The sequence below is a fragment of the Gopherus flavomarginatus genome, chromosome 14 (genome assembly GCF_025201925.1).
Source record: "Gopherus flavomarginatus isolate rGopFla2 chromosome 14, rGopFla2.mat.asm, whole genome shotgun sequence".
Lineage (NCBI taxonomy): Eukaryota > Metazoa > Chordata > Testudines > Testudinidae > Gopherus > Gopherus flavomarginatus.
The window spans coordinates 7,729,497-7,873,675 of NC_066630.1; the positions used below are offsets into that span (position 1 = coordinate 7,729,497).

The 144,179-nt window shown below is 42.5% G+C and overlaps 2 protein-coding genes across 2 annotated transcripts; both read left to right on the top strand.

Annotated features, from left to right (window-relative positions):
- Positions 1-1,045: 1,045 nt before the first annotated feature.
- On the top strand, positions 1,046-69,574 carry FOXC2 (forkhead box C2). The gene is made up of 2 exons (XM_050923337.1): positions 1,046-2,884; positions 69,409-69,574. Exons 1-2 carry the CDS (start codon positions 1,586-1,588, stop codon positions 69,445-69,447), a joined length of 1,338 nt encoding a protein of 445 aa, XP_050779294.1. The 5' UTR covers positions 1,046-1,585; the 3' UTR covers positions 69,448-69,574.
- On the top strand, positions 12,022-14,215 carry FOXL1 (forkhead box L1). Its single transcript, XM_050923338.1, has one exon. The coding sequence runs from the start codon at positions 12,588-12,590 to the stop codon at positions 13,830-13,832; it is 1,245 nt and encodes a 414-aa protein (XP_050779295.1). The 5' UTR covers positions 12,022-12,587; the 3' UTR covers positions 13,833-14,215.
- Positions 69,575-144,179: the final 74,605 nt, after the last annotated feature.

Sequence of the window (144,179 nt, forward strand, 5' to 3'; positions counted from 1 at the left end):
TTAAATTCGCCTTTCAGAAATTTGGATCCAAAGGGAGGTGGTTTGGGTTTTTTTTCTTTTTATTTTACTTGGGAGCGGGAGGAGAGGTTGTTTCTTTCTTCAGCTGTCTGCTTTTGAGATAAACGTTACCCACAATCAATGCAGTGCAGTTCACAGCAGCTTTGCAAATACAGGAATTTACACTCCGCTAGCATGCGTCCCTAATTAACCGAATCTGATTGCCTGTAATGAAATCATTAGGGAAAGCAGGAGGGGCGGGTTTCACAAACGCAAGAAAACTCATCTCGATATGGGTCTTTTTCTCCTAGGTCTTTTATTACTTTGTTTTATTTTCTCAATTCTTTTGAAAGTGTTAGAGGGATCTGCAAATGTGCTACCCCCCAAAGATCTCAGTGCCGGCTATTTGAGCAGATATCAGCCTATGCTATGAAACGTGATGTGTGCCATCCCATACCTTTCAGTGCTAATCCTTTTATAGGTAGCGAGGCTACAAGTAGCGTGTGATAAAGAACCCAAGAAAATGAGCAGCCCCTTCTGAATAGCCACCCGAGGACCGGAGGGTGATTTGATTTAAAAACAAAATGTATTTTAAATGGGAAGCTCTGTGTTTGTTCAGCATTCCGGGTTTCCTCCGTTAAAAACCTGGAGGAATAACGCCGCTCTCAGGAACACGTTTTCAGTTAATCGCTGATCATTGCGATCAGCTCGTCATAAAACTGGCAGAGTTTACCGTTTAAAATCCGTTCCGTTCATATACTGCATTTCATGTCATTTAAAGCTCTACGGCCAGCAAACAAGAGTCACTAATGAGCCGCGTTGGATGCTCGTTGCCTTCAAAAAAACATACAATCCCTCTGCGTTTACCTTGGTCCTAGCACCGCTGTTCCGCCGCGGCCTCTCTCTCTCTGCCCATTGATTGGACAAAGCCATCCCCAAGTGCACTGCGATTGGCTCAAAATCGAGGGCAGAGGCGTGGCCAGAGAGGAGTAAAAACTCGCCTTCGGCAAGAAAAGTTTTGAAACTTTCCCAAACCCTATAAGGGGAGTTAGCATTTGCGGGGCTCGCCGGTGGCTCTGCGCACACACACTCTCTCTCTCACACACACACACTGGACTCACACGCTCATCCACAACCCTAGCGTTTATTTTGATTTTGAGTTCACAAGAAGTTTTGGTGGTTTCCCTCCTAGAAGATTTTGTTGTTGTTGTTGTTGCAAGAATTATCTTTTTTTCCCCCTCAAGACTTTTCTTTGCCTGCGAGAATTATTCCCTGCTTCTGCCTCCCTTTTAGCAGCAGCTTTTGCCACCTCTGAAAAAAAAAATCCCCCAAAACCCAGAGAGATCACTAGATATCCGCACGGCACGCTCCTCCTGGCGACTCTGAAGGATGCTGCTGATTTACTGCTGCTAAGGACCCTTTTGGATTTGGGCAGCTTGTGTTTGAGACTCTCTCCCCTTCCTCCCTCACTTTCCTCCTCTGCAGAGGAATCTCGTTGGGGTGAGCCCGTCTCCCCCCAAACCCCTACCCTCTTCGTGTCCCCTCCCCCGGTGATTCCATCTCCTTGCGATTTGGGGGAGCCCCATCCATGATGCAGGCTCGCTACTCCGTCTCCGACCCCAACGCCTTGGGAGTGGTTCCCTACTTGAGCGAGCAGAACTACTACCGGACCGCCGGGGCTTACAGCAACATGAGCGTCTATTCGGGCCACCCTGACCAGTACGCGGCCGGCATGGGCCGCTCCTACGGGCCTTACCATCACCACCAGCCGGCGGCCCCCAAGGACCTGGTGAAACCTCCCTATAGCTACATCGCTCTCATCACCATGGCCATCCAGAACGCCCCGGACAAGAAGATCACCCTGAATGGGATTTACCAGTTCATCATGGACCGGTTCCCCTTCTACCGGGAGAACAAGCAGGGCTGGCAGAACAGCATCCGCCACAACCTCTCGCTCAACGAGTGCTTCGTCAAGGTGCCCCGGGACGACAAGAAGCCAGGCAAAGGCAGCTATTGGACGCTTGACCCAGACTCCTACAACATGTTCGAGAATGGCAGCTTCCTGCGCCGCCGCCGGCGCTTCAAGAAGAAAGACGTGCCCAAGGAGAAGGAGGAGAGGCAGCCCAAGGAGCCGCCCAAGGCGCCGGGTGTCTCCAGCCCGGACATCTCCAAGGAGGTCCCAGAGAAGAAGCTGGTCATCAAGAGCGAGGCCTCCTCGCCCGACCTGCCGGTCATTACCAAGGTAGAGACGCTGAGCCCGGGCAGCGGCAGCCCCAGGAGCGTGGCCTCCACCCCCTCGGTGTCCACCGAGAACTCCCTCCCGGAGCACCACCCGGCCAGCAACGGGCTGCCGGGCTTCAGCGTGGAGAACATCATGACCCTGCGGACTTCTCCCCCGGGGGAGCTGAGCCCCGGGAGCGCCGCCTCCGGCCGGACAGGGGCAGGGCTGGTGGCTTCGCTGCCGCTCGGCTACCCCCAGGCGCAGCCCTCCATCTACAGCCAGGCGTGCGGCCAGGGCATGGACACCAGCGGGAGCTACCAGTGCAGCATGCGGGCCATGAGCCTGTACACCGGAGACAGGTCGGGCCACATGTGCGTCCCCACCACGCTGGAAGAAGCCATCTCGGAGCATCCCAACGGCACCTCCTCGCCTCTGGCCACCATGAACCTGGCCTCCAGCCAGGAGAGCGCGCTGACCCCCAGCCACCCGCATCCCAGCAGCGGGCCCGGGCAGCCGGCCGGTTCCTGGTACCTCAACCACGGCAGCGAGCTCAACCACCTCTCCGGGCACACGTTCGGCTCCCAGCAGCAGACTTTTCCCACCGTTCGGGACATGTTCAACTCTCACCGGCTGGGGCTTGAGAGCTCGACCCTCAACGAGCATCAGGTGAGCGGCAACACAAGCTGTCAGATCCCCTATAGATCCACGCCCTCCATATACCGCCACGCCACCCCCTATTCCTATGACTGCACTAAGTATTGATTAGCATTGACTCTCCCGGGTAGGCCAATTAAACAGACACGTAAGACTGCATAAGGAAATGCTTTTACAACCTCTAAGCGGACCTGGGAACCAAAGAGTTTATAGACCCTTAATCCTCTTCCAGCATCCTTAAATTCCAGACAAGTAAATTCTACTTGAAAAGGGATGTCTTTAAAATATATAGAGAGCTATCTAAACAAAGTGGCAAATTTATATGCTAAAGTATAGGAGGTCTCCGAAAATAAGTTATGGACCAATATCACAGCGATCATTATGCGATTAAAAAGAAAAGTATATATTATATATATAAAAATATATGTCCGGGGTATTTTAAGTTCTCTGATTGTGCTATAAAATGTGTGGATTTCTAATCAGGCTAATTTTCAGAGCCGTTAATATAATATTTAAAGTTGAGTTCACTGGATTATTTTTTTTTATGTTGCCCAACAATTCCTAACAGCCCAATTAATTACAAGTGAGTTCTTCTTCCTTTCTTGTTTTTGTACAATTATGCAAGAAAATGTCTTCCTCTTTAGAGCTGTTCTTCTTACAAGACGAGGAAATAATTTATTTTTGTTGGTGGATTTTTGGGAAAAAAAGACAAAGTATCTGATGCGGTTTTTTTTTAATTTACGACAGTGTTATGTTTTGTATAATAGTCTCCACCCTGATCATTCCTGAGAACTATTTGGTTTTATTCTACTTCACGCTTGTTTGTCTTATGTGGTCTTAATCGTTGTACTTACCTTAAAATAAATCCATGTTGTTTTTCTTCTGCTCAAAGTCTGGCGCATGTATGTGTGTGTGTGTGTGTGTGTGTGTGTGTTTGCCATTTTTCCGATCCCATTTTTCAGGCAGAAAACGTGGAACACGTTGATGTTAAAACCAAGTAGATTTCCTGGAGACTAAAGGTTTATTACTCTATTTTTAATTATTATTTATTTAACCAAGGCTCAGTTCACATGACGAAATAGCATAGCTGACATGAAAACATGTAGGCTCCCTGGGTTAGTTTAAAGGGGCGTCCCAGGATTTGAAGATTTGCAGAACACTTTGCAAATCCAGGACAACTGGCCAGTTTGAAACTGGAGGGAGATTCTCCAATCCGCAAATGATGTGAGTGAAAGAATCCTCTCCAGGATAGGTTCTGATTAATCACTCTTATTTTAATCTTTTTCTTGACAGTTTTATTTACCTACTGAGATGTAGGCCTCATGAGGTGCTTTGAATGTAGCCAGTTACTTCTCAGTGCAGCAGCAATATGCTACAGGCACTTGCCCCGATACAACAACAGTGTATAGGAAGAATAAACTAATAACATCCTGTGAGGATAATAAGAAATATCATTTGATCTGGATCCCATTACGAAACCCTAAGAACTATCCCAGAAAGTTCATATTAGGATGGTTTTACAGCCCTGTCTGTTTTTGTTCACTTCTTGCACAAAAGATCTATCTTCATCTGACTTCATCTTCTGCTTCCTATCCCCAATCTGAGCTCTCATTATAAATGCCTGGGGCTAACAGTGGATATGTCAAAGCTGCCAACCTTCTGATCTCTTCTAAGCAACTTTAACATGCTTCAGAAATGCAGTGGCTCATTGTCGTTTAGTCAGAATTAAAAAAATAACCTCCCAGGATTGTCTAGCACCTTGGTAAAGAATAAAGCAGCCTTAGGAGCTGTTTTCAAATACAGCTTGTTTCTGTCAAGTTAATTTTTATTGGAATAATATAATTCCCCAACGAATGTAGGTGCTAGCTGCGAAGATTGTCAATACATATGGATGTTAACATATGGAATCGGAGAATATAAATGCAGCACAGTAAAAATTGCTGAGGAGGCTAATCTCCAGATCGCCTCCCATTAAAAAAATAATCAAAACCACGAATCACCTATTAGGACGAAAAGGTGAATAGATGGACGGAGGAGACATACTGTAAGTCATGGTAAACATATTACCCGAATTGATATTGATCTGGCAAATACCATCTGCTGCCGAGTTCTGGCCGCTTGCGTTGAAACGCTTGGTTTAAATGAAACATGGCCCAAAAGAATAATTTGTGCTGTATTTCAGCAGCCTTCCTATAAAACCCGAGCTACTTTTGCCAAGTTCTCCAGATTTTTTGTCTATTAATAAAATAGCAAGGCGGAGAGAAAGGGAGGAAAAATAGAGGAGCAAATACACTTTCCTTCCCCGCCTACCTCCCCAAATCCTCCCCCCTTCTTAAAATGAAGTCGGGGAGATTTTTCGCTTAATAGATTCGCCCCCCCCCAGCTCACCGTGAAGCAGCAGCCTTATAGCGTTGTCCTGTGCCTTCATCAGCAGTGAGCTGAAAATCAGGTGCTTGATTTGGTGGCAGCAGATTTGGATTTTCAAGCTGCTGCTGCTGCTTTTTTTTGAGGGGAGAGGGTGGGCTGCGTGTGAGAATCCCCTGCAAGTGTGTGTGGGAGATAGGGAGACAGAGGAATATTCGTGGCCACTAACATTTAACTTGCCACTTCTGCTCCTTGACAGGTTCCTTGCTTGAGCTGGAGTTACCAGTGGCAGATTCTCTCTCCAACATAGGGCCTCCGGGGCGGAGAATGGGGATGCAGGCACAGGTGATCTGCTGCTGTCCTTAAACTGCCCAGATAATTCGGCCTTGAGCCTTTTCCTTGTTTGTCTAACGGGCACTAGGCCCTGGATGGGGGCTCAGCAGAGAGTGGGGTTTGGGGGATTCTCAGGCTGGCATAGGGTAGACACATGATGTGCGGTCCAAGCTCGCCGTACGACGTTATCTCGTTGCAATCGCATTTTAGTAACAGCTGCTGCCTGGGATCAAGCAGTTCCCCATGGCAGATACCGACCCCCTGAAGCTACTGCCACAGCCAGGTGCGTGTGCTTTTCCCCGATAGGGCAGCCACTCGCTGCTGCCACCAGCCCTTTCCCTCAGCTGGCATTTCACACGCCTGCTCCGGCTCTTTGGAAAGTTGCTCTTTTGCTGGACAGTTCCAGAGGGACACTGGACACTGGACCGTGCAGAGGCTGCGGGCAGCATCCTCTTGTTTGCGTTTCCAAATGTCCATTTTCGCTGAGGCTCGAGCTGTTTTCCAGACGCAGTGTCGAGTCCTACCTGCCTGATCTCGGCTAGACTATAAAACCAAAAAAAGCCCCCAAAGGAGAATTAGTCATAATAATAAAACAAGGCGTTTAAATGATTTGTATTCGATGAATAATCTCAGGTAGGTCAAATGCATCCTTGTCTCTGTCTCTTGAAGTCCCCCCTTCTCCGGGTGGCTGACTTCCTGCAAGACCATGTCATATTAAACAATAAAATAAAAATCCCCAGGAAAAGAAAGCACTTAAAATGTCTCTCTCACGGGGCTCCCTGCTCCTTGTCCCCAAGCTGAAATGATTTGGCCCTGAAAAAATGGCAGGGTTTCAGCAGTTAGCTAATTTCCCAGTAGTTGGTGGCAGCAGTTTTGGGCCCAGAACTGTGTTTCCCGTATAAAGTTTGTGAGATTGGACCTTCGATCTCAAAACCGGTTGCATGCCTTGGGGCAGGGATAGCACTCTGCGCTGTTCATTTTCAGCCTTGTGCTCCCTTTTTAAACCTTATTTTACCGTGCATAATACGGGCATGCTCATTTTGATTCCTTATGTGTTTTATGTTATTAAAAAAGGAAAACCCAACAGAATAATAACACCTAGCAAACACTTACAATCAAAGCATTTTTTTTCATTTACCAGATGAAGACTTTCCAAGTAGGTGTATTATTTTCCATAGCAGCAGACAAGAGTAACTCCGAGCTATGCTGAAAAACACTCAGCGTTAAATCTATCCCTGGGAATCTTTGAGTGCTAAGCATGTAACATTTTAGGTTTAAATACTTATATTTCCCCTTCTGACGATCAGCTTTCATCCTTATCCCCCTTTGGAAACAGCTGTAGCGTTTTTACCTCTGCCTTCCCCTCTGCATTGTAGTCGAAAATCTTCCAGGGAAAAACAGACTCCGGCATCTCCTGGCAGATTTTTTCCCAGCAAGGAGACCTCTACATCACAGTCACGTTAAGGGAACCATTCGTGAACTATTCTTTAAATCTGGAGACAGAGACTTTTTTTCAAAGAGAACAAGAACTTTCCGGGAAGTCGTTTTTCTCGGTTTCTTTCCATGTGAAATCGTTCCCAGGTCTTTATAAAAGCAACGGGCGTGTTCTCCCGAACCTTGTCTGAAATGCTCGCTGTGAAAGCGAATTTAATCACTAGTTTGTTCAGACTTGGTGAGGTGGTTGTTTTATTTTTTTTAAAGTCGATTCTTGCAAAAGAAAAAAAAAGGGGGGGGGCGCTTTAACCCGATCTGGATTATTGTCCCCTAAGTGGTTTAAACCAGCCAAGGGAGTGAGAGCCGTGCTGAAAATAACAGTTAAAATCTTTAAACCGTCCAGTCACATTGTCTGGACTCTTGCTTTGCAAGAGTAACCCAGGAACAGCAAATACCCCAGATATCCCAACCTAGAGTCCTCACAGCAATAGTGTGGGACACAGTCGTTCTTTCCAACACGATTGACTCACGTGGCTTTATTGGGGGTCGGGGAGGGGGGGGGGGCTGGATCCAGCCCTACTGAAGTCCATGACAGTTTTGTCATGGGCTTCGATGGAAGCAGAATCGGTGTGTGTTTGTTTGTGTGTTTGTGTTTAGCGCATTTAAAGCAGTCCCGTCCATTGCGAAAGTTGCTGACAGTTCTGCCAGCCCAAATACTTCCCCATCCCGACTCATGTTATGGTGTGACGCCACCTTCACCTGTAAGCCTCATTAAGGGACAGCTTCAGCACCTGGCAGGATCGGGCCCTACAGTGTATTTGCTTACAGGTGAGGGACCAACATAAACCCTAGTGCACCATTAGGGAGCCGATCCCATTACAGCCTCTGCTCAGGCACAGCGCCCCAAACACTTCGATGAGGAGTTGTGCTCAAGTACAAACTAACCGGGCCAAGATCAGCTTATATCAGGGAAGTCGCTGTACGGTAGAGTTCACCTCGGCTGGACCCAGCCTTGTTTGGGGTTTATTTTGGCTAATGAGGATGGTGGGTGGACACTTAGCACTATCAATACATTGTAATGCCAAAATTGCTTAGGACTTCAAATCTGCTGCCTAGTTTACTGATCCCTCCCCCACTTCTCAGGACCTTTAATTCATAAGAACGGCCACACTGGGTCAGTCCACTGGTCCATCTAGCCCATCATCCTGTCTTCCCAGAGTGGCCAGTCCCAGATACTTCAAAGGGAATGAACAGAACAAGGCAATTCATTGAGTGATCCATTCCCAGATTCTGTCAGTTAGCGGTTTAGGGACACCCAGAGCATTGGGTTGACTCTCTGACCACGTTGGCTAATAGCCATTGATGGACTTGTCCTCCATGAACTTATCTAGTTCTTTTTTTAACCCAGTTATGCTTGTGGCCTCACACCATCCCCTGGCAAAGAGTTCCACAGGTTGGCTATGAGTTGTGATCAGAAAAGTATGTGTTCAAAAACCAACAGCGCTTTAAACCACCCTGTGTTTCTGTTCCAGCTCTGCCAATCCAAAGCATCAAACAAGCGAATTCCCTTTGTGCTACAGGACGCAAATGCAGTCCATTTAGGGACTCCCCAAAATATAACCTACCCAGACCAATTAAGATCACATTCTAGTTACCTGCCAGGTTTGCACAAATATTTTAACACCCCATTTAGCACCGCCTCCCTTGTAGTATCTTGTTGCAAGCCTCCTGAGTATTTCATTTTTGTAGCTTTTCCCTTCTGGGGATAGATTCTAGAGTACTTGAAAGCCATGAGCAGGGCGTGGAAAAAGACAGGAAAAGGCGTTAGGTAGAAAGTGCCTCCCTGAGAGAGATTCGCAGCTGTAAAGCTGCCGCTGACATCCGTTTTGCGTCGTGCAAAGGGCAAAGTGGTTTTTGTTCTCATTTGACACTGAGCACAACCTGACGGCTGCTCCAGTACGCTGCGGACTCAGATGCAAAGCATTAGGTCTAATGATGTTAAGGCCTAGAGCGCTGGGGAATAATAACATGGGAAGGTACAGGTGAAAGTGGGCCAGCTGGGATGCCTAAAGCTAAACATCAGATCACTTTTACTGGGGTGCCCTAAATATGGATTTAGGTGTCTGACTTTAGGCACCCAAGTCTGAATATTTTGGCTATAGACCACTTATAACAACTTGCAGGGGGTACTGGCTGGGGGGAGACGCTACAGATATCACACCCCAGTCTCTGCTCCCTTCTCCTGACCAGGAAAGCTGCTAATCTGTATCCTACCCTCTATGCTGCCAAGTGTGTCTCTCTGCTATGACAGTCTCCCTCTGTCCTGCTGTCTTTAAGGGACACGAATCCCGGGTTTAAGGAAGAGAAGGTCCATCCAGGGGTCTCTAAAGAGCCTGGGACATTTATAGATTCCCGTGCCCAGCCTAAAGAAAGTTCCCCACGTAGCTTCTCGAGCACTCACTCCCAGCCCTGGACTGTGGCAATCAGAGTCATTAGAGCGGCTCGGGTTACAGACACATGCAGCTAATGTCGGGGGGTCAGGGCAGCAGAGGTGGGTAACGCACCCAGGCAGCGAATGAGCTGTTAGGACGCTCCGATTGGTGGGTTTCAACCCGAGACGAACGTCTCTTCTTTGCCTCCCGAGGGAATTTCTCGCAGCGATGTACAAAAAAAAGAGGAGGCAACAAACCTCTTTGGGGCCATGTAAGCCTGTGTCCTTCCCGGGCCCACAGCCATCTACGGGGAGTATTTATTATTTTAATATTTCTTGCTTGGATTTCTCAAGAAGTCGCACTAGAGCCTGTGAGAATTTAAATAAAGCCCGGGGGTGGGAGGGGGAGGCGACGCTAAACGTTGATCTCCCTTTTAAAATCTCCACTGCGGATGTCGATAAGGTGTCAGATGAGTGAAAGCAGCTGGGCTCCAGCCCTGATCCACAGAGCCCCCTTCACAATGAGGTTTTATGTGAAATAATGTTTAACGAAGAGATGCTTAGGAGAATTGATTTCTAAACTGAGCCAAGGGCCAGGGGTTTTTTCGCACACGCTGGATGTGGACAATCAAACAGCCCCGGGAGTGAAAGGCGCTTGCTAATATGGGTCGCCCCATGGAATGGGATCATTTATATCAAATAAAAGTGTTTGCAGTTTACTGACTTTCTGAAATGTGCCGTGTTAATAGGTTCGATTTATTTCCCTCTGGTTTAATTCTACCAAGTAATGCCTTAAATCAAAGAGTCACAATCCTATTAATAAGCAGGCTCTGTGGAAGCGAAGTCCCAATCTGTAACAACAAATGAGAACATCAGAATTGAAATCCACTTTGAAAACAAATTATTTGCAAATCCAAAGCAAGAGGATTTCTTACTCCAGCTGTTAATCTGAACCCCTGCTGGATTCATCTCAAAATGTAGAAATCAAATCAGTTTTCTTCACCGCTTCTGATCTCCTGCTGGGCACCTGGGGGATAACCCCGAGGGAATTCTCACCTAGCCTTTTAAAAAGGAGCGTGATGTTTATGATGCAATAAGGGCCCGATCCTGCACTCAGACCAAAGTCCCATTCGAGTCAATAGTTTTACCTGGGCGAGGTGTACAGAATCGGGACCTTGTTTTCTAACTGCACACTTAATTTTCCCACTTACTTTTAGAAGTTACCAGTGGAGGCCAAATCCTGCTTGCTCTCCTCAAACGAGGGCTCGCATTAAAAGCTGATGGGCCCTCGGTATGGGCTCGATGCAAAGCCCAGGGAAGTCATTCGAGTCTGGATCAGACCCTACAAACGTGGCCCGGTTTCCTTCTGAGCACACTGTGCTCCCAAAAGAGGAGGCAGGCAAAGAGCCTCTAATCAGAACAGAAACGCATGACTCAGATCTGCCTTTACACAGCTTCCTAAAAATGCATCGGTTCGTATGTTAGTCAGTTTCCATGGGTCATCTCTCGCCATCGCTTTATAGCAGATCCCCCCGCCCCACCACTGACTGCTTTAAAAACTGGGGACACACCAGGGCCCTAAGAATCTGTCCTTTTCACCCACAAAGAGAATGGTGAGCTGATTGTCAATATATCACAATGTTAGATGCCACGCTTAGTGGGAGTCTGTTCATCGGCCTCATTATAAAGCTGGCACCTCTTTTTGAATCCGACTCAGCCAGTACCTTTGATTAAAATCGTTACATCAGTCAATAAAAAACAAAACAAAAACAAAAACCAAACCTGAGCGTTTATACAAAAAAGAGCATCACAAATGCCTAATGTAATCACCGGCCAGCTGTGTGCACTTGTAAAGTTGTTATAATCCCCCTCCTTGGTATAAACAGGAAAGTACATAATATAAAGCAAACAGGCCTGCATTCACAAATACTAAACCTCCCCTTCATGCCTGCCAAGTTCGCCTTTTATGGAGCGCGGTGGCTCCTTGCAATCCCACTGTGACCCCCAAATAATAATCAAAATCCCCTTCGATTTTGGTTCCTCGAAAAAGAAGGATTGCTTAAGTCGCGTCCCCCTGCACTAGCCTCAGGCCTGAGGTCCGAAGACAGAATCCACTCCTGCTGGATTTCACTAGCAGTGGGAGGACTCTGCTCACCCTTGAGGTTAGAGAGACTAGATTAACGTCACTCAGTACAATCAGCCTGTTCAAATGGCAGCAGACACTATCAGCGCATACACTTGGTTGGATCTCTTCCCTAGTCTTTTGCTTCCACTGTCTCCAGACGTGCTTTACAATGTCCTTTCTACTGGATCGTCCATGCAAGCCTCGTTGCTTGGGTGTCTGTGGTGTGTCTCAGGAGCAATCACTGCAGGTTTGAAAGCAAAAAGCCAGATCCACAGCGGGTGTAAATCAGTGGAGCGACGTTGATTTACACCAGTTGAGGATTCATCCCTGTTCTCCACTTGGAGAGAGAGAGACAGACACCTAGGTTCTTCCCTGCAGCACCATGTCATTGCCTGTTTTCCTCCGGATTGATACATTAAAAAAACAACAACAAATTCTCCTCTACCCAGGAGTTTCTACCCCTTCTCCCTCTGAGCTCCAGCCGCGTACATCCTGCTTTGCTGACTGTGTGCTTACAGCGTCAAAGGGTGGACGTGATATTTCAAACATCAGATCAGTGCGTTTATATATTGGGTGCCCGGAAATTTTTCCAAATAAACACAGCTTGATTCGACTTGGGTGGGCAGACTTATCAACAGACTAATGCTATAAACAAATGAAGGACAAACCCGGCGAACCATTGGCTGGTACCAGAGAGACACGTGGATGGAGCTTGGAGTTGTGTAGCAATGATATTTTAATTAATGTGGGTGGGCTGAGCACACAAACGACTGTTTATCGGAGACAATTTATTTTCCAGTGCTAAGTCAACATATAAGAGCAAACTTACAACAATTATTTAACTTTTTTTTTTCTTAAAAAAAAAGAGCGATGAAGCTGGGACAGAGGGAGAACAAACTCGTCGAGGCAGGGTTGGGGTCTGAGCTCACACAAATAGGTCCCCGGTGGACTCTTGGAGGGTTTCTTCCTTGTCCTTTCCCGTCTCTGATCTGTCAGGGGAAAGATCCGGAGCTAAAACCACATCCGCGATGAGCCATATTTTCAGCAGCCATCTACCTCCAATGAGCAGCCCGCTAAATGGCTCCTCCATGGTCTATCTGTACGGGGCAGACAGGGCTGGGCTGCCTGCTGCTTTAAGCTTCGCCTCCACTAGCGTGATCTCCAGGCAGGAACCTCCCCAGAAGCCTCCTTACAGCTACATCGCTCTTATTGCCATGGCCATCAAGCAGGCTCCAGACCAGAAGGTGACACTCAACGGCATCTACCAGTTCATCATGGAGCGGTTCCCTTTCTACCACGACAACAGGCAAGGCTGGCAGAACTCCATCCGGCACAATCTCTCCCTCAACGACTGCTTCATCAAGGTGCCCCGGGAGAAAGGCAGACCTGGCAAAGGCAGCTACTGGACCTTAGACCCCAGGTGCCTGGATATGTTTGAAAACGGGAACTACCGGCGGAGGAAAAGGAAGCCCAAAGCCTCGGGGTCCCAGGAGACGAGGGGCAAGGCAGAGGCAGAGGAGGGGACGGAGCAACCCGCTGGCAGCCGAGCTGATGTGCAACCGAGGAGATTCCGGGGGAGCCAGGCTGCATCCGCAGGAGAGGAGAACCTGGAGCCAGCCTGCGCCTCTAGGGATGCAGGGGCCCCAGCAGAGAACAAAGCGAGCTCTGGGAGATGCAATCTGGCAGCAGCAGGTCCTCCTCAGCCGAAGGTGCCCTCTGCCCCGTGGGGCCATCCCCATCCACCCAGGTGCGCAGCTCCTCAGGTCCCTGCGCCTGCCTCCAAGGAGGGAAGCGTTCCCAAGGGGGAAAGGGCGGAGAGCTCTTCGGAGGGAAAGGCAGAGGAGACGGTGCTGGCAGAGGCCAGGGCATGTCAGCATATACCCACCTCTGGTGCACGCATGCTCTGCCCAAGTGCCAATCAGAGCCAGGTGGGCTTTGCAGCCGGGACAGATCAAATGCCTCCGAAAAGCTCGGAGAAGTCCAAAAGCTTCAGTATAGACAGCATCTTAGCTCATAAAACCCTCCACAAGCCAGCCAAAGGGGACGCGCAGGCAGAGGGAGGCTGGGACCCGAGCGCCTCCAAGCTGGCTGTGGAGAGCCTGCCAGCTGGATACATCAGTGGGTCTCTGGCAGCTAATGCTAGTATCTGTCCAGCTTTCAGTGCTTCCCTGATGCTCGATTCCCAAGTTCAAGGTAGATTTTATCAGATCGGGATTCCCTTTCTGTCCTATTTTCCTCTTCACTTGTCCGAGACGGTATTTAATTTTCAGTAACAACCCCCCCCCCCCGCAATGCAATTTGATATCCAATTATATACACACACGGAATTGGATCGTAGATATATATTTAGATATAAAACCAAGAATTAATTACATGGGTTAAGAATATTAGGATTTTAGGACATTTTCAACCGTTTCTTTCTCAGTAGATTTCTTGACTGATATTTTTTCTTCCAAATGTACTTTAAGGTAACTTTTTTTTACGTTGTCTGTACAAAAAGTATTACAGAAGTTTTGCATTATGTTTTGCAGTACAGCAGCCTGATGGTTTATTCTTGCCACCCATCATGCTTTTAAGACCTGTTTTTGTCCATCTGCTTTGCTTTCACATTAAAAAACGACCCCCATGCACCCCAATTAATCATGTTTTTCCTGTGTGTGTGTGTGTGTGTGTGATTTTGCAGTTCATACATATATTTTCCCTCACACATATAAACAGTCGCTGCGATGCTGCCTAATAAACCCCAACCTGGTATTTTAAATAATTCGAATAGATAGATAAATGACATATAAGATGAGCTAAACATAATGACAAATGGAGTTTCCTTCTGAACAATCCTGCTTGCTTTGTATCAGGACTGTATACAATTCATGGCGTGGTTTACTGCATAGTACTTGCGTTTTTATTGTATTGTGACAGTGTCTGTGTCACTGAAGCTGTTTACAGAGAACACCAGGTTTGGAATGATGTGGAATGGAGAAACTGCAAATTTTTATAGATGGAATCCGATGCTCTAAACAGAAAAGCACGTTGATCAAATAATAAACGTTAATCTGGGAGTTACCTTGTTACAAACTGGACGTCTACCAAGAACAATCAACTAACCCCTATTTTCTCCTAGCTGCATTATAACCGGAGCATTTTTTTTTAATTCTTTCAATAAATAGCTAGGCTTTCTTTGTATATTAGTGGGCAAATGCCCTTTGGAAATCTTTTCTATTATCAGCTTTCATTATGAAGCCGAACCTATATTCAATAAAGTATTTTGTTCAATGGGATATGGCTGATTATTTAAAAATCACCCCCAGTTCAGGCTGCTGAAGGAAATTTTTTTTTGGGGGGGGGAGGAAGTGGTGAGGAGTGAAGAAAGGGAATTAGACGCTGTAAAAACGCTAGAAGAGATGGATTTTGACAGCATATTACTATCAGTATTTAATTCACAGAGGCTGCTGGAGGAGCAGCAGTAGCTCAGAGAGAATGCAATGCTACGCATTTAACTGGCCAGTGCATTACAAGATGCTGAAGAAGAGGTCAGTAAAATTGTTTTCGGAGGACAGAGAGAACATCTCTCTCACACACAGCCGAGTCTGGCTTTAAATAACCCCCTTGGCCAGTGACTGCAGAGGAAGAGCTGGGCGTGTGGGCAAAGCTCTTATTCAGAATCATTTGCCCTTCCCCACTGGATGGTCTGGGGGTTTTCTCTGAAATCTCCTTGCAGCTCCTTAGTCTGGGGCTATTTGCATTTAGACGTGGAGTTCAGGAGCTGAGCATCCAGAATCTGCAAATAACTCTCAGCTTATCTGATGTGGGAAAGTACAAAAAGTCAGGAAGCCGTGGGCGGTAGTGCTGATCTAGGGAGAGGCGAAACTCCATTTTTAAACTAACATATACATTCATTGCACAAACCTTTTCTCTAAAAATAGCAAAACCACCACTGAAAAGTTGCTTTTTATGCCTGTCATTGAATTGCAAAAGGGATTTCAGGTAAGCATGACAACTTGTTTATTTTTTTTTAAAAAACCCTGTGGAGTATGATGCCAAGAGTAGATAAAGCTGTTCCAAAAAATTATGGCACTATCTACTCCTGTAGTTCATAGGGGAGCCATTACAACTGTGAAGGAGTAACAGCCCCCTAACAGATCTGTAAAATTCAGACACAGTAGCGTAGCCAAGGATGAACTGTGTTTACTCTCTTCTCATTTGAGCAATATGGAGTTTAGTTTAGTTTACCCACTTCATTTTACCCACTTCAGCCAGGATTTAGCTAAGGTTACTTTGCCCACTTCTCTTTAACCACGACAGCCCCACAGTATTTGACTCTGATCCCTTGAGACTGAAAGGGTTAATATTTTTGCTTTCCCACTTATTCGTCTGACTTGCTGTTCACATGTTTAACTTGAGACAGGTATTATAGCAAACTGAATACATGGCTACCTTGTGAAGGAGGCTTCATTAGTGTCAGGGATGGTGGATGACATCATGGAAGTCCTTTAAGGGTCACGGTGGTGATGTCATTCTTAAGTAGTGGCACAAAAGAGCCAGGACCATGCCTGTATCTGTCAGGCCTCGCACAGCTCTGACTCAGCCATAGCTCCTACTGCAGTCAAAGGGAATTTTACATGTGTATGAACTGAAGAGGCGTTCCCTTCCACCCATGAAAGTCAATGGGTGTTTTGCCTTTGGCCGAGATGGGAATAGGATCCATGGGAAAATAGGTATTGCCAGACCAGATCAGTTGTTCATCTAGTTCAATATCCTGTCTCCAGTGGTGTCCGGTACCAGATGCTTCAGAGGAAGATGCAAGAAATCCTATGGTGGACAATTATAGAACAACCTGCCCATATGGTAATTCCCCCCCCCCCCCCCCGAATCCCCTCACTTAGTGGTTGGTTTATGCTCTGAATCATGAGAGTTTATATCTCTAAAAAATTCCAAACAACCAAACCAAACCAAAAACCTCTAGCTGCTGTAACTAACTATCAATGTTCTTATTAGCCCTATCAATGCTTAATCTGAAAGGTTCCCATCTCTTTTTGTAGTGTGGGCCCTGTCCCAGTAGAGAGATCCTCTAATGGACCCTCTCCTCCAAATCAAGCTGCACTTCAAGATTAGGCAACATCCCTCCTCTAGCAGCTACCATAATTCTCTGGGGGAGTGACTGTTTTTGGTGCAGGACTGAGAATTGCCATGCACAGAAATACTCCACCCCACCCCACCCATTCTCACACAAACTAAACATCCCCATCAAAGATCAATTCAATTTCATGCACTTCTTGGGTTTTCAGTCCTATCCCTGCCCGTCTCCCAGCCTACTCCCCTGGCCTTGTAGCCCTCTGGTTCTGTGGCTCCTCAGCACTCAGCCTAGACCCCAAGGTACCCGCTTTTATCCCAGTTCCTTTCTCTCCAGCATATGATGTATCTGCGTGTGACGGGGCAGGTGGCTTCTCGAGAAGGAAACAGCAGCCCCTTTTATAAAAGAGCAGCCTCTAGTGGCAGATCCACCACCTTCCTTCCTTCTACAGGTGTCCTGGCTGGAGGTGGATCAGGGCTGTTGAGCCAGCAACGCAGCTCTTTGTGGAGAACAGAGAAAGATTTTTTGGCTCACTGCTTGTCCATGGACCACAAATTGGAAACTGCAAGGCAAATCCTTTGTCAAATCCAGCCAAGCTCTGGGCCCCACTGATATTTTTTGGAACTAAGTTCCACAAGTTAACTGTGAGTTCTGGAAAAGAGATTGCTTCCTTTCATTGTTTAAAATGATCTTTTGTCCAGTGCTGTTGGCTGTCCCTTGCCCTCGTATCATGAGAAAGAATTAAGAAATGTGTCTGAGTGACTTTCTCTGTGCCGGTGAGTACTTCAGGGCTGAGCCACAGCCAGGCGGCCATCTTAATGGCTGAAAATGAAACTAGAATTTAGCCCAGCATATACTGTAGGTGTATTTTGGACAGGCAGATTTTTGGAGTATATTAATTTTTGTATTTTGTGGAGGTTTATTTTCTGTGGGGTGTGACCCTGGCCTCCCCCTTTTTTTTTTGGAAGGGTGGAATGTGGTCAATGCACTGCTGCTGTTTTTAAAAGTTACAGTCGGCTTATTTTTGATCACATCTACTCTGGTGATGCCAATAAACATACTGGTATGACACCAATTGGAGTGAAATCAGAATGCGTCTAATTATTCTGAGCGGCGATTTGGAATTAGCGCTGACAGTTGACTAATGTACAGGGCCGGCGCTTCCATTTAGGCGACCTAGGCGGTCACCTAGGGCACCAGGATTTGGGAGAGTGGCCTCGGCGGCAATTCGGCGGCGGGGGATCCTTCCGTGCTCTGGGTCGTCGTCGGCAATTCTGCGGCGGGTCCTTCACTGGCTCTGGGACCCGCCGCCGAAATGCCCCAAAGACCGGGAGCGCAGAAGGACCCCCCCTGCTGCAGAATTGCCACCAACAACTGGGAGTGCGGAAGGACCCCCGCCTAGGCGCTAAAAACCCTGGCGCCACTCCTGCTAATGTATGCGACAGAGAAAGAGTTTGTATAACAAAGCATGATGGGCTGATAAGAAAAACAATAATAAAATGAGAACTATGTAATACATGCAGACTCCGATGTGAGCCTATGTGCATATTCTCTCCTCTCTCTCTCTCTCTCTCTCACACACACACACACACAACTCGTATATAGTTGAACATGCTATTACTGCTCCAATAAGAATTCATGTTTACAAATTTTACTTTTGTCCTAAAATGTCATACAAAGATGGGCACCTCGATGCACTCCTGGAATTTGTTGTCAAAAGTTTCACACCTGTTCTATAGGCAAAGGAGCAGCTGCCAATGCTGAAAACTACCACCCACTATTTGACACATCTGTGGAATCTTCAGCCCAGAGTTCTCAACCTTTCCAGCCGGGCAATAAATTTAAGTTTGAAATACTGGGAACAAAGTAGAAAATATTCAATGACACAGAAGAGAATACTCCTTTTGTGGGCAGTGTATATGCCTTTCCATTCCACTGGATAGGAATGACCTATATCCCGACTCATCGAAGTTTCATGTCTCTTGAGTTATGCAGCCACTTCTAACTTGCAGGAACGCATACAGTATACAGTGAAGTTATCTGGTTCACAGAACAACAATTTCAAACACAGATTTCCTATAGGGAACTACAATTTGCACATAGCAGTGCATTGCAACAATCCAGGAATTTCATTCCTTTTAAGTGGGGTTTGTCATCATTAAATACTGTGTGGGTGTTTGCTTAAAATTGGTCCCAGGGCATTTTATATATTTACATAAAAAGTAGATGATGTTTTTGGGCACCTTCAATTAGCAAAAGGAATGGATGTCCAACCCTGGCTGCTTTCAAAGTGAGACAATAAAATAACAAATAATAATAATAATAACAGATATTGTATCACATTTTCATTTTTTTTACAATTTAAAATATTAGTTACTTCTTCTTTCCTTCCTATCCTAAACCAATACTAAGATACTTGGTTTCATTACATAAGATTATGTCTCTTTTCAAACTGAAGGCCAGAAGTTTTCTGCTAATTGCTCATTAGTTGTTTATAAAGGGCATAGGAACACAGGTGTTAGAGGTGGGAAGGAGCTAGGAGATTACCAAATCCATACCTCTGCAAATTTAGGACGCAGTCCCCTGAGAGACATCATATCAGATATTAAAAAGACGGCACATTTGATCTTAGCCTAAAGACTGAGAAAAAGGGATCGCAGAGTTAGAGACGTTACAGATGGAAAAGGACTATTAGGTTATGTAATTCATCAGTCTGGCTATTGCATAATTGCTCCCTACACTTCATTTTTAGTGCTTTAACCAGACAAGCCATTAAGTGCTTTCTTTATAATGGGCCAGACCCTTCAAGCTTTATACATGCTGAATTCCAGTGGACTTCAATATGAGTTTATTGCTTAAAGGGCTTTCAGAATGGGGCCCATTATATCATCGGCAGGACACAGGAAGTTTTGATCGAGTAAGGAGAGAACTGGCCCTATAGAAGATAAATGCAGGGTCTGATTCTGTATCCCTTAGAGGAATGGGCCAGATTACATAAGATAAGACATTATTACTAATGTAGATATGAGCTTGCTCCAGAGTAAAACATTGTTAATGCTCATGAAAAATGCAATTTGTTTTAAGCCAGCTTCAAAGCCAGTTCAGTAACACATAAAGAATGTTTATTTAAAATATAGTGGCTAAATTTAGCATGAGCTCAGTCAGCTTAAATCTTAGTGACATTTTTAGATAGCACATTGCAAATCAGGAATGCACGGAGAAATAAATAAACTTTCCCACATTTTTTGAAATCAGGTCAGGATTTGCAAGTTATTTCTTGCATGAGTGACTTCTACAGCTTGGACAACATTATGAATAATACATGTTTTCCACCAAAAATAAATACACTTTCAAGAACAAAATGATAATGTTCATTATAATTTCATCACAACGATGTAATTTCAAGGACAAAACAACAACAACCACTTGAGCAGCAGCCAGCTATTGTTAACAAATTATGCAAAATAATAACATATCATTAATTTTGATTATTATTATTTGTGAAGCACTGAAAATGTGCATGACACTTAACAAGATATAATATAAAGACCTAATAAAGTCTATGCCCTAATAAGCTTACAGTCTTATGGAAGCAGAAAATGCAGGGCAGTCCAGAGCAAGGAATACTAGAGCAGATTTTTTGGTTACAGTGAGTTTGCTTCACTTGTTGTGGGCATTATAACAACACGTAATATACTTCAAACCCAATTAAGTAAATTCTTTTGCTTGGAGAAATGTAAATTACACAAGTCTCAGATTCTCACCTTGTATACTTATAGCAGGGGCTAAGACAAGGGGTAAATTATATGACTTTTGAAAGGATATGTGTTACCAAAATGAACATGGTTATAGGCCTGATCCAAAGCCAATTGTAGCCAATGGGAATTTTTCCATTGGCATCAATGGGTTTCAGATCAGGTCCTGTGTAATTTCCTTTAATGGTAATAGTGAAGCTTTCACACATCCTTGGTATTTTGATGGACGAATAAACTCTTTGGGCCAGATCCTCAGCTGGTGTGAATCAGCATAACTCCATTGAGGTCAACAGAGCAATAGTGATTTACATCAGAGAATCTGCCCCTTTGCAATTTTTCTCTGTAGCAGTCAAAGTTCATCTGAAGGGGACAGGATCAGAAACTCACGGTAGTTCACGCCAGCTCTTGTTCGTAATACTGGAACCACTAAATGCAGGTCAATCAGCTGTACAAGGACTTAAATCACATTACAGTGATCAAAGTGCCAAACCAAGGTAATTTAACTGGAAATTACACCAGTCAATCCACATAAACTAAAGACACCAATTATTTTTAATGTGCTGTCCTGCTTCTCCGCTCCCACCCCCCAGCATTGTTTTGCTGGGTATATTTTGAGATAAGTGATGTGACTAGGCCATGGTTTATTACATTGTATAGTAGCTGGAAGAAAAAGCAAATTAGTTATAGAAAGAAAAACTAATGTGGGATTCTAGCATTTGAGTGCTCCTTCACTGGTGAAGGTATCAGGACTTAGACATGTAAGATGTGGCTGTGTGATGAATCATGAATCAATCTCTCTCTCTCTCTCTCACACACACATGCACAGAATATTTAAGCCAATGTCACCTATCAGTTAGGTGCCAGGAAATTTAAATACAGTTCATAAATTGGCAAAATCCTGCCCTGTTTTGTACAAGTGGAAAAAGGCATAAGAAACCTCCTCTCCCTCCCCAAATCTACCGCACTGTATCCATGTGGGTAAGAAACTCTTAGCACTGTTCTGATCTTGAGCAGAGAGGGGGCTGGCTAACATGCCTGAAAGCAATCCATAGCCTACATGGGGGCATAAACAGCTCACTTGAGGGCATGACCAAGATCTCCAGGCACCCTGCGTACATGTTGCAATAGGCAGCAGGTGCTAAGGTGGGGGGACATGCTGCTCCTTTTTAAAGGTGTGTTCAGAAGTTGCCCTCAGCCCCGCTCCCTCCCCCAAGTGTTCATCCATTCTGCTGTGTAAAAGGTAATTCCTAGGCCCTCTACCTGGCAGTCTCCTTCACTCCTTCCCAGGGAAAACTTGGCCCAGGTAGGGCAGAATTCTGCAGAATATAACAGCAACATGAGTTGTCATGATTCGTTATCTGTTGTGCACTGACAGCAGTAGGTTGCAATTCCAATTCTGTTACTGGTTAGGGCTGCTATAGCACTCTGAGCAAGCAAAGGGTCTCTGCTAGCAGATAAAAGTATTGCTCATGAAAGGAGCTGAGAACTTCCTCATACCAAGCTAAACCAACCAACTCAAGCTGGTGGAACATGGAGTGGTGCTCTAGATTTTCACCTGCTGAGAATGACTTAACAGCTCACCAGTTGTTCTGCTTCCTTTTGTTGCTGAAGAGCCATGCAGTGATCACAGACTTGTGACAACAACCCAAGTGCTCGCCCGCTTTTGGAGGCAGCGGCTCCCTCTCAGGAACCTTCTGTGATTTGCTAGAGCTGAGTCCTCTCCGGTGTACCTGAGCAGCTTGCCAGATTTGAATCCTCTGCATCAGGGCCTACCAGGGAGCCTCAGGGGGCATGGATGTGGGGAAGCATAGGTGGAGGAAGAGCATATACAGCCACTCACCCTTCTTCTTGACTGCACTCGCTCCCTGACCTCAGGAGTGGAGAACTGAGCCAGAGAGTAGAGTCAGCTGCTCTTTGAGGAAACTGGACAGTTCATCAGACAAGAGGAACTTTGTCAAAGAGACCTCCACTCAGTCCTGCTTTCCCCACCCATTATTCCTCCCAGACAGCATCCCCATGCTCTCCTACATAGTGTTTCTATCCTCATCCCACGTAGTCCCACTCCCCACCAGGCCCCCCAAACACATTCAGTTTTTAAAGTTGAAATGGATGTTTCGATCTATCCACTCTGATAAACACTGACATCGAGGCCATAGGTATGCGTTAGTTGTTCAGGATGAGAGTGGAGATATCATAGAATCGTAGGACTGGAAAGGACCTTGAGAGGTCATCTAGCCCAGTCCCCTGCACTCATGGTAGGACTAAGCTGAGGCCAGCACATCCCTCTCCCGCTCCACTTTCTGCTGCCCCCATTGGCCTGGGACAGCGAACTACAGCCAGCGGGAGCTGCGATCGGCTGAACCTGCCTATGTGGCAGGTAAACAAACTGGGCTGGCCCGCCAGGGTGCTTACCCCGGTGAGCTGCGTGCCAGAGATTGCCGGCCCCTGATCTAGACCATCCCTACAGGTATTTGTCTAACCTGGGCTCTGGGTGGTGAAAAATCTGCTTTGGAAAAACATGTCAGGCAAGGCCAGGCCAAGAGTTAGACTTTAGCTTAGTGGCTTAGTCGCCATCATTGCCATGAGAAAGATCAGTCTAGTTTTGGAACTGTGTCCCCTCCAGTGACATCTGAGTGTCTTAGAAGGCTGGGAACCCAAGATTCAGGTTTGATTCCTTCTCTTTCTTGGTCTCTTTCCTCAGCCATGACATGAGAAGCTAAGGAGACTGCAAGATATTTAGTTAAGGAAGGACATTTAGGCTAATTTGTCAGGCTGGGAACCCAACAGCCAAGTTTGATTATCTGTCTTACACTCTTTCTCGCCCCTTAAGGGTGGCAGCTCAGCAATGACAGGAGAAGCATTAATATAAAAAGAAAGTCCTGGTTTGCTTCCAGTATGGAAGTGGTAGAGGGCCTAATCCAAAGCCCGCTGAGGTAAATGAAAAGACTCCCATTGACTTCAATGGGCTTTGGATCCAGCCCAAAGTGAGTGAATGGACAAAATGAGGGAACATTGAACAAACTGTTGTGGGCTCTGTTGGATGTGGGGATTCACCATCCACCCAAAGGATCCTGCGATGGCCAGTTCCAGTTAGCTCTTCTTTATAACAGCTGCATCAGTCAACGGAATACACAATCTGGTCTAAAGCACTGAACATTCACCACTAGCGAGAGGTTTCACTGTGTGTGTGCGGAGTGCTCTGTGCGTGGGCGTTTCCTTTTCTATTACATTTGAGTTTGGTCCAGATCTTCAGCTGAATGTTTGAAAACACACTGCACGAACACTCTAATTCCCGACTCCATGGGGAGGTGGCCACCTTAATTCTTGACTACATCTCTTAAACTGCTTACTAAGTCACTGTTTTCATTAGAAAAGCAATATGTAATAATAGTTGTTACAATAATTGTATTTCTGTTTTTACATCTGTAAAGATTAACTTAAACAGTATGAGGCCCATTAAACTATTTCATGTCATGCTGCCATAAATTTCCTTCATTCCCATTGCTACTATTATTCCAGAGTAAACTCTGAGATCAGGCAGGCTGCTGCCACAGAGAGTTATTTATAGGAGCTCATTCATCAATAAAAACTTCAAAAGAAATCTGTTACTCTTCTATTGGGAAGCCAAAGAAAACTAACATAAAGACAACTCAGTTCAGAAACAAAGCGAAGGAGACCACAAGACATTTAGTTAAGGAAAATCCTGATTTTCTAACAAATACCATGTAAGCAACAACAACAAAAAAAGTAATTGGCAATGTGAATCCATTTAAGTATCTTTATTCCCATTGGATGGTTAACATAAACTGTTAAATAGTTTTATTTACCTTGGCTCAGTCCCTCTCATTAGACTTCATGTGTGTAATAGATTTGCAATCTTACAATGCTAAAGAACGCGTTTCATCTTTAGCAAATGCTAGCATTGTCTTTCTGCTTGTTTAGGCTTCTAATGCTCACATTAATCATCACACTTTATTTCTATTTCTCAATATGCCAGTGGGATTAAATTGACAAGCAATAGGGATTATCTCCCCCCAGATTACATATAATAATATAATGCTAGTATTTAATAACTATAATTTATTCTGTTCTATTCAGGCTCTTGTCCTATACTCATCACTGTGGTATCTGAGGCCCAGACAAATGGAAATTGAAATCAATAGGAGTTAGGTGCCTAAATACTTTGGAAAAACACGTCAGGCTAAGCCAGGCTGAGGGTTAGGCTCTAGGCCAGTGGCCTAGTGACCGTCACTACCATGAGAAAGATCTGGTTACTTTTTGTACAGTGTCCCTCACAATGACATCTGGGTGTCTTAGCAAGCTGGGACCCCCAAGATTCAGGTTTGATTCCTTCTCTCTTTGTCTTACTTCTTAAGTGTGGAGCTCAGCAATGACTCAAGAAGCTAAGGAGACCAGAAGGCATTTAGTTGAGCAACTTCCAGTGTATTTTTAAATGTATTTTAATTGAACAACAGAAAATGCCATATCATGTGGGAAAGAATTTTTTTTTCTTCTAAGGCTCTGATTCTGCAAAGAGCTCCATGTGCGTGGATCTCTCTTTACAGACGGATCCCTTACACTGCAGTGGTTCTCGTACTAGGGCCGCCACTTTTTCAGGGAAAACCCCTGATGGGCTGGGCTGGTTTGTTTACCTGCTGCGTCCACAGGTTCAGCCGATCGCGGCCCCCACTGGCAGCAGTTCCCTGGTCCAGGTCAATGGGGCTGCGGGAAGCAGCGCAGGCTGAGGGATGTGCTGGCTGCCCTTCCCGCAGCCCCCATTGGCCTGTAGCGTCGAACTGCGGCCAGTAAGAGCGGCGATCGGCCGAACCTGCGGATGCAGCAGGTAAACAAACTGGCCCGGCCCCCCAGGGGCTTTCCCTGAACAAGCGGTGGCCCTAGTTTGAGAACCACTGACCTAGTGGTTAATTCAAGGGGGACATTCATTGTGCAGAGGGCAGCATGGAAGACACAGACATTTGTGGGAGACATCTGTAAGGTCTCCCATGAAGCCACTCTTTGCCTGCAGAAGAAAGCTCTCCTGCTGGCATAATTAAACCACCCCGAGCGAGCGGTGGTAGCTATGTGGACGGGAGAGCATATCCCAATGAGATAGCGCTGTCGACGTCAGCACTTTTGTCAGTGAAACTTATGTCAGTCAAGGGTGTGTTTTTTTCACATCCCTGACCAACAAAAATGTGACCGACAAAAGAGCTAGCCATAGGCCATGTCTACACTGCACTTTCTTCATTAAAACTTTTGTTGCTCAGGCGAGTGAAAAGAACACCCTCCTTCCCCCTCCCCCCCCCCCCCCGGATGACAGAAGTTTTAACAACGAAACGTGCTGGTGTGGACAGCGCTTCATCGGGGGGAGCTGCTCTCCCATCGACGACTCTACCATCCCTCGTTGGGGGGTGTTTACAATGCCTTACAATGGTGTGGCTGCAGCGGCACAGCCGCGCCGTTATAAGGTGTGCAGTGAAAGGAGGAGGGTAATGCTTGCGGGCGAGAGCCACGTGGAGCTGCTTGCGCACCTCTGCCTAGGAGCTGCTGACTGCTTCCGGAGCACAGTGCGGTTTGCGGTGCCAGGACAGGCAGGCAGCCTGCCTTAGCACCTCCACTGTGCTGCTGACTGGGAGCCGCCCAAGTTAAGCCCACACCCCAACCCTGTACCCCAATCCCCTGTACCCCAGTCCCCAGCCCTGAACCCCCTCAAACCTGGAGCACCTTCCTGCATCCCAAACCCCTCATCCCCAGCCCCACCCCAGAGCCTGCACCCCCAGCCCACAGCTCTGACCCCCTCTTGCACCAGCTCTGAGCCCCTTCCTACACTCTGAACCCCTTATTCTGGCCCCACCCCGTATCCCTCATCCCCATACCTCAACCCTCTGCCCCAGCCCTGAGCCCCTCATCCCCAGCTCCGTTGGGTTGCAGGCATCAACAATTTTCTTTAACTGGGTTGCCAGAAAAAAAGTTTGAAAATCTAATTATTTCCATAGATATATTTCTATATTTTAAAGTTCTCATTTAAGCCTCTCTCCTGGCTTTAATCTTTTTCCTGCTTTACTCGCTCAGCCTCTAATGATTTAACCTTGTCTCTCTCTTGCTCTCTCTTTCTCCAGTGATCGATTTACCCAGTCAGCTATCATCACACTATTTTCTCCTTCTCATACAAACACACACACATTATCCGCCCAGCCCTAATCCAGTTCAGAATGGGTGCTTGACACAATAACCTCACTGAAAATAGCACTTTATAGGAAAACAGATTTTTTTCCACCCAGGTGGCTCAACGGCCTCAGTTCTGCATCAGGATTTTTGACTTGCTTGTCACTCTGAGCCTAATGATGAATGACAGCGACCTTATAACCTTTCAAGTTCACCAGAGTTCAAAACTCCAGCACACATCACATTACAGCTCAGCTAAACTCACTATAGTATCACTCCTCCAGATTTTTATACTAGGATATTAGCATCCAGCCTAGTAATGAGATATGCTATTTCCATAATTTATCTTCCTTGCATATTCTTGCTGCTTGCTTCAACAGATATCATCTTTCTCTCCAGTCAGAAGGCAAATATGTAAGGAAAAAAATCTGTCCAAGGCTAAGAGTTAAAATTCATCTTTGGGAATGTTCAGCTACACAAGAGAACATTCATTAGTAGCTTTCAACTGTTTGGGATTTGACAAGTTTTTAAAAGTGAACCAAAACTAAAAGACAGTGTTTTAAGATTCAAATCGTTAATGCACTGGGTTGAAATTTTTTTAATAAATGTATTTTTAAAAATAGATGAAAAGCAACCGTCCTCTCCTTTCATGCTGAGATCCGAGCTGGGGCTCTGTGCTTTCCCTACCAAACTTTCTCATGTCATTAAGGACTAAGGGCAAATTCTACCCCTCTCAATGGAGGTCATGAAGGAACCTGCATGCAGCTGAACTGCTGATTCATCTCTGTGTGTGTGCCTGGAGCAGAAGCTTCTCTTACCCCAGGGCAGTTTGTGGCGAGAAGTGTGGAAGAAATATGGCCTGCGCTGGGCGAATGGATCCATCATTACACAGATCCACTGAGGTGCATCGAGGATAAATTGGACCATTTACAAACTCCCAGGGCCGCCCAGGGGGGAAGGGCAAGTGGGGCAATTTGCCCCAGACCCCCACAAGAGTTTTTCGGGGTCTCTGGAGCGAGGTCCTTCACTCACTCCAGGGGCCCTGGAAAACTCTCACAGGTCCTGGGCCCGTGGCGTGTCTTCCGCTCCGGGTCGTCGTCGGCAATTCAGCGGCAGGGGGCGGGGGCCCCGGGACCCGCTGCTGAAGTGCCCCTGTAAGCGAGACTCGCCGGGGCTCAACCCTCCCGGATGAGGAGGGGAGCAACACCGGCCTCGACTTGTCCTCTGAGGGTCTCGGTTCTTGGAACTGTCGCCCACAGCCCGGGGAGCTCGGTCCCTGTGGATAGGACCGGGTAGTGGCACAGTCAAAGGGGGTCGAGCCCTTGGTTCGGGCGGGGCACCAAACACACAGTTATCTCAGCTCCAGCCCTTTGGCTCAGGGGTGGGCTGGCAGGAGTGCGGGTTGCTTGGGCCTTTGGGACAGGGCCGAGCAGTGGCACAGTCAAAGGGGGCCGAGCCCTTGGTTCGGGCGGGGCACCAAACACACAGTTATCTCAGCTCCAGCCCTTTGGTTCAGGTGCGGGCTGGCAGGAGTGCAGGCTGCTCAGGCCCTTTGGGACAGGGCCGAGCAGTGGCACAGTCAAAGGGGGCCCAGCCCTGGGTTCGGGCGGAGCACCAGTTACACAGTTATTTCAGCTCCAGCCCTTTGGTTCGGGGCGGGCTGGCAGGAGTGCAGGCTGCTCAGGCCCTTTGGGACAGGGCCGAGCAGTGGCACAGTCAAAGGGGGCCCAGCCCTGGGTTCGGGCGGAGCACCAGTTACACAGTTACTAGTTTAGCTGGCCTCTCCAGGCTGGAGGAGGGGGATTCTGCCACCCGTGGATGGGTGGCAGGGGGAACGCAGGCCCACCCACTCCACTGCGTTCCAGCCCGGGGCCCTAGCAGCGGTGATCACCGCTGCAGGTGGTCAGTGGGGATCCTGACCGCAACACACTGCCATGGGTATCGGGAAATCTGCAGCCTGACTCGGGTCAGCTGCCCCCGGGCTACTTCCAATATCCCCCTCCGAGCCTACCTGGTTCGTGGAATCAGCTTCGGGGAGGTCCCACCACATCGGCTCCTCACGGCCAGGGCTGGGCGGCAGGTCCGGCAGCTCCTCCGGGAAGTCCGGCCAGGCCTGTTCCGGGGGGTCCTCGGGGCCGCAGCGGGGACGGGGCGGTTCTGGCTGCTCCTCGTTGTAGCGAGCGGAAGGAAGCTCCAGCCAGTCCAGACACCGGCCTGCGGCCTCAGCAGCTTCCCAGTCACGAGCTCCCACGGACAGGTCTGTTCCTGACAGTGGCTGGGCTCCAACTGAGGCTGAGAGCCGGCTTTTATCCTTCCGGGTCGCCGCGTGACCCTCTGAGGGGCGGGACTTCCGCTTAGTGGCCCGCCCCTATGGATGATTGACGGGGCTCGACCCTCCCGGATGAGGAGGGGAGCCACACCGCCTCGTTACAGCCCCAAAGACCTGTGGTGGAGGGTCCTTCCGCCCTGGGACCCACCGCCGAAGTGCCGGGTCTTCAGAGGCAATTCGGCGGCGGGCTCCCTGAATCCTCTGGGTGGCCCTGCAAACTCCACACCTCAAAGTGCATGCTCAGCCAGTGGCTTGGAGGCTCTCTGTCACAGGCTGAGAGTCATTGCCAGGAAGGCTTCAAGTATAAACAGTCTGGGGCAAACTGCAGGCCATTCTTTGTGTTTGTACAGTGCCTGACCCAATGGGTTCCTGATTCAGGCTTTTGAGTACTCTGGATGGCAATTTAAAAAAATAATAATTAATAACAATAATACAAAACTCAGAACTCCAGCTTCTAGCTATGTGCCCTCTTGGTTGGACCACACTCACTTTGTTCTGCAAGAAAAGAAAAAAATTATTTGTAGAAACGTATTTGACGACTTCTGGGTATGGACTTTCATGACTATGTTATGGGCTTTGAAATGCATTTTGAACAACTCTAATAGCTGTAATCTGTATAGACCTTAGATAAAGAAATATACTGAAGTGGTAACTAACAAGAACTGTTCCCAGTTGCACTCAGAGTTCTGAATTTCACAGCTGCGTGAGACAGTATTTAAGATTTCAGAGACAGAAATGGCCCTGTGTAAAGCAGAAATAATATGTTTTGGCCTTGCCTCTAACCTTTGGAGATTTGCCCAGCTTCTGACAATCTGTGATGATGCCTCCATGGAGGAAATCCTATGTTGAAGAAAAGCATGTTGCTTTCTTCCAAAGTTAGTTTATTTCTTTCATATCTTTAATTTGGTCACCATAAAATACATGTCATCATCTTGACAGATCCCAAAGATTCTGTCTTAATATAAAGCGAAGCAGATACTAAACATAAAAATAGGATTTATTCAGAAAGCTTATGTAAGGCCAGGAATATAAGAAATTTGAATGGAAATAATAATTAAACTCAACAAAAATTCACACTCTGGTACACGGTAATCCCAATGTTTTCACTTAGGTTTTTCTTTTCATTTGTGTTTTAGACCTTTGCTAAGCGAACTGAAAACAGTTCATATATCACTGGAAGAACTTCTGGGGGAACACAAATACCTTCGCAAAAAGAAAAGAATATTTTCCTAGTCTTTGGGAATGAAAGTGTGCAAAGACAGTTGATCCAAATTATTAATAATTAGTGGATGCATCTAGCCAATGAAAAGATCTAAGAATATTCCAGTTATCGTGGATTTATATAAAAATGCAATTCCGTTTGCAAAAATAGGGAAAAATTGCCATTGACATAGACTTAAATCACTTAAGGATGTACAGAAGTCAATACCTATTCAGGACAGCTCTTAGGCATCTGTTTAATATTAACTTTAAATCTTCAACTTTATTGGAGTCAATTGGACTTGAGCATATACTTACATGCTTTCCAAAGTAAGGATGCTTTCTTGACTTGGGGCCATATAACCTGAGTTTCAATTCCTTTGGCTTAGGAAGAGATTGCATCTGACTGTATAGCTGAGCAGCAGATGCCCAGCATCACATAGGATTGGATCCACAGTGGAAGAAGCAGTTCCTGCTCAGAGAATTTGCAATCCAAGTCAAAATCAGATGGTGCATTTTGAACATGCATGACACAAACTGACGTATCCAAATAGATGCATATGATAAATTACATACACCTCTTCCTATCAGTGGTAGCCAACACCAGAATACTGTCTGCCAGCAACAGGAAGAAACGGAAAGTTAACTTTGCAGATTGAGGGGAGCAGGGAAGTCTTCTCACCAAAGGATCTCAGCTCACTTTACAAACATGAACAAGGTCAGGCTCACAAGCAACCCTGTGTGGCAGGTAAGCATTGCCATCATCTCTGTTTTATGAATGGAGACACTGAGACACAGAGAGCAGAATTGACCCCACAAGCTTCTGCAGCTCAGGCTTGTGCGTTAGTCAACACACCACACGAGTCAGCACTGACAAAGCAGCTTATGATGAGATGTTTGTTAAGACTTTCCATTTGCGGCAGTAGTGAAACGATCCCTGTGATACAGAAATCAGGCCACTTTGAAGCATATGTACAAACAAATAGAAGCTTTTTAAAATAAGTACTATGTATTTGACAAGAATTTGCTGGAACGGATTTTCACATGAAGCAGCCTCCCTAAAATCCCTGTTTGTTTAATTTTTTTGATCTTGCCATTAATCCTAATCTTATAACAAGAGCTCTTAACTCTCTCACAGTTCAGTTTTGATGTGACCTTTCACACATTAGTAACATAACCATAGCTATTAATATCTCCTTTTGGTACAGCAGTGCCAGACAACAAACCTCTGCTTTATTTTCAGCATATAGAGCTATTAAATTCTTCAGACAGATCCTCAACCCAATCCTTGAATTCCAGGTCCTTGCATTCAATTGAGCTATGCTGATTTACACCAGTGGAGCATCTGGCCCAGAACCTTCAGTTTAAAAACACAGAGAAGTTTTACCTGTTTTAAAAAATTTTGAAAAACATTTTTGTTAATTTTAGGAAGGGTGCATTGAGGGAATCTCACTTTTGCTTTAGAAAAATAAAACCCCTCTCTCCTAAAAGGGAGGTGGTTATGTGTGTGTGTGTTGGGCGGGATCAACAATCTTTCTGTATCCAGCCAGCTCCACTCCCTTTTTGGAGCACGTAACTGGGTGAAGCTAAATGTCTAGGTTCCCAGGGTCTCTACATTCTGGATAGCTTGTGGCACAAACAGAAAGCAAACACACTAATTATGGTCAACTAATGTTTTAACCACCACTCAGTTGGGAATAAACAGTCTTTAGGGGGAAAATCACCTCTGTGCACAGGGTATGACAAAGACTATGGACCACTGACATCCCATTTAAACCTTCAAAATGGGGCTTATGGAGGACTTTGATAGTGCAGAGGTTTATTTTGCCCTTTGCACATGGATGAATTTCACCCTAGGTCAGAGGCGGGCAAACTACGGCCCGCGGGCCATGTCCGGCCTGTGGGACCTTCCTACCCGGCCCTTGAGCTCCCGGCCAGGGACGTTAGTCCCTGGCCCCTCCCTCACTGTCCCTCCTTCCCTGCAGCCATGCCACAGTGCGGGCAATGCTCTGGGTGGTGAGGTTGCATGCTTCTCTGAGCAGAGCGGCAGCATGTCAAGCTCTGGCTGGGTGGTGGGGCTGCCAGACATGCTGATCTAAGCGGCATGGTAAGGGGGCCGGGGAATTGGATAAGGGGCGTGAGGTTCTGGAGGACAGTCAGGGGACAGGGAGCAGGGGGCGGTTGAATGGGGCAGAGGTTCTGGGGAGCGGATGGAGGATGGGGGGATTGGATAAGCATGGGAGCCCTGGGGGGCCTGTCAGGGGAAAGGGGTGTAGCTAGGCGTCAGGGGATGGGGAACTGGGAGGGTTGGATAGGCGTGGGGTCCTGGGGGGCCTGTCAAAGGACAGAGGTGTGGATAGGGGTCAGAGCAGCCAGGGGACTGGGAACAGGGGGGGTTGGATAATGGGTGGGGTCCTGGGAGGTGTGGATAAGAGTCAGGGCAGTAAGGGAACAAGGAGCAGGGGTTTGGATGAGTCAGGGGTTCTGAGGGGGGCAGTCAGGGGGTGGGAAGTGGGAGGGTTTGGATATGGAGCAGGGGACAGGCTGTCTGGGGAGGCACAGCCTTACCTACCTGGCCCTCCATACAGTTTTGCAACCCCAATGTGGCCCTCAGGCCAAAAAGTTTGCCCACCCCTGCCCCTTCTGATGTGAAGGGCAGAATTTGTTAGTAAGGATCCCCAGGCCTTCTTCTCTGCCATCTAGCAGATCAGACACAGGAAAAGTCCAGAGAATCCCCTGCCATATGTAATTTAATAAATCCAATTGAACTCTTCTCTAAAAGACGGCCCATATGTGGATCCAAAAGGAAAAAAAAATGCTAAGAAACAACTAGGTGTTAATCCTCAATTACCGCATACTGCATTTGCCTATGATCATCATATTTTTATTGCATTGTGCTTAACCTCTGTAAACCACAAGAACATAATTTTACATAAAGTAACATGGAGCAACATTGGCTGTGTTAGACTACATTGATCAGTAAAGAAACACACGCCATTCCTTTGGACTTGATTTGTCTTGGCTGGATGAACTGTTTAACTGAGTTATTAACAAATCTCCACATTGACATCCACAGCGTTAAGCACTGTGTTAACAGATTGGGGCAGGATGTTCTGCCAATGTGCTTGGGAAGGGGAAGGGAGAAGCTGCAGGGAGCAGGTAGGCACAGCTATAGGCCCTGTGCTTCCTGGATTACATCTTCCATGCATCCCCTGGCAGGGAGTGGGAAGGGGAAGAGAAGAGGTAAAGCCATGGTGCCCTTCAATGAATCAACCACCACAGGTAGCCAGACGTGACGCTACAATCCTGTAGCAGTAAGCATACACCCCGGTCACCTCCAAGGCCAGGCCATACCTAAATAGCAAGCCTGGGTCTATAATTGTTATTGACCCCTGTTTGTGTGTCAAAGGCGACCAGTGAAAGGGGTGTAATGTTTATGAAATTCCCCTGCCAAAGTGGGGAAAAGGGGCTGCCTGCCTGAACGTGATAAATGGGTGTACTAGTTACTTATGCACACTGCATTAGTGTTAATTATTATTGTAACCCTTCTGCCCCTCTGAGTTGGCAGCAACAAGGTTCAGTATCCAGGGGTTCCATTTCAGTAACACAATGCATAACCGGCTTGAGCCCCCACCCAGTGACCTGGGACACTCACATACCACACCCCCCTGGGCACCTCTAGGAGGCAATACTTCCCCTCTGGCAAACACGGAGTCTGAGTGTAGCAAAATCTTTTTAATAAAGGAAGGAATCAATGCGGCATCCCACTGGCGAAACACCACAAACAGGGTTATAACACAAACCATAAACAAAAACCCACCTCCAAGTACGTTTGGCACTGTCCTTTTTCCCTTTAGGGTTTTAAGTCCAATCACCCCAAAGTCCAACAACCCAAAAGTCTCTGGTCAATGCCACCCCAGAGTTCGAGAGTTTATCTGTAGAGGTCCCTCTCCCCAGCCTGGGTAGAAAGGGGCACCTTACGTGGTCCGGGGCCAACTGCCCTACCTCTCCGTGGGTTCTGCTTCCGCCTTCTCCACGAACTGCTCTGCTTTACCAGCCACTCCACTCTGCTCCTCCAGCCAGCCTCACAAACTGCTCCGCTCCACCAGCTGCTCTGCTCCATGAGCTGCTCCAGTTCTCCCTGCAAACTGCTCGGCTCCACTCGCTCTGTGGGCCGCTCCACCCATCCCACAGCTACTCCGCTCTGCCAGCCTCTCTGCTACCACCAGCTGTCCCGTGATCCGCTCCAGCCGTCCCCACAACTGCTCCACTCCGCCAGCTGCTCCGTTCCACAGTATAGCTTCAGGATCCCCCACTAGTTAGCACAGTGCTCTCAGCTCAGTAATTTCAGCTCTTTAGTGATTTCAACTCTTAGTGATCTCAGCTCTTAGTAGGGGAGCCCCAGTGCTAGTGCACCATTAGCCCAAAGTGAGTTCAGCTCAGTCACCTGTATCTAGATTCTTAAGGGAATAAAAAAAATCAACTCTGACGTTCCACAGTGGAGAGAGGAGAGGGTGGAACTGGTGCTTCTGGCTCCACAAGGAGATTGCACCACCAGGCACAAATACCTATCCCCAGCCTCTCTCAATTCACTGGGTTTTGGAACCCATGTCCCTTGTCTAGCAAGTACCACCCAACTGAGGTTGAGTCATTTCTGTCACAAAGCCGTCCCACAGCTCGGCAGCCTGGGATGGGGTAAGCGTGCCTATGCAAATACACTTTCTGAAATTCTTTCCACCAGATGTCAGGGTAGAGCTCATCCTGACTCTGCTTACATCATTAACCAATTCCACCCACACATTGGCTTGTTTGCTGGTGCAGCTGAAGCTTCAGTGAAACACATGAGCTATACAACACACATCCACCAGGGAGGCAAGTGTCACTTTATGAACCTGTGTCTTATGTCCTTAGGGAACCGGGGGGGATTAACAAGACACTTCAAAGCTTTATGTACTTTCACTCGTTTCCCACTGTTTTCTATTCTTTATAAAAATGGGAGGAAGCGAGTGTTCCTTAGGGGTGGGAGTGGCATCTGTTAACAGATTGTGCTAAGGCTTGCAGTAGATGGTAAGGCATAGCATGCAATGTAGTTGTAGCCGGATTGGTTCCAAGGTATTAGAGACACAATATGGATGAAGTAATATTCTGAGGTTGGACTGATAGAAAACCTACCGCTAGTCAACTACATGCAGACTAAAAAATGGGGAGTCTGATCCAATACCCATTTAAGCAAATAGACCACCTTCCCTTGCTGTCCATCAGCATTAGATCAAGCGCCAAATAGTTTATTGGTAATAATCCTTTGTGTTTAGCTATCACCTCCAAGCATTTCAAAACGTACACATTAATTCTTAAAATGCTTCTCTGAGGTGGACAAGTATAATCATTTAGATGGGGAAACCGAGGCATTGGAATATGAAGTGACTTGTCTGAGGCCACAAGGTAAGTCGGTATCATAGTCAGGACTAGAAGTCAGGAATTTCTGGTGTCCAGGCTTAGGTTTAGGTTTCTAGCCTGCACACAGAACTCATGGCTATTGTCTTGTATGCACTTCCAAAGTCAGAGATAATGGACTTGTTTCCTCACATACGCCAAATTAAAAAACAAACAAACACACAATAAAATAAAATAAGAAAGTCTGAGATTATGCCCCAAAGGAATAGCCACTATGTGGGTGACGGAGTCATTTCGGCGGCAGCTATTGATGGATTAATTTTGAATGATGAGAAATAGCTCTTGTAACTTGGAAGGGTCCATTTCTTGGCCTTCCTGCATCAGGCAATGAGCTTATGATGGTTAATAGAAATTTGTTTAGACATGTCCCCATCCATGCAGACTCCAGCGGAACTCACAAAAACATTGTGTCTGTATGCAGCCAGCCCCACCTCCTTTTTAGAGTACATAACTGGATGAAGCTAAATCTCTAGGTTCCCAGGGTCTCTACATTCTGGACAGTCTGTGGTGCAAACAGAGAGCAAACACACTAATTATGGTCAACTAGCATTTTAACCACTAACATGTGATAGCAATTGTACTCAAATGACAAATAAGTGGAACATATCAACAAAAATTGGATCACCAGTAGTTCTGGGCATAATTTTTGGCTGAAACATTTTTCAATGAAAAATGCCGATTTGGTGACACTGAAATGTTTCATGAATTTATTTCACTTTTGCTGAATTGTTCATCTTGGGGATGAGGGGAATCAAAACTTCTGAACAAATCAAAACGTTTCATTTGACATTTTTGAAGTGAAATGTTTTAATTTACTGTTTTGAAAACATTTGAAATGCTTGAAATTGAAATGAAATGTTTAGTTTTCGGTCAATTTTTTTGATCCCTCCATATTCTCTCTCTATTTTTGGAATTCACCTGGGGCTAATCAACAGCTTTTTTCTAAGCTATGTCTTGTTGCTGCTGCAAGAAACATAATATGAAAGGACCACACAGTGGTCAAATAACTGTGTTTACTAATTGTACAGAACATACAGGGTCTAGCTATATATACAGACTGCAGCTTTGGCAAGTTTCAAAACATAGAACATAGTAAGCGCCGCTAAAGGATTCACAAATTACTTAAAGGATACTATGAATTCCTATATTTTACATTATCCTCCTCCTTAAATGCAAAAGGACTTTAAAAACTTATAAATGCATTACTCATTAAAAGCACAACACGTTACAAGTTTAGTCTGAGAGATTATGACTTCTCTCTGGATAACATCTAGGCATCCTAGCAGCATCTGGAACAGTGGATTTACTTTCTAATATAGCTGTATCAGCAACATCCTGCTGCTTGATAATGGTAGGGCCAGTCAGAGTTGACACAGGGACATAAGACTCAGTGGCACAATCACAAGGTGTTTAAAGGGATACTGCACAATTCCTACATACCAGGGATTCTCAACCTTTTTCTTTCTGAGGCCCCTTCAACATGCTATAAAAATTCCAGGCCCCACTTGTTCCACAACTGTTTTTCTACATATAAAGGCCAGGGGGCAGCAAGCAGGGTGATTGGCCGGGTCCCCGTGCCACAGGGTGCCCAGCAAAACTGAGTAGCTCAGGCTTTGGCTTCAGCCCTGGGTTGCGGGGCTTGGAGCCCTGGGCTTCAGCAGCCTGTGGTGGGGCTTTGGCTTCCTGCCCTGGGCCCCAGTGAATCTAACGCTGGCCTTGCTTGCAGCCCCCCAGGAGGCCCCTGGACTCCTGGTTGAGAACTGCTGCTATAAGCTACAGAAATCATTTTGGGAAATAGCTGATTTGGCTCTGAATGTGGAAACATTGACATTTTTGCATGCTCTAACATGAAAACAAAATCAACTGGATGAATTTCAATTTTTTTTAAAGTTGAGATTTTCACTTAAAACTAGTATGAATTTTTGTTTTTCTTCAGTTGGGTGCCATTTTAGAGACATTAACATGAGTCTGTTTGTTGTTGTTGTTGAAATTGAACCTTGTCTGCACATTTGAAATGAAATACAATACCCTTGAATGTCAAGGGTTTCTCAGATAAGAACGCCACTTGCTGAGTTAACAGCATCTCTTCTTACAGCACCTGAGTTTTGGAGGTCTCCAATCCAATCCTGCTTTGTTTGAGAGACTGGATAAAATCATAGCCTGAATTTGTAGTGTCGATCTAAACGTTGTGTTGTATCGGCAGTAAAAGAAAACTCGTACAAACCTCGAAAGCACTGACTTAGTGTGGATCAATTCCCATTTATGCAGGCATAGTATAATGTGTTGGTGGACTTAGATGAGAATTATATCAATAAATCTACTGCATACACGGAAATCTAATGATTTTCCATGCCCTCATTTTCGGCCTTGTAAAGACTGACAACATGGTCAATAGTTGGACATTCTGTGGATCCCTTATTGAACAGCGTCATCTCATATGTGCCTTCATCTCCAACCGTGGTGAAACAAATGAGAAACCCAATGGCCATCGCTCTCCCTCCCTTCACTTATTCCTACTGAAAAACAAATAGAAGTGGAGAAATGTGCATGTTAAGGCATTTTTAAGAAGCATAAAATAATATGAAGATTTGGGTAGTGCTAACTGTAATTCATAGGTTCAGGAAAAAATACATACATAGACAGGTGATGGTGGGGTGGTGTTTGTATAAAGATTCAATCACTGGTATATATGAGACATGGCAATCATCTTAATGATCAGAGCAAAGAGGCACCAAACATTTATGCTCTTTTTTACATCTTAATTCAGTAAAGACTTATTTACATGCTTACCTGTATGCACTGTAAGTCGTCCGACTGAAGTCCACACAGAATTGGGGCCCTATTTTGGAATATTCTTTACAAATAATTAAACTGCATACATTAACAAATGAATGCTGGTGAAATCAGTCTTTTTGCTAGCACTTCAGTTAAAAGCAAACCTTTTCAGCAAACATGGATTCTGGAAGTAGAATGAGCTCTTTGCTTACGAAGAATGAAACTGGTGCATCACAGCAGAGGAAAGATGGAGACAGAAAGACGAGTTTTGCTTGCTGCAGGAGATAGTCATTAAAGGTCACATTCTGCCCCTCTTATTCATGGTGAGTAGTACCTTTATTCCTCAAACAGTATTTCTGGGCCTTTCTTATGGCATTTTGGTGCTTTCAGTCTTAGCTGGGAGTCTGAAGTGCCGAGCTGTGTGTAAAAAAAAGTGGAACATGATTGAACGTCTAATACAGTTTGGTTTTGATTGGTGTCAATTTTGGATGATGGGTAAGGGGTAGGGTTCACAAATCTCTAGCTATATTGCCACTAGTATGTCACTTAATATAACTGCTGAAGAATATTAGACAAATCCAGAGTCTGTCCACTTTTACAAAATGCTGGACAATCTTTTTTGATAAAACTTTCCCACCATAACCGGAAAAGCATTCACAGCATCAGCAAGATACCCTACTCCCAAGCAGAGCTTCTTGTAACCTGAAAAGGAAGAAGAGCCAGAGACTGTGAGGTCCACTTGGTACTTCACCCTTGCCAATCTGTATTACATGGAAGGCATTCAGATACTTTGGTGATGGGCAGAAGTTCACAACCCTAGAATACATAGATAGCTATATCCAGGGGTATCAGAAACTAATAAAACTAAAGCCAGTCTTTGTTGCCTTTGTTTGCTAAGGTATTGAAAGGTCTCGTGGATTTTCCATCAAAGGCTATTCCTTCTGAGGTCCTTCTATTGTGGACATACTCATTGGACAGTTTCTCTGCTGCTCCCCTGCCATTCCAGGGCTGCCCCATTAGTGTTAGAGGATTTTATTACATTATTATTATTATTATTATTATTATTTTGCTTTTCTCTCTTGCATCTGCTAATTTCAGCCAGATATGTGAGGTCCCTGAAGGCCATATTTGGCCATCCTTACCCATGTTGAATAGTACCTTTGCTCCTCAAAAGACCATTTGGGCATTTCTTCAGGTATTCTGATTCTCTTTTTTGGCCTGTGCCTCCTACTGTTTCCTCTCCTCCAATGCAGGGAAATGGCTACTGATGTAGTTTGCATGCTCAGAGCTCCATACTAAGGTGTACACCAAAAGAAGTTGGTATACACCCTGCATGAATGTAGATCTATGTTTCCGGGTTTTTTTAAAAAGCAGAAATGGGGAAACCATTTTGTTCCAGCTTTTTAAAGGATCATTGTTTTAAGAGGTTGTCACGGGATATGCAGTGTTTTCACACGTTTATTTTATACATTAACAATAATGTTGGTCAAAATATTATGGATTTTGACAACAATTTAAAATTTTGACAAAAAAGCAACCCCCCTCCCCTTTTTTACCATCCCTAGGTAAAGTTTGTGAAAAGAGATGCCAGCAGAACTGAAAAGCACACCACTTTGAATTTGCTGCTACATACAGTTTGCAATCAAATTTGGCATCTTCCCTTTTTCACTTCCTGAACTATGCTGGTTTCTTATTACGCAGGCCAACCAAAGCCTAAAAGAGACTCTCTCCAAATCTGGGCAGAGAGCATGGTGCATGGGGTCATGTGTCAAGGTAATGTAACATTTCAGACACAAACATTTCCCAGGAAATACACATCCAGATCAATATAAAAGTAAATAGTCTGATAATTAGAGTTCAGAATCTGCTGAGAGTAGAGCAGAGTCTATGAAATGGTTGGCTGCAGCTTCATCAAATAGATACAATATTCCCATCCAATCTGATAAAGTGTGAGATAGTCCAAAAGCAACACTTAACAGTGCACTGCCAGCTCTGGGATCTCGCTTGCTTAACCAAGAACAGGATAGAGAAGCAAAAAAAAATAAAGAGGAAGAGACAGAATTTCGGCAGGGAGCATGAATAAGCCTTCAGTAGTGCAGGAGTCACCGGTAATAATAATAAAGCAGTAAAACAAAGCAGACCATTATATGAGATCTGATCCTGCTTCCAGTTATGTCAGCTGGAAATTTGCCACCAATTTCAATTGCGGAAGGATTAGGTCCATGATGGAAGAATTTGTCACTGGAACTTTTTAACTTGAGAAAAGTCTTTTAAACACTTTTAGAGAAAATACCAATAATAATATTTGTGCACAAATACATACCCTAGGAAATTTTCTACACAGGGAGATGATGTCTGATCCCAGAGGACTTTTTAATCTAGCTGATAAAGGTTAGCAACATCAGATGGCTGGAAGTTGAAGTCAGCAATATTCAAACTGGAAATAAGATGCACTTCTTCAATACTGAGGGTAATTAAACACTGGAACAGATTATGAAGGGAAGTGGTACATCTCCATCACCTGGAGTCTTTAAATGAAGATTAGGGGCAATATTTTCAAAAATGGCTATGGCCAATTAAGGAACTTAAGTCTCCTTATCAGAAGTAAGTTAGGCACTTTGAGTGTGTCCACACTGCAGGGTTTGAACTCAGGCTCAATGCTGACCCCCACCCCTTCTGTCTACACACAAATTGTGCTAACCCTGAGTCCCAGGACCCAGTGGAGGTGAAAGGTCAGAGCCTGAGTCAAGCTGGGACCCGGTCTTCAAGATCTGTTGCCTTGCAGTGTAGACGAAGCCCCACTGGTCTTGTACCTAGGCAGTTTGCCAAAAGAGCCCCACAGTCCTACAGGCTGACTTTTTGTCCTCTGGACAGTCAAGTTTTCCCACACTACACCATGAACAAAGGGCTAGAATGGCCACATTTAGGGAGAGTGCTAGGAAGTCTGGGGTATGGGTGGTTGGACTCAGGCCCACATAATGCCGTGTAGACACTGGAGACAGAGATTGGGACCCAGGGTTCATCAATTCCTAATTTAGTGTTTTAAATGAGTATAAATGCTCAAGTCCTAGTTTAACAAACCCAGGGGCCGCTAACTTGAGTTCTACTAACCCAGGGCTTACATTGCAGTGTACCCATACCCTAAAACCCCATGGTTGGCATGGATCAGCTGACTGTGGCTCATGGGGCTTTTGCTGCAAAGCTAAAACTTGCTGTGTAGACATTTGTGCTCATGCTACATCCTGAGCTCTGGGATCCTGAGAGGGAGGAGGGTCCCAGAACTCAGGTTCCAGCACAAGCCTTCATGTCTACACCACAATTTTTAGCCCTGAAGCTCAAACTCCATGAGTCTGAGGCAACTGATTCAGGCCAGTTCGTGGTCATCTTGTGAGGCTTTTATCCCCATGTAGACCTACCCCGTAGGGTCCAAAGGGAATTAGGCATCTAGGCATTTTGCCTACCTGCATCTTTAGGCACCTAAATCCCTTTTAAAAACCTGAATCCCACTGAGATTTAGGCTTCTATGTCACTTTTGACAACATGACTTAGGTGCTTTGAAAATTTTATCATCCTGCCTTAAAAAAAAAAAAAAGCAGCTTTAGTTCAACCACAAGCTAGTCACACAGGAAGCACTGTGTGAAATCAGTGATTTGTGCTACACAAGAGGTCAGATTAAATGATTATTATAATAGCCCTTTCTGGCTTTGGAATCCATGAATCTTAATAGGAACACGACTGAAAAAGATCACTAGATCACACGGGCTGACTTATTTTTCCTGGTCAGTGCTTCACCCCACTTTGCCCCAAGACCCTATCCCACACCTTCTCCCAAGGCCCCACCCTCATTTTGCCTCTTCCCACCCCTGTCCTGCCCCCTCCCTTGAGCCCTCCAAGCCTACCTGTTGCTCACTCCTCTTCACTCTCCCCCACGTACCTTCTGTCAGCCACCGAACAGCTGATCAGCGGCCAGCCCCAGGGCCTGCCCAAAAGCTGTGGGTGGTGGGTGCTGAACATCCCCTATTTTTCCCACTGGGTGCTCGAGCCCCGGAGCACCCAGGGAGTCAGCACTTACGTGCTAGTTAAACACAGAAAACATACTCTATATACTGTATGTGGACATATCCAGAATCTGGGAGGGAGGAAGGGCTGCAACTCATGAATTGCCATATTAAAATCCTTGTGTATAAACTGAATGAATGACACAGTTTAATCTCAGAGTCAATCAGTTGTATCAGTGATTTAACAGATTATTCCTTTAATGAGAAAGGGAAAAGAAGATCTCTCTCGCCTGCACTAAGGGCATGCTTATCTTTCCAAGTGAAACCAGTCAGTTTTTCCTGTTCAAAATATTTCTGCTGTATATAAAGTAAATACTATGATACTTTGCACTTAGGCAGCACCTTCCATTCATGGAACTCACCCTGCTTTTCTAGCACTGATGCAGCTTCCTTGCGCCATTCTATAGATGGTGAAACTGAGCTATAGAGAGTGAAGTGTCTTGGCCAAGGTCACAATGGAAGACAGTAGTAGAGCTAGGGATAGAAATGAGGGTGAAATCCTACTTCCATTGCAAATCAACACCAAAATTCCCATTTCATCCCAGATCTCCAGACTCCCAGTCTAATGCTTTAGACACAAGGCCACCTCTTTTCCCCTATAGTGGAGGGAAGACATAAGAAATAATGGCATATACGAAAACCAGTATGCAAACTGCAACTACACTATACACTACACTATACACTTATAGAATTAGGGAATATTGCTAACATCATGGTAAAGGTAAATATTACTATGTGATAAATGTCCATTTTTAATGGTATCCATTGTATATGCCCAGCATTTACATTAATCTTATAGATCCATCAAACCTTCTTTGCTGCCATTTGAGATATAAGCAATCTTTTGTTCTCTCCTGTCGCCTACTCCAGACAGGGGAAATATGAAGCTGACTGCAGTGGTTTTTCTTGTCTTTAATACTAGTACTTATCATATTTATTAAAAAGATTGTTATACCGTAGGAGGAAATCAGAAAATTGACATTTTCAAGGTTTTCAATCCTTCTCCTTCTGAAAACAAGACAGAGAACAGCAGGATAAGCTGGGAGGAAAGTTTATACTAAAATTATTTCTGAGAAACTGACACCAGCAAAACTAGAAACACATTTCCTTGGTGGAAGTACAGTTCAAATTCAAATACTACACATTCTGAGCATAAAGCTACTTATAAACCAAAACAGGAATAAAATCATACATTCACTTCAAAAAACATCCTGCACTTGGGTGACACAAATACTTTAAAATGAACAATGAAAATGATTCTGAACTCCTTTCAAAGCATAGGACATGGGATGAAATGACAGCTGAGTCCAATCAGACTGTACTGTATTATGCACACTGCTCCTGCCACGGCCTGTTACTTGATGTCTCTTATCATCTGAATCAGCCCCATCAAAAGGAATTGTATTCTTAACGAGCTGATATATGAGAAAATGATAGCTGCAGCTTAGGGGTAATATTGTACATTCAGAGACACCATTTTTCAAAACGAACAAATAGTCTACAAAGCTGTTGGTGATTTTAAGAGCCAGATCGTATGTCAAGTGTGCGCAAATGGAAAACTGCAAATATATAACTGAGGAGGTAGCTGGACAATATACTTATTAATATTCTGGAGGCCTGATTCTGAGCTCAGGTACATTGGTTTTATGCTGATGTAACTTTTGTGATTTCAGCAGAGCTAGTACTGATATCAGTGGTGCCAGTGAGGCTAGACCGAGGCCCTATTTCTCTCAAAGGGCAAAATTCACAATTGTGCGCAGGGCGATTGTACCTGCTTGCTTTAAAAATGCATTTGGGTCAAAGAGGGCAGAGTCTCAACTGGTGTAAATGGTCATAGTTCCACTGAAGGCAACTCACATCAGTTGAGGATCTGCCCATGATTTATTACTTAAAATCACCAACAGCTTCATAGACTAATCCCACTAAAGCCTTCTAAGTACAGAGGCCTTGTGCCTGGCCTCTGCACAGAGGTAAATTTGACCCTAAAAGCATTCTGCTCTTTACATGTAGAGAGAAAATCTGTACTTTCTTTCCCCCCGATACTCAGCATGAATGGGAGTTCTACAGAAGAGGTCAATCTGCATTTCATCTCAGAATATTTTCCAGTAATCTACCAAATCTCTTGCATACAACATTGTAAATGTGAGATGTGTTATTTATATATTGCCTTTTGTCACAAAGGATCATAAACACCACATCAACTTTACAAACTACAGGCCACATATAGAAAGAGCACCAATATCTGTGCAGGCTCTTTTCATCTTGCCTTACCGCTGAGCAGCTGGAACCCCACTAATTCCAAGGCATTCGTAGCAAATCCACAGCTTGCTGGTGGACTGGCTCATTTAGCTTGGAATAACTCAGTCTTCTCCTATAGTTCTGGTGTTTTTTAGCTAGCAGAAGATGTTCTTGTGGTCAAAGCACTGCAGTAGGGATCAGGAGATCTGGGTCAGCTATGTAAACACTGAGGTCTCTGCAAGAGTGAAGGCTTCCAGATGTACTCCAGCCTGAGCCCAAATGTCTATACAGCAATTTTTAGCCTGAGCCCTGCGAGCCTCAGTCAGCTGACCCAGGCCAACCACGGCCATGCTGCAGGTCTTTTTATCCCTATGTAGATGTATCCTAATTTGGGTGCGTTAGTATTCAGGTGCCTAATATGAGACATCACACCATAGGCCACTGATGTCAATGAGAGTCTTCCACTGACTTCTGAGGGTTTGGGATTGGGCCTCTAGGGCTTGATATTCAAGATGCAGAGCACCTACAATTGGATGTTCAGCATCTTTGAAAAATCAGGCTCTTGAAAGCTGAAATTGACCACTCTAAAACTAATGCACACCAAAATTAGAAGCCATCATTGAATATTTGGGGCTTAACCTTTTGATGCCTCAATTCCCTTAATCTGAAGGCAACGGTAGTCACTGGCATTTGAGGAGTCATTTCTAAGTGTTTCAAAGATGTTTGAGAGCTATGAAAGAAAAGCTCTATTTTAATCATTATCATTATTTATTATTCAAACACTTTGAAGCCTCATATGGAAGGCACTATAGACCTGCAGGGTGGGATTTTGAAAAACACATAAGTGATTTAGGAGCACAAATCCCAATGATTTAGAGGCACAAGTCCTATTGACTTTCAAAGCCCATTAGGAGCTTTTGAAAATCCCGCTTAGGAAGTATTATGGGGGAAAGATTTTCAAAGGGAAAAATAGACAATTAGGTGCCCAGTGTCCGTGGGAAAAAAAATCAATGGGAGTTCAATGCTTACCTCCCATTGGTGCTTTTGAAAAAAATCTACCCTGTAATTATTGGAAAATAGGAATCCTTGTTAAACAAAAGTCATTTTGCAAAGCCGTCACAATCAGGTATTCACAGGAGAGGCACCCAGGTACTGGTGTATCTAATTTCTAGCTCAGTCCATGTAGTTATTATGGTAGACAATTTCAAAGAAGCTAGGGGTATGGTGCAAAACTCTAGAATGAAAGCTCCAGTTGAATTGGAGGGAAATCAATACAATAATATTCAAGCTGACATAATCAACAATATCTCTAAACTGCTCAAGTAACAGCCAGAACTGGCAGTGAAGAAACCTTACTTTTAAATGTAACTTAGCTCCTTGTTAGCTCTTGGAGATCTATCAGGAAAAAAAAAATCACAAGAGCGTTTTTCAAATTAGCACCATTGAGGGTAATACAGTGTAAGCCCATCCAGAGCAAATTGAATAGGAATGTTAAATTTATTTGTTCAGAAACTTAAGAATCCCCAAACTTCTCATCAGCTGCAAGTTGCTTGTTAAGTGAAGACCAATGAAAATGTTAATCAGTAAAGATTCACTTTGGGGGATTGTTTGCAACTAGTTATACTTGGACTGAATTAATTCTACCGAGCAGTTCTTATGAGGTCATGTCTGAATAATAGATTACATGAAATGCAAATACCCTATGAAGAAGCGATGTTACTTTAAAGAGACTTAAGAGCTGGTCACATTCTTGGTTGTAAACCATTTGTCAAATTTAGACATTTTTTCCTGTTTCTTCAGTTAGCCATGACTTTTACAGTTTTGCTTCTCACAGTATTTGTGATTGTTTGAGAAATAGCTTCATTAATATATTTGTGCCGATAGGCTTTAGCAAACTGTTCACAGTGGCTGCTCTTTGGCGTATTCCGAATCTGGGGGATTGGTCTGTCTGATGGGCCACTGGAGCAAAATGGTAAGGTTTCTGTATCCTGACTGTTTGATCTAATCTTTATAAACAGAAACAATACTTGAACAGATTATTAGGATAGTGAATCTCTCAGGAACAGGGCGAGGAGTTTTTTATAGGGAGGCATGAGGGATATGAAAGAAATGAACATTTTAAAATCTTATTTTCTTTTGTTCAAGAAACAGCACTGGCTACATATATCTCTCTATCAGATTTTAAAATAGCTGTGTTCCTTCCTGACTGAGGTAGGGAGAAAGATATAAACCTGGTTTATTGCCTATCCAGCAGACTTTATATTTTATTTCCTCTTGTCACATTCCCATCAGTTAACTATATGCATATCTAGGAGACTGGGTGAGAATTTACAGCATAAATGAGGGCATTTATGCAAGTTGAACCCTCATTTTCAGATTAATAAAGTTTCTCCCCAAACTTTCATGCAAAATGAATACCGGTCACAGTATAATTAGCACAAAAATTATGAAGAAAAGAACCTACGAAAAATACTTGATGGTAACTGCAGGTCAGATTTAGCAACATGCTAAATCATATTTTTCTGCTATTTACATAGGACATATATGAATAACTGTCTTACCACATCATACCACAATGGAGAAAAATCTGTTTTCCAGGTATCGTCTGACTATTTCATTTGCTTATTGTCTTATGCAATGCCCAGCATGACAGTAGTTATATATTAATGAAAAGCATAATGCTGCATGTTGAAGTCTTTGCATTGTTTTTAGGGGGGTTCTCGCAGAGGAAAATCTTCTATTGGTAATTTCATAGTGGGACTTAATGTCAGCAAGGACTGAATGAAAACTGAGCTAGGACTTCAGGATTTGGCTGGCACAGAACTCCAAACTTATAAACAAGCCTGCTCTCTGAAGAGAATGATATAGCCTAAAACATCCACATAACCAGGAAAAAAAATACAGAAACAAAATAATAATGTATAAGCATAAAGCTTGCCTGAAACCCAGCATTGCTGCTAGCTTGCCAAACTTGGGCTGCGACCACCTCACAGGAGGAATGAGTTTCAAAGATTGGACCTTCCCACTGAGAATGAGGTTGCTGATTTTCCAAAGCCAGACACAAAGTTTCAAATTCTAGTCACTGAGTTCCAGACACTAACAGCGGAGATGTCCAGTGGACTACATCACCAGATAGACTGTTGGTTACTAATTGACGGTTGATTTCTTGGTTTATTGACCCTGTAACACCAATTGATTTGCATCCTGGCTGCCTTAGAAACCAGCTCTTTCTTCTCCAGTGATATTGTAGAACTTGAAGTCGGTTGGTGCACTAGAGCTGACTTCAGTGGGAGGGGGCTGATGGAAAGGTGTTGTCGGTAAGGATCCCTGCATTCGGGAATCGACTTTCCCTCTTAGCCTGCCAGAACCCATATGTGTACATGTTACAAAGCTCATGACCTTCCTTATGCTTTCTCTGGAGGAATTTCTTTAGGGTTTGGGGAGGAAAGAAGGGTATCAGCTGGTATCAAGGCGAGGAGTTCATTTTATGGCCTTCGATTATCCCAGTTGAAGATTTTATGATTGTACAGTCCTCGGAGCGCTGGATGAGCACTTTTATAACTTCAAACAAACCTAGTTTCAGACTTAAAAAATAATGATACATCAAAGTAGCAAGAGGGGCACAACCCCATCTTTTCGCTTTGCAGATCACTTTTACGCACAGGAGGAAGCAAGTTTGTACAGTAATTTCCACCCAGCTCTGACTGTAGAAAAATTAAATAGTCCAATAAGTTGAACAATTTGCACAACCATTTCAAATGCCCCCAAATGTAGAATTTCAGAAATATTTCAGAGAATGCCACAGAACACAATCCAATTTCACACCTATTGGTCCATTTCCCTGAAAAAAATAAACAAAAAATACTTTTTATTTATCATTTCCATACAAGCTAAAAAAGTAGTTTCCTCAGACAGAAAGCCTGGCCTGCCATAAAGTACGGTTTACAAGCCTGTATGAGCTTATGGAGATGGAATGAACAGAGTTAAGAAACTAACAAGAAATGTTCACAGGAAGATGGACATGATCCCATCTCCAAGGGGAACTCAGAAACCCAACCACGTAAAAACACTCTGCAAAACATCACTTCAAATAAGAAAAGAAAGGAATGAGGTATGCATTTAAAAACGTCACACATGTTTAGGATGATGAAAAAGGGTTTCATTATGTCCAAAGCTTGGTTCTGATCCCATCCTGGTGTAAATCAACGAAATCAGCGGAGTACTGAGGTCAGAATCTGGCCCACTCTTTATGTCTGCACCAAAATGCACCCAACTTGTTTTAGTATGTTGATAACAAATTATTTCCACCATGTTGCTATTAAATATGAATGAAACAGTCAGTTACACTGTATATTCCTCTGTACAAGTATGTTAGTTGTTTTCCCCCCCAAGAGCTTAAAAGTAAAATGTTTTATCTGACTTGACATACATAATGTAAGTTGGCATTATTAGTGTAAGTGTTTTCTATTCATGGTCTTCTGAAACTTTCTGTTAGAAGTCTTTGAAATTAAACACCCCTCTTTTTATCCCATATTACTTCCTCCCTTGGAACCATTCAATCTCTGCTCTGCAATCCCATTAGGCTTTTAACTTTCTGAAGGAAAAAAACCTGATAAAAATATATGGATGTTTGAACACCATCCAAAGCAGTTGACTTCAAAATGACACACACAAAAATTCAGTGCATGGAAAAGTGGAAGTTGATTTACTGGGGAAACATATTTTTCATAGAAGCCTATTATGTTTAATGGACCATGTTGGGTATATGCATCATCACTGGTGTTCGTTGTAATATTTAAGTTGTATTTTCCAGGATACTGAACTATGATTTTATACATACCACAGTTGCTTCATTACCCCACACACTGTAATTATGAAAATAGCGTTCATGTCATATCTGTGAATCTCTGTAACTTCACTCATACAAAGAAGTCACTTGTAATCTAGACCTAGTCTAGATAAACATTTGTTTTTATACCTTAATCAAGTAGCACAGGATGGCTGCGACTTTCATTACAAAATGAGAGATGTTATTAAATAGGTAAAATGTACTTGAAAGACACAAAGCTACCGTACACAAAACAGAAAATTGTCATTGTGGTGGATATTATGTGGCTTTCATAATGCTATCTTGGATGGAAAATATCAAATCTTTCCAGAACCACAGACAGTTTCTCTCTCTACAACTATATACTTTTGCCAAACTTGACTCCCATTTTAACTTATGCTTATTATTTTTAACATTTATGAGAGATACCTGCCAACCACAAAACCAATAGCAGCAACACCATAACGCGTCCACCAGTTTACAGGCCTGAACCTGTAAAGTAGCATAAAATTTCAACTGCATTTGAAATCTGCAAGTGCTCAATAATTCACAGGCATGCTTTAAAGGATTGGGCCTAATGTTCAAACTGCAAATGAGATCTTAGAAACTTTTCAAATCAAGCAGCTAGGCCTTGAAGTGTGAGCTGACAGTCACTAAACTCAGGATCTCTCTGACCAAGGAGGGAACAAATTACAGATTTTAGGCCCTTCACAGAGAACTTCCCACCCTCGGCCCCCAGATATACAAATCTGGGGGCTGTCAGCTCAAGGTTTCCAGCTGACTTTGACAGCAGGAATAGCAAGGTGAGAAAGGTGGTCTCTAAAATTATGTCACCTCTTGTTAATTATTTGTGCACTTAAAAGAATTAAATATACAAAAAGATATTAGTTTTTTCCCCTCAACTTGCCTTTCACAAGCTTTGTCCTTATCCCACTGGCCAGGAGGGACTGGATGGCATTTCGCATCAGTGATGAAATATGGAGCCTTTCGCCTCTAGAGATCACTGTTTCAAATTCACTGTGGCTATTTGGAGCCTTTGTAAAACAAATCGGTGGTCTAAATCCAGTTTCTAGCAAGCCGATCTCTGCATCACATAAACCACCAGACTAACAGTCTTCCTTGTTGCAGTTGCAGCAGGGAGGCTCAGGATTGTTTTGTCCATGGAAACTCAAAGTAGAAGTGGTTTCATCCAAGGCAATAGCACATTAATGGAGTGGAGAAGTGTGCACTACCAGTAACTGTGATGAACTTTTTCTGAGGACAAATAGACTTTAGGTGCCAGTGGTATCTCACATTACCTTGTGAGAGCATCTAATACTGCAAATGGCTTTATAATAAGGGCTGATGACTGAAGCTTTAGGTGTCTATAATGCCATCACTAAAGTACGAGCATAGGGTTTTGTGTCAAGGACTCATAGACTCATAGGTCAGAAGGGACCAATATGATCATCTAGTCTGACCTCCTGCACAAGGCAGGCCACAGAACACTACCCATCCACTTTTATAACAACCCCTAACCCAGGACTGAGTTATTGAAATCCTCAAAATTGGTTTGAAGACCTCAAGCTGCAGAGAATCCACCAGCAAGCGACCCATGCCCCACGCTGCAGGGGAAGGCGAAAAACCTCCAGGGCCCCTGCCAATCCGCCCTGGAGGAAAATTCCTTCCCGACCCCAAATATGGCGATCAGCTAAACCCTGAGCATGTGGGCAAGACTCACCAGCCAGCACCCAAGAAGGAATTCTCTGCAGTAACTCAATTCCCATCCCATCCAACATCTCCCCGCAGACCATTGAGCAGACTTATCTGGTGATAATCCAAGATCAATTGCCCAAATTAAACTATCCTATCATAACATCCCCTCCATATACTTATCAAGCTTAGTCTTAAAGCCAGATAAGTCTTTTGCCCCCACTACTTCCCTCGGAAGGCTGTTCCAGAACTTCACTCCCCTAATGGTTAGAAACTTTCGTCTAATTTCAAGTCTAAACTTCCTAATATCCAGTTTGTACCCATTCGTCCTCGTGCCTACATTAGTACTAAACTTAAATAATTCCTCTCCCTCCCTAACGTTAACCCCCCTGATATATTTATATAGAGCAAGCATATCCCCCCGCAGCCTTCTTTTGGCCAGCCTAAACAAGCCAAGCTCTTTGAGTCTCCTTTCATAAGGCAGGTTTTCCATTCCTCGGATCATCCTAGTAGCCTGTCTCTGGACCTGTTCCAGTTTGAATTCATCCTTCTTGAACATGGGACACCAGAACTGCACACAATATTCCAGATGGGGTCTCACCAGTGCCTTATATAACGGTACTAACACCTCCTTATCCCTGCTGGAAATACCTCGCCTGATACATCCTAAAATCGCATTTGCTTTTTTAACAGCCATATCACATTGGCGGCTCATAGTCATCCTGCTATCAACCAATACCCCAAGGTCCTTCTCCTCCTCTGTCGCTTCCAACTGATGCGTCCCCAACGTATATCTAAAATTCTCATTATTAATCCCTAAGTGCATGACCTTGCACTTTTCACTATTGTATTTCATCCTATTACTATTACTCCAGTTTACAAGGTGGTCCAGATCTTCCTGAATAGTATCCCTGTCCTTCTCCGTGTTAGCAATACCCCCCATCTTTGTGTCATCCGCAAACTTTATTAGCACATTCCCGCTCTTTGTGCCAAGGTCAGTAATAAAAAGGTTAAATAAGATCGGTCCCAAAACCGATCCTTGAGGGACTCCACTAGTGACCTCCTTCCAGCCTGACAGTTCACCCTTCAATACGACCCGCTGGAGTCTCCCCTTTAACCAGTTCCTTATCCACCTTACAACTTTCATATTCATCCCCCTCCTAATTTCTAATCCCAGAGCTGACACCAATTCCTTCCATGGCTATGAGCAAATCATTAAACCTCATTTCACTTTCTCTATCTATAAAATATAGCTATTCATACATAGAATCATAGGACTGGAAGGAACCTCAGGAAGTCATCTAGTCTAGTCCCCTGCACTCATGGCAGGACTATATACTATAGTATGTAGATATACACCATAGTATATAGACTATATACCTATATAAATGGTAGAGCTGAGCAACTACATTCACTTCTGTGCAGAGGGCAAGAACAAGGTCTATGCAACATGCAAGTCCCACTTACACACTCAGATTCCACCCAAACTTCACACAGTCCTTGATCAGTTTATCCGCCTATTCTTCTCATGGAATCTCTTTGAGCAGATCACAACTTCCTCAAATGTATTTGTTATTAGAAATAATTTGACCATTTTATGTGTGTGAATATTCATGATCAGTTCCTAGCATTATAATAAATTCTCTGAGTATTTAATATGCGCTGTTCAAACCACATTGGTTATTTGTAATTGGTCCGATATGTTATACAATATTGTTTCTGTTCTCTAACGGGAAGTGTGCATGAGCATTTAGCACTTGGCAACACAAAGGGTGCAAGCATGTTTAAAATTAATTCATGTAAGGTCAGATTCAGGCACCCCATAAGCGATCCTATTAAAATCCAGGGTTGCTCTCATGGGCAATATGAATTAGGGTATCTGAATATGGCACTGAAAAATTTAAGTAACTATTCACTGAAAAGTTTTTGCAGCCTTGGCTGTAATAAATACCATGCATCCTTATTATTATCCACAATATCAATACTTACGTTGTTATATTAAAATCTTTCAAACATTTCTTTTTTTGGCATTGTAAATCAAAAGAAATATTTGACAGGTATTAATTTTGAAAACAAATGGAAGATTTTAAGATGAGTCTCTGAAGAGAAAGAAAAAAAGGAGAAAATTGCAGGATGTTTTAATTGTGAATTGGAAACTTTAAAAACAAAATATACACAAGTATCATTTATAAACATGATCCTGGCCAGAGTAATAATTATGATAAATCCTTTGTCAACTTTGCTTAGAAGCCTTTATGAGGTAGTAGGAAATTAGTTCACATTCTAGACAATAGTTCAATAAAAATGCTTTCCAGCTTGTCTGACATATGGAATTCCACATGGCCTGTAATCAGATGTTCCCCAAATCACACTTTTTCATTGCTAAACTCCCTGGCAGTTTAACATAAACAAGCATTGAATTCATTAAGCTGCATTTTTTAGCTTTCTAATTAGCTGAAACTGCTGAATATCTAGGATTCAACATGTCCAGAGCTTAATTTTCAAGGTATAAAAGACTATTTAAAAACATTGATCATGAACATTTCAAATTTTCAGTTGACTATATTTTACTTTTATTTAAACGAATGGGCAAAATACAAACTTATATTTTTAAACAGAAAGTGGTAACAAAAAGCAAAAAAATCCATCTGCTTATATTTAAAATGGAAAGTTTTGTTGCTTAAATATTGGAAAGAGAATCCTTTAGTTTTTTAATGGCTGACCAATTATTCATATCTCACATCATATATTCATATTCCACCTTTCTATTTCTTCATGAAGCTTCCATAACATCCATAAATAGCATGTACTTAAGCACTTTGTACCCTGAAAGCAGGTAAGCCATATACTAGTGTCACATGAGCATGGCACTACATTAGTCATTCACAATGTAATCCTGGCCACACTGAAGTTAATGGGAGTTTTCACTCCCTCAGAGTCTTTTAACTACTGTCATCAAGGGAGAATTTATTTCTGAAATGTTTTATATTTTATTTTATCCCACTGAAATTCTAAATATGCATTATATTTTAGAGAAACTAGTAGCTTATGGGTCTTGGTAATGAGACATAATGCCTTGCACTACTAGGTTGCTAGTTCAAATCTATGCCAGGTGAGTATTGGCTACCGCACAGCCCAGTTCATGTGTGTTACTAGACAGAGACAAACAAACTGGTTCTGGTTGCTACAGTGATGGACTTTTAGTTTGAACTGTAGTTTTAATAAACGGCGGGTACCTCAAGATTGAGATAGATGCCTTTTTACTTTATTTATTTAAAAAAAATAGCTCTCACCCCACCAACAACATCGCTTGACTTGCCATGATTGGAGCCCGTCTGAAACAGAAAGAGTATAGGTCTCCAGGTTCTAGAATTTAGGGCAGTGATGAATCTGGTTATAGTGATTGGGAGTTTGCTGGCTTGTGATCAATATCAACAACAATCCTTTTTCTTCCTTCAGTTGGTTTAGTAAATTTGAACCAGGGACCAGGTGCCCAATTCTATTGGTGAGTTACTAAACAGAGAGGAAGTAAGGAGCTATCCGCAGGGTTTTCATGTGGTTTCTGTTCCCAGGAAACCACTTCCTTTGTTTGTATGGGTTGAGATTGAGAATGTGAATATACACGGACTATTGCTCTCAGCTAATTTTATCAAGCAAAAAAACCATGGGCACCCAACTAAAACTAAAAGATGCTATTTATTTACTTATCTGTTTGTCTGAATTCAGCTGTCAAAGGGCTTTTGTAGTATGGGAAGTTTTTCTTTATTTTATTATGATCAAAACTGATTATAGTGAAGTGAATTCCTAAGATCCAGCTTGGAATATGGAAGAAAATTGGACTGTTGAGGGCATATACCTAACACATCCAAAATATGCACATTATGTTCTGTAACAGGAAAGAGAAGACTGTGACACTGCATTACTAAAGCTTGGGCATAGCTGTCACTAATGTCATACTTACCAAGATGATACATTGTCACCGGCTTTCCTGCCTGGCTGATATAGTATGACATTTGACTGATGTCTGCCCTTAACAATTTCTGTGCCAAAATAAATTGTGCTTGGAAAAGTACAAGTGACTTTTGTCTATATGCTCCACCATCCATTGATGGATGGGATACTAGGCCAAAACTATAACAGGGTTCAAAAATGAACTAGATAAATTCATGAAGAATAGGTCCATCAATGGCTATTAGCCAGGATGGGCAGGGATGGTGTCCCTAGCCTCTGTTTTACAGAAGCTGGGAGTGGACAACAGGGGATGGATCACTTGATGACTACCTGTTCTATTCATTCCCTCAGAAGCACCTGGCATTGGCTACTGTCAGAAGACAGTATACTGGGCTAGATGGACCATTGGTCTGACCAAGTATGGCCGTTCTTATGACCTGAACAAGTTTTTATGATAGTCTAGTGGCTGGAGGGCTAAAAAGCATAACAATGTCTCTATTTGTAGAGTCATTGTTGATTTTCTTTTTAGCTCATCTGCATTTTTAGAGGAGAGATGACATAGTGAGATCTATTTTTCTCACCTGTGCACGAACATTAGCTTGTTAATTTACAACTGTTGTGTCATTTTAAACTGAGCTTCTCCCCACACCACTGATTAGCTGATGAGGAAGAGTATCTTACGTTGCTAGTAATCTGGATTTTGCAGTAAGTATGTTTCTCTGTTAATACAAACCATCTTAATATATATGCACCTGCAGCCATGAAGCTATAGGGAAAAAATATTGTGTCCCCATATACATTTGAAGATCATTGACATCATCAATGGGTAGACTTCACTGAGCTTTAGATCATGTTTGTAGGCCCTGATTCAGAAAAGCACTAAAGCACGCACTTAACTCTAAGTGTATGAATAGTCCCATTGAATTAAATGGGATTCAAAATTCAAGTTAAGCATGTTCCTAAGTGTCTTGCCAAAACAGTACATGCCTTAATCAGTACTTTTGTGAATTCTGATAACTACTGACTGCCATCGAGTGAGATACCTCCCACCCACCAGTGCCTCAGGGCAGCCCGCCAAGTGGCCGCTGTCTTAGTTTACCACTTCAAGGGGCTTCTTCAATAACTCACTAATGCTTTTGCTCATGCAACCCCCTTCCTGGGTTCTGTTTTTTAATCAACCGAACATTCACAATAAAAGTTCTCAAGTATCTCCTCAAGTCTGTCCATTTACCTTCTTATCAGGTCGCTCCCAGGCCTTTCTTGCCTGTAGTCCCACTCACCAAGTCTCAGGCTGTTCTGAGGAGGTCTATTGACTCCCAGCAGCCTCTGCACCCTTTCTGTGTTTCTCTCTGGTCTCACTAAGAATCCCCTCTCTGCACTTTCCTGCTGGTATTTATGGGGGAAGCAGGTGATGCCTGCTCAGATGTGCCTCCTGAGAAACTGGGTCTTGTTGGCTCCAGGTCATCAGCCTGAAAAGAGGCAAGTCACCTTGTTACACTAGCTAATAGCGTGCGACACACTAATTCTTTCCCCAACCAGCTTTTCATAATGGGCATATGGTACAAAAGTCAAAGGATGGGGTGAATTTGATCCAAAACCTGAGGCCACAGTTTGGTGTAAAGCTAAATTAGAATTAATGAATTTTCCAGTGTGGTGAAACCCCTGGCAAAAGAACCCTGTCATCCCAGAACATCTGCGATGGAAAATTTCTCAACAAAAAGGTTTTCATTAGATTCCAACTGCTATTAGGAGGTTTCTATAAACCCAACTTGATTATCTAATTTTTAAAAAAATATGAAATTTGTTTAAAGTATTGTGCATTTTCATAAAATTCTTTTCTGCTAAGCTAGATGAATGTTACAATTGTTTCTGAATGAAAAAAAACCAACAACAACACTTCCTGGTTTCCCTTTCAAAAGTCTTGCTTTATTTCCCATTGCCACCCACAAATAATAGGGTTTTGGAATGACTAAAGGCTCTTGCTCGCTCTCCCCCACCCCAGGCCCGATACAGATGTTTGTAAAAGCGTTGGGGTGCCTAAATTCTATAGCACCTCTGTGGCCAGAGCCACAGCAAGGGTCAGTTTAGGGATTACTGGAGCCTTCTATTTCAGCTGTGAAAACTCAAGCCGATTAGCTGAGAGTGAGCCTGCTGGGATTCCGTGAGGCCTACTGCTGAGTGCTGAAACCAGGCCTCAGCTGGCTTAAAAGAGGGAAGGGGGGAAAACAAACCAAAAATCACCCTCAACCATCCCTCTTTGATTTGCGTGGCTCTGTGAAAAGCCTGTAAACTTGAAACACTCCAAAGAGAAAGAGTTTATTTAAAATTTCTTTTGTAGCCAGGGGCCTGTGCCTCTGTAAACCTCCAACCTAGCTGGCAATTCTCCTGTACTACTTGTGCCAGAGAAGCAGTAGGTGATAAAATAAACCTCAAAATGCACCATGAGATTCATAATCAGGATACAGAAGTAAATGCTAAACTAAAACTTAGTCATTAAGAGGTTTTACAGCTCCAAAAGTTTCTTATACTGAAGTTTTAAATGAAATGCTGATGCTGATGGGACACTGAAAGTGAATCATGTTAAGATTCATTTGAATGATTTCCTTTATATGCTGGCTACGTGTACAAACTCCTTGCAAGGATGTTACTGTGTTTCTGGGAAACTAATTTGTGGTAAACACAGCATCACCAAGGGTTAGCAAAGAGGGGTCAATCCGATAATTGAGTTGAGCACTGATCAAAGTTAGTCACCAGGCACTGGAACATTTCAAAGTTGAGAGGAGAGGGGAGAATAAAAAGTAATTCTGCAGTTTATCCTACATATTCTATATGTAGAGAATAGAATGGAACTGACCTGCAAGTAGTTCCATGCACAGAGCCCTTATGAATAGCAATTTTCAAGATGAAATGAACAACAGGTACACTCTAGACTTAAGGAAAACATTGGCATATTCCATTCAATGCATACTTGTACTCAACAAAGTGAATGGCTAGGAGCTGTGGCTCGACCCAGAGATAGTGAGTCAAGCAATGTGCAAGCCATCTTGTATTAAGCTTTACAATCCTGACCTGTAATACTTCTTGCTACTCTATTCCTGGGTTCCTCCTGGGTTGTGGGTACATCTCAATTAGAATTGAGCTAATAATTGATAAATCATTTGCCAGATTTAACCTCTTTTTCTGCTCACGGAATATCCATGAGCTGATTGCAGTGTATCCACGAGTTGATCCTCAAATGCACTTGTTCAAATTTATTTAGCAAGTGTCTATTCAAATAGTTTACTCAATGGATTGAGTGCCATCAGATAAACAGTACCATGCAAAGTGTGTTCCCTGACTGGCTGAGCATACAGGCAGTTGTGGTGTGAATAATTGCACTTCAGAATGTAGTATACAGTTTCCATCAATGCTTGCCCTACAGTGTGGAAATTTGCTTTCTGTGAACATTTGTGATAGGAAAACTCAAATCAGCTGAAAGATTGTGGAAAGCAAATATTGCCCATCTCTGTCTGACCTCAGGACTGAGCTTGAATACTCACTACTATATCATTTCTTGACCACTCTCGAGAACATAACTCATCCTGAAGAATGGTACCAAAGCAAGGAACCTATATTGCCAACCCTTTCTCTCCTGAGGAGTCCTTGCCTATGCTTGCATGATTAGTCTGAGCGAAGTCACCAGGATAGCTTGCATGAGTAGGAATTGGCAAGAGCAGGCCTTGCGTATGGGAGATTTGTGAAGTGATCAAACATGGACTAAGATAAGACTACAGAAAGTCTATGATCACTAAACATTATACAGATGAAAAGAGGCTGCCTGTCATTGGGTCCATTCACCACTTGCAGTGCCTCCTACTGGCCGTCCTGAGAATTAGCTCTGCCAGGCTTGCTTTCCCCCTCTGGTGCTGTCTTCCCTTGCACTGTCTCACTTTCATTCCTGGATCTGCTGTCTCCTCTTCATGGCTTGACCCTCCGGCCAGGTCACTAAGTCCCTCCCCTTCCAGGGAATTCAGTGTCTTTCCAGATCCACTGTCTGTCTGGCATCTCCAACATCTTCATCACTCCCCAGTTGTTGGTAGGGGAATGCTGGCCCATCTTCTACACTGCAGTGTTTCCCAAACTTGGGACGCCGCTTGTGTAGGGAAAGCCCCTGGCGGGCTGGGCCGGTTTGTTTACCTGCTGTGTCCGCAGGTCCAGCCGATTGTGGCTCCCACTGGCCACGGTTCACTGCTCCAGGCCAGTGGGAGCTGCTAGAAGTGGCAGCCAGTAAGTCCCTCGGCCCACGCAGCTTCCAACAGCTCCCATTGGCCTGGAGCAGCGAACCATGGCCAGTGGGAGCCGCGATCGGCCGAACCTGTGGACCTGGCAGGTAAATAAACGGGCTCAGCCCGCCAGGGGCTTTCCCTGAACAAGTGGCGTTCCAAGTTTGGGAAACACGGCTATACTGGATTCCAGCGCAGGGGCCCTATAACAGGCAGTCAAGGTCTCTGTATCATCCTACCTCTTGCTGCTGTTTCCCTGGGCTTCTTCCTACCTATCTAACTTCCCCACTCTCTGGGTTTGCCCACCTACCAACCCCCGCCGCTTAGGGAGTGACTGCAGCCTACTTCTCAGCAACTTTTCCCAGTAGTGAGCTGTCTGGCTTTATACAGGCGCTGCCTGTTCCTGCACAGGTGAATCTATTCCTCTAATCAGGGCTTTCCTTTCAGCATTCAATCTACTGGGTTAATTGGCCCACCTGGCCTTCAGTAACCTCTTCCACTCCTGTGTGGTGTGGACACCTCATCGCACTGCTCCACCGAACGAGACAGATTTTGTTCCCTATTCTCCCTAGTGCACTTTTTTGTAACATTGTTTAGTTCGGTGTTGATATGCAGAGGCACTGATAAAGTTTAAAGACTATAGCAAAGGAATTTCAAAGAGGATGAGACTTATTCTTTTAGCTGTTATTGAACTTTGCCTTCTGGTTTTCTAGAAATCGTCTGATTGTCTCTTTTTCTTTCTGGAGATTTGTCCATAACTTTTATTTTAGTTGTTCATTGTTTAAACTGCTTCTGGGATAAATGATGCTTAGCCTGAACTTTAAAGAAGATTTAAAAATGTCCGGTCACTTCAAAAAATAAGCCCATGAAACTCTTCACCGAGTATTTTTACTTCTGCTGGCTGGAAGCTCCCTGACAAACGCTGCTTTCTTGATATTTCTGCCTTGGCTAACAAGACCCACTGGACAGTCACAAGAGTATAGGTGACTTCCTGCACAGTCCAATCTTCTTTCAAGCTCGAGGAGATATGGATAAGAACCAAAACCACTTGAGGTTCTCCCATGCCAAATGGTGTAGCTGGTTAGCATTTGACCTTGAGTCATTTGTAGGGGTGTGGACATTTTGATATCCATTGTGACGGGCAACTTTTCTGCTGTCCATAATAGCCAATTGAAATGGAGTATATGGAAATGAAATAAGAGAGAAGAAAAGTCCATTTCTGACAGTTAACTAATTTCCCATTCCTCTGTCTTGCAAATATTGAAGCTGTTCTGCATGGTGAGCAAAATTCTTCATCCTTGCCTCATACAGGCTTGATCCCTGGTTCACTGTTTCTCCCCAATGAGAAAAGGTTCTCACCCTCTTAGAAACCTTTAAGAATCACAAAATGTCTAAATGTGTAACGGAGTCGATGGAGACCTTTAGCATAAATGAGTTATGGCAAAAGGGATGTCAGCCAATCTCTCAGTCATGATTTATTCATCAGTTCATGCTGTCTTTTCATTAGCGTAGAGGCATTCTGGGGTTTACAGTGGGAATTCTTGTGATGGACATTAGTACTATGGTTAGAGAGCAAATAAATATCCATTATAAAACAGACCAGCTAGTTTTTGACCAGCTCTTAACGTCTGTGTCTCAATTTCCCAATCTGCAAAATGGGCATATAATACTTAACTATGGCACAGGCATGTTGTGAGGTTTTAATGATTACAGCCTGATCCTGTTAGGTGCTGAAAGCCCTTTATTCCTATTCACTTCAATACAACTAGGGGAATTTCAAATTTATGAATCAGTCTCAGAGTGCTTGCAATGCATTTTGATATCAACCTATTCCTATGGATTTCAATGGGAGGAGGATGGGGCATTAAATGAAAAATGCTTATGGCATCCTCTGAGACATATCAGTGCTAGAATAAGTCAAACAAGGTGAAGAAGTTGATTTCTGCGAAAATAGTGTGCAACTGAATATGCACACGAGTGTTTTCCAGTCAACTTTACCCCTGGGCAATGGAATAGAGACAGGAGTCAGACAAGCCAACTAAGCAGTGACTGGTACACTCTGAAATGACTGTGGGAGGACTGTTTGTATCTTTGGTGCTATTATACCAGTGAGCCTCCTGCAATAGTGGAGACTGGCACAGTGAAGGATAGATCAAGAGGAGTCTTGATCTAAGCAAATTTAACACAGCTGGTTGCTATAATGGTTCTGGATGGAAGGTGTATTCCAGGCATGCTAAGGGGACCACACGGTTGGTAGCCCACCAACTCTTTCCAGGTGCTCAAATACTACAGTCACAGCTATAACGTAAGTTTCTAGTGGCCCGAGTAAGGATGGGGATTCTGGAGACTTGGGTTTTGTATCTAGCTCTGCCCCTGGTCTTCTGGGTGACTTGGGCAAGATTCTTATAGACCCCATGCCTCTGTTGCCCCATCTGTAACATGAGGGTAATGATACTTTCCTCCGTTCTAAAGTAATTTGAGATTTACTGATGAAATGCACTATATAATAGCTAGTGCAGAGAGGATCCATGAAAATTACATGTTGTTCTAAAGCCACAGACTGAATATTTCTACAAAGGCTGAGCATTTCTGCACACATTTATGTGCATAGGAGCCTACATGTGTACAAACATGTATTTCTTCATATGTACATTATACACCTGCACATGATACACATGCACAAAAGTTACTGTAGAAGCTGGCAGCTCTGTTCAATTTGTTTCAGTGGGGTTCTGCCATCATCTTAAAAGTATATCGTCCTTCTGAAGAAAAATAGCAGTTTTGACATTCCAAGAAGTCCCAAAAGGAAAAAATACTGAAAATGAATTGGGTTGGTCTCCATCCAACTGCCTAACTCATGGGAGATAAATGATTTCATATGCTAATGACCATTCTCTCAAATCTCTGACATTTTCTTACAATGTACTTAAATACAGTTTGTTTTGCTTTTTGTCTCCACAACAATTACAAAGATTTATATTTTATTGCTCCAGTTAGGTTTGCCAGGACCACACTTCCTTTCCTTTTTAAAGGCACAGCAGCATTGTCTGGTACAGTGCATAACTGAGTATTCTGAATAGCCAAAATGAAAATAAACAAGGCTGAACTTATCTTCTGTAAGAGGGCAGACACTTTCGCTAGGCATGCTGAAGCCAATAAAGGCTTCTGGCTCTTTTCTGCTCGACAGATCAGTACACACAGAATCAGCAGCAGTTCATAAGCAAGACAACTCTGTCACATTTCATGATAACTGAGAATTAATCCCCCCCAAGTTGATTGAGAGCAACTAAAACCTATGATGTTTAAAGATGCTTCTGGTGGTAAAAGCTAGTTTCTTCAGGGTCTACTGCTATACTGAATGGTATTTACAGGGTTGTGGTTTTTTTGAGTTGGCTAAAGGGGTGATTCCATTGTTGAACGAACTTGCCAGAATGAGAACCCTGGACAACCTTGTAAATTAGTATCAATTAGTCCTGTCTGTAAGGAACTGGGCTGAAATCACCACGTCATTTCAAATTGGCAATTAAATGGCCATCAGACAGTAAGTAACCACTCTGGCTGTGAGGTTAAATACTCTATTTCTGATCATGCTTCCCACTGGTATTGACTAGGAGAAGCCAGGGTCTAATACATGCAGCCATTTTTCCTAGAATATCAGGGTTGGAAGGGATCTCAGGAGATCATCTAGTCCAACCTGCTGCTCAAAGCAGGGCCAATCCCCAGACAGATTTTTACCCCAGTTCCCTAAATGGCTTCCTCAAGGATTGAACACATACCTGTGGGTTTAACAGGCCAATGCTCAAACCACTGAGCTACTCCTCCCCACAAGCAGCTACAGCAGCAGCAGCCGTGGAAGAGTGGTTAAAAATTGATACCTTCATCTGTGAAAGATTTTCCCATTAATCAAAAGTCATTAAGCCTCCTACATATTTTCAACAGCACCAATTTGTGAATACAATTATGGATTTTGCACATGCAAATACATTTGTTCATTTAATTGTAGGAAAAGTCTTTCTGTACCTCAGTTTTTCATCTGTAAAATGGGGATAAGAAAAGTTAGAGGTGATTGGAAAAGAAATCTGTTTCTTTTGGAAAATTTTCCAGATTACCCCCACTCCCAAATTCCAATAAATGTTGATCAATTGGTGGAAAAAAATATGAAAAATGTGTGGAAATTTCTCCTGATTTTTCAAGTTCAAAATACTAAAAGTTCCAACCAACTCTAATAATGCTTTGTTTTTTCCCACTATTTGTCAGTCTTATCTATGTAGATTGTTAGCTCCTTGGGGCAGTGACTGTCTTCTGTGTCTGTACAGTGCTTAGCACAATGGGGCCTTGATCTGGTGCCAGTAGGTGCTACTATTATATGAATAAATAACGATCATAATGATAGTTTATTTGGAAGATTCCTCCAATGCTCACTGCCACAGCATTTGTGTACCTTATGCTAAATTGGAAAGAAACAAATGCAAGTTATAAAAGGTACTCACACAGGCAGAGGCGGATTAGGGGTTTGTGGGACCCTGGGCCAGAGCAAGTGGAGGCCCATCCCCCACCTTTCCACCTGCAGTCCCCCTGTCACTCCTCCTGTCAGGAAAATGGTGTTGGGGCATGGGGGCTTGCCCCACCCTCCTGCCCGGCACTTCTGCCAGACAGCAGGGTTGGAGCATGGGGCTTCCCCTGCTGTCCAGCAGGAGTGCCAGGTGGGTGTAGAGAGTGGTGCAAGCCCCCATATCCTGCCCCCACCCTCTGGCAGAAGCGTGGGGTGGGAGGAGAGGGTCAGGGCATGGGGCTGCCCATTTTTCTGAGGGTCCCCCAATTGGCCAGGGCCCCTGGGTACGGGCCCTGTTGGCCCAGTGGCTAACCCGCCGCTGCTCACAGGTCATGGTCAGTCTCCTTTTGCTGCAAAGCTGTACCTTGAACATATGTTGGGAGGTGAAGAGTTTCTGTGTTTCAGGTTTCACTTTAGCCTGACAAATGCCAAGTTGCATTCAAAAGAGACTTTTAACCTACCTTTGTCCTTTTTTGAGCAGCACTGCCATTTATAAAAGTCAAACTACTATTCACAAAGGGAAAATGTTAATATTAAAGCCTTCCTAAAACATGGGTCATTAAAGTATAACAGATTTTAAAAGTGTTCTGATTAACATTTTATGTTAACTTAGTCAGACAAGTTACTGGACTCAGTACAGGAATAACTGGATGAAATCCGACGGTGTGCGTTATACAGGAGGTCAGACTAGACATTTAATGGTCCCTTCTGGCCTTAAAATCTATTAAACTATGAAGTATGATTTCAGTAATGCAGCTGATTTGGAAGACTGAAATACGATCTGCATACCTCCTAGTATATATCTTGCAGATGCAGATTCCTACGTCCATCTTTATTGTTCTATGCCCATGTCCATCTGTTTGCACAGACTGCAGTTTGTGGAGTGGGTAAGGGCCAAATCCTGCTCATGTTGACGTGAACTTCCCTTGACCTAGCTTGAGTCATTGAAGTGACAATAGATGCATGTTCTTGCAGATTAGTAACCAGAGGCGAATGACAAGTAAAGAACCAGATATGGGGTGGGAGTGGGGGTTGGTTTGTAATCTCACAGCCAAACTGGGATTGGATGAGAATACTATTTTACACGGAGTCTGAAGCACTGGACCAAAATTATTTTACTGCCCCTAGAACTGCATATTACTTTCCATGCTCTGCTGCGGCTTGTTGTTTCGTAGAAATAAAATCTAGCCTCCTTCACTGCCTCACCATACAAATAAATGCATCTCCTGGTTGCTCCCAACTAAGAATAAATTCTCTATTACTGGAACATATGCTATTAATGTTACACACTGGGGACCAAAGGAAATAATAGGGTTTAGTCATGAATGGATGGTGAGTGGGAGGACATAGCCAAGGCTTGGCACTCCGGGGGTTAACCAGCAAGGAGATCAAATGTGACTGCCAGTGAGTAACAGATGGCATCAGGCGACATAGTTCCAGTCATCTCAGAACGCCAGCAGCCACATCCGCATTAATCAGGCCTTTTTTCTAAGATCTCATCCTTTTCTAACCTTCCTCTGCTTTATGACTGTGGACACGCTTAGCCACTGCGGGTAGCTTTCCAGCTTACATGGAGTAGGACAATTTGTGTGAAAGAAAAAATACAAAAGAAAAAGCGCAGAAGGATCCCACCGAAAAAAAGCTGGCTCAGAACAGACTGTGATTAGTGACCACATCTTCCATATTTCTCAAAGGGAAGTGATACATCTTCTCAGAGTCAAGTCCATGAAGGCCGTCGTGCTTTGTGGCTGTACTGGGTATGCGGTGAGGTCATTTCAGAGAAGAAATCAAAGGCTGGTCTGGTTTTTTTTTAATTTAAACTTTGTCTCAGAGTTGTTGTTGTTTTTTTTAAATTCAGAATTTATCCAAACGTAGACATTCCAAACCAAAACCTCTAATCCACACTCTTTGGAGACCCAGCCACCCTTTTTCCCCTTGTCTGGGTGCTGGAACCTTACTGGGAAATTGGTAGGTCACGCAGTTTACGGTCAGCCGCAGTGACCTCTTTGGCCATTGTGTGAATCAATCTGGAGAGAATCTCATTTTCTGCTGCACCTCTTGAACGTCAAGGAAAAATAAAACCCACTGTGTGACTGTAATGAGGCATTTTCTAGTACTGTTGATCTTGAAGGCAAATAGCCACTATCAGCAAGTAATGGTAGGTATATGCTCCAAAAAAATCTGTTGCACCAATATTGTCTGTAAAGGACTGCCAGCTCCTGGCTGGAATGTCTATATTCCAGGGAATGGGTTCTTTTGGCTGGTCATTTGCAATACAAAGTCAGATGGCAACCAGGAAGCATATACGCCTGTGATGTAAAGACGCCTTGAGCTAAATTCAAATCTGTTACACCGATAGAAATCAGGAGTAACTGGAGTAATTAAGATCAGGCTGTGGCCCCCAGACACTCATTAATCTTGCACTGAAGGAGTTACAGTCCTCATCTTGGCCCAGAGCCCACTGCTTGGCTTATCACTCTGCCAAACCAGTCAGTCAACACCGGGAGTTTCCATCTCTGAGGATGGGCTGCAGGAAGCCAAGCTTGTCACTTCTTTCCTCTGCCTCATTCGATGCTATGTTTCACAGGATACTCAAATCAAGGCACTGCGTGTTCACAAATAGATACATTAATTCAGATCACCAAATAATGGAAATTAAATGTAGACAAACATCCATGGACATTACATTTGACATTGTATGGTCAAGTTTTATGAAGCAGTAGGTGCTATAACGATGATAAAAAATCCTAATAACTCATTAAAAAAAGTTAGTAGAGGCAAGTCCTGCACCATAAATACAGTTTATCAGACTAAGCACAACTGATTTACAGGAAGGAAAAGGGTCTGATCAGGATGGTAGGAGAGGATCATATTGCAGCAAAAGGAATTAGTTCCACCAGCTAAATCTTATAATCCAATGCATCAGCTAAAACATGTTTGTAAGCAAGAGAAAATGTCCATATTTTAAAATCCAGGGCACTAATGCTAGGTACTAAACTTCATATTCAGGATCCTAAATCTAAACAGCCTGATTTTCAGAAGTGCTGAACACACTATAGCTAACTACAGGGGGAACTGCGAGTGCAAAAACAAACATACAAACAACTTTTATTGAGGTGCCGAAATATGGATTTCATTTGCAGCAGTAGTTTGAACATTTTGGCCTAAACTTATCAATTACATGAAATTAAAATAAATGAGACACTTCTAGGAAAGATTGTGTCTTAGTGAAATTAAATAGCCAAGCTAAAGGCCTGATCCTGTTAGGTGCTGAGTGCCTCTCTGGTTTCAGCAAAAAGAACGAGGAGTACTTGTGGCACCTTACAGACTAACAAATTTATTTGTGCATAAGTGGAGACACTTAGAACCATCACAGGATCCAGTTCCACATACTCAGCTATCTGGAGCTGAAATCTTTCAATGTGGCCTCATCAGCACAATTTACAGTCCTGTTACCATATTTCTTAAACACAGTAACACATTAATCAGCAAAGTGTAGATTCTCACACTTGGGAAAGACAATTTTAAAGGCAACTTTAAAGGTATTTTAAATCTGTTAGAAGCCAAAAACTTTTAAAAGCATCAATGTCAAGGAAATAGTTTGTTTTAAAAATTTAGCTGAAGTAGCTTGACATTCATACCACTTTGTTTGCTTTCACCTTCATGTCCATTTTTGCTCATGCAGACAGCATGTTCTGTGTAAGCTGTTGCCGAATGACTCTTTTTCCTCTTCCCCATTAGTTCTGGGTACCTTATAGACCAAGAAGCCACAATTGGGAATGCATTCAGAGACCATTAGTACAGGAAGTAGGGTCAAATCCAAAGAAACCATGAACCAGTAAGTTTGAAAACACCATATGAAAGGCCTTTTCATGCAGTCTTTTTTAGGTGGAGTTTGTTTTTGGATTAAAGGAGTTTATTCACAAATATCCAAGCTCTCTGAACTGGCTGGAATGTGGAAATCTCCAAGTCATAATCAATTGCCGTAAAAGGGATTGGCATGTTCTAACTAGGGAATAGAAGGATGAAAGACCATAATTAGGTGACACACCTTCAAAAAGGCATGAAAGTCCAAAAACATCCTCACAGACGCATACAAATATAAAAACCAAAAATTACTTAAAAAAATATTATTAATGAAACGTTCCAAAAATGTTGGTTCCAGATGTTTTGTACGTGCCCAAATCCCACTTCAGGTTCCCCCTCCCCCCATTGCCCACTTGGCTGGGAATTAAAAAAAACCCCTCAAATGTGACAAACTCATTCCCTTGTATCTCAGTGAACACAGCAACAGAGCTGACTTCTTTCAGAACAGAAAAATGTGAGTCAATCACGATTTAAGTGAGATGCCCTCCCAGTCATTTAAATGACACAAAGACCTATCAATAGCATTTATGAAAGCTAAATTTGGTTTATTTTTGTAAGCATGAGAGAGGGAAAGGAAAGGAAATTAAGCGAGTGAGAGGGAGAGAGCAAGTGAGCCATGGACTATGATTCTGATCTCAGTCTGGAGTAAAGCCTCTGAAGTTAATGAGGTTGTTGTGGTTTAACACTTGTGCAAGTGAGAGCAGAATCTCACAGGAGTGAGAATTAGGAATTCCCAGGCACTGAAGCAGACTAAGGCAAAAAGGGGGAACTCTGAGTGCAACAGCCCCAGAAGGAAACTGCTTTCCCAAACCAGAGAGGGGAGGAGATCTTCCTCAGTTTTGCTTTTTCTTTTAAACAAGGGGAGCACACAGTTCCTCATCCTCTATCCCCCATTCTTGCTTATTTGAACCCCTGGCAATAGCTAACTTCTAATGCAGACTCTGACAGAGACTCGGTGATCTTGAGCTGGTCACGGACAGTCAGGATGACAATATTTACAATATCTGCCTTTTAGGGGTGTTAGTTCAGGTTTGTAAAGTGCTTTGAAGAGGTAAAGTTCTATAAGAGCACTAATTATTATGATTCAGAAGTTGCTGAACTGACACTTTTGAGCACATTCGCACTGATCTGTAATAAATATGGGGAATCATAATCTATATACAATGTTTAGGAACAGCACATTTCAAAGTCCAGCTGCTTTGTGGTGTTGTTGCTGTTACTTCTAGGCTATTGTTCCTGAGCCCAGTGTTAAAAGAAATGGAAAGTTATAGGAAGCTGGCAAATTTTCTGGAAATAAGTGAAACTTTCTTCCTTTCTCATACTAAGCCCACGCAGTATTGTAAGAGTCATAAACGCGTATTATGAACATCAAATATATGGGAGGAAAATCCACATTTTACACATCCTGAAGGACTTGTGCCTCTGGGTTTTCCTTATTTAGAGAAGCACACAGTATGGCTTCAAACATCCTTCAAATTAAAATCCACTCCCATTCTTATTACGTGGTGGTAAATATTTGGCACATACTAACTAGTACCTTAACTGCCTTTTTTCCCGCTGCGGTCTCAAACATCCCACATTACATTCACATTCTATTGAACTGGATTCCTTCGAAATACTTATACAAACAGTGCCCTTTTCTCTTTCCACAGGTGCATGGCTGTGAATGCATGATTCAGAGGCAATATTGAAGACATTCATAAATGAGGATCGGCACTGGCACTGAAGTGGTGTTTAAGGGACGGCAGATTTGCATATTAAAATCCAACATGGCCACAAGTAACAGACTGGAACTGATATGGATTTTTGTTCAGTAAGATGTTGATCCGAAGCTTATTTGAAATTGATGGCAGTCTGTTGACTTCATTGGGTTTTAGGTAGTGCTAATCAAGATGTTTGATGTGACAGTTTTCAGTAGCAAAATAAATAAATAAAAAAATCATGAAATCAAAATATTTCACAGGAAGATATTGATTTTGATGACATTTCAATGGGGAAAAGTCAAAATGAGTTCTTTCAACTTTCATGTTTAATTTAGATAATATTGCAATGTTTTGATTGCATCACTTTGACTTCATGTCCATTCATTTTGTTTGGACTTTTATATTATATTAAAATATAGTATTAAAATTAATGTTTAATCTTTACACAGTACGAGTCCAAACAAAATAATCAATACGATAGTCTAAATTATACATTTTTACCTTTTTGAAACAAAATGTTTAAACATTATGAAAGCAAAGTTATTTGACATTACTGAAGCAAAAACAGTATTTGAAATGTCAGACTATCCCACAGAATGGAAATTCTGCTTTCCAGCTAGCTCTAGTTTTGGATTTTATCCCAAAAGGAGTGGCAGTTACATTTTTGGGATTTTGATTGTGTAACAACTATACTGTGGAAGCAAATTGTCAAAATATGCAAAGAATGGGTCAAAAGGAAAAAATGGGCTTGAATAAAAATATATATTTAATTAGGAGATCTATAATGAAAGAAACAGATATAATCTGTTGTGCAATAGCAATATGTGGCCGACAAAAAATAAATATTCCAGCTCTCTATAGCATACAATGTATCATGTTGCTTTAATGATATACACTACTATATGCCAATTAGGGCTGTGTAAAATAATCAGAAACAAAATTTGAAAACTTAGGAACTCCAAGATGAATTAGCAAAAACGATCCAGTTTCATGAAAAATGTGCCCAATGTCGACATTTTCTTAACAGGATAATATTTGCGTGACCGACTTGTACTCTTTCAATGCTTGTTGGCAGCCTCAGCAAAGATTCCAAAGATTAAATAGGAATGAAAAAGAAACTAGCATCTCACAGCTATGGCCTCTCCAGAAAAGGAATCGAGGCAAGAATATGGGAGGAGTTCATGTACACTGGCAAGATAGTGTATATTGGCTTGTGCTTGCCCCATGCTTCACATGTTCTATGGAGACAGAAGTCTTCAGTCCTCAGAGCTGTCAATCCAGCACTGTTCTCTGGCACTAAATTCACTTTTGAAAGCAGAATTGATTTCCTCTTCTATTCCTAAGTAGTTTTAAATGGGGTTTTTGAGTTCAGAAGAATAAAAAGGAACATCAGAAGAAAAAACCCAGTTCTGACAGCTAATCCAAGCCTTTATTTCTTTTTTTTAAATTGACTTAATCCTAGGAATCAAGGATAGAGTGGAGGATTGAAGAGAATATGCATCAGTATTGTGCTATGGTTTGATGAGACCCTGACACTGTGTTTAGGTGACATTATGAAATATGAAGTATGGAGCGGTGGAAGTGGAGGGGTGTTGGATAATGATCTGATCTTGTTAGATTGCCTGTCAGGTATAAAATAACAGGCCTGTATACAAAGTGCTTTTGTGCTAATCTTGAAAAAGCATTTTAAAACCCCACTTAAACTGAGATGAGAAAACAAGTAAGTTGTCATTAATGTCCAATCAGATTTTTAAAATGCTTTTTTTCTATCTGAAGAAGAGAAGCAAATAGATTAACAGATAAGGGGAGAAACAATTGAATCCCTTCCTGATGACAGATTTTCTTTAACCATTCAAGAAAAGTGAAAGATGGTGTTTCATGATTAAAAATAATGGCATTAATGTGTGCTTATCATTCGCCCACCCCCAAACCACATTGCTTGTATGTTGTATCCGGGCCCCTGTCTCTATTCATCTAGATGGCTTTTTTTTTTTTAACTTAGGATCTTTGGACCAGGGGCTCTTTTTTTAATGTGCTTGGACAGCACCCAGGACAATGGCAACACTATTGCTCGGCTTGGTTGCTGCCTTAATACAAATAAATAGAGAGACAAAAACAGGATTCCTACTGGAATTTTTACACTAAAGGTTTTACTTTTTCAGTTGAATTCAAATGCATCATGAAATGAAATAATGCCAGTTTCTGTTTGTAACTCATTAACTTATTCTTATGAATTCAGGTTCACAACTGATTGATTTCTGTACCTCATGTATACCCTTTAAGCAAAGTAATATATATTGTAAATACATTTAAAATGATCTGGAAGTAGAATTATAAGCCCAAATGGTTAATTTTGCCCCTTTAATTCAGGTTGGTGGCAAGTTGTTGTTGTAAATGCATCACACAACCACTCTCATATTGCACTACGCAATTCACATTATCAAAGGCAAACAGGGTAAGAGGGACAAAATGTTTTGGGTTTGGGTTCTTCAAGTATCCAGATACTCTATCCTCTGTGGAAAGAAAATGGAATGCTTAAAATTTTTGCTTTGCAACGTAGACTGTAAGCTCTTGGGAGACATTTTTTTCTTATTCACAAGTCGAGGGCCTGATCCAATGGAAGTCAATTGCTTTTTCTGTTGACTGCACTGGGCTTTGGATAAGACTAATTTTCAAAACTCTGTTTCCCATTTTGCACTTGCAAATAATTATGGGTAAAGTTGATTGGTGGCAAAATCATGACAGTTAAATCTCTTGCTACCTAGCTGCAATCACAAAACATGTTATTCAGCAATGGAAATGTTAGCATGTGCAGAAATTCCCACCAGACAGAGGAAACAGGCAAATTAGATAACTGCATGGCCAATAGCTTGATTCACAGGCATAAAGCATTCTTAGGGCCACATTTTGAAAAGAGACTTGTATGAGGAGCTGTGTTTGTGCACCCAGATTCTACAATGTGCATGTAAAGGAAGCAAATGTATGTGCAAATGCTTAGCTAGGCACCTAAAGAGGCATTTGGGCGTTCAATCAATTGATTTAGTTGTGCAGATTAAATAATCATATGCAAAAATGTGGGGACGTACTTACACATACATGTTTTTAATGTGAATCTTTGGCTTCCTTTATGAAAATTTTGCCTCTTTGGTGCACAGATGCATAGTTTTGCATGTGCATAATTTGTGGCTGTAATTTTAGAGGCTCATTAAATAACTTGGCCCTGAAAGTCTAGTTCCCTTTCGTCAAAATTCATCAAGAGTTGAATCAGTGCTGCCAGTCACTGCAGCTTCTCCGTTCTTTGTTACTCAGCTGAACCTCTCCAGCACCAGAAGAAGTTTATACACAGGTTTGTGACAGGATTAAAGAGTTAGACATTGACAGCAGCAAATGGCGTTGATGTGTACCATGTGCCAATATAATCCTGTTAGTAAAGTTGTTAATTTAAAGTGAAGTTGTGGCTTGCCCTATGCTCATGCACAAGTAAGAAAGCATCTGGTGTGTTAAAGATCATGTGTTACAGTGTGGCATGGGTGGGGAAAGCAGCCTCCATTTGGCTTCTACTTCCCCTCTCTAGACTGTGGGCTGGGAAACCCTGAGTCTACTCCTCTCCCAGTGCCTTACCCAGTGCAGGGGAGCTGGCATGACAGAGGAAGTAATCTGCTCCAGGTAAAGACGTGATATAGTTCCTTCCTCTCTGGGCCTGTGAGTTACAATTCAGCCCCTGGTCTGCTTCTGGGGCAGTGCACCTATGTTCTGCCTCTTATCCAGGGCTCATGGTAACTGCACAATTGAGCCCTTAGGTAGCTAAAAACCAGTCACTTTCTGTAGAGGAACCAAACCTTAAAGGCCCAGCCACGCAAACTCTTATCACTAGGCAATGGGCTTGCTATACTGCTGGCGGTCACTAGGGCGTCTAATGGTCAGAAGCACTATGCCTGGTGATAAGAGTTTGCATGGCCAGAATCAGACCCTTGGCTCATTTATAGGGTTCAAGTCACTTCTACATAAACCTCTTCTTCAGGAAGATTGAGTTTTGGCTCTTTCTGGATTTCAGCGTCACCAAACAAAATTGAAATGTTGCAGCTGCAACACTGGGAAAAAAGGGCCATGTTTGCCAGTTGGAATATCCCCAGACTTTTCTGAGAAAAGCTAAGATCTACTTAGAGATATCGTGGTTATGGGCATGGCATAAGAATCTAGATAGGTATACATAGGAGACTAATTCTGCTGTATACAGAATAATCCAAGGCAGAATGGACTTTTAAAAAAAGAAAGTCATGAAAACATAAGAGACTTTCATACGCAGATATTATTTTCAAGTAGTCCCATTTGGAAGCTACCCAATGGGATGTCAAATAAAGTATTACCTCTTTCCTGGGGAGAATCAGAATTCCCACATTTATCTCAAGCAAATCTCCCTGTTTTCAGTGCCAAATATTTCCACTTTGCCAATGATTCCAGAAGATTTTGGAATCACATCTTTAGCTTTGTCTCCTTGAGTAATGTGCACTCGTTTTTAAGGTGTTATACAGCACGTGGCGTGCACGCATACAGACACAGAGAGGGAGAGAGAGAGGGGATTCAAAGACATGTTGTGCAGAAAAAAAAGTATTTCAAAAGACCCTGAATCCAAAGGAAAATGTATAAAAGGAGAGACAAAGGAAGAGATAAGACAGATGTTGCTTCCTGTGGAATGAGAAACTGCTCTTTGGCAGTTGAAGAAGAGGTGGGATCCCCCTTCCTCTGATCCCTTCCATTTGAGGTTTCAGGTGTCTTCCTCAGAAAGCCAAAAGGTCACATAAGGGACAATTTCCTCAGCAGAAGGGCCATCGGGCTGCCAAAGTGTCAGCAATTCAAAGACCGCTGACTGAGATAAGAATGCCGAAGAGGTGTAACTTAAGTGTCATCTTATAGCTACTAGAATCTTAGATACACTTCAAAGGAGAAGGACAGGGAGGCTGCCAATAAGATAGGAGGGAGCCAAATAATCAGGCTTGAAAGAATGATTATTACTTATCATATTCCACCACAGAATGTGTGAAAATGGGCCAGCAAGTCTCTGATGCTAAAAGGTAAATTACAACATTTTAAACAGGCACTTTCTCTGTGATAGTAACTGCCCCCCTAATAAATCTCGTGGAAAAGCCAGGGTGATCTCACTCAGAGTAGAAGGCAATGACTCATTGCAAAGGGATGTTGCTCTTCCTACACCCAGCATCCATATGCTTCAGTTGGAAGGGTGAAATGCAACAAGAGAGGCAGCCAAGAGAAATTCATGATTGAAAACAACGCAGGGGTCCAACTTCATTCCTCATGGAACTCCACTGACAACGCTGGGACAATTTGGACCCAACAGTCCAGATTCTTCTCATTCACACTAGGAGATATTTGGCCAAAGTTGATGGAGTTACTGTGTCGTGGGATCAGAGATTCTTCTGAAGAGGTTAGTTTACATTTCAGGCAAAGCGTGCAGCATTAGAAAAAGAAAAGGAAAGACAAGGGGGGCGGGAATCCTTACAAGCTTCATTTCCTCTTGTGTTTTTATTTTTGGGGGGCCTGGTTACACTGCCTGGTATCTACATGCTGCCCACTGGATTTTTCAAAATAGCAAAGGAAGCAGAAAATGCTCCAACCTTTTATCTACATTTTCAAACGAATGCAAATCAGGAAACTCAACCTTAAAAGCTTGTGCTGGAAGAAGGCATCCTCCCCACCGCAATGCATTTCACCTTTAATTTATTCTAACCAGCCTATGAGTCTATTTCTGCTGCCAAGACGACTTTTTCTCAATTAACCGTTGGGTTCCAGGAACCACTTGGCATAATCTGAAGCTTTTGGCACTGACATGGAATACTAATGTTAGGATCACATGAAGGAGAAATTAAATCAAATTTCAATAGCTTGGCAAATGTTACATGTATATAAGGAAAAGAAAGAAACACCAGTGCACTGAGGATTTCAGAAGTCAGCCTGCAGAGAGGAATTGCAAAGTCCTGACTACATCTGTTTTCATATACCAAACTAGATCAAACCCACACTAGAGCACCAAAACAGAAGAATTCAGAATTCAAAATTACACAAAGAACTCTCACTCCACAACATATACGCATATACTGTGGGATGGATTCTCCTTTTATACTGGATTAATGACAGTGTAACTTCACTGAAGCCAAAGGAATTATTCCTGATTTCCACTCATCTAAGTAAGGCCAGAATCAGGCCTTAAACTTGAATTAAGTTTTAAAATGAGAGAAATGTCATTGCTGCTAAGCATCTTGATAATTAATGTTCACATATGAAGCAAAATACGAGACAGTGTTATCTAGCAGTGAGAGAAGGAGGCATGGAATCAGGAGAGCAGGGTTCTACTTCCAGGACTCTCACTGGTTTGCTGTATAACTTTGGGGAAGTCACTTGGATTTTCAGAGGTGGATGCCTAAGGCTAGGAACCTAAGCCCATATTTAGGCACCTACTTAAGTTGGCTGATTTTCAGAAGTGCTGTGATTCCAGAAGTTCCCACTGAATGTGCTTATTTGATGCCTAAATATAAACTTAACAGACTAATATTGGGCACTCATTTTTTAAAAATCTTGGATTTCACCTCTCTGGGCCTCAATTTCCCCATTTGTAAAATGGAGGAAATAAACTATTCTGGATAGGTCTACACTGCAGCTTATATCAGTGTAACTTGTGAATAAATCACCCCCGAGTAACATAAGTTAAGCCAACTTCAGTGCTGAGGTGGACAGTGCTATGTCAGTGAGAGAGCTTCTCTCGCCACTTGTGGAGGCTTAAAGTGGCTACATTAGAGAGCTTACAGCAGTGCAGCTGCATCGGCGTAGCTGAACGGTGCTGTTTAAAGCTTGATCCAAAGCCCATTCACTGTGAATCTTTCTCTGGATTTCAGGGGACTTTATGTCAGACCTTAAGTGCAGGCATTAATGCACTTAAGTATTTTAACTCAAAGGTCTAAATCTTAGTTTCCACTGAGTCTTCCCAAGGTGCTGACACCATGGCTACTATCAGAGATCTTTCCAGTTTGCCCAGCTTAATGTATAAGAATGCCGATATTCAGTTTCTCTCTAATACTCAAGAGACAGGTCTGGCCCAGATTGTGTCCCCTTCACTCCAGCTGAGTACTACCACTGAAGAAAAGGTAGCTGCATCTGGCCTTAAGTCTGTTCACTGAGAGGGAAAGAAGAAAATGGTTTAAAAAGTAACAAGACACCAACAAAGTCCATAAAAGCAATTGAAGAGAACAGTGCAAATGGGGAACACACACAGCTCTCTCAACCACATGAGCAAGGCTAGGCCACTGTACTGCATCTGTTGTATTTTAAAATGTTATTTTACAATCATGAGAACACGGCTGAAAAGTGACTCTGGCATAATTACAGGCCCAGGTCCACAGATACTAGGTTGAGAATGTCTAGAATGAGTAGCAGTCTATAAATCTCCACACGTCTCTCCTAATTGCTCTAACAGGAAAGCATTTAATTATGTAATCAGGATACCGTATTTAACACACACACAACACACTCTACTAACCTTAAACTAGTTATCTCACTTTGTTTCTGGGCTAGTTAAATATAGATGCAGACAGACGGATCTGTCTGCACAAACAGAGACCATTATGTGTGGGAAAGTAACCTGGTGTTGAACCTGCTGAGTTCTTTGTAGAATCGCTGTACCCAGCTGCAGTGAACTGTTTGGTCAGAGGGGCACTTTTCAGAGAATGTCTCCTCTGCTTTAGCTTGTTAAATTGATGCCATTTACCTGGTAAACCCGCCTTTTTATTCTAGTCTGGGGTGGCCAATCACTAGTAAATTCCTGTCACCTCTCCATAATGACATTAGAGTTATTTTCTGGATTATTGCTCATGGTATGCAAAGAGAGATAACAGTCTTCAGTTTCTTATGGTAACATATTATGGGCTCCACATTGAACTTTAAAAATTCAGCATACAATAATGGACTTTTCTATCCCTGGCTTCATGCAGGCCAAATTCCTCCTTACTTCATATACCACATCGAGCACTAGAGGGCAGAATTCATTATGCTAATATTAGCCACATTCCTCCTTAAAGGTAACATTCCTACAAAGGCCAAATCTGTTAGGAACATACTCCGTCTCCAGGCTTTGTGTTTTCTACAGCAAACAGTCTAGTTTCTGCACCATGGTTCTTTGTGTTTTGGGGTACTTGGGTGCACCAGGCTGGACATTCTGCGGCAACAGCAGGTAAAAATTAAACTTATACTGAACTACCTATTAAAGGGCAGAAATCAAGCAGTACAGAATTCCTTGTTTTGTCTCATTGTAATAACGTCAACATTTTTAAACACTGCCTCTAAAATTTGCATGTTTAGTTTGCTGCAGGTTTTGTACCGGAAATGCTCAGCACCATGTTTTCTTGGGCTGTGTGAGGAAGGCTGAAGGGACGGAAGTCAAATTTCCTGATGGGCCCAATTCTGAACTCTGAACGTGAGCAAGAGGGAAGCAAACCAAGGGAATAAAGATAAGGAGAGTGTGGATTGAGATACTAAATGATGTGCCAAAAGAGGAAAATCCTTAGGGGCCCGTTGTAGTGCTGATTAATGTCAACTGAATGATTCCTGTTGATTTAAATGACAGCTGAATAGGACCCTGTTGGGCACAGGCTCCTCTTTGTTGTTGGGCCTGGGGATAAGCTCCACTCAGGTCTGATGCCCACTTCCTCGCATTGTAGCCCTTCTCTCTTCTCTGGGACTCTGGATGCTCCCTCTTCATGACTCAACCCTCTAGTCAGGTCACTATAGTCCTCCTATTCTAGGCTATCAAAGTCCCACAGGTCAGTTGTCCATCTGCCTTTCCAGACAGTTGGCCAGACCAGGTCTGGTACCACTTTTCCAGCTGCTGGTAGGGAACTCAGTCCCACCTACTACTCTAGATTCCAGTCCAGGGACCCTAGGTTTAGCAACTCTGGTCCGCTGTCTCCAAGACCCTGTCACTATTTCCCTGGATTCCTTGCTACTTCTCTAGTCTCTCCTCTGCCACCAGTTTACCAGCTCAAACTTCCTCCTCTCAGGGAGTAACTGTAGACTATTCCTTTCTTTGGCTTCTTGCCAGACTTAATAGCCACAAACACTCCTCCCTTCTCCCAGAGAACAACTGCACATTACTTCCCCTATGGCCCTCTTCTGTTCTCAGCTTCCTTCCTTTAAACAGGCCTAACCTGCTCCTTCCCACCTGAGCTTCATCGTCATTTAGTGCTTGTCTTTCAAGCTTAAATCTCTTCTTAGGTGCAGCTGAGCAAGTTAAATTAGGTCACCCATCACAGACCCATAGTCCCCATCCTCCATCTGAATGGACAAACCCCTGAATCTGCAGTGAACCCTATTGACTTCAGTGTGGTACTGTGAAAACTCAAGAGTCCACCTGTAGTGGCAGGACTGGCACCTGGGGCCTGATCTAAAGGGTAGTGAAGTCAATGGGAGTTTTGAATTAAGCCTTAATGAGGATCAGCAAATGATGATGAGGAAATGGAGCCATAGACTAAATACTGAGGACACAATCCTGTTCTTTCATTCTGTGATGCGTGCAGCTGTAACCAGTATGACTTTCTTTCTGTACACTACACTTCTGAATCTCAAAAGACTGCTGTGGGCAGTGATTGGCAGCCATTTTGTGCTCATTTCAGTGCAGTCTGTTACAGAGGGGAGGCACACTGTGCTCTCTTAGGGAAGTTTTACTTTTGTCCTTTCTTGTTTTGTTGTTGTCTTGAACTAAAAGAAGTAATTTAGACTGAATGCTTCTCTTTGCAATTTGTATGTGAAGAAACATAACAATAGAGTAGATGATCCTTTGAATAAAATGCTAGTGTGTTTATTTGGCTGGTGGTCACAAGTCCTACAAAATGTTTCATATACAGTATCTCTATATATGCATGCGAGTATGCAATGTGTATAATATAAACACTGAATGAGATGTTGTACCATACAAAATAATAAACTAATGTTTATATTAATAGGATGTTTAAACTTGGTTAGCTATATTTAGAGGAAGGGAAAAAATAGCTATTTTATTTCAATCACTCCTATTTTTTTCCACATATGGTTCCATAACAGAATGTGCCAGGGTAGAATTCAAATATGGGTTGCATTTGATCATATGGGTCACTTTGTGTAATAATTACGACATTTTTTAATTAATAAAGCAAATTCCATAAATCTGAGATTTTAGCAAAGGATTTCGAAATGGCATCTACTTTACTCTCAGATGTGGCATCATAACAAAACACTGAGCCAAATAATTAAAACGGTTTATGAAAATGTACCTGCAGTATTTGCCTGTGTAACTACGTGTACCAACAAACCACCATTACTGAGCATATGAATGGATATATCGGCAAATATTGCAGTGGTCCCCTATTTCTTATTTTATATCCATTGTTTCAATAACACAGATAGTGTATATGGATCTTAAAAGAAACTAGTGACATTGTTTTGGTAAATAGCTGAGATACAGAATCAGTAGAAACTGAATTAGAAAACAACCAAAAAGATGTCCTGTTTCTACCTTAAAAAAAAAAAAAGTATGATACAATATTAAGGAAGATCCACAGAAAGAGTGAGCTAATTTTTACTAGGGAAAATCTCTGCTTTCCTGAATCTATTGGAGGGAACCCCTCCAATACATATTTCAATTTTTGGCCCTAAATTTTTGAATTTTAGCTGAAAAATTTTAGGTTTTTTCCCCAAACTTTTTACAAAACAACAAATTTTGAGGAAAAGTTTTGACAAAAATGGGAAAAAAATGATTGAATTTTTTTGGTGGTGTCTGGGAGAAAGGAAATTTTCAACCATGTCAAATTAGAGAATATCCCTTCTTCATAATGATATAAAGCTCAATAGAGACACAAGATAGGTGAGGGAATATTAATTATTGGACCAACTTCTCTTGGTGAGAAGGACAAGCTTTCAAGCTTACAAAGAGCTCTTCTTCAAGTCCAAGCTCCAAAGCTTGTCTCTCTCACCAACAGAAGTTGACCCAATAAAAGATGTTACCTCACTCACTTTGTCTCTCTCATATCCTGGAACCAACACAGGTACAACAACACTGGCATAAAGCTCAATAAACATTCACATATGCATTTGAGGAGTAGATGCGCCAAAGACAAATCTGGAAATGAGTTGTTAAAAGTACATCTTGTAGGTGATTTAAATATGTGCAGGAATCATTTTAAGGCCTAGCAGTCCCTCAGATTGAAACAATTTTATTATTATTTTGACGTATTATTATTTATTTATTTATTAATTGTTTGACAGCTGCACATGGGACCCAAGCTCATTGAAGACGATGGAAAATCTATTGTTGACTTCAGTGGGTTTTAGTCAGTCTCTAAATACACAAATGTTATCCTGTGAAACACTATTATTTATCCCACTGAACATCTCTTTCAGTGATATTTTTATTATTCTTGGTGAAAGTGAGAGAAAACTGATGAATGGGTCTTACAAAATATCGGATGCTATTTAGAAATTCTCACCATTATTTATGAGATGACATCTTACTAAATAGTTTGCATTATGACAACTTTTAATCATGTGTTGAAAAGGCATAGCCATTTTAATAAGTGCCATAATATGGTTTGCTTTTTAACAGCATGCTAATATCATCTCTTTGGTATTTATTCCAAGTGTACTATGTCCAGTAATATATTTGATGCCAAGTTGTTAATAGTTGCATCTGGGACATATTTAATACACATTTGTAAGTGAAAGATTAATTTCAGGCCAACATTTGCAACTTTACGGGAGTTAAGTAACTCACTGTAATTATACAATGCCATAACCAAACCATAGCACTATGTACATACAAATAGCTGGAAGAGATAAAACAACATACACTCGATTTATCAAGTCTTTTTCAATTTGGAGTTGACAGAAAATTTTACGGATGTTTTTCGGAAGAGTTATGTGCATGTGTGCCCAGACACACACACTGCTGAAATCTTTTTCAAATCACTTGGTTGGGAACTTTTAAATGAGCGTGTTTTTAAATTAAAAATGCCAATTTATTGAAATTAAAACGGTTTACAAAACTGTCAGTTTTGATGAATCTCCCAATTTGAAAAAAAAAGTTTAGAAATTGTCAAAACATTTCATTTTGAGATTTTTTGAAATGAAAATTTCCCATTTTCTGGTTTGAAATGACTTTTTGACATTTAAGCTAATTAGACTCAAAAAAGGGTCAAATTGAAAATGAAGCCTTTTGAAGTTATCCACGCTAAATGTTTTGATCGACCCAAACATTTTTTCCCCAGTTTTTTGATTCAGGAATGATTTTGAGGTTTTGACTTTTTGTTTTGTCTTGATTCAGGATGGTAAACATTTTAGAACTCTTGAAAATATTCACGGGCTGGGAAAACCATTTCCTGCCCAGCAGTAATCACCACCATAGGCTTTCTTCCTGATCTATCTAATCTAGCTATTTTGGGAGTTTTATTGTACTCATTACCTTATAATTTCAGTGTGACAACATAACCCAGCTTCTCCATAGATTCACATTCATCTCTGGTGTAACTCCACTGAATGACACATATAACCATAGAGCCATCATCCAGATTTTTATAGGATCACAGGAACCAAGGTTTTAGGTTTTACTGCTTTTTCAAAGACATTCTTTTCAAATGCACAATTTATACTTTTATGGTACGTGAACACAACCTGTCTCTTCTGCATACAAACTACAGCGTGTCTAGTACAATTGATGGCATTTTTGTCCTGTTTCATCTCACCTTTCCTTGTTCAATCTTGCCGTAAAATAGCCTGGCTGAAAAACTGGATTATCTGAATGGTGACTGACAAAATGACAGGGACGAACAAATTGCAGTTACACCTTTAATCCTGGGTGCTGAATGTAAGAGAGGATTTTCCTGTTGAAATCCACATTTTAATGATGAGACTCGTGTGTATCTGTGCATATCTCTTGCTGCAAAATTTTGCTTGGCATTCAGAACTAATGTGCACACAGTTAATATTTTAAATATATAAATGACCAAATTCTGAAGTCCTTATTCTGTGCCCAAATCAAACTGGTGCAACTCCATACACTTCAGTGGACCTACTCCTGATTTGTACTTGTGTAAATCAGATCACAATCTGATGCTCAGTCCATACTCAGGCTCAAAATAAGCACTAATGATTTCAGGATTTGGCTCACAGCAGCTGGCATCATCTTGAATGGTGTCTTAATGGAGAAGGTATCAAATAATATAGAGGCAGTGGCTTAGGGAGCTCTCAATAGTCTAGGTGATAGATGTTTTCCAACAGAATTACTAGCATGAACATTGCCATTCCTGCTTGAAATGCACACAATGGGGCCTTGTAAATCCCCACTGACAGACCCCTGTGAAGGGTAGCAGGGTGTGCATCAGAGATTGCAATAGAAACAATAGGAGACGGGGGGAAGGATAGCCAGTTAAAACATGTTTTCAATCAACTTGACTATTCAGACGGGGAGATGGATGCTACATAAATGGAGTGAGTCAATCCAGAAACCAAAACACTTTCAGCAAGTGATTGAAGGAAAGAAAAACAGTTTCACCTGCTGCTCTATCTATAGAAAGCAACTGACTACTGCAATGACAGAACAGTGGGTTACATAGATCAAGACAGACGGGTAAAGACAAAGTCGACATTAATGCTGCTCAACAGCCATAATGCTTTTTTCAAATATTCAGTGCCAACCAGCTGTGGCATTTAGCTCACAATTGTTCTAGTCCAGAAAAAACATAGTTTCCTTTTACTTAGAGCCAGTGATGGTGTTTCTTGATCAGTGGCAGTAGCATCATTTCTAGCACCAACAAACACCCCTTTTTGTCTATTTTATAAACTCTCTAATATTAATAAAAATCATTTTATTCAATCCTAGAAGCACACAAACTGCTTTATTCATAACAAGAAGACGTGATTGAGAAAAATTAGAATTTTCAAAATTCAGACTCTAAAATGGCCACATCCACAGATGGGGTAAATTGGCGCCTCTCTGTTGAACTGAATGGAGCTACATTGAGTTACATGAGCTCAGGGTCTGCTCCTGAAGTCCTTAGCCCTTCTTTCTTCTGAGACTTCAAAAACTAAACACCTTATCTGCAGTGTCATATAGCCTTCCAAATGTATCTCTTTTCATTGGCCAACTGCATTACTCACCATTATGATTGTTAGTGAAGGAGAGCTAAAAGGGTGAAATCCTGGCTCCATTGAAGTCCATGGCAAAGCTCCCATTGACTTTAATCAGGTCACGATTGCAGCAAAAAATCTGCAATGCTAGATGACAGAAGACATTGTTGTCCACTTGGACAAACGGATCTCAACATAGGCTATGATTTGGGATCGCCACGATTGTTATATATAACCAGTCTTGACACTGAATGTATCATTTCATTGGCATTTCATACTAGCTATCTGATGATAGGTGTCATATAAATATCTACACAGCTGAATAGGCCAGTAAGAAATTAAAGTCACACAAGGAAAAATACATATTCAAAACTTTAAAAAAAATCATATTAACTTAACTGGGCTTGATTCTGATCTTACTCACACTGGTGTAACTTCATTTACTGCAGTAGAATTATTCCAGCTTTACAGTGGCACAGTTGAAATCCAAACCAGCCATATTATGGCTGCATTTATATTAGCAGTTGTTTTGCCTTTCTGTACCCACCATACAGAAGAGAAAGATATATGTAACACACTTCCAAATGTTCCTTCTTAGTGAATTACTTGGCTTGACATTGGAAATGAATTATTTTCCATTATACCACTGACCCCTGTTGTGTGTTCTATTAACACCACATGTTAAACTTTTATATTTTTAGTAAACCATGACCTTGTACATTCTCTGTCATTTCCCCCTGGCATAAGTACAACATATGTGGTATGAAAGCTAACGGTTTTCATTTGTGTACAGTACTTTTTCTATCTTAGATTTCTATAACAACGTGCAGGCCATGGTAATCAGTGTAGAGTAAAATTTTACCAGCTACAAATAGTCACAACAAAGTCTGTGTATGTTTGCTAAAAACATATTTTTGGCATAATGCTCTCCTGTGTGTTGTGTGAATCCAGATGAAAATGGGATCTTGAAAAGATGTGTCAAATTTTTTGATCATGCTAATCCAAACAACACATGCACCATACAGGCGGAAGCCTACAAAATGTCAGGTTTGTCCTAAATATCCGCAGAACAAATGTAACCCAGGAACATAACCGAGTGTGCAACACTCTTAATATATAAAAAGATGTCCTAGAGTCAATGTTTTATTTAATCATATGTTCATCTTGTTTTACTCCTCTAAAAGTGATCTATGAGTCATAAATGTAAGATTAGAAAAACAGAGTAACTCTTTTCAGTTGCCCAAATATTTTATGTTGTATCTTCTTCCCAGGGGCATTTTGGACCTGATTTTCAGAAGTCTAGGTGTGCTGACACATGTTCATAAACATGGGCCTATTTTCACACAAATATGTGACTGACCATGTAAATATGAATGCAAAGGTCATTTACACCTTTAATTGTAAACCACTATTCAGGATGTGTTCTGAGGATCAGTCATGAGAAGGGGACATGTGCCTAAAGTTAAACTCAAGTTCTTCACAGGTTTTGGGTCAGAACTGTCAACACAGTTGGCTCAGGGCCTGAATCATTTAACTCAAGCACTAGAGGGTCATGCTTTTAGTGCTGGAGGTCCAGGGTTCAAACTTGCTTTAAGGCCTGTGTGAAGATGGTTACATGATCACTACAATTTCATATACAGTTGAGGCAATTGTATGTCTACACTTCAGGCTGTATAACTCTGGAGTTACAGACAAGCATTAAAGGTCATGGCCTTTATGATGTTTAAAATGAGTAAATCTGGAGTGATTTGGATTTTGTTTCTGCCATTTAGTGGACATGCAAAAGTCAGAGATGGCCACCTCCTCATTCTCCCTGGGTAGAGCCACAGAGAGCATGGATTTTCTTCTATTTTTAGGGCGCGGGAAACAGCCATTTTTCTCCTCCTCTTTGTGGTCCATGGATGGGCTCCAGGAACCCAGGTTTGCCCTTGATTAGTTATGTCCCCATGTGTCTGCTCTTCCCTGCCATTCACAGTCTAGGGGTCCTGAAGTATGGCTTTCTTCTGGGTTGGCTATAGGAACGTGACCATCTTCCCACTGATGTTCCTCTGGGATGGATTCCAAGACGGTTTGGTTTCTTGTATGTTTACTCATCTCCATCACCTGGCCATTGGAAGTAAGCCCCCAAAGCACAGGCTGTTCTGGGCCAACTGTGGGGAAGCAGCCAGTTCTATTCCGTCTCCCATGCCCCAGGATGCTGTCTCAGAGCACTTCTTGGCCGGCATCATCACATTGCAGCATGACATAATGCTCTTTGCGATGTAACGTTCTGACTGCCAGGACAAACTTGCAATGTCTGGCTCCAGTTCAGCCAGGCTTGGATTTTACTTATGACAAATACTTATTGGCTTGACAATTCTGTAAGAGTCTTTTTTTGTCTCCTCTTTGTGCTGTGGCCATTCGGTAATGAGCTGAGAATTTCCGACATAAAAGAGGCACTCTCGCTGTAGTAAGACCTTAAAACAAACTCACATTCACAGCCATCCTGTGTGGTAACATTTTTGCCTTTTAGGATTCTGACCAGAGTGATGTTTAAAGCTGTTGCAGCATCAAACAAACAAACAAACAAACAAACAAACAAACAAACAAACAAACAAACAAACAAAGGCTTACTTAGCATCATACTGAAAGGAAATAGGTAGAGATGATGTTTGTGTATATGCGTGTGTGTGTGTGTGTACACACAACTGCATGTATTATATGAACTCTGTCCAGTATGAGATCAAATCTTATTATCATGTCCCATAGGTAGTAGGCCTAATTAGAAAATAGCTTCTCTTGAACACTGAAACAGCTCAGGAATTTCTCTGTGCCTTGCTAAAGTTATTTTTTTTCTCATGGAAAGCCTGGCCTTTTTGACTCAGGTTGCAAACATAGTTAAGCTGGATAGACATATAGCTGTTGGTTGTCTTTATAGCAGAGATTTTGATTCACTGAGATCTACTAAATTATTCCATTCACATTGATTTATCCTGTGCCATGCTCTCAGGAATGCCATATCTTGAGACCTGCTTGGAGTGTTAAAGTAAACCACGTCTTCCTCTGTAAATGCCTTGCTTGATTCAAATGTTGCTTCTAGTTTGCCAGGTAAATGACAGCGTTATTCTCATTTAGAACCCTCTGCTCTCTCCAAGAGCCCCTGATGGAAAAGGAGGAGCAGAAGTGCTGACAGATAACCAAGAAACAAATTCTTCTACAGAGCCTAATTCAAAACTAAAATATACAGATACTAATAAATCATCAACATATACGGTCCACCATAGGGTGAACTCTAGCATGTCTCTAGGTTCTGTAAAACTAACAAAAAACCCAACTCATTTTACCTACTGAGTTTGAAAGTTTGACTTAGAGACTGAGAAAAATCTCCACACAGTAGAGACAGTGAGAAAAGGGGACAAGTGAGAAAACAACCAATGAACAAAATAGGATGAAGAAATGAGTAAAGAGTAGAGTAAATGAGGAGACTGTGGAAAAAAAGACTAGAAAGGGGGAAGAATAGAAAGACATCTAATGAACAAATAAACATAGTAGTGTATATATACCTCATGTATGGCACCCACTCATCCAGCATAACCTTTGAGTGTGTGTCTGAGGGATGGAGTGAAGGAGGGAGGGGAATGGAATTCTTCCGTTCCTAATAGATACTCCAGGTGCTCCATTAACTGGAAAATGTGAGTTATTTTTAAACAAGCTGAATCATCCTTGAAAGAAGACACCCATTTAAGTAGTAGGGGGAAAAACCAGTTCACAGAACTAAACTAGTCCAAAAATCCTTCTGCAGATTTCCAAGGCCTCAAACTCTACCCAGCTGGTAACGAGTGAAAACAAAGGACCTTCCACTTATTAAAAGGAAGGAGTAGCAGACATATTAGCACTCTTTATTTACCTGTGAATGACTGCATTGCCACTGGGAGGTCTCAAAGAATTGGCAAATAGATGTGAGAAGTTTGGCCACCATTTTGGTAGAGATTGGAAGCCATTACCACCTGATGGCTGTTCGGGGGCCTACGTGTAATGAACCTGTGCTCTCATTCAAATCCAGATAGCCAGGTGTCCACAAAGCTCAGCTTCCACCACCCAAGGTAGCAGTCTCAACAGAAAGCCAAATAATGGCACAAGGCATTGAGACGAAATTATTGACAGGTGCTTCTTCTAGGCTAGGAGTAGAGCTCAAAGGTGGGGCACTGTGGAGACTCTTCCATTGCCGCTACTCAGGCTGTTCCTGGTCTGTGGTTAAATGATGAAGCAAGGGTTCTTAAATTTGATTTAAAAATGGATCCCCTTGTCACTGGATTTCCCTGAAATGGCAATACCAATCTGGGGTTATAAAATGATAAGTAATCTGTCACAAGTGCCTAGCTGGTAGAAAAGTTCTCTGAATGTAGCTCTCGGGCTCTCAGTTAAGGCAAGTGAGCCTAAAATGACACAAACCACACTAGAACTTGATGAATAACAGAACATCAAGTCAGACAGACACTGGCTGGCTTTTCGACTAGAGCTCTCCCCCGGCTATTATTTATATACCATTTCACTTGCTTACATGTAACTTAAAACCCTATGTCAGCAGCCCAATCCAAAAGGAGGGCCAATTAGCCTAAAGTGGCCCTCGCGTTGTTTCTCTCTCTCATTCACTTTTCCACACATGAATAAGCCTGGCTACTGTTAGACATTCCGAGACTGGGCTGAGAAAAGGCCCCTTTGCCAGGCCAGAGGCTCAATGCAGGCCCTGTTTGTTTTTTCAGAGTGGCAATTTTCAAGGGGCTGAAATAGTTGTTAAAATTAGTTTAAAGAATTTGAACCACAGAAAGTTTCTTTCACCTTATTCTTCAAAAAGCCAGCTGTTTTCCAGAGAGCTGGCTCCGTCCAATCCTCCCCAAAGCCTCAATTAGCATCCGGGAATAAAAAATACAGCCCTGAGTACTGTGCTCAGGGCTCAAACTGGTTTTTGCCATACCAATCTCACTGCCACTCACCCAGCTGGCCACTGACCATCAGACACCTGCTGGGGGTAGCATAACCCTCTCCCACATTTCAGAATAGTTAAGAAACCCAACAGAGAAGACCTGACAGACTATTAGAGCCAGTGACGTGCTCTTGTGCTCCTTGGAGAGGATGCCAAGTGGATAACAAATCTCTACCTTGTAATGAACAGAAGTAAACATCCCGTTCAGGACTGACGACTTTTAACATCCTGGGGCCTGGGCAATGTCAGATTCGAAAGGAGTGAAGCTTTCTGACAGCCTCCACTAATGACAGGCAAAATCCCCTTCACGTGACTCAGTCCTCACTCTGACAACAGGGGTGAGGAAGTAGGATTCACTGGGAGACTGGCTTTATTAAGGACTGCAAGATGTGGCCTTAAGTGTTTACTTACGATATATGGGAAACCTTTAATCTGCTAAGTGATAATTACTACTCTGTAGCTGCCTTTTGCTTGGTTTCCATATGGGGGAAGGGATTTCCTTTTGTTTCTGTATATTTGTTTGTTTCAGAAGATGGACTGCAGATATGCGAACTGAAAATCCAGAGAGCTGGTTCAGTTACTGAAAAGTTGCTTATTTAAATTTTAGCCAAGGTCTCTTTGATAGAGCAAAACTCAGCAGGAGCGCTCATAAAAATAGAGTCTCTTTGAAAATTCATATACTTCCTGCTTCTGCAAATGCTGTGAGAACTGGCTTTCCCATGGTATGTCTGCACTGGAACTAGGAACTAGATGGGTGTGTGGAAATGAGAATTAATTAAAAAAAAAAGTGAACCAATTTTTTGTTTCAGACTTAAGGAAAGTTTGGGCCCATTTTTCTCATTCCCCCTGAATCAGTTCCCCTGTCCTTACTAGGACTCCTTGAAGTATATGAAGAAGACCTCTGTGTAGTTTGAAAGCTTGTACCTTCCAGCAACAGAAGTTGGTCCAATAAAAGATATTACCTCACCCACCTTGTCTCTCAAGTATATGAAGCAAACATTTAATTTTCACTATTTGCCAGTTTTGCCTTAGAATAGACTGCAAATGAAGAAGATTCGTTGAAGTCCTTTTACTGGTGTAACTCCCATTGAAGCAAATGGAAGTTCTACCTGACATTTTTCTTTTCATGGAATTAAAATCTTCTGAGACTTAACAGCCTAGCAAACTCGGAGGACACTTTTTAAAGAAGAAAAATCCTGGAAACTTGTTTTGGGTTTGCTTTAATTTATGGGTGAGATTCTGATCTCAAATCCAGAATAATTTAATTCAACCCTACTGAGTTCCTCCAGACTTATAGCTGCGTTATTAAGTCATCATTCATCTTATGTTGATAGTCTGCTGTCTAGCTACTCACAAGTCTGAGCAAAACAAAGATCCTTACAGTCTTTGTAATGTTCATGTTGTGCACAATACAGGCTGTGAGCCTTTTTTGTTCTTTCTCCATGTCCACCATAGCAACATTTATATTTGTTGGGCTATCATCAAAATTCTAAGAAAAAGTAATTTGATCACTTTATATTTGCAAGGTTTAAAATGTTTATTTTAAAGCAAGATGACCTCAAGAACATGATTAGTTGCAGTGCTGCTTAGGCCTTCACGTGGTCTAACTTCAAGGTCTAACACCTAAATATCTGTCCTTATTTCTTCAGAAGTTGGACTTCTTTCATAGCAGTTTCCCAGCAATAATGTCATCGATGAGACAATGATTTACCCAATTTTTCTACTTCAAATGTGGTGAGGAGAATCCACACAGGGCAAACACATTCATTATATGTTTCCAAAAATGAGTTGTACATGAACTGTAGAAATACAAGCTAGTGTAGCTGGACTTTTCTGACAATAATTCACCATGGATGTCAACTTTTATGAGAGCCGCAAATGTTGAGGGAGTGGTATAGCAACTCAGGAAGAGGTGGCCTATATATGAGAGAGATCATGAGAAACCAGCAATTGGCCACACTGGAGAACAAAGCACAAGGGAAAAAAATAATGCTAGCTCTTGTGAAGTGCATGTTTTGACCGTGATGAGTGCCTTCCTCCCTTATACATTGCATGTGCTACTTGTGTGATACAGCATCCTGCATCTCCAGTTCTCCAGTTTACTCCGGAGTTTAGTGATACTACATGTCTGATGACTGTCTAAAAGTAACTGGGAAGTGTACCAGGATCCTTTGAGGCAAAGTCAGTTTTGCGGCTGTCAAAGCCATGTACACACATTATGCACTTGATATTTTGCAATATTTAGGATACGGAGATACCTAAATTTCCTCCAAAGCTAATGAATTCTACAGCTGCTGGTGCACTAGAAGCGAAGGAGGATGTGAGACATGAAAGCCCTCTCAGTACCTTTAGTTTTATGGTGTCTGTAGGGAAAGTGGAATATGTCTAGAATGTTATCAGAGACATCCATATGTAACCCTTATTGAGCATGATTGTGATAAGATTTTGACAGCAGTTCAGTCTTGTTTCAGTGCTAACATTTCATACTATGGACTCACCATGCTCCTGTTGATGGATCATAATTAAACACTATGGAAGATTTACTATGGTGTAGAATAAAATGTGATCTCGTACATTGTCTGAGACATAGAAAGAAGCCGTTTGTTAGAAGTATAAAATGTTAAATATTCCTTCTTCTTTAAAATGCTATTTGTACTTTAGCATACCATAAGAAGGGCCCTACCAAATTACCAGTCCATTTGGTCAATTTCACAATCATAGGATTTAAAAAATTGTAAATTTAATGATTTCACCTATTTAAATCTGAAATTCACAGTGTTGTAATTGTAGGGGTCCTGACCCAAAAAGGAGTTGGGGAGGTCACAAGGTTATTTTAGGGGTGGGGGTTGCAGAACTGCTACTCTTGCTTCTGCACTGCTGCTGGTGGCAGCGCTGCCTTCAGAGCTTGTGGCAGCTGGAGAGTGGCAGCTGCTGGCCGGGAGCCCAGCTCTGAAGGCAGAGCTGCCTCCAGCAGCAGTGCAGAAGTAAAGATGGCCTGGTATGGTATTGCCACCCTTACTTCTGCACTGCTGCTGGCAGGGCACTGCCTTCAGAGCTGGGTGCCTGGCCAACAGCCGCTGCTTTCCGGCCACTCAACTCTGAAGTCAGTTCAGAAGTAAGGGTGGCAATACTGCAACCCCCCTAAAATAACCTCGTGACCCCCTGCAACTCCTTTTTGGATCAGGACCCCCAATTTGAGAAACGCTGGGTCTCCCCTGTGAAATCTGTACCGTATAGGGTAAAAGCACACAAAAGGCTAGATTTCATGGTGGGAGACCAGCTTTCACGATCTGTGACACGTTTTTCATGGCTGTGAATTTGGTAGGGCCCTAATCATAAGGTACACTTAAAAATTTTGTTCTGCAGCTCATGTTATTATTGATTTTCAGGGCTGGAGGACTACCTGCCTCTCCGTCCTTTCTCTGGTCTCTTTGAGTGCACTTCTTGTGTTGTAGGCGTCTTGCCCTTGCCTGTCTCAGGGGGGAATTCCACAAATCTTCCACTCCTAGACCAGGATCTAGCTAAAGTATCCTCTTGTGACAGTGCTGAGCAACAGCAGCTGATCCAGAACCTTGATCACTGCAACTTCAATTTGTACATCTGAATATGAGAACTGTGCTAAGCTGATAGCCTGAAGATAGGTTGGAGAGAGTGAAAAGCTCATTAACTAAGAAGGTAAAAAGGCACAGGAAGGAAGTGTGATGGGGGAAGGAGAGAAAGTTCTAGTGCCTGTAGGCAGGTAGAGCCCAGATCTCAGGAGGTTTGTCTTCTGCTGGGCTCAGGAGACTTAGAGGCCCAGGATACTGTTAAAGCTGCTGCAGCATCTGTTAAAAGGGTGGGAATGAGCTTTCTAAACAAATCACTGAGTGTTTTAGCTCTGAATAGTTTGTTTGTCTGGGAAAAGGCAGGAGTGGATCATGCCCTCAGCCACACCTGTGCATACCAACAGCTTATCTTTCTCTGGGCTCAGCTGGGTTTCAGGCATCTGTATTTCCTTCCTTCAGTAGGTTTGCCAACTTTCCAATTTTTGAAAACCGGACACTACAGCCCCCTCCCCGCCATCCTCCCACCTCTGTTACTTGCTGTCTCTCCACCCCCGCAGAGCTGAGCTGGGAGGAGCTGACGCGGAGCCTGCCTGCCTGCCCAATTGAGGCATGGTGCGGTTGATAGGAGTTGGTTCCCTGGAACGAGGGGCAGAGGCTATCGGGGCACAGGAGAGGGCAGTCCCAAAGCAAGTGGCTGGGGGAAATGAGGGCAGGAAGGGGCAGAGGGTGGAGCAGTCACCAGAGCAAGGGTCTGGGGGAAATCAGAGCACGGCAGTGTGGAGTGGGGAATGGTCTCTGGAGAGAGCTGGGACCCTGGGAGGCTGAGAAGGTGGTACCTACCTCCTCTTTGCCAGAGCTGGGAGTTGGTTCCTAAGCTTCTCTCAAGTGCATCAGCTGAGCTCCTTCAGCGGCAGCTGCTCTTCCTGATTGTCCCTCCCAGCAGCAGAGCAGTACTGACCGGACATTGCATAGGTCCCCTTTGGATCGGACTTGCTGGTTGAAAACTGGATACAGCTGTGACAACCCTACCCTTTGGGAACCTCTGACCAGTGATGTAGTGACCAAGGACAAGATTTTCAGAGATATTTAGGTGCCTAAAGATGAAGAGAAGAGCTTAGTAAGACTTTCAAAAGTATGAAAGCAGGTTAGATGTCTAATCCCCATTGAAATCAAGGGCTTGATCCAAAGCCACTTATGTGGATGGAAAAAACTGTCATTGACTTCACTGGGATTTTGGCTCAGACCCTTAGAGACTCAGAATTAATAAAGGATGATTGTAATTACACCATTAATGGGCCAAAGCAGGTTTTATTTTGCATTTTCTCTGCAATCAGGCCTCTAAAGACCAACAAGTTTGGTTTTTGCATTCTCTTTGGCTGGCTTGGGGATAAGTGAAAAATCTCACTATTTTCATTACAGAAATTGGGTTGAATACTAAACACTGTCTGGTGGGGGAGGAAATACCCGCATTTCAGCCCACAGTCAGATCTGGAAATGGTCTCAACAATTTAGAAAAGTTTCAATTCTCAACTGAGAAAATGTGCAATGCAAAAAGGGAGTATTTTGAAGAGATTCTAGGACCATAACAGATGATGATATCAAGTGAAATAACATTCTGGAGCCTAATAATATGCATTTCTAAAGCTGATTTAGCATTCTTGGACAATGGACTATGTAGCAGGGTGGACTCCTGCTCCGGGAGAGAAGGGGTTAAAACAGCCCTGGCAAGGAGCCTGGACTGATGGCGGGAGTGGCTGCAGGTGGGGGCCATGCCCCAAACTGAGCCACAGGGCCTGTATAAGAAGGCCAGGGAAGCCAGAAGCAGAAGGAGTCTCTGTCTGACTGGAGACAGAGAGAGACATGCCTGGCTGCTCAGGGACTCACCCAGGGGACCTAAAGGAAGGCAGGGCTGGGGGAAAAGCCTTAGGAGCTGGGAAGCCCTAGGCCAGCAACTCCCCAGGCAGCAGGGCCTAATTCTAGGCCTTCAAGGTACTGGGCTTGCAGAGGGGCAGCCGGAGGGTGGGTAAAGGCAGCCAGGCCAAAACTTCTTTGCCTATGATGAGTGGCTGATACTGCAGTCTGCCCCAGGGTGTGGGGGCTAGACAATGACTGGGTAGTAGCCAATACTGAGGCAAAGTGGGGATAGTGGGGTGGGGGTTCCCCTGGGAGGGGGGAGACCCAGTTAACGGGGCACCAGGGTCCAGGGAGGGACACGGGGCCAGCAGAGGACAGGTGGATCACTGGCCTGCAGAGGGCGCTCTGTAGTTGGAATTGAGTTAATTCCCCGAAGCAACCAGCAGGAGGCGCCGCGGGGGGTGAGTCCACACGTTCACAGACTACTACAAACTTACTTTTATAGCACCTTTTATTCAGGAAGTTCTATATGTGAGCCCTTCATCCACAAATTATATGCAGCCACCTACGCAGCAGAAAAACATAACAGCCATTCACAGTGCAAGAAACGTGACATAAAAAGTGTTTTTTTAAATTAAATTGAGAGGAAGTAAGGGATACTTAACTTCTGGAAATCACACCTAGTGACAATGAGTCACCGGCTCCAAAAGTAAAGTATTGTTTTGATCTATACTGAGTCCAAGGAGGCAATATTTTCAAAAACATGGTTGGAGCAGTAAATGACATAGTAGGTAAAGGTAAGGGGTGTGTGTTAAATAAAGCACTCAACCTACTTGCAGCTCAGCCAATACACCTCTATGGCAATGTCCAGACTAGGGGAGGAAAATCGATCTTAGATACGAATAACGTAGCTGAAGTCGAATTTCTAAGATCGAATTACTCACCGGTCCAGACGGCACGGGATCGATATCCGCGGCTCTCCGTGTCGATTCCGGAACTCCGTTCGGGTTGATGGAGTTCCGGAATCGATGTAAGCGCGCTCGGGGATCGATACATCGCGTCCAGACTAGACGCGATGTATCGATCCCCGAGCAATCGATTTTAACCCGCCGATACAGCGGGTTAGTCTGGACGTGGGCTAAGTTTGGAGGTATCTAAATATTTCAGAGAAAATCAGCAATGTCTCTGTAACTACTTCCATATTTCAGCTTTTAAATAACATCCCACCCCCCTCTCAGTTTGGCCATTTGCAAGTAAAGATTTCTATACACCCTGGTTTTTCTCTTACAGCAATAAAAGAGAGAGAGAGCAATTTCATATTTTCAGTTTTAATCTTGGACATCGGCTGCTTTCTGAATGCCACCTTCGGGTGCTGCTGTCACTGATTTCATAATGTAAACATCTGGGTGAGAGACAGACATTCTTTACCATGTAATTTACTCCCAGAGCCGTACGGATTCTCAGAGGAGATGGGTGTACAGTAGTTAGCCATACTGGTTTGATAAAAGTCACTAATAACACCCTGAATGTATGGGTGGATTTAGCATTCCCAACCTACACCACATACCAGCTTTTGTGACACATGTTCCAAATAAAGTTGGCCTAGTTTTACTCCTAGAAGGATATCATTAGAAGATGTTGAATACAGTGGTCCCCATGCCAAAGCTATGGTATAAGGCCATACTGTAAAGGAATTTTTAGGACCACGTTTTATTCTCTCCAATCTCTGCAAGTTCTTTGGGCAGGAAATTTCCCAGGTTTGGAGCCTTTTGTTTCTGCTTCTAAATTGGTTAATTTTGTCCCTGTTTCCCAAATCTTCACTCAAAGAACTTAACCGATTTTCCAGAGAAGAAATCCACTTTTTCACACTCCTCTCCACTCTTTCTCCAAACATTTAAATACACATTGCAGTGGTAAACTGCATTTTACAATAGCTGGCATATACCCCTGGTAAACATCAACTATAACTCTGGGTTGATGGGACAGATTTTGCAAAGACTACAATAAAGTTGCCATACATACTTTTGGAACGGACTAGCATCCAATGGGAGTAGATGAAACACCAAGTGTTGTAATATCAACACCCAACAGCACTGATGATAAAATACATATGCTGGGAATATTTATTTCTCTGCACAAAGGAAATCCTTTGCTTAGCAGTGGCAGTCCTGGCACACTGCAAAGGAATTCATGTCAAGTTTCTGATAGGCAGCGTAATAGGTTATTTATGTGGGTGTCAGTCAAAATTATATTAACAAGAGTTTTTATTTATAGTTTATGCTTATTTTAAATGGGCTTCCAAAATATCCATGTCACCTGCCATCTTGTGTAAGCCAGTGACAGGACCCGTAAATGACAAAATGAACTGCTAAATGAAGTAAGATTAACCTTAAGTATACCAGCTAACATGGATGGAGTTGTCCATAGCCCCATTCTTTCCGGCTATAAATATAGCTTCAGACTACAGGATCCTGCTCTTTGAATCTGTGTGAACGATTATGTGATGTGGTGTTCACCCCACACAACCCCTTAATTGGACCAGAAGGGGCCAATTAACCTGATATGCTGCAACTGCAGGGCAACCTGAGACCTAACTGCAGATGAAGCTCAGCTGGGGGAGGAATTGGGAGAGGATTATGAAGCCAGGAAGTGAGAGCAGCAGGAGACTGCAGGGAACAACCTATAGTCACTCTCCAGAGGGAAAGAGAGATGGTCAGGGACAAGGAGGCGATCTGGGGGAAAGTAAGTCCTGGGTTCCTTCCCTGGACTAGGGATTCTGGTAAGAAGCTAACAGGGGTGAAGTAGCCATGGGGAGCAGAGGAAGCTCTGGTGGTAAACTGAGATGGTGTTGGAAAGAGCCCAGGCAAACAACAACAGGAACTGAGAATGAGCAGGCCTGGAGTGCCAGTCAGAAGGTTCCTCGCTGGAATGCAGAGTTGTGTGTGGGTCTGGTTTCTGCTTCCAGCCACTGGAAAGTGGCATGGGACCTAGCAGTGGATTGGAAGACTGTCTGAGGGGGCGTCTGGACAGCTTGTCTAATGGGACTGTATAGGGAGCTGGCTGGAAGGATGAGTCATGAAGGGGAAGCCCCTTGAGTTGCAAAGAGAGAGAGGGACCACAACATGAGCAACTGACAACAGGGGGCACCATGCAGGGCAGAAGCTAATTCCTGGACCTAGCCACAAAAGTGCACAGTAAGTGAAGCCATTCACATGCTGATTCAGATTATTTCCTAGCCATTTCCTCTCCAAGGGACTGATCCAAAGACCATAAAGACAGAGTCTTCCCATTGACTTGATCGGAGGTTGGATCAAGCCTATAGTAAAGGAACCAGCGGAAAAGATGAACTGCAAAATTCTATTTAACAAAACAGCAAAAACAAATAGCTCTTCAGAGGGCTGGGGAAATGTATTATTCAAAAATTAAACCATTACTAACTCCCAGCATTAAAAAAAAATCATGAAGCAGACCCTAAAATCATTTATTAATGAGATTTTTTAAAATACTAAATTTTGGGCAATTTTTTATATGCCTTCTGGTGTTGTAGCCCTAAGGGTTCACATTTTCAAGTTTTTCTCTTCAACCAGGAGGACTAGGTATTTTTATTTTTAATGAAAGTGGAGGTTCCCACCTAACGACATGTCTCCATGATCCAGGGATTTATGAAAAACATTAAATAGTGTAATATAATCACCAGAGTGTGGAAATCATCTTGTTCACTAGAACTGCCTCATGAGAAGGAACATCTTAATAAATTCATTGATTTTAAGGCTGGAAAGGACTTTAGTTCAAGAGTGTTCTGGGTGCAAAGTAAAAATATACATATGTATATTTACACACATGCACATGTATGTTACCTTAAATAATTGTATAGGCAAAATAGTCTCATTAGCCTGTGTGTGGTGTTACATTTCAATGGTTAAGCTAAGCTTACCAGGTGCCAGTTAAGCAGCAGGCACCTCTGCCCTTTTTCCAATGGAATTTGCAGGGTTAGGGGATTGAGCCCTTTTCCTCTTCCACATGGAGCAATCATTACCCACACCAGTAGTGAAATAAAAAGGAAATGCATGAACTGAAGCACCAATAGTAGCCAACCTAGGACAGCAAAGGGCCCTATGTTATAATTGTATATTGCTTTATATAGAGATAGTATGCCAGGTACTGAACAGAGGAGTATGCAGATAAATCCCCAGTCTTAAAGAGCTCACTATCTATTACTCATACACACTATATGTACCAGTAGGCTAATTTCTTACTGACATGTTGATTTGACTACAGCACTGCAGGGAACCTAAAGGAGGTGGGGGGAAGTCTCATAGCTGTGGTTTCACCATGTTCAGAACATGGGATGAACTGAAAGTGCTAATGACTGATGAGATCTTATAGGTCTTGAAAACAATAACCATCTTTATCCACTCTCCACTGCCTTTTTCTGTATTTTTAAACACCAGGGGCCAAACCCGTGACATCTTTACTCAGTTTTCTTCTCTGTCCTCATTCAGACAAAATTCCCATTGAAGGATTGAATAAAGACGTCAAGTTTTGGCTCTATATCCCTTAAAGGAACAAAAGGTGTTTCACACCCCCACCGCCCCCCCCCCCACTACATTCATCCTGTACTTTTTAGAAAGACAGTTCATAGAGACTTGTTTTCCTCATCTCCCCGCCCCACTTTTCATAGGTCAGGTTATTTCAGCAGCAGGAATTTGGAACTTGAGGGCTCAGTTGACCAAAGCCGACCCCAGACGGCTATCTTAATTGTCATGACTGTCCCAGCTGGTTAGCATTAATGGTGGTTGCTGCACTGTGGAACATGGTTAGCTGACAAAGCCATTATTCTATTATGTGATCACCGTGAACTTTACGAAGTGTGGGGCATTCTATAAAAAGCTGATATAAGAGCAAAAAAAAAATTGCTCTGTAAGATCAGCAACTTCAGGTTCTCACTGTGAGCTTGCAGAGAAAAGCAATGAGCTGTCAATACATTCAGATAGCCAAAGGAACTGCATTCAGAGTCTCAGCGTGTTTTGTGTTTGCCACAGTGAAGTATTTATTCTTAAAAGGAACTTATAGAGGCAAAGCTTCATTTCCTGAGATTTAAGGAACTTTATTACATTTCCCCCTCCCTTGGCGTATTAAGGGCTGGCAGAAGCTTTCAAAGAGGAGGAGCTGCCATACTGTGAAAGGACTTCTTAGAAACAAATCCAAGCCATCCTTAGCCATATAAAGGAAAACAGGAGAGGTCAATTTACAGAGAGGCTGTTATCAGAGAGCTACAAGTGAGAAGTCATTCTCTTTACTTATCACACCATGCATAAAGATGTTCTCATACCATTTCCTGTTTTCATTCCTAGCTCAAAAAGCCAGTGGTCCAAGCAAAGAAATGACCACAGGAAGTGGCTTGGAACAGCTTCCTGTCATCTAACCATTATCCGAGGCTCTGATTTGTATTTGCTAAATGGTACTGAAGCTAGTGCACAGTCGACAGAAATGCTACTTGTATAAATACAAACATTAAACACACTCAGAGTGACTTGAATGGTAACAAAAAGCTCCACTGATGACCTGGATCTTAAACAGTGCCACTGAATGAATATATTGCAGCAAAAAAGGGGAGACTTTTTGATCCTTCCTCTAGCTTGAGAGATTCAGGAGAGGAGGGATTTTTTGAGATGAACCAAATGATAAGACTTTATAGACTCCACAGTGCATTATGGACTAACCTAAGTCCTGCCCATGTGAGTGCATGGGAAAAGGTGGAGGGTGGAAAGAGCCTGCCTTCTTTATTTGCCCCCATTCAGAAAGCAAGCACAGTCACAGGCGATGCACTCCCCTGAGTGCAACGATTGCATGACACTTGCATGCGCCAGTAGTGGTGCTAAACACCACAAATGGGTCAGGGACGGGAGCAAATGCAGTGCTCTCTGAAGCAGTGGCCTATTTTAATGCAGCTTAGTGCCTAAAAAGGTAAAATGGAACCCTATTCTAATAGTGTAATTAGTACTTATCGCTTTAGGTCCTCAAAGCCATTTACAAACATCATCTGGTTAACTAACTATGAAACCCTTCTCCCCCCAGTGAGTTTGGTAGGTTAGTTTCACAGCTCCCATGAAGCTCCTGGTTGGGGCAGACATCCAGCCCCACTGATTGGCAGCGACACTCTACTTAAACTGGAAAGAGACACAGACAGTTGTCTGAGCAACTAGATGAATCCCTGGTGGCCTGGCTGTTACTGTAGACCTGGCCTACATGCCTGACTCCTGAGCCCGATTTCCCAGCCTGATCCTGGTTCCTGCTTTCCTGTCTCACTCCAGGTCCCGGCTTTTATGCACTACCCCTGACACCGACTCCAGCTTTGACCCCGGGTTTGAGTCCTGCCTCTGGCTCGGATCTTTGGCATTGCACCTGACTCTGACCCCAGTCTTTGGGTTCTGACTCTAACCGTTAGGACCAACTGCCCATGCCCTGGTCCCTACATGAAGCCTGTTTTTATAGAGTGATAAATTAACTGTATTTATAAAAATATAATATACACGATTCACTTAAATATACCTTTGAAAGCTCTAATCCTAAACTTGCTTATTCACTGATAACACAGCTTTTTGGAGGGGGCTGGTGAATAGGGAAGAAGGGCAATGTGTCCTATTTTATGTTCTTCTTACCTGCCTGGGGATAAATAATGGCCTGATTCTGATCTCTCTTACACCAGTGAAATTCCAATTACTTTAATAGAATTATCCTCAGTTTACACATTGCTGAAAGTGCGCTCAGAATCATGCCTATTGAGTTATAGGCAGCATTTGTGGAATGTGACACAATCCACATGCACCTTCTCGCCTCCATTCACCAGGTAGACAGAAAAAAATCCCAAACAAAGCAAAACCTGCCTCTGATTCTGACCTCATATTGGATTTACAGCGCTTTGATTTCAATAATTTACACCAGCATAAACGGGAACAGAATCAGGCCCCTAGTTCAAATTGAATCAACTCACGTGCATCCACCTGTAAATCAGCAGCCCGCCTGTCTAGCAGTTACTTGCATTGTTAACAGGTAGTTTGGCAGAGTTCGCTTAAAAGCATGTTTGTTTTGAAACTTTGTGGCTACATATACTGGTATGCGCTTGCATAAGCTTTGATACATATCACAGAAATTAATGGTGCTGCAAGCCCCCTTGAGCTAAATCTGCACCTCCAGATCAGATACTAGACAGGCTGTCTTCCACTGCTCTAGCTCCAGAACAGGAATCAGCATGTGTGAATGATTAGCCATTTCTATCCCGTCATGAAAGTAATAAGATTTTTCAGTACTGTGACATGTTCTGTTTTAAGGCTGGTACATAAATCTTTGATTATCCTTCAATGCATTTGATTATCCACTCCATCAAAAATCAAAACCATAGGCTTCCTAGGCTTTACATCTCAGGCACCTCAGAGCACTTAACCAACCATTTTGTATAATGGAAGAACACGTAGGTTAATAGTTAGAGCAGGGAGCTACAAGTCAGATCTTCTGGATTCTATTCCCATTTATTCCACTGACTTTCTGGGTGGCCTTACGACCTACCTGGTCTCAGTTTGCCCATAATAAAATGGGTGCTGTAGGCATCATGGGAATTTATGTTTGTAAAGATTCTTAAATGAAAAGCACTACAAAGTGCAATGTATTTATTGTTGTATTGTTCCATGTACAATGTCTTGCTACTTGATGTAGTCATATCCGCTTCTTTGTTCTTGATGCTATAAAGTTAACACATATCAAAAGAGGTATAATGGATTTAAAAGTTGTGACTGATAAGAGCTCACAAATACCGTATGGTGATGTGCAGCTGCCTTAACAGCCCCTTAAATCTGTTAGAAGCTGACATAACTTAGAGCAGATTTCAGGCTGCTCTAATTTGTTTCAAAGCACCCATTGAGCACACAGGTGGCCCAGGATTTGGTGAGCACAAAAGTCATTTGTACAACTCCATGGGAGCACCATGGCTGCAGCCAAGGATAGTTTTTGAAATGAAACATAAGCTCCCAAGAGAGCAAAGTACAGTGCTAGCTTTCAACATGGAGTGTCCCACACTGCATCCAAACGCATTGCTAACATGGCATTTATACTCAATGCAATCTCACTGACTTCAATGCGCATTTGTGATTGGGAACAGAAATGGGACTTACGCTGCACAGCATGTGGAAAGGCATACTTAAAAAAAATGAGGTTTGTGTGTCTCCTTCATGCCCATCTGTGGATAGCAACTGAATACCAAACAGCCAAATTTACTCTCTGTGAGTAATCCAGGAATTGGGTTGCCAACAAGAAACCAGTATTTTCTGGTACTCTGCCAGCAATAACGTAGCAGTGCAAAACTTGTATCAATAGCCTTGTATTGCTTGCTGGAGGGGCATGCATCCACAGTCATTCAAGTGCCAACATCCTACACATCCTGTACAGCGCATGAGACAACACTCGGAGATGTGTTAGCCTACATGGATCTGGTAAGCTTGGTAGCACTGAAATGGTTAAAACAAAGCCACAGTTAATCCAGCTAATCAGATTTAATTGGCAGCTGGGGTTTCTTTGGAGCCAGCAGCCAATTTCAAATCAAGATATGGCTTTTAAATTAAATGGCACATTGGGTTTCACCCTTAAGTCTTATTTCTGGAGACCTGCATTCAAATCCCTGTTAAGTAACAAGTGAAATGCGGTTGATAGGATATTCCCAATTGAATATTAGTTCATAGTAGATGATCCACTACAGTATATGGCAGAATTTGACATGATCAGTAGCTTTCTGACATGATCAGTAGCAGAGGGTATTGTAATTTAGGATTGAGGTGCATTGGGAGAGTGAGGATGCTTACACACACTGTTTTCCCCAGATCTTGCCTATTTCTTGTCACTACAAGCAATCCTGCATTTTCATGAACACTGAAATTTGCCCTATTTATTTAAAAAAGTACATGAAAAAACCACTTTCTGCTGGGATTCCATTATTTATTATTATTCTTAGAAAGCCAGTGATAAACGAAAAGAATTATTGTTAGGGGTTAAACTTAGTGGTGGAAATTCATTCCAGCTGAAACTTGGCTATAGATCTCAGCCTGTGAGCAAATTTTGTCATTTCTCCTCTCCAACTCCAGGTTTTTTTAAAATACATTTGGCTGTGTCTAACTTTGAGGAATGCAGAAAAAAAAAAAAGAGAGCCAGAAAGAGAAAAAGAGATAAGTTTTTCAGCTATGGATGATTTATGGAGTCTTGCAACTTCAAAACAATACAGTGTTGTGACTTGCTGTCATTAAAAAGAGCAAATAATCCCTTCCCCCCATCCCAACAGCTAACAATTAAAGAGGTACTACCGTGTAGCAGCTTTTAATTATTTTAAATTGAATTGAGTATTCTCAAACCATAATATGTATAGTGCCCAAGTTTATTATGGATTTATGAGACACATAAAAAGTATGTCTTCCCAGTGGCTTTTTTTTTACAATCATTACAACATAGGTTATGAATGCCTACTGAGATGAATGTCCTAGGGTCAAATCCTTAGTCGGTATAGCTTGGCATAGCTACCTTGCTCTAATTGGCTCTAGCCCATAGTCTTTCTGGTCGCAGTTCCTTTATATTGTTCCAAGTATCATTGCACTGGGCACAAGGTGGCCTCCCAGGCCAAGAGCCTGGAGGCAGGAGCAGGAATACTACTTCCATTGGTAGTGGGGCTGGAGCTCCTGGAGAAGTGGCTCTAGAAGTGCCCCCTGGCTGCACACTCCCCTCTGTGCGGGGAAGGCAGCAACCCCACAAGTCTGGACTCTCTCTGATTTCCCTCTTCATCTCTGTGGAGTGCACAGTGACCCCGTAGGTCTGGGTCTTCTTTGACTCCCCAGCTCCTCCCTTCTTCTTAAACCCTTTTGGCTCCATGGTATTTTTTTTGAAAGGGTGTGGAGGTGGGGCTCAGGTTCAGATTTTGCCCTAGCCCCTCGCCCCCCAAACCTCTGTGTGGCCCTGTCTGAACCTTTTCCACCCTCACCCCCCTGCACTGGAGTCAGGCAGCTCACTCCTTTTTCATTCTGCCTGGGCTCCAGCAGTGGAAAGCTGTGAGAGCACAGGCCAGACAGGCTCACTGTTTTCTGTGCCTGGCACACAGAGGCTGAGAACCAATGGCAGGAAAAGGTCCAGCTCAGGCTGGGCAGCCCTGGGATGGAATGTGCTCAGTCCATGTGGAGAAATTTTAGAGGGAGAAATTCCCTCCTGTGTAATTCATTTGTACATAGGAGCAGTGGGGAGATGAAGTATGCCCACTGCAGATTAATTTAGTTGTCAAGCTTTAACAGGTCTTTCCTGAACATGTATGAAATAGGGTTTTACAGAGGCTCATTGCCAAATTTGGCCAAGTATTTATGTGGACAGGAAAAGGCATCTCTCTGACACTAGGGCCAAAATGTCAAGTCCCTGCTCCAAAGCATGGAGGCATTAAAGCTTCTCAACTAACTGGTTGTAAGAATTTTTTAAAGATGGACACAATAACGTCTTGTCCCCCGATCATGCCCTCAAAAATACCTGAACTGTTTAAGCTGAAACATCCTTAAAAACAAACACACAAAAGAAAATTCACCCCGAGGCAGATAAGACATATGGGAAATTTCAGCCCAAATAGTTTAAGTCTATAAGCAACTGAAAACAGGGTCTTATAATGGGAAGAGTCAGGCAAAGTTAATTAGAAGGAGTGTTACTTGTGCCACTCGTAACAGGAGGGCTGTGACAGCTTGGAAGGAAACCTGCCTGCCAAATAAGCTTTATCAGAAAAGCCATCCAGCTACCCAGCCTTTAACAAGGAACTTGATGAAAGTTTAAGGCTGTTATGTTAATTCATGGCCAGGTGATACAGCTCTTACCTGAGAGGCTCCTGCACAAGAGAAGCTGCCACAGTCAACAACATGTGCAAGAGACAAACTCTTCTTTTTGGGAGAAATTCACTCCTGGGCAATGCTACTTTGCCCAAGGACCAATAGAGCTGCAATATTTTCTGCATATATTTAGCTAAGCGTACTGATTTTCTATTCTTTCCACTGGCTCCTGATTATTGAGCTGGGTGAATCCTGCAAAAATGATGCATGGCCATTCTTTTGAAGTTTTAGGCTGAATTTACCTCAAATGGTCTAATATTCCTGCAAACAAGTGGGAATGTTTGCAGACACAGCTATTATTTTTTTCAGTGACTCAGAGAATATTCACAGAAAAGGAATTTCAAATTCACAATCAGGAGTGTTTGCATCAGGAATCTATTTCTACAATTACATTCATACAAGCAAGATAGAAAAAAATGCACCGCATAACCTAGGCATTCAGTCAAAACAGTACACCGTTCAAATTTCAAATACTGACCATTCAAAGTGAGACTCCCAGCTAACAGTTCAGAGACGGAAGTAGGCTGGCATAAAATAGCCATCCCCTGGAGGTGGAGAAAAGGAGCACTGGGGACAAGGTTAGAGAGAAAGTGCCATGCACAAGAGGCAGAATGACAGAAAGCATGGAGCATCAGATGTACGTATAGAGGAAAAGTCAGTGGTCTCTCCTTAGTCATGAACTTTCATGGGAAATTTGCATAAAGTCTGAGTGGAGAATGCTCAATGGTACTTAATAGGAAATTTAAGATACTTCATGGCCTTGATGCTATTTAAATCTTGTATGGCAGACAATATTTTTGCATTTGTCTGTTATATTTTATTTAATATATCACCGATATGAAACTTCCAGTTCCAGTTCTCAGGGTGGTTTGTGCAGTACAAGGGCAAGACCCTCCCACAAGCCATTCCTCCTAATCCCAATTGTGATCCATAATTGGTATGTTAAAAATTTTATAAAAAGCAAAAAAACCCAAAACACATTACTCTTGCCCTCTTACATATTTACCAGCAACATTTGAAAAGCTATAAATAGTGACATTTGGGGAGAAAAATAGGGACACACCTTTAAAGTCTATTGAAATACATTGGACCGTGAGAGCCTTCAGGAGGAGCAGAATGGAAAAATAACAGCTATTTTGCTATTAAAAGAGTGCAAACTGTCCCTCCTAAATTGGGACAGTTGGCATCCGTGCCTCCTTCCATGCTATGAAAGCTCATCCCAGTCCTTGTTTTCAGACCCATTTCATATTAAAAATAGCCCATGGAAAATTTTTCTCCCAGAGTTTCTTGCCAGCTGACTGCTTGGCTGACTGGGCTGTTGCTTTTAAACAGATTGGTTTAGAGGAAGACTCACCCAGAGAGCACACAGTGATGGTATCACCAGTTTCTTTGCCACATCGAGCTAAAATAATCTGATAGACCGAGAAGGACGGAGTTAGACAAGCTCAGCATGAGCCTAATGCATGAGTCAATCCTACAGGATTCCAAAAACTATCACAAAGAATGAGACAAACCAGGTAAAAATACAAGCAATGCTCAATGCCATCTAGAGACAGGCCCAAGCCAAAAGCTCACATCTAAGCATGTGCAAGCCTTTGGGTGTTTAAAACCTGAACTTGGCCTGACACCACTTTGGGTCAAACCAAAATCTTTACATCCAAATACCTGTGAACTCTAGGGTCTCTGGTCTTGCCAATTCTCATGATTTAATTATGAGTCTCAGGATAGTTGGTGCTGTTCCTAAAGCCCCAGCTCTTGGATTAATGTGATTAGCTGAGAATCTCAATTTACATTTTTTTAAAAGGTGAGTTTCTAGCAGTCATGGTTTCACAGACAAGCTTGAGAATGCGAACCCTCAAGGCTACGCCATCAGAAAGCAAATAAAATCAACCCTAACATTGTTATTTTTAGAAGTCTAATACCTTTGAAGCCAATCTCATGAGTTTTGGGGCCCAACTCATGATTTTTGGACATTTGGGGTTGGCAATACTTTCTCTGAGGCTGAATTTTGCAGCTTGAGCTCATTGTCTTTGACCAATAATGAACACCCTTGGGCCACCCTTAGCTAGTGTAAATAGGTGCAGCCCCCTTAAGTCTAATGCTGATCCACAGGGAGTCCAGAAGAAATGGCTGCACACTGGGAGTTTCACTGCCCTTCTCTCCCATCAAGAAGCAAGTTCATCATCTTCGTGGTGTATGACTACACCTCCTTCCTGCTTTCTGTTGGTATCTAGGAGATGAAATCTAGGTTAGTTCTCAGGTCTCCCAAGCTACCCCAGCAGTAGTGCTGTGTCCCGAATTACGGGACCATGAACTGGTACACAATGTATTGCTTATTACTGCAAAATGTAACAGTGCTACGAAAGAAAAAGGGAGCTGAAATGAGTTAAAATGGACACAAGGCAAATGACTAGTAAACTGAGGGTTTGTGCACATGGGGTGCATTACAGAGGGGTAATTTCTAAAGTGGACTAATGTGTTGTGCATTAATTGGTCCAGGAAGACCCTGCTGGTACTCACTGTAGGTTCCCTAGTGTGCCTTAACCTAGTAGTGTTTGAAACTATGTGAAACCACACTAGGGTCTCCATTGAGCAATTAACGTGCAGCACATTAGAAATTGCACCACCGTAGTGTGCATTACCTCCCTATGCAGACAAGCCCCAACATTCCTAGAGCAATGAAATGGTGTTTAACTGATCTGCTTGTTCACTAAGTGTTGTTCCTTTATTCTCTTTTCATAGAATAACGTGTTATTTCTAACAGAATTGTAGGGAGCCACCCAGAAGATAGCTATTGGGTGAGTCTGAGTGGATTTAAGAACATCAGGCATTGTTACACTGCTAAATGGGTTCCTTTAATTGGAGAGTTGTATGTAATTGTCCTCTTAATTACACAGAGATAAGGAAAGTCCTGGGAATTTATGTTCTTATTTTTTCCAGCTTCATTAAGGATACTCATTGTCTGAGCATCCACGTCCCTGCAGTGAAACTGGACCAGTGATAACTCTACCAAGCTCACCTCCTAGTGGTGCAGCTAGAGAATTGAGTCAATAAATGTTATAGGTTAGGAGATGCTAATTATATGTAATTATTGACTCCACAGCTTCCCATTGTTTGTGAAATCTCTGTAGTCTGTTTCTTTCTGTAAAGAAACAAGTGAGCCTCTGGAAAAATACGGAGAGTTTCAAAAGAAAAGGGCTGTGTTGTTTTAGATGAAAATTGAATCAAGAGAGAGAACATTACAAACTACAAAGCATATGCAATGGCAGTCAAGGGCATTTCATAAGAGTGAAAGAAATTTTACTGTCTGGCACAGTCAATAACCATGGAACTCTGAGCATATCCAAGTATGCACTTGTTAAAAGCCAACAGTAGGTGTACCTAACACTACGAGTAATTTTGAAAAGTGCCTATGGCACAGATCCTCAAAAGTATTTAGGCACCTATCTGCCTCTTGATGTGCTTATGTCCACCATTTAGGCACCACTGATATTTTTAAAACAGCAGCTCAGCTGCTGCCTAATTCTGTAGGCATCTAAGAGTGTATTTGCACAGCAGCTGGGAGGCAGACATAGGTGCACTCACTCTGCTCAAGTGATCATGCTAAAAATAACAGAATGGCTGTGGCAGCATGAGTGGTGACTAGGCCTAGCTGCCCAAGTGCCACCCCTTCTGAGGCCTTAGGGAAGTACTTGGTGGCTAGCTATTTTTAGCGCTCTCACTTAAGCAGAGCTAGTGCGTGTACGTCTACCCAAGCTGGGAATTATATCTCTCAGTTGCTGTGCAGACATACCCTTAATTCTCTGTAGGCACCAAAGGGTATGTTTACATGGCAAGCAGAAAACCACGGCAGCAAGTGTCAGAGCCCGGGCCAACTGACTCAGGCATGCGCTACGGGGCTAAAAATAGCAGTGAAGATGTTTCCATTAATGCTGGAGCCTGGGCTCTGGATCTCAAAACCTGGGCTCCAGCATGAGCAGGAACGTTTACACTGCAAGTTTTAGTCTCATAGCATGAACCCAAGTCAGTTGACCCAGGCTCTGAGTCTGTGATTTTTGCTTTTTGTACTGTAGAGGTACCCAAAGGGGGGGGGGGAAGTTTTGGCTAGTCGGGCCTGGGCTACCTCAGTGGCTAACCTGGCTTACTTGCCTCAATCCACAAGAGTGTTCCCAAATAAGAATCTCTAGTAAAGGGAGGTACATTCTCAGTCCTGTCAGCAGGGTGCACCAGGTCAGTTGCTTAAGAAGGTCCCTCTTCTCACTCTCCCTCTTCTTGGCATTTTACTCCTGGCTAGCTTAGATGGCTCCCTTCTCAGCTGGCCAGTTTGAGGATCCCTCTCTTAAGCGCCTAATTCTCTCCACACATTGTACAGGAAGTCTGGGGCTCAGATTCTCAAAGGTATCTAAGCACCTAAATCCCATTGAAATTAATGCGTGTTCAAATCAATGGGACTTAGGCCTCTCCTCTGCTTAGACATTTTTGGAAGTCCCACCAGGTGTCTATCTTCACCTTTAAAAATCTGTCCCCATGTTCCTAGATAACAAAATAAACAATTTTCACAATTTGGCTTTTTAATGATTGACACGAAATCTAATTTATTTTTATGTCATTTTAAGTATTTCAACTGAATTTTTTTTTCTGTGTCCTTTAGTGCTTGTGCACATTAGTGGTTTAATTTCTGAACAGCAGATGACATTCAGAGTGCAGAGTCCCACGCATCTGACGAAGTGGGTATTCACCCACGAAAGCTCATGCTCCAAAACGTCTATTAGTCTATAAGGTGCCACAGGACTCTTTGCTGCCTTTTCAGAGTGCATAGTACATCTTCATCAAAACACAATGCTTGAGAGTGCTAGGCACAACACAACACAATGGAGGCCTTAACAGATGCCTGGGCTTTGTGCTGATCCACAGCAACAAGGGAGAATTCCCATTTGCATGATGGGAAATGGGATAAACAACAGCCAACCCCTGTCAAATCTAATTTACTCCACAAACCCTCATGAGATTTGCAATTATTATGAAATCTCATCTTTTATCATTAGAAGGGACTGTGGCACATCCAGCCAGATATCTGGCAATGAACAAAGGAATGCACACACCAGTGCTTTGGGTGGAATTTTGAATATCCAAGTTCCAGTTTAATTAAACCTCTCAGTTACGCAAAGGCTGGCTATGTCTCTCAAAGTTTGACTTCAGTAAATAACATTGTCTGTAGAAAACTTTTTGAGCTGAAGTCGTTAAGCCTTTGAAGATTTCAGCACAGAAGTGCTTTTTATGTGCTTTGGTCTTGATGCACAAAGGGTGACATTCCTGCCAGCAGAAGGTTCTCCACAGATAGGTGGGACTGTTTGGGAGTACCATAGCCAAGGAGGTGGTGAGGGGAGTATGTTGCAGAAGGGTTCTCTATGGCATCTCCAAACAGCCATTGTGGGAGGGGATGTTGAGAGCAGGAAAAAAGGGGGAGAGGGAGCCAGGGCCTGAAAACCTCTACAGACAGGGTGCAGAAGATGTACAGATGCTTTTGCAGCCCATATGCTCGATGAGGAGCTGCACCTGCATCCCATTAAAATTTGGTGGGAATGAATCCTGAACCCTCCCCCACTACAGAATTCCTTGCACATGTCTACTCTTGGCCATGAGCTGAGAGAGAGCAGCCCAGTAGGACTTCAGCATGTAAAACGTACCACCCTGTTCTTTGCATGTCAATTGTCCAAATGAATGTCATGTCTCCTGTTACATCTGGATCATGGAGATCATACTGTGCATGTGTTAGACAAAATACTATCAGCTAAGGATGGGGAAACTAGCTTCGATAAAGTAAGAAATGCCTTGAAACTGATTTGAACCTCTGTCCAAAATTCAACCTGAATCAAAATTTGAGCCCTTTTTAACATTTAAATAAATTCAGTAATCTCTTCCGCTAGCATTTGCATGCACCTCTGGATGTCCCAGGTTCATCTGGGACTAAAAAGAGCACAATCAATGAAACACTATGAAAAAGGATCTGATGGCCCCATTTCCAGCTCAGCCAAAATCAGGAAAAGAACCAGTTCAGTGGGGTTTCCAATCTGATTGCTCTAGTGAAGCAGTTTAGCTAAGCTTCAGAACTTTTGGCAGATGACCTGAAACAAGGCTTTGAGCAGTTCACTCATCAAGGCTAAACAGGTGATGAAATATTCTGTCCTCATTTTATCTCTGTGGAAACCACTGGCAGCAATGAGGCTGGACAGGAATATCTGAAGGGAGAATTAGGTCTAGTTTATAAATTAATACCTAGTTCTTTAAAATGCAATCTTCCCAGCGGGGCTGGATGAAATGTCAGAGCATGACCTTTAGCTGCCTTCTTTTGCACAGATTCCTTGTACGTTTCTAGATTTTAAACATGGGTTTGACACAAAATACCTTGCTTGGGCCCAGTGGAATTGGAGCTTAATGGGTTCACCCAAAAGTCCTCTCTGTTTAAGAGGAAGTGAGGAAGGCTTAGCAGTTTTCCTCAGGCCAGGCTCCTAATGTATTCCTCAGATTTTTCAGCCATTCATCTCAGAGAATTTCAGCACACTGAATTCCCCAGAAAGGCCTTCCTGCCCATTCTCCTCCAGGGTTCACTGGCTGCTTGAAAAGTTCAGAGTAGGGCTCTTCCAGCACGCATTCCAGTCGCCAGACTCTGGATGAATACCTGCTGCCTCTCTCCCACTGAGTCGCTGTCCTTCCTCACTCCAAAGGGCTGCTGATAAATTGTTCCTCAGAGCAGTGGCAATTTCATGGTTCACTGGGCACAACCACTCTGCATTCTCCCCTCCCATCCCAAGATAATCAAGCTGTTACCAGACAATGAGCATGAACAACAGATTGTATCTGCTTCTCCTGCCACAGTATCCTGTGAACAATTGACCATATATCTCTACAATCTCTCTTTCTAAAGGGAGGGGACCAATATTTGGGGGTGGGAGGGGAGAGGCAAGGGATGGTGGCAGATGATCCCAGGTGTCTGAGTGTAGCCTCTGTTTTCCCCACTATCCAATGCTGTGTAACAGAGGCAGTGGCTGTGGAGAGTATCCATGTGGTCAGTTTTCTAGCCCGTTTTTATTCTGTTCCTTTCTTTCATCTCTACCCTTATATTGTGGCACCGGTTCCCACTCTCATCCTCTTCTGTGATGGTTAAAGGTGGGGCTAGACTGCCTGTCTGCCTGTCCTTATGGCTGATAGGTGAGGTTTTGCCCTGGCAGGCATGCTTTCTAAGATTCTTCTGTGGCATCCATTACCATAGCATCTGAGCACCTCACAATTTTTATCCTCTGTGAGGTAGGGCTGTGCTATTATCCCCATTTTAAGGATGGGGAAGAGGAACAAAGAGACTCAGTGAATTGCCCAGGGTCACAAAGGAAATCTGTGGTGGAACAGGGACTTGGACTCTAGTCTGATTCACGTAGGCTAGTGCTCTAACCATTGGATCATGCTACCATGCCTTACGCAGGTAGCTAATGTACTTGCACATGGGGGGACAGATGACGGACTTATTTTCATTCTGGGCTGAAAGGAGAAACTTCAGGCACCCAAATTTGAAGAGTTTGGCCTCTCTCTGTTGCTTAATTTATTCATCTGTAAAATGGTTATATTATTATTTATTTACTATGATATCTCCCAGAGTAGTTGTGAAGTAAATCTTCTACAAGGGTTTTAAACTACTTAGACTTTATTAATTATATTATATTATATTATATTATATTATATTATATTATATTATATTATATTATATTATATTATAGAGTTTTGCAAGTTTTTCTAGTATCAAAAGCCTCCTTTTACACTATGCTTTACTTGGATTCTCTAGAATTTCATTTTAAAAGGACAACTACCAAAATGCAGGTTTCAGAGCGGTAGCCATGTTAGTCTGTATCAGCAAAAACAATGTAGAGTGCAGACTCATCTCACTGGCAACAACTGTGGATTCTGGAATGTCTCCTTTTCTTTCTTAATGCTATAAATTAACATAGGTTAATATCAAGCTATAACCCACATCATTCCGCAGCTGGTCTTCTGTCCTTTCGTTCATTTCAGAGTCCATGTGTTTCACAGCTTTGCATGGAAATCTGTTTTAGCTCCGTTGCTCTTAGTTAAGCTTCTAAAACTAAAATGGTTTTGTGCTCATTTTGCTTTTTTCACACAACCATTCCATTTCCCCTAAAAGTGCCTATGGTAAATAAAATAATAATCATAATGAAAAACAAACAGCATGAGGAGTGAGATGCCAGGTCTGATGTGCTGCCAAATCACTTAACAGAAGTAAAATATTGCCCTATATTATGGAAAGTTTAATCAGCCAGAGAATTTCATGCAGTTGTCTCCCTTTGACCCTCCCACTCTCACCCCTTGAAATGAAATATTTATGATTTTAATAAATTAAAAACATGGCTAATTAGTTTAATCATCAACACCCACAAGGTTGTTAAAGGGATTGTGAATGTTGGTGTTTAATATTCTCCTGGCCACTGAAGCAGCAACTGTTCAACTCTGGAGATGATGTATTGTGTGCTGCACTGTACGGACTTACTCAAAGGACAGTATCCTGCCCAAGATATTAAAAGAAAACAGAGAGCACTATTTTCATCTTGATGGGCATAAACTTACATACTTTGGGCCTGTTCAAACACCAATTCAAGTTGATGGGAGTCTTTCTATTGACTTCATTGGGCTTTAGATCAGGGCCTTATGGGATGATTCTGCTTCCAATGAGTAGGATTGGGTCCATAATGCTTTGATGTAAGTAAGAATGTACCCCATGTCCTTGCCACCAGTTAATTGCAACCGTGGCTGTGTAGCAACATCTTTACCCACTACAAATGCAATGAAAGTTGGCCTCTGTTAATGATTCTATTGGTCTATTGTGGAATGAAGGAAATTATTCATATTTTCACATTTGTGCTGAAAATCCCTATACAGCTCTTAAGATGCACAGAGAGCTTATTCTATACACGCTAGCAGCAGAGAAAACAGATCAAGTAACAAATTCCTTGCACTCATCGTCGCTGGAGTGAAGTGATGGGCACTCTTAATTGAGAATGTCAGAGTAATTTATTGCAAGTAATTAAATAAAATGGCAAGTTCCAAAGCCTGCTGAATTTTGATCTAAAGTCAGTAATCAGGGCCATAATTTAAAAGCACCTGACATAACCTTTAATTAGAGAACAAAATGTGGGTAACCGCTGATGTTTTCTGACTGATGTGGGGGGGGGGAGGGGAACACCTCCTAGTTTCTTCCCCTGAAAGGTCCCAAACAGCTGACTAGTATTGTATGTATATGAGTTGTATACTGCCCTTGATTCAGAAATATAGCCCTCATGGACATCAGTGGGAGTCCTATGCCCAGACGCAGAACAATGTACAGTTCTGTGTCTGGTTTCAGAGTAGCAGCCATGTTAGTCTGTATCCGCAAAAAGAAGAGGAGTACTTGTGGCACCTTAGAGACTAACAAATTTATTTCAGCATGAGCTTTAGTGAGCTACAGCTCACTTCTTCGGATGCATAGAATGGAACACACAGACAGGAGATATTTATACATACAAAGAATATGAAAAGGTGGAAGTGTGCATACCAACTGGAAGAGTCTACTCAATTGTGATGAGCTATCATCAGCAGGAGAAAAAAAAAGCCTTTTGAAGTGATAATTAAGATGACCCATAGAAGGCGTGAGGAGAACTTAACATAGGGAAATAGATTCAATTAGTGTAATGACCCAACCATTCCCAGTCTCTGTGTAAGTCTGAGTTAATTGTATTTAATTTGCATATTAATTCGAGTTCAGCAGTCTCTCTTTGGAGTCTGTTTTTGAAGCTTTTTCTGTTGCAAAATTGCCACCTTCAAGTTTGTCACTGAGTGGTTAGAGAAGTTGAAGTGTTCTTCCACTGGTTTTTGAATGTTATGATTCCTGATGTCAGATTTGTGTCCATTCATTCTTTTGCGTAGAGACTGTCCAGTTTGGCCAATGTACATGGCAGAGGGGCATTGCTGGCACATGATGGCATATATCACGTTGGTAAACGAGCCCCTGATGGCATGGCTGATGTGATTAGGTCCTATGATGGTGTCACTTGAATAGATATGTGGACAGAGCTGGCATCGGGCTTTGTTGCAAGGATAGGTTCCTGGGTTAGTGTTTATGTTATATGGTGTGCGGTTGCTGGTGAGTATTTGCTTCAGGTTGGGAGGCTGTGTATAAGCGAGGACTGGCCTGTCTCCCAAGATCTGTGAGAATGAGGGATCATCTTTAAGGATACGTTGTAGATCTTTGATGATGCACTGGAGAGGTTTTAGTTGGGGGCTGTAGGTGATGGCTAGTGGCGTTCTGTTATTTTCTTTGTTGGGCCTGTCCTGTAGTAGGCAGCTTCTGGGTACTCTTCTGGCTCTGTTAATCTGTTTTTTTTCAGTTCAGCAGGTGGGTATTGTAGTTTTAAGAATGCTTGATAGAGATCTTGTAGGTGTTTCTCTCTGTCTGAGGGATTGGAGCAAATACGGTTGTATCTTAGAGCTTGGCTGTAGACAATGGATCGTGTGGTGTGTCCTGGATGGAAGATGGAGGCATGTAGGTAAGTATAGCGGTCAGTGGGTTTCCGGTATAGAGTGGTATTTATGTGACCATCGCTTATTAGCACAGTAGTGTCTAGGAAATGGACCGCTTGTGTGGATTGGTCTAGGCTGAGGTTGATGGTGGGATAGAAATTGTTAAAATCACAGTGGAATTCCTTGGGGGCTTCTTTTCCATGAGTCCAGATGATGAAGATGTCATCAATGTAGAGCAAGTAGAGTAGGGGCATTAGGGAACGAGAGCTAAGGAAGCGTTGTTCTAAGTCAGCCATAAAGATGCTGGCATACTGTGGAACCATGTGGGTACCCATAGCAGTGCCACTGACTTGAAGGTATATATTGTCCCCAAATGTGAAATAGTCATGGCTGAGGACAAAGTCACAAAGTTCAGCCACCAGGTTAGCTGTGATATTACCGGGGATAGTATTCCTGATGGCTTGTAGTCCATCTTTGTGTGGAATATTGGTGTAGAGGGCTTCCACATCCATAGTGGCCAGGATGGTATTTTCTGGAAGATCACCGAAGGATTGTAGTTTCCTCAGGAAGTCTGTGGTGTCTCGAAGATAGCTGGGAGTGCTGGTAGCATAGGGCCTGAGGAGAGAGTCCACATAGCCAGACAATCCAGCTGTTAAGGTGTCAATGCTTGAGATGATGGGGCGTCCAGGATTTCCAGGTTTATGGATCTTGGGTAGCAAATAGAATATACCTGGTGTGGGTTCTAGGCATGTGTCTGTACCAATCTGTTCCTGTGCTTTCTCAGGGAGTTTTTTGAGCAGATGGTGTAGTTTCTTTTGGTAATCATCAGTGGGATCAGAGGGTAATGGCCTGTAGAAAGTGGAGTTAGAGAGCTGCCTAACAGTTCTGTGTCTGTGTTCCAAGAAAAGTAATGCATTTGGGTACCTCGCATCTGTGTGCATACGTGTGCTGAGGTGAGACAGAACTATCTTACCTTCAATTCACAGCCCTTTGGTCTCACCAAATTCTAATTTTGAAAGTTATTGATATAGCAGGGAAGTGTTTGCAGTTGCACACCCAGCTGGTATAAGTACGAATTTTGTCACAGTACAGCTGCCATCCAGACATCTAATGCTTTTACATTGACTGGAGAACCTGGAGTCAGTCCCATGTTGTGCTGGCCTTTATCCCTTCACCTTTGAAAAACAAACAAATTAGACATCACTTTTTGGTTGCATATATAATCTGTCCACATGAATTTTGTGTCCTAGAGCTGTATTTCCCTGCCCTCTACGTTTTGCAGACTTTGTCCCTGAAACAGTTGTTAGGTGTTTGAAGCTATGACTGGGACCTCCCAACATGCAGAGATAAAACAGATGGTTGATTCTTCATGGCATTTGTGCCACCAGGGAGTCCCCACCCATGTTGTTTTATAATTCCCAGATACAGCCACCAAACCAGCCCTAAAACATTCCCCTTGGAAAAAAAAAGTGTCATCGTTTAACTCTTTGTGAATTATCTAACATCATACCAAGAGTCTGTCTTGGAAAGCACAGCGTTTTACTCAGATTGAAAAGGCTAAATACACTCTTATAGCACAATTCAGTCTAACAGTTTTAAAAGAGAAAGTGATGCAATTTACAGCAGGTTAGTATAAGTAAAGAGAAGCATGGGATAAAACAAAATAGGGCTTTCATCAAGAGCCGTATAGATCTAATTAGCATACAAACTAATGATGGTCAATGCAAAATCCATATATTATCCATGAATACCTAGTGTGTAGCCCATAGCTATTGCTGGGTCAATTACAACAAAAAATTATCTGATAACTTTTTAGCTATATGTTTCTGTTATCCATGGATAACAATAGTCAGTTTTTACAGATTTATTTGAAATGGTTCAATGAATGGCTCATACCAATATATATCAGCCTAAGTGTTGCTTGCAATGCCCCTTCCTCCCACCAGCTGTGAATACTAATGTGGGTATTTGCATTTATAATTAGCTCACTGTGTGAGAGGTCACCTTTAGCATATGGTGTTTGCTCTGCTGTCCAATTGGATGACCGCTACAAACACAATATATACACTTTAGGTACGAATTCATATTTGCACCAATAGTAACATTTTTTTCTCTTTCCATGAATGTTCTTGATGTCCAAAATTTGGTCATGTAAATGTTAGCATATAAAATAGGTGACAAATGCAGTGGAAATCCATTTGCCTTTTTTACCTCAAACATATCTTCAGGGCTTAGTTTCCAGAACTCACTCAGCTTTGCAGCTGCCATCCTATGTAATATGTAGGTTGGCTGCACTCTTATAGAAAAGGGATGAAACCAACATGATTCTATAGAAATTACTCTAAAAATGATAAATTTAACAGAGAATATTATCATTTCAGTCTGTTTTGCCCATTACATTCTATGGGGCTTTTGGATTAGGTCAGAGACTACCATTCTCATCTGTGTTTCTTTCTGCTTGAAATAAGATGTAGCAGTCCATGCAGAAACCTGTAGTTTTTATGGTTCATATCTGTATATTGAAGGAGAGCGAAGTGGCAATCAGTTCCCTCAAGCAGAAATAAAAGGAGATAGGCTAGATATAGTGTGTGCAGATGACACACACATTTTCAGATAATTCCTAATGGTGCCAGCTGGGGAAAGAGTGGAATGAGAGTGGCTGGCAGCCACAGCCATTGGCTTTTTATATGTGGTAGGAGTACAAGCATTGTCTTAATAGTTACATTGACTTTATTGAAATACAGTCCAATGAATAGAGCCAATCTTTTGCTACTGAAAATCTAATGCGCTAAACCATCAGCCTAAGTGGATAACCAAATCAAACCAAAAGGAGGGTTGCCAGAACTGGGGAGTAATGTCTGTAGTAGTTTCTGATTATGGGCAAGTTTGAGAGAGGCTCTTTCATACAAAACCTCTGCTGTTGTCCTCAGCGGGAGACATTTCAATACTGACTGCAGAGCCAATGTGACAGTTGGGTAGCATTAGTGCTATCTCTGTGAGTTTACCATCTTCATCAGAAGTCTGTGTTCATGAGAATCTCATTGGTATGGATTTTGCATGACTCAGATATGCAGGACAAGAAGAGTCATCCTTTTTGGCTCTCGGTAATGCCTACCGGAACAAAGAGGAGGCGATTCTGCATTTTCTATTGCTACAATCTGATCCACGTCAAGTTGAAGTCAATAGGAGTTAGAGAAGTACCTTCATGTCCATCTTCAGGAATCATGTGGTATATAGTAGATAAGACATAGAAGATTGTCTATCGTCTCTGTCCCCTCATGACTTATTTTCATGCAATATAGAAAAAGTATAGTATGAAAAAGGAAAAATATCTTTAAGCGAAACTTATTTTAAGTTAAGTAATGATGATGTTTCATGGATTGGCAAGGTCTTGAAGGAAAAAAATGGACTTTATGGATTTAGATCCTAATCATTCATGTCTCTGCAATGATGATGCCAGAGTAAACATAGTAAACACTTTTTTTTTAACTAGCTGATTTGAGCTTTCTGATGCAGATAAAGTTAAAAGATTTTTGCTTGGATCTACTTTCACAAATTATTGCCTGGGAGAGATGACACTGTACAATATACCCACAGCCCAGACAAAATAAATGGTCTAGAAAGCTCAAAAATGTGTTTTTCACATCAGTAAGATGGAGATTTTAATGATGATGTAACAGGGTCAAGCATCATAAATAATCCTTGCAGGAATATACCTTAGAACATTTAGACTTGCATGGAAACAGAGGGAGAGAGAACTTTACTGTTTCTTTACTTTAAATGTTATGTTTGACTAACTTATCATGACAGTGGCAGGGACATAAGGCAAATGAAGGACAAATTGATACTGACACAGTTATAAAAACAAGAAATCAGCTGATCGAAAACTTTTAACAGCTTCTGACATTTTGGAAACTTTTGCTAATTCTCAAAAGTACCTTCTCCCTCACTGTTCTATCCCTATTTCCATCCAAAATCCTGTTTTTCATTATTTATCAGTCATCCCAAAATGTCAAAAATTTTAATTAAGCCATTACTCATGCCAAACAGCTTCAGTTATCTGTATCTTTTATGGAGACTGAAAACTGAAAAAGCCATACCACCTTCTGCTTTAGCAGCTTTATTTTTTAATGAATAATGCTAATATTTCAGGCTGTTTTTTTTTAAAAAAAACCTCAGCAATTTTGTATCTCATGTGCTGCTCCTGGGGTGAATAATGAGAGTAGCTACCTATCTTAGATACTTGGCTCCCGTTACTAGGGTATCTGTGTGCCTCGCAGTCTCTTCATATATATTTGGTGTTTTTCCATCTCCTGGACGCATGGAGGGGGTGAGAATTTCAATTTTCATTTAAAAAATAAATGTGTAAACTTTATAGCTGCAGGGTAAAGCTTGATCCAAGGGGCCCCTAAAGACTCAAAAACCAGAAGTCTCATTAAAAAGCAACCCATTTAAAAAAACTCCTGATTTCTAAGCCAATCTCAAAGTTCTGGGGCCTGATTCACACATTTTGAAAGCTGGCAAATACTGAAGGTTCTACATTTCATTCTCTCAAATCCTGCATAAGCCTATGCAATCAGCAGGCCATGGGACTTGAGTGCAGCTTCCTTGACCCTCCATAGCTGTACCTCCAGCCTCTGGGCTGGAGTTGTGGGTGCTGGCTTTTCATATCTCCCATATGCACGTTCTTAGCCACTGATTCTGTGTAAATATGAGTCCACTGTCTCTTTCCCTGAACCACCATGGACACTTCCTTCTGCATTCTCCCATTTGACATCCACTGTGGGGAGATGCAGCGCAAAAGATCACAATGGAACTTGATGAATGCTGTTTTGTGAACAAACTGGGTCTGTAGCTATAACACTGTTGTTCGCTATGGGTGTAATTCACCTGTGCTCAGAAGGCCCCAGCACAAATCAATTCATAGCTCAAGTCTGATGTAAGCCCTGAATATCTTAAGTGGTGGATAGGCCTCGTGGGATCTAAGCAGGGAATATACTTTATGTTAGTGAGTAAATTTAATCCATAATGAATGTTTCCTATGCTGATGTGCTAGTGAAAAAGATGGAAAATTTGCTTTCCTAGGGGAAAAAACTGATTTATTGTCATTGGAGAGTCTCACATTCACCCATGTGTTTTATGAACTATTCAGCAGAACTCTAGTGAAGTTATTTCTTTTTTTAATTCAACTTCACACTTTCAAGTTATTCAATGGACTCACTAACTGCAACCCTGGGAGGCTGTGGTGAAGCCTTTAGTCTAACTAATCTATTTGTTTGCAATGCTTCTCACCACAGGAGTCCCAACTTAGTGTGAACTTAAGTGTCTTGGATGCGGCAATATTTTCCTCGCTCAGCATCTTTTTACACATTGTCCAAAACAATCACACCCACTGCTAAAGCAACGTGTTGAAAAGCCAAATGCTTACAGGTTTACTTTAGGCCTTGGAATGGGCCTGATAACAACTCCTGGGCTCTGGTCCATGTTTAGAGCACCCTAGGGCTGCCCAGAGGATTCTGAGGGCCTGGGGTCTTCGGTGGCAGGGGGCCCCGCTTTGGTGGTAAGTCAGCAGTGGGGGGTCCTTCTGTTTCGGGACCCACCGCCGAAGTGCCCCAAAGACCCACGATGGGGGCCCCCAGCAGCCGAATTACCGTGGAAGCGGGACCCGCTGCCTAAGTGCAGCTGGGTCTTTGGCTGTAATTCGCCGGTGGAAGGACCCCCTGCCGGCAAAGATCGGGAGCAGAAAAAGCTCCAGGGGCCTAGGCCCCGAGAGAGTTTTCTGGGGCCCCCGGAGCGAGTAAAGGACCCTGCTCCAGGGGCCCCAAAAACTCTCGTGGGGGCCCCTGTGGGACCCAGGGCCTGGGGCAAATTGCCCCTCCCTCTGGGCGGCCCTGGAGCTCCTCATGTTTTCATTATATGGCTTTTTTTTCCTTTTTGTTAGAATGCATAGATCTGGAGGTATCGACGGGAAATGTGGCTGCTTTAATTTGACTGCGGGGAGTCCATGGAAATCCTGAAGTGTCTCAAACAATGAAAGTCTCATCAGCTGTTCATTCATCACTCCATTCCCATCAGGTGGCTGCTTTGAGCCTCTATCAAGATATTTTCCCCTATATAAACACAGGTAAACAGCTAACGTAACACAAACTCATTTTAGCAAAGACTTTTGAATGAGACAACATGAAGCAGAATACCAGGCAGCCAAAACCCCTTCTCTAAAACTCTGTGGATGAGCAAGACAGTTAAAAATGCTTATTTCTTATTACTTATTTTTGTGGTGACAATAGAAGTGCTCAGAATGACAATGTTACTCCCCCTTAGAAATGAGCAGATCTGAATTAAAAACTATGCTTTTTCATACATGCAGAACACAATGATGTCCTAGCAGAACAAAATGATGAAGAGGAGTGAAGTGGTTAAGGAAAAAATAACTTTCTCCTCATCTTTCTGGACCTTTGGCTTTTCTTCTAGAACTGAACCTAACCTGAATGTTTCTTTAAGCTTCAGAAATGTCTCAGCTAATGTTTACTGCAATGATGACCTCCTGAGGTCCCTTCCAACCCTGATATTCTATGATTTTTTTCAGGTTTACATGAGACTGTTCTTCTGGTTTTTGAACACGACCAGAATCAGCTGTGCTGAAACATCAGAAAACCTGTTCACAGTGAGACTTCCAGGCAAATATTGCCTGAATGAAATAGACATAGCTCAAGGTGTTCTGATAAGTTTGGAATTAGCATCCAACTTTATGGGTGCTTATTGAAACTGGATCTCTGAACCTTTAAATGACGTTCGCTCACCACTAACAAGCAAGCCTCAGACATTGCAGTGGGAGGTGGCAACTTGACACCTCATTGTTTGCAGACTGTAGCCCTCGCACCAGAGTAACTGGCCATAGGAGGAACCTCTGATGTCATAAAGCTGATGTTACGGCTCTAACAGGACCACACAAACTCAATTTTTCTTAGTTTTGCCAGGGGACAGACTCAGAATTGAGCAAGGTTAGATAATGGGAGGTTAAAAGCCATCTTTGCACCTTCCCCTCCCACAATCTCATGACTTGAACTGCACAATTCAAGCTGTATCTGAAGAGCTGGGTTTATATCACGGGTTTATAACTGGGTGCTGGCTGGTGAGTCTTGCCCACATGCTCAGGGTTTAACTGATTGCCATATTTGGGGTCGGGAAGGAATTTTCCTCCAGGGCAGATTGGCAGAGGCCTCGGAGGTTTTTCACCTTCCTCTGCAGTGTGGGGCATAGGTCACTTGCTGGAGGATTCTCTGCACCTTGAGGTCTTTAACCCACGATTTGAGGACTTCAATAACTCAGACATAGGTTAGGGGTTTGTTACAGGAGTGGGTGGGTGAGATTCTATGGCCTGCATTGTGCAGGAGGTCAGACTAGATGATCATAATGGTCCCGTCTGACCTTAGAGACTATGAGTATAATATGAAGAAGCTTTTAAACAGAACGGACTGCAGGGACTTTACTAAGAGTGGTTGGTATGCATCTTTATACAGAGCTGAGAACGCTGTATCATAGCCTCCAATTTGCACTGATTTCTCCAGATTGGGGCTCAGCTCTATGGCCATTGCACACTCAGAACTCACACTGGCTTTTGAGGGCAGATCTGCACTACAGATCTATATCGGTATAACAGTGTTGGCCAGAGGTGTGAAAAATCTACACCCCTGAGTGACTTAGGGCTTGTCTAGTGACACAGTCTTGTCGCTAAAAGTCAGCGTGTGTAAACGCTCTTTGTCGGTACTTTGTCAGCACTTTTGCCGACAAAATACTTCCAGCCCTGCGAGCAGCATTAGCTTTGTCAACAGGAGAGCGCTCCTGTTGCAAAGCCGCATTCACACTGCCACTTGCGTCGGCAAAACTTTTGTCTTTTGTGGGGGGGCTTTTTTAAGTACCCATGAAAGACAAAAGTTTTGTCTACAACTTCGCAGTGTAGACATACCATTAATTATACTGACCAACTGCCCGTGTAGACAGCACTGTGTCAACTGCTTCTCCCATTGACATAGCTACTGCCTCTGGAGGAGGTGGATTAACTAAGCCAACAGGAAAAGATCTCCCATCAGCATAGAAGCACCTTTACTTAAGCACTACAGCAGCTCAGCTGCATTGGTGTAAGTGTAGACCTGCCCTGCATGTGCAAGAAATAAATAAGTAAAAAATGCAGACAGCCAGATCAGAGAACATTCATCAAAACCATACTTGGATTATCCAGACATTTGTAACTCAACACTTTATTTATGTTTAGCCCTTTTTTTATAAAAAAGTCAAGGATTATCCTTGGAAGAAGCCAAGTAGAGACTTATTCTCTTTTACAGAAGATGTTTATTATTATTTTCGGCACATGACACGTCCCCTTTTGAATTACACATTTCTCAGTGTGCAGTGGAGAGATGGCTACCAAGAACTGTGAGGGGGAAGGCGGTTAGTAAATCCGACAAATACATACCAACACTTGTACGTACGTGTGTCCTCTATGTGGCCCGTAAACCCACCCAAGATCAAAAACATCTATGCAAGAATGCCAGGAAAATGATCTATGCATTTGTTTTAAATGTCTAGTTATGAAGGGCTGACGGTAGGCACTGTCCTGAGCAAGGGGTGGTGTGTAATGTGCACCAACCCACGTATAGTGCTGGGATTCTCTGTGCCTCACAGGCACATGTAAGTCACAGTTTCTTCCCTGTTTTCTCCTTGTTCCCGTGAAAGTGGTACTTTATGGTTGACCTTTACTAGTAGTACAACTTTGCTGGATCAGAGATTCTGACGTGTGTGTGTGTGTGTGCGTGTGCGTGCGTGCGTGTGTGTGTGTGTGTAGAACCGAGGCATGTGTGTGTGTGTGTGTAGAACCGAGGCATGTGTGTGTGTGTGTGTAGAACCGAGGCTCCCCACCCTCATTCCCTATCCCTCCCTGGCCACCACTTCAGGGGAGGGAATAAGAAAGCAACAGTGGGGAAAGGAAATGGAAACAGCTGCCAAGGGTGCGTGTGTCAGAGAGTGCGAGAGAGAGAGAACACACACTAGTCAGGTAGGAGAGTGATATTGTCCTAGGCTTTTAGCAAAGGTTGGGGAGCTGTGCTTGTCCCTGATGCCAGTTACTTTAACCTTTGGAGAGCAAGTAGCCCTGGTTATTCCTATGTTCCAGGAACCAAGGTATATGCAGGAGTGTTAGGAAGGTTTCAACTCCAACTTACTCCTTTGCGTGGGTCTATAGTCCAGATACAAATCTAGCCCTAAGTGAATTATTTCATTTCTTCATTTTTAATCATCTGGTTCTTCGAAATGCCAGCCAAGTCAGGATTGCCCAAGGCCCTGCATTGCAATCATTTGTCTTATCTGACCATGGGTTAAAGTGTAGAGCTGGTGCTAAACTCTGGCTTACTGCGCTCTGGAACTCACTGGTTCAGTCCGATATTTGAGCCATCACCTAGTTTTGCTTGTTATGATACTGCTCCAGCCAACAGTTTCAATGAGACTTCATCATAATTATGTCCAACAACATTCATGTCAAGGGACGTGCTGGCAAGTCTTTCGAGGGATTTCCAAGAAAAATTTGAATCAGGCTCAGTGGTTGGAAATGAACATGCCTCAAAATATGAAGACTGAAACACGTCAAAGCCCAATGTCAATGTACAAAAATTTGAAAAGGGGCTATTCCTGTTAGAAGGAGATAAACATTATAGCTCTCAGAACTGCTTAATAAATAAAATCTATGACAGACTGGGGCCTGTGGCAGTGAAAAAGCATTCCAGAGTTTAATATGATGTTTTTTGATGTTTTGACGAGAAGTTCATGTGTCCAAGACACAATTACACATTAAAACAAGGATTCCCCTTCCAAACCTCAAAATCATTGGTCTTTTGTTATACACTTTCTGCACCTGAAGTCATGACACCTCCTGCCAAAACTTCAGACTAATGACAAACATTGGCTATAATATTAAGTTTCCACCGAGCGCTCATGCAAAGCTATTGTCCTGGAGATGTCCATCTACAAAGTACAGCAGCAGAGAAGTACCTGTTTCCTGATTCCTCCACCAACTCCATTTGTCATTTGCTTCTTGAAAAGGGGCTGTTGTGTTAATAGATGTTTCAGATTCATCTATGTTAGATTGTTGTGATCTCTTTACCAGGACCGTTTGCTGGTGATTGGAGCGCTGCTGGCAATTAGTATTTATTGTTATGGTCTTTTCCAAAGAGCTTAGGGCAGTTAGGTGCCCAGGTTCTATTAGCCCAGTTCCCTTAGGCATCTATGAAAGTCCCAGCTTAAATACAATATTTAGCTATTTTCAACCCTCTCATTACTCACCATTAAATTCTAATGACAAGAGCTAACAAAACTCAGCTGCTTCATTTTGCAAAGGTTTGTGCAAAAATTCTCTTAAGCAGATGCTCCGGTCGTAGAAATTGTTATAGCTATTGTGGAGCTATGACTATTTATACCAGATGAGGATCTGCCACTCAGTGGTTTCATGCTGCATGGGTTTCCCACCCCCAAGATTTGCCTTGAGTGTCAGATTTGCAGGAGCCCAAAAACCCAAAGGGAAACTCAATTGTAACCGTGACTTTTGCCTGGTCTCAGTTCAGACCCATCAGTCAACCCCGATTTGCTTTGAACTCAGTCATGTTTGCCTTAGAAAGTTCAGGAAACATCATAAACCTTTGGAAAAACTTTGGCTACATTTGGAACTTGTAACAAAACATCAAACCAGGAGAATTTCATGTGGCTTAGCTGTGAACATTTGCAACAACTCTGGCAATGACCTTCTTTCGCATGGCAAGAAACGTGACCAGCAATGCTCAAATAGCCAAATCCAGATGATGAGCCAATGGGTAGCCCTGAGAATGCCTTGGCAAGAAACCATTCAAAATAACAATAGCAATAAAGTTAGTGATTGAGTTATACCAGTGCAAAACAAGCAAAAGGCAAGCTAAAGGATCTTAAGCTTTTAATGGGTTGTTTTTGTATCACTAGAGTTTAGCAAACATACATAAAGGGCCTGATCCGCCTGTCTCTGTACACTGTAGTAAATCAGGAGTAAATACATAGTCATGGAGTTGCACCAGTGTAACTGAGATGATTATAAGGCCCGGATATGCTTTCAAAACTGTTTTAAATACTTCCCCTGTAGACAAGGGATGCCCAGAAGAGTAAGTTTTACATCTAGGTTAAAATCCTTCCCGGGAAGTGCTGACACAGTCCTTTTTGCAGCTATAATATTGTTTCAAATTAGAACACTAAAGTATTTGAAATAAACCCATGATGTTAAATATAACATGTATATTTGCAATATTATTTACTAGGTCATTATTAACATTAAAGATCAGAGGACAGATGATTACATATATTTGTCCTTTAATTATGCTCAGGGCCTGACCCTGTCACTATTAATCCTGATTGTGATCTCTGCTGCACCTGTGCAAATCCAGAGCAACATCAGTTGATCTACTGCAGATTTGCACAGTTGTAACTGAGAGCAGAATTTGGCCTATTGCTGACTGGGTACATCACGGTTGAGCTTATCCAACCATGAGAGTAATGGAAGGCTGAAGTGTCTTACAACTATTTTAAGCACAATTCAACAATTTACCTTAATGTTGAGGTGATACAAGATTTTCTGTTTATTTTTCATGTTTCATAAGGTATTAACTTCTTTTAAAAACCTACTGATGCATTTAAAAGATTTGCCAAATGTTCGCAGTACCCATTTTTCATATGTACGGGTATTGAAAAGGTAAAAAATAATTATACACAGAGATTTTCATTTATAGGTTTTAAAGCCAGATGAGACCATTATAATGATCTTCTCTGACCTGCACAACATACATGTTCATTATATTGTGGGGCTGGAGGGCATTGGCAGTGCCAGCAAGTGTGTCTTTGATCATACAGCTGACTGAAGCTGAGGGCATGCTTGGCACCTTTCATTCAGGCTAATGACTTCTTCTGTTTAAGCTCCTGCATTTAGTTTAGGCTCTAGAAAGTGTGTTATGATTTTGTTTGATATGTAACCATTTGTTTCCAATATTCTCACTTTCTATCATTTGCATCTCTGTTCTTAGATTAAATAAACTTTTTTTTTTTGCTTTATAAATAGATGTAAGTGCTATGTATTAAGCAGAATGGAGATCCTGAGTTGAATCTTGGAAGTGATGTGTACCGTTCTTTTGGGAACAGTGAATTTGAGAGCTCAGTGGAACAGGAACTGAGCACTTCAGAGAGATGCTTGTAGGCCTCGGGGATTGGTGTGTGACTATTGCTAGGCTGCACAGAGACAGCAAGGTCTGCAGAGGCCTGGTGGAGTCAGAGAGCTGACCTGCAGCAGACACAGACAGGACTTCCTCATGCGGGTGCCTCACACCTATGAGTAGCCATGGGAGCATCACAGAGATAAAACAGATTTTTCAGAACCTCTGATTGTAAACTGATTATCTCTGTCAATCTTAGGGATGTGTGCTGCTACCCATCACCCTAGTATCTCAGCACCTTCCATGTAAAATCACAAGAGCAAAGTCCTAGTGGATTTCATGGAGTCCTTTCCTCTTCTCCTTTTTTGGGGTAAAATCTCTGCTTGGGATATTTTTGTTCTTAGTTATGGGTTGGGCTTTATTTAATTTTTAATTTTTTGTTTAGTTGTCTATATATCTATTTTCATTCACCCAATTTTCCATCTTTTCTTTTTCTTATTCTGTGTTTTTGTTAGGCTAGTAGTTATTGGTTCCATTCTAGTGATCCAGATCCTGAGCCAGTCTATTGACTTCAGAGAAGCTATGCTGATTTTAGAGATTGTCAAAAAAATCCCAGTTATTTTTCTTCTTCTTTTTTTATTTTTTAAAATATTTCCCATCACAATGTTTCCGTTTGTTTTAAAACCATTTTTGGTAAAAACAATTTTGGTTTTCAAAAACCAAACACAGATTTTTTTCTTTTTCTTTTTCTTATTTTATTTTATTTTTAACTGAAAACTGAACCAAGAAACAAAAACTTTTACTAAAAATGTAAAAAAAAATTGGTTTTCATTTTTTCATTGAAAAGTCAGAAAACATTGACGAAAATGAAAAAAAATCCATTCTGGTTTTGGGTTCATAGAAAAAACATTTGTCACTTTAAAAAAGGTTTAAAAATGACCTCTTTCTGTCTACAGTAGCTGCCCTTAATGTGTGTAGGTCTAGTGAATTATTAGGCCCGGATCCCAAAGACATAAGTAACTCTACTTTTGTTACTAGGTCCATTGATTTCAATGAATAACTCACACAAGTTAAGTTATTCACACGTGTAAGTGTTTGCAGGATCAGACAATATAAATTAGTCACAGAAATAAGAGTATTAAATTGGACTCTAGTTTAAGTTATTCTCTTTGGCAGCCAAACTACTTGTTGTTGTACGTTTTTATAATCATGATCAATGAAATATTGTTCCTAAAATGCTAGCAAAAAGAAATGGCTTGAGCAGGGCAGGACAAAGTGAAACAATCGTCTTCCAACTCCCCAATTTCCCCATTGCTGGTCTTTAAGTAGCAAAACTTGATCTTCTGTCAAAGCAGATTTTTAGTGTTATACAATAAGTAGCGGGACAAGCTGGGATATGAAAATCCTTCAAGGTTCTTAATCAGCAGTCTCTGCAGCTTACTACAGGCTCTTCTGCTCTTTTATTTGGAAGAAGTCATGCTTGAGAATTCTAATCCACCGCAGCCCTTAGCACAGTCCCACAGGGACCTCACTCATGCTTGTTATCATATGTTCACCATGTCAGAGGTCAAAGGGCACAATGTGGGACTTAAGCCAATCACCATCTCACAGTTCTACTGAGAATTATCTATGATCACAGTTAAAGGCTGGTGGGAGAGGGATCTAAATGTAACAACCTTTTTTCATTAACATAGTGTTGGGGGGGGGGGTCGCATCGCTTTGAAAATACATCCAGAATTTGTTTGAAATTTTATAAGGTGTTTTTCATTCACCACTATTGACTTAGTTCTAATAAGCATGAGAAATTTAAATATACAACTCCCTTCTACTTGAAAAAAGAAAACAGTGTATTTTAAACAATCATACAGAAATGTGGTGTCAGAGAACAGAAAGGGCAGCAGGTTGGACTTCCAGAAAGTGGTCACCCTGAACAGTAGAAAGTTAGCTAAATCTAAATATTTGAAAGAAAGCATTGGTAGGAGCAAAGGTAAGACATTGTTCACAATTAAGAGATGGCCCAGTTAGATTGGGAAATGTTCAGATGCCTTTTGGATATTGCAAATATCAATCTACTGCTCTCTATTTTTATAGGTCTACAAAGAAACTATCTCCTTCACCTTAAAAAAATTCCATCCTTCCTTCTATATACTTTCTCTACTGGAAATCACGTAGCCAGTACAGCTGAGCGAATAATTCACAGTGAATTTTCCCATTTTTGTCCATGTTCATGATTGTCCAGCTACAGACCACAGCAGTCTCATATTGATTCATGACGGGTGAAATTCATTTTTGCTAGAATTGATTGGCTGAAAACATGCCACATTGCTTAAAACTCAGTAAAGGTTTGTGAAATATTAAGATTTTATCTTGCAAAGATTTGCTATGGACCATAGTGTCATTATACTGTAGCCACAGTACCAACACATGGCATCATCCATTGGCCTCAATTCAATAGTTCAGTTATATGAGGCCGTAGCACAGTTCCAGTTTCTTTTTTTTATTTTTCATTTGACAGTATACTGTGTGACAGCAAGAAATCAACCATCGGCGTCCCTGCCACCATTTTAACTTCAGGCATAAAGGAGATCACGCATAAAGGAATTTATGAAACAGCTTAGTCCAGCAGATTCAATTGGCTGAATATTGTTGACAAATAAAAATATCAGCTGGAAAACTGAACTTTTGCAGTTTAGCAATAAGAAGAGGTGTTATGCTCTTTGGGTCAGGGACAGTCTTTTAATTGTGTGCGTGTACAGTCACTAGCGCATGGGGTTCCATTCTGTGCTTGGGGGAGCCAGGTTCTGCTGCAATGCAAATAAATAAGAATAACAAAATGGATCCTTAGACTTTTATCCAAGTACCAGTTCATGAAACCTCCTCAAAACATCTGTGGATCAAGGAAATATCATGCCCATTTTACAGATGGGCAAAATGAGGGACAAACAGGTTAAGTGATTCACACCATAGTTTATTGAAAAAGAAACTTGATTTCCAAGCGGCTACTTAAACAAACTAGACCACATTGCCTACCCGAGTCCTCTCTAGAGTGCAAAGAAACAGATACTCTCCCAGTATGTCTGTGTCATCCATTTCCAGAAATGAGCACTTAGGAACTTGAAATGATTTCTAAACATGCCTTGTTACACATTTCAAGCAATTTGCATTTCACACAGCATATGTACGCACTCACGCAAACACACGTAACAGATATGGAAAATATTCAATATAGTTCATTTACACATCACTCTGTCTACAAAGGTTCACAAAACCCCTTTATTAGGTGCAAGATGCTGGCTGCAGCTGGGCATGTCTGAGTTGATTCTTTGAATGATTTGCACCTTCCATTGGGCCATCAAAGAAATGACTGCTGAGCAACTTTAAGGAAAAATATAGGGGGCAAGAAGTATTTCCGATGTTTTGCTATGATTAACAGTCAATGTTACAATATAAGAATGGAATGGCACTGTGTATTCATATTCCACCAATTATCATGAATACCAGATTAGCTCAATGTTATTTATTCATCTCACCATTAATTTGTCCTATATTTATAAATATAATTTAAATAAATGTATAAATATAAATGACAGTTGAATACTGTTTTCCAAGATCCAGTGGCTTCTTCTTGAAAGAAAATAGCCTTATGTGCGTATAAGCATGTGTGTGTGTGTGTATATACATATATACAAAATAATGTAGCATCTAACCACCATTAGCTAATCACTACACTTATGGAGGACTCCAGCTATAGAGAAACCAATGGACACAGCAAATGGTCTTTTTTTCTTTTTTAGCATGCATTTCAAAGATTTGGGCACTGTGCGCCATTAAAAACATTGATCAGTAGTTTATCTTTTACTATTCATTAGCAGGGATGGATTGACTCCCACCAACTCTACTCTGTGCACCTCTTGATTGTTATTTTTTTTAAAATAATAGTCAACATATGATTTATAAGCCTCCAAACAAACATTTTACCATCAAATAAAAACACAACCATAGATCAATAGGGACCTCAAGAGATCATTGTCTAGTCCAACCCACTGCTCAAAGCAAGACCAATCCCCAATGGCCTCCTCAAGGATTGAACTCATAATCCTGGGTTTAGCAAGCTAATGCTCAAGCCACTGAGCTATCCTTCCCCCCCAAGCACACCCATTGTTACAAAAGATGTACAATTTCTAAGAACAGAGGTAGCGCCATAGTGGATCTGGCAAATGATCCATCTAGAACAGTATCCTGACTTTGGAGGGAATGAACAGAACAGGGCAATTTTGCCATCCAGCCCCAGCTTCTGGCACTGGAGGTTTAGGGGTACCTGAAGCTTGGCATTGTCCCTGACTATTTTGGTGAATAGCCATTGATGGACCTGTCCTCCAGGAACTCATTTAATTCTTTTTTAGCCCCTTGCCAAGCTTTTCAAAACTAGCCTTATGTTAGGTTCCTACCATAAATTCATATTTAGGTCCGAATTCAGCAAAGCGTTTAAGCATGCAGTAGAACCTCAGAGATACGAACACCAGAGTTATGAACTTACCAGTCTACCGGACACGCTGTGAAACCAGAAGTCCTCAATCAGGAGGCAGTGCAGACTGAAAAAAAAAGCAAAAAAAGCAAATGTACTGCCTCTGGGCTTCAGCCAGTGGAGGTTGGGGCTGCAGCTGCTGGCTGGAGCGGGGTGTGTATATGTGTCAGGGCTCTGGGAGGGGGCACTCAGGGCTTCTGACCCTCAGGAGCACTTGGGCACAGGGTTTTAGACAGGGGTGTGTCCTGGGACTTGGGGCTTCAGCCCCACGGCTCCGTTCCTGGTTTCAGCGGGAGGTAGAGGGGGAAGGCACACCGGGGATTGGGGTTTTAGCAATGAGGGGGCGGTACCGGTTTCGGCCCCAGCACTCCCCCCGTAGCTAAATCCCAGAGCCTGGGCACTCCCACCCACACTGAAAGTGGAGTGGAGCCACAGGGGTGAAGCCCCAAGCCCCAACGCTCTCCCCAGGTCTAAAGCCCTGAGGCCTGGTGCTCCCAGGGCGCAGAAGCCCTGAGCACCCCCCACTAGGAGCCCTGACGGCCCCTAGGATCAGAAGCCCCAATCTCCCACCCTGAGCGCTGTCCCCCTCCCCAACCATGTGGCAGCAGGGCTGCCCCTGGGCTGAAGTCCATAACATCTTGTTCAGCGCGGTCTCTACGCAAAAGAATAAATGAACACAAATCTGACATCAGGAATCATAACATTCAAAAACCAGTAGGAGAACACTTCAACCTCTTTGGTCACTCCGTAACAGAATTAAAGGTGGCAATTTTGCAACAGAAAAAGCTTCAAAAACAGACTCCAAGGAGAAACTGCTGAACTGGAATTAATTTGCAAACTAGATACCATTAACTTGGGCTTCAATAGAGACTGGGAATGGCTGGGGCATTACACAAATTGAATCTATTTCCCCATGTTAAATATTCTCACACCTTCTTGTCAACTGTCCGAAATGGGCCATCTTGATTATCACTACAATTTTTTTTCTGTTGCTGCTAATAGCTCATCTTAATTAATTAGCCTCTTAGAGTTGGTAGGACAACGTCCACCTTTTCATGTTCTATTTATGTATATACATCTTCTTACTATATGTTCCATTCTATGCATCTGATGAAGTGGACTGTAGCCCATGAAAGCTTATGTTCAAATAAATTTGTTAGTCTCTAAGATGCCACAAGTACCCCTGTTCTTTTTACAGATAGCCAAGGTGTCCGTAACTCTGAGGTTCTACTGTATGATTAACTTTAAGCATGCTCTAAAATTCCATTAAAACTAACTTGATAGTATCACAGAAGTCAATGTGGCTTAATGGGTGTTTAAAATTAAGTACATGCTTAAGTACATTGTTGCATCTGGGCTTTAGTGACCTAAGCCCCAACCCAGCAAAGTATTTAAGCACGTGCTGAACTTTGAGCCTATGAGTAGTCCCAGTGATTCAGGAAGACTACTCCATTGGTTTAAGTTAAGCACGTGCTTAAGTGCTTTGCTGCAGTAAATCAGTGGGTTGATTTTCAGAAGGGCTCTATGTGCTACTAACAGGAGCTTGTTTAAATCCAAGGGAGCAGAAATGTCCTCTGAGAGCCATTCTAATTTTTATGATCTAGGTACCATGGCTGCTGTCATATTCCAGATAAAAGAAAAGAGAAAGAATACAGTAGCCACCTTGCAGGTGAGATTCCATCAGATAACCCCCTTCAGTGAAGTGAAGGTATTAGTAAGTTCTTCATGTGTAAATACACATGATGCTTTTCATATGAGCAAACAGTGCTACCCCAAATCAGTAAGAGAGCAGAAGCTCAAGGCTTTTTGACATTAATCCGCATAAGCCTAAGCAGTTCATAACCATGACGCTCTGGAAATCAGACACCACATATCATTAGACTGCAACATCAGGCAGCACAATATGTTTCAGAACTAGCCTGTCCCACTGTTCCAACAGCGGGACTGAATTTGTTCAAGATTTTTAGTCCAGCTATAATAATTGAAGCACAATTTAACCCTTAACCTCTCAGCACATGGATCACATTTCTGCCCCATAGAGGACACACACCAAGTGGCTCATGTTTATTTTCCAGTTGTCATTTTCAGTTTACATTGAAGAACCTGATCTTTAAGTTGGTAAAAAATAGCTACTGAAACCTGCAGAAGACTTTTGCAGTCGGCCTGCACCTATAAACCAGTCAGTCTCCAGAAAGACACTTGGAGATTGCAGCACATTTGCTTCTCATGACAGCTGTGAAAGTTGCAAAAGTTTTGAAGTTCTGGCTTTCTAACTTTGTTCAGGCTGTTCTGCTTCATCGAGGGTTGTGAAACTTATCAAACTTCACTAATTTTAATGTTCAGGTAAGAGAAGCAATTCAATGAAGTCAATGGGACTCGTGCTCAAGTCACTTAAGACCTGATCCAAAGCCCATTAAAGTTAATGAAAAGGCTCTCAGGGTACGTCTACACTGAAATTAGATACCGGCACTGGAGGTCTCAATCTAAGGGGTCAGTTTAATTGCCATGTAGACGTTTAGGCTTGGGCCTAGAGCTCCAACCCAAGTCTGAACGTCTACATCTCAATCAAAAAATCCCTTAGCCTAAGCACCGTGAGCCCAAGTCAGCTCGCATGGGCTAGCAGCAGGTTTTTAATTGCAATGTAGACATATCCTCGCTGACATTAATGGGTGTTGGATCAGGTCCTCAGCTGCCATTTGGATTTAGGAGCATAACTTTAAGCTCCCTTTCCCCCCTCTTAGAATTGTGGCCCCCTGATTCTGTAAACATTTAAGCATCTGGTAACTTTATTGACATGAACAGTCCCAATGGATTACTCATCTGAGTAAAGAAATCCATGTGTTTAAGTGTTTCCAGGCTCTAGACCAAGTTCTGTACAGATGATGTATCAGACATTGGCCTAATGGGCTCCAGAACCAGATAGCATTCACCCAAGAATTCTGAAGGAACTGAAATATGAAATTGCAGACTTAGTAACTGGGATTTGTAACCTATCACTTAAATCAGCCTCTGTAACAAATGACTGGCAGATAGCTAACGTGATGCCGACTTTTTAAACAGGCTCCAGAGGCAATCCCAGCAATTATAGGCTGGTAAACCTATCTTCAGTACCAGGCAAATTGGTTGAAACTATAGTAAAGAACAGAATTATCAGATATATGAATGAACATGATGTGTTGGGGAGGAGTCAACACAGCTTTTGTAAAGGGAAGTCTTGTTTCATCAATCGATTAAAATTATTTGAGTGAGTCAACAAATATGTGCACAATGATGATCTAATGGACATAGTGTCCTTGGACTTTCAGAAAGTCATGGGATAAGGGATTCATGGATCAGTAACTGGTAAAGACATTGGAAACAAAGGGTAAGAATAAAGTCAGCTTTTGCAGTGGAGAGAGGTAAACAATGGAGTCCCCCAAAAATCTGTATTGGCACCAGTGCTGTTCAACATACTCATAAATGATCCGGAAAAAGGAGTAAACAGTGAGGTGGCAAAGTTTTCAGACAATGCAAAATTACTTAAGATAGTTAATTTCAAACCTGATTGCGAAGAGTTCCAAAGGGATCTCACAAAACTGGATGGCTGGGCAACAAAATGCCAGATGAAGTTCAATGTTGATAAATGTAAAGTAGTGCACATTGGAAACACAGTTCCATCTATACATGCAAAACAATGGGGTCTTAGTTAGCTGTTACCACTCAAGAAAAGGATCATCCTGGACAGTTCTCTGAAAACATTGCTCAATGTGCAGCAGCATTTAAAAAAGCGAACAGAATGTTAAGAACCATTAAGAAAGGGGTAGATAGTAAAGACAGAAAATATCATAAGGCCACTATATAAATCCATGATACACCTACTCCTTGAATACTGCATGTAGTTCTGGTCACACCAGCTCAAAAAAGATATATTGGAATTGGGAAGAACACAGAGAAGGGCAACAAAAATTAGTAGGGATAAGGAACAGCTTCCATAGGAGGAGAGATCAAAAAGACTGCTCAGCTTGGAAAAGAGACAACTTTTGAGGGGTATGATAGAGGTCTATATAATTACGACTGGTGTGGAGCAAGTGAATTAGGAAATGCTATTTACCCCTTCACATATCCCTCGCTGCCAGGGGATGTGATGAAGGCTAAAAGTATAAGTGGGTTAAAAAAAGAATTAGATAAGCTCATGGAGGATAGGTCCATCAGTTGCTGTTAGCCAAGATGGTCAGGGATGCCACCCCATTCTCTGGGTGTCCCTAAACCTATGATTGCTCTGTCTCTATACATCAGAGGGATAAAAACCAGGGAGGGAGAGGAGTTATTTAAATTAAGCACCAACATGGACACAAGAACAAATGACTATAAACTGGCCATCAACAAGTTTAGGCTCAAAATTAGGCAAACGTTTCTAACCATCAGAGAAGTGATGTTGTTGATTAGCCTTCTAAAGCAAGCTGGCTTCAAGACTGAGTGTGATAAGTTTATAGATGGTATGGTATGATGGGATTACCTACAATGGCATGTGGCCCGTCGGCAACTGTCCATAGCAAAAATCCCCAAAGGCTGGAAACGGGACACTAGATGGGGAGAGCTCTGAGTTACTCCAGAGAATTCTTTCCCAAGTGTCTGGCTGGTGGTGTGCCCACATGCTCAGGGTCCAACTGATCACCATATTTGGGGTCAGGAAGGAATTTTCCCCAGGTCAGATTCGCAAAGGCCCTGGGATCTTTTTGCCTTCCTCTGCAGCATGTGGCACTGGTCACTTACAGATTCAAACTAGTGTAAATGGTGAATTCTCTATAACCCGAAGTCTTGGAATCATGATTTGAGGACTTCAGTAACTCAGCCAGAGGTTGGGGTCTATTTCAGAAATGTGTGGGTGATGTTCGGTGGCCTGCAATGTGCCAGAGGTCAGACTAGATGATCACAATGGTCTCTTCTGATCTTAAGGTATATGAATCTGTGAGACTGCTAGAAGGTAGGGACTGGATGACAGGAGATGGATCACTTGCTAAATTACCCTGTTCTGTTCATTCCTTCTAAAGCCTCTGGCACTGGCTACTTTCAGAAGACAGGATACTGAGCTAGGTGGACCATTGGTCTGACCCATTATGGCAGTTCTTATGTTTTTAAAAGGTTTCTCTGAGTTTTTCTTAAGCTCAAAAGCCTTGCTAAGCCTATAAGAAAAGAGAAATATACATGGTGACAAATTTAATAATACAGAGTACAAAGGATCCCTAGATCAAAAGACAAGGAATCGCTTATCTGTTCCATTATTATTCATGTTTGCAGTTTTCTTGTAGTTGTGCTGGTCCCAGGATATTAGAGAGCCAAGATGGATGAGGTCATATCTTTTATTGGACCAACTTCTGTTGGTGAAAGAGACACGTTTTTGAGCCATACAGAGCTCTTGAAGAACTCAGTGTAGCTTGAAAGCTTGTCTCCTTTACCAGCAGAAGCTGGTCCAACAAAAGATATGATGTCACCCACTCTATCTCATTAGTATTTAGATATTTAGAGTAATGATCATATACTTATCCTTAAGCTCTAAACAATTTATAAAAAATATTCATATGCAATAATTAAAATATCTAGCCTTGTTCAGATAACGTCATAATCCAGCAACCAATCATATGCAGTAAAAACATTATTTATGTTACAGTAGTCTCTGGAGGCTTCACACATGAGCAGGGTTCCATTGTGCTAAGAACTGTACAAATAGTAAGAGAGTCCCTGCCCTAAAGATTTTGCTATCTAAATAGACCAGAGAGAGAAAGGAAGTACAGGCGAGTCTCATCTTATGCGCATTTAACATGCGCAAATTCAGCTTTGTGAGGTCAGCAAAAAAAAAGAGAGAAAAATAATAATTTAAATATTCTACCTGTAGTGCGGGTGATTCCGCCTGTCATTAGACTCAATGTAATTTTGACTATACGTGATTTTCACTTTACGTGCTGACGGTGGAACTTAATCCCAGCATAAAATGAGACTCGCCTGTAGTATCACCCCCATTTTATAGAGAGAGAACAGAGGTACAAAGAGGCTGCGGGCTTATCTTCACTATTGGGGAGATCTATGCTACTGCAATTGATCCAGCGGATGTTGATTTTAGCAGATCTAGTGAAGACCTGCTGAATCGAAGGCAGAGCACTCTCTGGTTGACTCCGGTACTCTACCTCTCTGAGAAGAGTAAGGTAAGTTGACGGGACAGCTTCTCCCGTCGACACAGTGCAGTGAAGACACCGTGGTATGTCGACAAAAGCTATGTCAACTCCAGTTAATGTTGTTCACGTAGCTGGAGTAATGTAATTTAAGTCGACTTACTCCGATAATGAAGACAAGCCATAAGTGAATTGCCTATAGTTACAGAGAAGTCAATGACAGAGCCAGGAATTTAACTCAAAGCACAGGAGTACCACTTCGGTGGCTTAACTGCAAGACCATCCTTCCTCTCACTTGGTTGCACAAATCCTTCAATGGTTGTCAAGACATATGTCAAGAGGATTTATTGTTGGATGAATCCATTCTTAACTCAGAGGCATTAGAAAGCCACTATTCATCTATTGAACTACGTTTTTTCTAAACCCTGTGCCAGCCTCATGGTCAGGAATTTTGGGAGCTACTCTGGATTAAATAATCAATTAAATAAGAAGGAGAGATACAATGATATGCAAACTCAGCAATGTGCTGCACATTAAGAAAAGCTCCAGGTGTGTTTATATACTGAGAGTTGCAGATGATGTCAGAGTAAGTGACCATGTTTAATTATTAGTGAAATAAATACTCATGGCCATGTTTATATCATGTTCAGAATGCAGGACAAGAAAAATGTCTCCAGGCGGGTCTGATTTAATCTTGGGAAATGTGTTTTGATTATGATAAATTTTAAGAATGTCTAAGAACCAATGGCCTCCTATTTTGTCCATTGCATGATTTAAAATAAACCGAACCACACTTTTTCATGCACAATATCTCTTCAATGATAAGTCCCAAAACTACACGTACGCAATGTTGGACATGTGAGTTAAACCTACCCAAATGAGCAAACTCATTCTGCTCTGCTGCTTTTTTGCTGCCAAAGCTTGGACACCTACAGGAAGTCTCTTACACAGAAAATTAACAAATAAGGAATCGATCCCATCAGATAATTCATTATTATAGGCACTGCATCACCTCTTTCCCCAATGCACATCCACCTCCATCCCAGCTTCATGCTGTTAGAATCATAGAATATCAGGGTTGGAAGGGACCTCAGGAGGTTATCTAATCCAACCCCTTGCTCCAAGCAGGACCAATCCCCCACTAAATCATCCAATCATGCTCAAGATGTTGATTCCCACACACGAAAACTACAGGGCATTTAGGGCCATAAGGGGTGAGATAGTCCAAGAGTTGTCCTGTGGTATCTAAGAGCACATTTCTTTGAAGAAACCCATAATACATAGTTACAATGGAGCTTTGGCCTCTATTCCAAATGTCTTGGCTTTAGTGGGTAAGTCAGACCTTGAGCCTTTCTAAGAGTTGCATGAGATTTTAGCTGCTCAATTTGCTTTAAAATCATAGGGAGCCATGTAGCTAACCCCCTGCCCAAGAATTGGCAAGAGATGGCCAGTAGATACATTACGTGGCTATTCATAACGATTGTATGTATTGGTTTGGTGGGCTCTATGAAACTCTCTTTGGGTGGGCTTGAATTTCCCCCACAAAGGGCAATTATATACTCACTGATTATAAACACTAAGCTTTCCAAATACTGCACTCAGCTATGGGCTGGCCTCAAAGTTAGCCAAATCAGTCAGCCTTGTGCCGGATAATGACAGCTGAACTCTGATAGCATCAAATGCTGGATGAGGTCATAGCTTCTAAAATCCCACTTATCCTTACCCAAACACTGTGAAAAACCTTCAAACTATCAAAATCATACATAAAGTATCAGGCTTAATAAAGCTATTGTATCATGGCAAGGCCTGTATTTAAGCTTCCTAAGTCCTTGCTGTTTCCTTAGGTATAGATTATTTGTTTTTTTCTAATGCAGGATTCTATGCATTGTTTTTACAGAACATTCACAGTGCTGTTCCTCTGAGCTAAATCCTTTCTTCCAGAGCATGTAGCTTGGAAACTTAAAGCCTTTTTTTTTTTGTTCTTGTGTACGCCACCCTTCTATTTCTAACATCTTTGTGCAAAGGAAACAGCCATATTTTCTCAGTGTTGATGCAGCATGAGCAAAAGAGACACACACACTGTACTCCCTTCCAGAGACTTCACTTTTGTTCTTTCTTCTTGTTTTCCTTGCTTTACAAGGAAAGCAATTCACTCTTAACGCTTGGGACTGTCAATAGCACCAGGATTTCAGCCATAATCTTTTTCTTGTACAGTAAATCATACCTAAAGGTGTTGGTTAATCCCTGAGCCCAGCAGAAGAGATGTATACACACAAATTACCTTCAACACCTTTTGTGAACTTGGTTGTGGACACTGAGGCAACATGCTTTCACAGGTGTCTGAAAACAAGAATGATTTGGAGACAGACCATGGCATATTCACTGCTTCCAGCTTTGAGATAGGTGACTCTAGGTGGATTTGAGCTGGAGACTAAGCTCCTAGAAGAGGCAATGTTCCTGATCTCCAGTTGCTCATTACCTTTTGTGGCAAACTGAGCATCACTTGGAAGTACAATTATAGAGGGTTATTGCTGATGATTGCTTGCCAGCCTAGTCAGGATTAAGGCAGATGGAGTATGGTTTGTAGTAGCAATTGAGCAGTGATTGTGAGTGGCTCAGTGTGATGCATGGGCATTTCGGGGGCTGGGGGGTGGCATTAAATCCTGGTTCCACTGAAGTCAGTGGCAACATTCCCTTGATTTCAGTAGGGGTCAGGATTTCACCCCAGGAGCTCAGGGGAGAATAAAACTGCAATGAGTCAAGAGGTGTAGAAAAATTACCCCTTATAATTACTAAGAACAGAACCGAACAATAGAAAGACAAAACCAGAGAGAGCAAAAATGATTATGCACAAACCATACATCAGCTTGTTCCCCTTCACTAAATCTCAAACCCTCCTCACTCAAATCCTCAATTGGCAGCTCCTTCTGGAAACACTATTTTTTATCTTGGAAAGAATTCCCATCATGCCCTGCTCTTAAAAGGACATTCAGTCCTCCATGAAAGTTGACCCAATTTTCTCCCCTCCCTCTCTGCTGAATCTCTTAAAGGAGAAGAGGACCATCTAAATCATGTTTAGCATTTTGAAAGAGAAAGGAGAGTATAAGTTGAAAGATTCCATCTTTCTAGCACCAACCTGCTCTCCCATCTTCCTTGGAATCCCCACTTACCACCCACTTTTCTAATTTTTTTCCAAAGCTTATTTATATTAGCAATTTATTGAAGGTAAAAAAAACACCAGGTGCTGTTGTGTCACCGTAAGACACATAACAATGTCACATCTCTCATGTTCCTTTACAAAATCCTCCCTTCCCCCATCAAATTCTTTTTAGTGGCCTCTCTCAAGCAGGAGAAGCTAGAGGTAATGGCATTTGTTTCTGAAACATATGGTATGTATCAATATGCAAATTAGTTAGCCACAAAAGGAAACAAACAGAGAGATTTTAGTCTAAAGACTTCATGTTTTTGTTGCTGTTTTAAGAAATTGTATCCAACCACTGCTGTGTGCTATTTTTTTAAAATGTATTTGTTCTGAATCACCATTTGAAAGCTGAAGATTTTTGTTTTAATTTTAAAAGTGATTGTTATCACTTTTTCTAGGATCAAAATATTTTATTGCCAAGGGAATTTAAGCCTGATGAATTATGATATAGTTCTTAATGGGAGCCCCTGTCAATCAGTTTTAATCCATGCTTCCACTAGGGCAAGCAGACCTTGCGTGCTTTGGCAAGTCATTTGGAAGTGACTTGGAAAACACAGGAACAAGATGTTATCAAAGTGAAGTAGTCAAAAGTGGGCTTGCTTTCATTTCTTTGAGAGAACTTTCTCCAAGGTTTGGAAAGTTCCATCTCCAGAAGCTGGGACTGTATTGAATTCCTGAAGAAAAGGAAAATAAAGACAAGGCTTTTCAAAGACAGGAGCAAAAAGTTAGGCTCCTAAACCCATAATTAGGCTCCTAAATAAGTGGTACAATTTTCAATAGTGCTCGGAACCCATTGACTTCAGTAGGAAATGGTGGGTGTTGAGCATTTTTGAAAGTCAGACCCCTTTTTTAGGAGTTTAAATATATACTTGCATTTGTTGAGACCAGGATTTTAATATACCCTGAATATTTGAATATGATGAAGTTCTGGAGAGATCAGGGATTCTAATCTCATATACATAACCAAGAACAGTTGCATGAAATAACCTCAGAGAGTTATACATAATGGTGTAATTTAGACCCCAATCTACTTAATAACTCCATCTCCTTGAGAGGCATAGTGCTTAGGTTGATGTAGACACTTCACTGCTTTCATCGCCTGTTGCTGCCTCTCGGGAGCCATCCCACAATGCCCCACACTGACAATTAAATTAGTGCAAGAGCTCCTGGTGAGGCCATGCACAGCTGACACCAGGGCAGTAGTGTGGAAGTGCAAAATTGATTTAATTACTGCTGTGGTTGTATGTCGACGTAACTTAGGTTGACTTAATTCTGTAGTGTAGCCTTGCCCTGAGGGAGTTGCATAGTATGCTGATGTGTATAGATATCCAGTATGGAGCACACCAAAAATAAAGTCTATGGACCAGATAGTTTTCTTCCACATAAATAAATGTAACCCTTCTGCCAGGCCAAATTGATAGCAGCAAGGGCCGGGTTCAATACATAGGGGTCCCTTCGCTACAACGTAATGCAAAACCAGCTCGAGCCCCCACCCAGTGACCTGGGAAACTCTTACACACACCCCTGGGCCCCTCTAAGAGGCAATACTTCCCCTCTCACAAGCACAGAGTCTCGGTGTAGCAGAAAAGGTTTAATTACATGAGATAAACAACAAGCATTAAATTGGGAAAACACCTCAACTAGAGTTCATAGAACAAACAGTGAGCAAAGAACCACCCCAGGAAATTGAGCCGTGTCCTCTTCCCTGGGGTCTTGAGTCCAGCAACCTCCAAATCACCCCAAGACTCCAAAGTCTAATACCCCAAATATCCCTAGAGTCCAGCAACTCAAAGATCACCCACAGTTTCAAAAGTCCCACAATCCAAAAGTCTCTGTCCCTGGTCAGTGCAACCCCAGAGTTCGAGAGTCTATCTGCAGAGGTCCCCCCCCACCAGCCTGGGTAGAAAGGGGCAACTTATGTGGTCCGGGGCCAACTGCCCTGCCTCTCCATGGGGTTCTGCTTCCGCCTTCTCCACGAACTGCTCCGCTCTACCAGCCACTCCACTCTGCTCTTCCAGCCGTCCTCACAAACTGCTATGCTCCGCTCCGCTCCGCCAGTTGCTCTGCTCCACCAGCCGCCCCGTGATCCGCTCCAGCCACCCCCACAAACTGCTCGGCTCCACAAACTGTTCCACTCCACTCTGCCAGCTGTTCTGCAGTATAGCTTCAGGCTCCCCCACTAGTTAGCACAGTGCTCAGTACTCTCAGCTTAGCAATTCCAGCTCTTTAATGATTTCAGCTCACAGTAGGGGAGCCGCAGTGCTATTGCACCATTAGCCCAAAGTGAGGTCAGCTCAGTAACCTCTATCTAGATTCTTAAGGGAATCAAAAATCAACTCTAATACTTCACCATGGAGAGAGGAGTAGGTAGAACTGGTGCTTCTAGTTCACACAAGGTACCTATACCACCAGGTACAAATACCTACCCCCAACCTCTCTCAATTCACTGGGTTTTGGAACCCATGTCCCTTGTTTAGCAAGTGCTATTTAGCTGATAGTGAAACCCTTTATCATAAAACATTTTCGTAGTTCCTCATTTACTTAATCAGGGTGACAACACTTTATTCGTCCTGCCCCAATAACAAAGAAATTGGGGATCCCACAGCTGTGAAAGTAACCATTTTAGGCTGCCGTGCGCTATGCTAGATGGAGTGGGTGTGC

Bases quoted from the DNA above. Each gene is read 5' to 3' on its own strand.
- FOXL1 (XM_050923338.1), top strand. From the start codon at position 12,588: ATGAGCCATATTTTCAGCAGCCATCTACCTCCAATGAGCAGCCCGCTA.
- FOXC2 (XM_050923337.1), top strand. From the start codon at position 1,586: ATGATGCAGGCTCGCTACTCCGTCTCCGACCCCAACGCCTTGGGAGTG. The intron at 2,885-69,408 runs GTGAGCGGCAAC...CTCTTTCCACAG, and splicing joins CGACCCTCAACGAGCATCAG to GTGCATGGCTGTGAATGCAT.